General features: G+C 44.2%; 3 protein-coding genes and 1 pseudogene across 4 annotated transcripts in view; 2 read left to right on the forward strand and 2 right to left on the reverse strand.

The window, feature by feature from the left end:
- LOC145414545 (uncharacterized) overlaps positions 1-1,893 on the reverse strand; it is a 266,969-nt gene extending 265,076 nt beyond the window's left edge. The window contains exon 1 of the mRNA XM_080284065.1: positions 1,761-1,893. Within this exon, the coding sequence (XP_080140191.1) occupies positions 1,761-1,871 (111 nt within the window). The 5' untranslated portion in view covers positions 1,872-1,893. The remainder of the gene's footprint in view (positions 1-1,760) is intronic.
- Positions 1,894-12,609: 10,716 nt separating this feature from the next.
- Positions 12,610-32,056, forward strand: Fkbp12 (peptidyl-prolyl cis-trans isomerase Fkbp12). Of its 2 annotated transcripts, XM_080284238.1 has the most exons (4): positions 12,615-12,828; positions 23,611-23,658; positions 28,700-28,812; positions 30,460-32,056. In XM_080284238.1, exons 1-4 carry the CDS (start codon positions 12,792-12,794, stop codon positions 30,589-30,591), a joined length of 330 nt encoding a protein of 109 aa, XP_080140364.1. In that variant the 5' UTR covers positions 12,615-12,791; the 3' UTR covers positions 30,592-32,056. The 2 variants fall into 2 exon arrangements, with proteins under 2 accessions (XP_080140365.1, XP_080140364.1); XM_080284239.1 differs by lacking the exon at positions 23,611-23,658 and having other exon boundaries at positions 12,610-12,828.
- A 20,071-nt stretch (positions 32,057-52,127) lies between these two features.
- Positions 52,128-91,136, reverse strand: Mdh1 (malate dehydrogenase 1). Its single transcript, XM_080284232.1, has 7 exons — positions 91,069-91,136; positions 82,658-82,853; positions 72,907-73,043; positions 70,948-71,103; positions 60,918-61,100; positions 59,539-59,763; positions 52,128-53,136 (listed from the first exon to the last, which is right to left on the reverse strand). Exons 1-7 carry the CDS (start codon positions 91,069-91,071, stop codon positions 53,038-53,040), a joined length of 999 nt encoding a protein of 332 aa, XP_080140358.1. The 5' UTR covers positions 91,072-91,136; the 3' UTR covers positions 52,128-53,037.
- LOC145414729 (5S ribosomal RNA) lies at positions 63,361-63,479 on the forward strand (annotated as a pseudogene).
- Positions 91,137-121,480: the final 30,344 nt, after the last annotated feature.

Here is a 121,480-nt window from a genome sequence, read left to right on the forward strand (position 1 = left end):
GGGTTTATGTCAGGTAGGGGGACCACTGATGCCATATTCATTGTTCGACAGCTTCAGGAAAAATATATTGGTAGGAGAAGGGATCTTTATTTTGTTTTTGTTGATTTGGAAAAGGCCTTCGACAAAGTCCCTGGAGAGGTGGTGAAGTGGGCAATGAGAAAGCTTGGCTTGGAGGAGTGGCTGGTTAGGGTGGTTATGGCTATGTATGTGGGTGCTCACACCCAGGTAAGAGTGAATGGAGATTTGAGTGATGAGTTTTCCGTGAATGTTGGTGTGAATCAGGGCAGTCTTGAGTCCCATGTTGTTTATCATGGTACTTGAAGCCCTTTCACATGACTCGAGAAACGGACTCCTGTGGGAGTTGTTGTATGCTGATGATTTGGTGTTGATTGCAGAGAACAAAAGGGAGGCGGAGGAAAGGTTTAGGAAGTGGAGAGATGGTATGGGGCACAAGGGTTTAAGGGTAAATGCAGATAAAACAAAAGTGATGATATCTAGGGTTGGTGGCGGTACTGTCAAAGACGAGGGAGAGTGGCTATGTGCAGTCTGCCACAAGGGCGTGGGAAGTAATTCCATCTTGTGCTGTGTTTATGATAAATGGGTGCATAAGAGATGTAGTGGTATCAGAGGTAGACTGCGAGATAAAGCTGATTTTATGTGTACGGCGTGTCGGGGTGAGCAGGTGGAGATTGTCAGACGTGAAAGGATAGAACTTGCTGGTGAATCTCTCGAGTGTGTGGAAGAGTTTTGTTATCTGGGAGACATGTTATGTGCTGGAGGTGGGGCTGGAGCTAGCTCTGTGGCTAGGGAGAAGTTCAGGGAGCTCTTGCCTCTCCTGACATTGAGAGGACTCTCCCTACGTGCTAAGGGGTCTTTGTATGCAGCATGTGTTAGGAGTGTAATGCTGTATGGTAGTGAGACCTGGGCAGTGAAGGAGAAAGATATTCGCCAGCTCAGACGTACAGAAATGACAATGATTAGCTGGATGTGCAGTGCGTCCCTGCGTCAAAGGCCTGGAGGGGCTGGGTTTATGATGGAAGAGTTGAGAGGTAGGATATATATATATATATATATATATATGAGGACGAGGGGAGTGAGTTGGGGGGAGGGCAGTCAAATGGTGAGTGACAGAGAGACTTGGAGGCATTTTGTCTGCGGCCACCTTTTGCGCAATTAGGGCATCGGCCTATAGGTATAGATATACAGATAGGTATATTTTGCTTGTTCTTTCTTTTGTAAAAAAATTCAATGTTAATTAACTGCGATATATCCAGTAATAAATTTAATTTGGTTAAGAACATTGGTTTTAAGAAAACAGCATGAATCCATGAGTCACTTGTCTTCAAATTTACCGGTAAACTTTGCTTATTTCTTTGGTCAAAAATTAAATGTAACCTGTGATACTCATCTAACATAGTACTAAAATTACTTTGGTTAAGAACATTGATTTTAAGAAAACAGCTTGAATCTCTGCATCACTGTCATTCCTATTTATCCTTATTTCTTGTTACAAATAAGATAATTGCAGGAACTTTCCAAAATTTTAACCTGCGTTTTCTTCGGAAAACAGTTACATAACTAGCTCCCATTTCCAAAAAGCGTCTAACTCAGTCACATATTATTAACATTGCAATATATGTCGTGCAAATATCAGCCTGTAACATAAATTCCCTGTCTTATTCTAGCCAGGCCTCAAATTACAGGTCCGTGGTGAACCCTGTGACAGGCCCCAGTAGCCTCAGACAAAGGAAGCGGTGTACCTCATCCTCCGGTTCCTGCAGCGCCCCCCGCGTACCCCTCCGGGATTCACGGGATGGTAGACTGCTCTTTCGCTCATTGGCCAGCAAGGGATTCCCTCGGGTCGACACCATATTACAATTCAAAAGCGTCCATCGCGTCTCCTACATTCAACAACACAACCACCACTAACAACACTACCCTCCGCAGCGTAAACTAGTCCAAAATGAACCTTTCATGTGAACACAAAGTGACACAGTTATGTGGTAGATTGCGTTAATAACATACAGTTTAATATATTTCTTAAAATAAAAGTAATAGTTCCTGAATATCAGTGTTGCGGCAGGTGTTTGCTCCCGGCCCGCGGAAAAATACGTGGTTGTAAGATGGCGCGAAATTTTAAAGTTTTATTTGGCCGTGCTCAGCTGTCAGGGTTGATACATGACGCCGGTCACGCAGGCTCAGGGAAAACACTGATATCTCTTTTGTTCTATAATCAATAATATTCGTAAAATTATAGAGAAAAATAAACTGCACGGGTAAAAATGACACGTCAGGTGATCTGGCACATACCGCTGTTTACATGACGTTGGCATGTTTTAGTAGTCACAGGATAATACGATTTCCGACTGTTCTAAGCCGCTTGTATAATGGCTAGAAAAATACATAAAGCTGTCTTGCCACGATTTTGTAGTCCAACCTCCTACGACGAAAACTGATTTGTTCAATTTTTTTCGGGATTTTATAATTTTCATCTGCTAAAAAAGTTCATAACCAGGTGCGATAGCAGGATTTTATCACTGCTGGCCCTGCCCATCTAGCAATAAACTCCGGAGAGGGCATACTTGAGTAACAGCATTTTTAGCCGTATTAAAGTGGCATAGCACTTTTACAGCTATCCATTTTGCATATTACACCTCTACATTCTCCTCCATGTCATTTTAATATAGATATACAGCAGTTTGTATCAACATTATACAAGAGGATGCTGAGTTAGGGTTCAATGTGCAGAATAAATCGCTGAAAAATGTGTTACGAAATCTCCAGAGGTTGAAATATGACCTTTAGATCGAACTTCAAGGTGGAACGTCATTAGGAGGTAAGTTCAAGGCGAGTTTTGAGGAGTATCAGTTTTATTCTTTATTATTATTATTATTATTATTATTATTATTTAGATTACAGCCCTAGCTCTATCCTCTCCATACAGTAGCACTTGGTGCTGGCATCATACTGTTAATTTATTGTCATTGTTCAAGATGGATAGCTGGCAATTTTAGGTGAAGTTAGTGTGCAGTTATGGAGGCGCACGAGGGACGAATACAGAGCAAATGTATGCCTTGGCCTAGTTCTTACCTATAACTGTTTGGAGGAATGAGTCAAGCTCGTACTGTCCCGTGTCTTAAACCATTTTTAATCGGCACCCACTATTCGGTAGTGCATTCCACTGATCAATTGCCCTATTTGGGAAACTAAATTTCCTTACGTCATTATCGCCTCTCTTTTCATGCAGTTTTTTGCAGTGTCCTCTTGCTGATGCTTCCCCATAGGTTAATATATATTCACTTAACTCTATTTTCTCCTTCCCTGATATGCTAGCCTAATCATGCCTCCTCTTTTCTTTCTCCTGTAATGTAGGCAGATTCAGTTTTTCTTCGTAGCTTAGATCCCTTAAGCTTGGTACTCATCTTGTAGAGGTCCTTTGAACTTTTTAAGTCTTATCTATGTGTTTTTTGAGATGAGGATTCCAGACTACTGATGCATACTCCAGGGTTGGTCGGATGAGTGTTGTTATTATCTTTCTCTGCATGTCTTCATTTATGTTTGTGAATGCTATTCTCATATTTGCAAGCAGTGTATACACGTTCCGTACCTTCTCACTGATGTGGTCACCCGGAGATAGTGTGTGTGTGTGTGTGTGTGTGTGTGTTTTATCCTTGCATTCGCATGAAGGTCAAGCTTTAGTAAGTTTTTACCACCTGTTCTTAGTATTCTTTGGTATGTTATAGATGCTAGCTGTCGTTACTAATAAGCATATAGTAATGAGAATGTCTCATTTATAATAAATAGCTAAGAAGGAGGTGCTACTAGGGCTAATTTCACTGAGAGTATTGCCCTCGCAGTCATATTAAAAAAAAAAAAAAAAAAGGCTATTGGGTAGGGAAAATTAGCACTAGGACGATATGGCAGAGAAGACTGTCACAGCCAACAAAATCTTCACTTGTCCTAAAAGGCGGCTGTGTTACTTTTTAAAGATACTGTGAGCACATTATTCTGTGTAATATATTCTAATTTATGACTGATCTAAATTTAGGCCTGAGTGGTCAGTGAAGACGATTTACCGTAAATTCTTATGGTTGGCGGGTCGCAGTTAGTGCAGGTTGGGGCTTGAGCGATCCCAGCCTTCCTCACGCATATGTTACAACAATAACGCACATTTCATCCATTATTTCATTGACATATAAGGATCAAGAGGGTCCGGATATGAGCTGCCCATCTTTAAGTAGCATTATGAAAACAAAAAGCACCAACCGTTCCGCTGATTTATATCAATATGGGCCACATCCGGTTGGAGCGCTTAGCCCAATGTATATACAAAACTGCATCTTAACCCATTAGACCCCAAGGCGTTCGTTTCACAGTCTAAGTATAATTACTGAGTCTTAGACTGTGGTTCGTTTATTACCTCCGCTAATGAAGTTGAAGATTTTGTGTTCACTCGTATATGTCTGTGTAGCCTACCACATATCTCCAAGAAAGTTAACTTGATTTCAATGAAATCTGGTGAACAGGTGGTCAGTGGTTCAAAGAAGGGTTTAAATTTTAAGGTGGATCGGGATCCGGATGCAGGAATAAATTATAAATTTTATTAGCGTTGACGGAGGCATGCGTTCTTTTAAGATTATGTAACGGGATTGATTGACTATGTGGCACCGTAAAAGTATTTACATGTCTGGTAGGAAAGAAATTACTGCAGTAACTCAAATTTTATTGGCAATGGAGGTGGTATGCGCTCTCAAAGTGCTTTTGGTTTATAGACTACTCTTGTTTATCACGCTGGGTAACTTTAGTAGTTGTTATTGTTGTACCTCTGACATCACCTGAATCAGTTGACCTTCATTTCAGGGGATAGGGAGGAAATTGAGGTACGTTTGTGTAACAAGTCACCGGAGCAGCTACATTATACAATGTAGTCTACAGGCATCACTCTCTAGCACAGTAACTGTAGTAAATACAGGAAACTATTTAAATTGGCTTGTCACTCGGTGTAACCACACGAAAGTAGCACTACGTCGACTAACTGGATGATAAGCGACCCCACGTAGTAACCAAATTTCCCGAGACATAACACACCATAGTGTGATGAAGAGGTGAGAATGGCTGTGGCACAAAAGAAGAAAGCATATAGTGAGTGGATGAGAAACAGGGGGGTGGAAGATGTTGAGAGACGGAAGAGAGAGTTATATGTAGAGAGAAAGAGAGAGGTGAAAAGATTAGTAAGAGTAAGAAGAGAGTAGATGAGGACTTTGGAACCTGAGTGTAAAGTGGAAGGAATGTAAGAAACTGTTTTGGAAAGCGGTAAAGAGAATTAGACAGGGTGCCAAAGCAGTTAGCTGGGGAGTGAAAAATAAAAATGGTACCGTAGATTACTAGTGGATAAGGAAGAAAAAGTGAGCAGATGAAGAGAACAATTTAAGGAATTGTTGAACATAGATAATGAAAGTAATGCAAGTATAAGTGGCTGGGGAATGACTGGGAGAAGGAGGGAGGTGAGAAGAGAGAAAGAGATCAGTAGGATGGAAGTTGTGGAAGCACTGAAGAAAGTTAAAATGGGGGAAGCCCCAGGAATTGATGGAACGTGTGGTGAAATGCTGAAGCATAGGGGAGAGATAGTAGTAGAATGGTTGTGGAAGTTGTGCAGATTGCCCTGGGAGGAAGGTAGAGTCTCGGAGGATTGGAAATCAGGTATTATTATTATCCTGTACAAAGGAAAAGGGGAAAATGAAGTGTGTGGTAATCGTAGGGGCATTTAACTTCTTAGTGTAATAGAAAAGTGTATGGTAGGATACTCATTGACAGAGTTAGGGAAATAACAGAAGAATTAGTTGGAGAAGAGCAGGGAGGTTTTAGGAAGGGAAGAGGCAGTGTAGATCAGATGTTCATTCTTAGATCTTTAGTGGAAATGTTTCTGGAGAAGGGAAAGAAGCTGTATGTGGCCTTCATGGATTTGGAGAAAGCATATGACAGGGTGAATTAACATGGATTGTGGAAAGTATTAAGAATATATGAGTAGATGGGAAGTTGCTGAAGGCAGTGAAGAGTATTTATGAGGGTGCTAAGGCTGCAGTGAGTGTGGATAGTGAACTGAGTGAATTTTTCTATCTGAAAGTTGGATTGAAAGAAGGATGTGTCATGTCTCCATGGTTGTTCAGTCTGTATATGGATGGGGTTATAAAAGAGATACTAGGCAGGGCAGTGGATGATGGAGTGACCCTAGTGAGACAGAGCAGTGTTTGGAAGCTACCTGTACTGCTGTTTGCAGATGATATATACTGTGTTGTTAAGAGAAGACGAAGGGGAGCTGCAAGGCTTAATGGATGAGTCTGGGGAAGTGTGTAAGAAACGGGATCTAAAGATGAATGTAGGGAAGAGTAAAGTTATGGTCTTCGAGAGAAGTGAAGTCAGTGAATGTACAGTGAGGCTGAATGAGGAGGAAATGGAAAATGTGAGTGCGTTTAAGTACTTGGGTGGTGTGATCAATAAGGATGGAAGTTTAGAGGGTGAAGAGCTTGAAAGGGTACAACAAAGAAGAAAGGTTGCTGGTTCCTTGAAAGCAGTGATAAGGAACAGGGAAGTGAGCATGGAAGTGAAAAAGCTACCACATGACAGTATTAAGATACCAACTTTAACTTATGGAAGTGAAGCTTGGACTTTATTGGAGGGGCAGAAATCAAGAGTGAGAGCAGTGGAAATGAGTTATTTGAGAGGAGCATGTGGTGTCACATGGAGAGACAGACTGACAAATGAGGAAGTGAATGAGCGTTGTGGTGTGGATGTGGATGTGATAGGAAGCGTTAGGAGTAACGCACTGAGGTAGTTTGGACATGTAGAGAGGATGGAGAGCGAGGGACTGACAAGGAGAATGTATGTGAGTGAGGTGGAGGGGGGGAGAGGGAGGGGGAGGCCAAGGATGAGATGGAGGGATGGAGTGGAGAGGTATATGATAGAGAGGTGTGTGAGCTGGGAGCAGGGCAATGAAATGGTGGGGACCGGGTGACATATGCAGGCGATTTGTTTGTGGCCACCCCTTACAGGATTAGTGAAATGCGTGGCATACAGCTTAGTGCCCCCGAAAACGAGATGAGTGGTGTACAGCATAGTGTCCCCAGAAACGCACCGAAACCCCCACCCGGACCCCACGGAGTAGCCGCAGCCGAACTATGGGATGCCGTGCAACAACGGTATAAGTCAGCCCGAGCCGTGCACCCCTATAACACCCAGCCGTCGCACCGTCACCCTATCAGGAGGAGGACACTACCTTCGGGAAGTGGGACTGCTGGATCAGCTAGGAGTGGAGCTGCTCATACAGCTCCAGACAGCGCCCCTCAGGAGACGGCCTACTGCCGCTCCCGCCTTCACCAGACGGCCTATTGCCGCTCTGAAGGCGTTGCCCTAGAGTCAGCCTATTGCCGCTCCTCCCTCCGGCAGAAGGAGACGGCCTACTGCCGCACCCGCCTTCGCCAGACGTCCTATTGCCGCTCCAAAGGTGTTGCCCTAGAGTCGGCCTATTGCCACTCCCACCTTCGCCAGACGGCCTATTGCCGCTCCGAAGGTGTTGCCCTAGAATTGGCCTATTGCCGCTCCTCCCTCCGGCAGAAGGAGACGGCCTACTGCTGCTCCCGCCTTCGTCAGACGGCCGATTGCTGTTCCGAAGGTGTTGCCCCCAAGTCGGCCTATTGCCGCTCCTCCCTCCGGCAGAAGGGGACGGCCTACTGCCGCTCCCGCCTTCGTCAGACGGCCGATTGCAGCTCCGAAGGTGTCCAGAGGTGCGCTGACTCCCCCACTCAGGGCACGGCCAATTGCCGGGCCTTGGCACCTTATAGTTGCGCCCCTGGGCAGCCACGGCCGATTGCCGGGCCCCACGGCCAAAGGGAGGTGTTGATAGAGTCATCGCCCCAGCAGGAGAAAAGGGCCCGGACCTCCAGTACCGGAGCGCCCCAGCAAGACCTTATGGTCTCCCCTGGCCTCCGCTCCCTACGCCTGGCTCTGGAGAAGACCCACCTGATGGACCCTAGTTCAGGTCGGTGCCGCAGCCCCTCCCTGACGGCGCCCCTCGACTCTGGGAGACCACAGTCCTCAGTCACTACAGACCCTCCCCAGGACGCCCGGGCGTGATCTCTCCACGCCCACTAGGCGGCGTAAGACCTCCACCTCCGGCCGAGACCTGAGCCAGAGATTTCTGGACCTGTTCGGCCCCAGTCCTGAGGGCCACACCCCTGAGCCTAGCCCGGAGACTGTGGGTCCTTTCGCAACCTACAGCCCTGGACGCGAGAGGACGCCCCTGCGAGTCGTCCCGTCCTCTCTCGGCACGCCCCCCCTTGGCGGTGCCCCTATCCCGGCCGAGTTGTCGCCGGCGTGTCTCCCCGCCGCCCCCACGATGTGAGTGACTCATGATAAGTGTGGTGTTGCCCCAGAACTAGTGAATTGACTTAGGTTAAGTGTGACGTTGCCCAAACTAGTGTAACAATGATGCAGTGACTTAATGTGTGTGTTGAATATCGGGGCAAGTGAAATCACGGGTGGATGAGTAGGGACGAGTGCAGAAACTAAGTGCTGGTGAATCAGACTCACGAGTGACGCCTTTGCAGAAAACCAGTAAGACTGTTCCTCCCGAGAAATCCTCTGTAGCGAAATACTCCAATGCCTCTTGTTATAAGAAAACAGTAGAGAAAGCGTTAATAATATTTTCCCACTTGTATTATCGTGAACACAGTGAATTCCTAGTGTCATTCCTTCTCTTTACAAATCTCCTCCCAGCAGTTAGCGTGAACGTAAACGAGAAATAGAATCAATTGCCAAAATTCCTTTGCTATTAGAAAATATTAAGTATGAATTAATAATACTCACTCTTTCCCAGTATTACTATAACTCTGTTCTGACCCGCCGCGAGTCACTCCCCTCGCCCCCTCCCTTGTGAGCCTCACTCCCCGCGTCCCCACGCGCGTCTGTATTCCCTGTACACCTGTGCACTTGAATTAATTGTGTTGGCATCAGTATCAGTTAAACCAGTACCCTGCGAGATACTAATATCCTAGTTAAGGTTTTATTTCTTTGCCATATATTGTGTTGTAATATCTGCTGTCTTTGTCCTGTGTCTGACTGTGGTAATATACGTGTAAAGGTTATTGCCTGGAGTTTTTGTGTCCTACCTCTCTTCATTGCACTAAGCCCCGATCTCGAAAGAGGACCCCACTACACGTTAGGTGTTCTAGGACCGAGAAGTCGGGCCTTTCCACCTAGCATTACAATTAGGGTGTCTGGCAATAGATAGATAGATAGTGTGATGACCTGTAGTTGTTCAGCTTTTCTTATTTCTTCCAGTCCTTTCAGTTTGGAGTTTTATATATATATATATATATATATATATATATATATATATATATATATATATATATAGTGGCTTAGGCTGTCTGGTAGAGACTGTATGTAGGATGAGAAGTGCTTATGAGTGTGATTGTTGTGGCTTTGGATGTGTGTGTAGTCTGTGAACCAAGTGCAATCGGCCCGCCTTAAGCCGATTGGGTGCAAGCATACTAGTAGGCGACACTGGTTCAACCACTGCACCCCTTGTGTCCGCCAAAGTAGCAAGTGGCTTGGTGAACGCTTCCCAAAGTTTTTACATCTCTGGCGGGAGGCGAACCCGCGCTCACCAGCGGGCGAAACGCACAATCTACTACTGTACCACAGAAGCTCCATATATATATATATATATATATATATATATATATATATATATATATATATATATATATATATATATATATATATTCAGACCAGTGTACAAGTGTTCCGTACGGAAATGCCCTCAGCCCCCCCTTTTTTTCTCTTTAAGCCATTTAAGGGGATTTATGGATCAAACTCCATTAATCATCAATTCATTAATCATCAGAAATTTTCAGTGTCATGTTTGGAAACTATCCTGCATTCCCTTGGGAAAGTTGGTATTATTATTATTATTAATTTTATTATTATTATTTGTAATGCTAGGTGTTTTAGGGTCGGCCTCCCGTCCCTAGGGCACCTAGTGAGTAGCTGGGTTCTCTTTCTAGACCGGAGCTTATAGACAAATAAGAGAGAGACAGGACACAAAAACTCAAGGCAACACCTTACATGAGTATTACTAAATCTTACACAGGAACGAGCAAATGTCACAAATACAAACTCTGGACAATTACAATCCTTGGGCTGCAGATATGGAATAATAGTATCACGCAGGATACTGTACAGGACCAGATTGGTTAGGGGGAACAACACTTGAGCTAGACAGTTATGTTGGTGGGAGAGTTTGGATTTCCTAGGCAGGTGGTGGTGGTTGTCTCGATTTCCCAGTGTTGCGTTAATATTTTACACTGAGCCTAAGCGTGACCTTATCGAGACGTGCCGTCACTTTTGCATAGAGTGTTCACCGTACCTTGACCCGTAGATCACTTTTACATTACTTTACTATGTACCCGGGTGGAGCTGGCGGTACTAGAACTTCAACTCAGGGGCCTATGTATGATCGCTGTCTAACGGCGGCACTGTACACTATGGTAGGCCCGTCCTTCACTGTCTTACTATGGCACTATCTTTCACCACTTGCTTTTATGCTCTAACTGGCCCACTTTACTCTGTCACTCCTACATTGTCTGTATGCTGCGTGTGTTCACTTTCACTCATTGTCAGGTCGGGCGTGTCACTCAGGCGCAGGGGCGGCAGCGGAGTCTCAGCCTCCCTGTTGACGGGGCTGGCATCTGCCAGGGGCGGCAAGGTCCTGGGGACGGGGGACAGCGCGTAGGGGCATCCTCTCTCATCCGGGGCTGCTGGGGGTGTAGGGGCCCGAGGCTTCTGGGCTCGGGGTGGGAGTCTGGCCTTCTGGGCTGGGGCCGAACAGTCACCTGAACTTCTGAGTCAGGCGCCTGATGGAGGATGAGGATCTGCGGCGTCTGGGTGCAGGGAGGTCCCGCCCGGGAGTCTGAGGGGCGGTCGGGAGGCTGCGGTCCCCACGAGTCGGGGACGCTGTCAGGAGTGAGCTGCGGCATTGGCTGGCATCAAGGTCCGTCAGGGGCATCTCCACCGGCTGTAGGGAGAAGAGCCCAGTGGTGGTCACAGGGCCTTTCCAATATTCCTCCAGGCTGGGGGCTCCCTCCAAGTCGTGGGTAGGTGGACAGGGCTCAGCACCTGATGAAGGAGCGGCTTCAGGCCGTCTCTGGCAGTAGGGCCCGGCTACTGGCCGTGGCTGTCTCGGGACACCTTCAGAGCAGCTACCGGCCGCCTCCTGCAGGAGGGTAGAGCGGCTATAGGCCAACTGTCCGGGGGCACCTTCAAAGCAGCTTCCGGCCGTCTCCTGATGAAGGTGGGAGCGGCTTCTCGCTGTCTCCTGATTGACCTCCGGAGCAGCTTCAGGCCGTCTCCTGTAGGAGGGTGAGTGGCTACCGGCCGTCTCTCCAGGGGCACCTTCAGAACAGCTTCCGGCCGTCTCCTGATGAAGGCGGGAGTGGCTACCAGCTGTCTCCTGATTGACCTCTGGAGCGGCTTCAGGCCGTCTCCTGTAGGAGGGTGAGCGGCTGCAAGCCGTCTCTCCAAGGGGCACCTTCTGAGCTGCTTCAGGCCGTCTCCTGACGAAGGCAGGAGCAGCTTCAGGCTGTCTCCTCTTTTCCTCCAGAGCGGCTTCAGGCCGTCTCCTGTAGGAGGGCGAGCGGCCGCAGGCCGTCTCTCCGAGAGACACCTTCGGAGCTGTTTCAAGCCATCTAATGATGAAGGTGGGAGCAGCTTCAGGCCATCTGCTAGTTTCCTCCAGAGCGGCTTCCGGCCGTCTCCTGTAGGAGGGTGAGCGGCTATCAGCTGTCTTAGGGGTGCTATTAGGAACTGGAGAAACAGTTCCACCCCTGCCTGTTCTGTGGGCAGCTCGCCCGGCAGGTCGTCTCGTATTCCTGCTATGGTGCCGGCGGGCGAGTTCCGTGTCATAGGGAAGCGCGGCCCGGGTGAACTTAGCCGTTTCCGCCCGGAGCTCATTTGCGCTGTGTACACTCCATGGGCTCCTTCTGGTGGCTCGTTGCGGTCTGTTTTGATGTCCTGCTGCATTTTATTATAATTATTATTATTATTATTGAGGAAGTGTGCCCATCCAGGAGCCTTCCCCTTGAATCCGCCACTATAATTCACCTATAATGTACTTTTGTATCCATGAGGTTCCAGCTAGATCTCAATAGCTACCATCTCTTCGCGGATTCCCCATGGGAACATAATCATATTTGCTGCAAGTAAAAAATGTGTGAAGAAATATCGGGTGTTCTTCCATACTTGGAAGATCGTATATCTAACACCTAATATGTGCGTGGGACAACCGACCATTTAACAGCTTACATATTTCTGCATCTGGATGCGAAATTATGTAAACCAGTTGGGTTAGAGGATATATATATATATATATATATATATATATATATATATATATATATATATCATTTACAATTTTTCTTCATATAAAGCACATTTCCTGCAGATGTTTTATTCTTAATTTTATGCTCAACTGTTTTCATGAGGTGCGGCATATCGCGTACAGCGATGTCAGATGTACGATACTTTCCTAGCGTCACAAATGTAAACCTATCTAAGTTCCATTCCTTTACATTTTAGGTTTAGGTGTTTATTTACTGTTTGTATAGGAAAGCAAGAGGGTACATATGTAACATTTGTACCGAAAGAAGAAGTTGGTTTGGAATAGTACCGTACGACACTTGAAACTTACAGCCTGGCAGAAGAATCAGAGCCACACTGTGACTGGAGTTAACAACATGGGTGTCGAGGTGCAGACATACCAGAGCGGCAATGGTAGGTGTTATTCCAAAATTACCTTGTTCTAACCGCTGTAATAGTAACGTTAAGGTGCCTTGTTTATGCTGGTTACCTTACTTTGCTGGTGTCTAATATGTATGGTCAAGAGAGAACAGGGAAGATTGGCGTGGGCAGGTCCATCCCGGCAGGAACATGCACTTTGTGTTATTTTCGGCTTGCCGTTGTTATCCTAGCCCTACGCTGCACACCGTTGTTGCCTCACCTTTTTTGGTACGATCTGCTTCTCAGTGAAGTAGTATAACGGAGTGGGTGAGGAACATTTCTCAAAAGTAAGAGAAGGTTGAGAAGGGGGTGGTGTGGGGTGGGAGGGGGTGGCGGCATTCCAGAGCGCGCATGTCGGGAGGTTGGGCTGCTATTGCACCCCGCTGCCAGACATTTTACTTATTTACCTAGTTTCAGTGGCTCAGAGGATTATGTAGTGCACCTCAGAAATGTTCAAACAGTTTTAAAGTACATATAGGCAAATTAAAGTTAGCCATTTATTTTCTGACCATATTTTGCCCAAGTACTGTTTCCATGCTCCTGACTGTCAGTTACTGTACTGCACTTGTAAGAAGTGTTCAGTATGTTTTTAGCAATGATGTGCTATTTAATGTTACCGTAGGCATGTACCTGTATTTTCTTACTCTCCCCCTCCTTTTTTCTTATGTATTGTACTTCAGAGGGCTAAAACTGGTTTGTCTTTATATTATGGGCCATGAAATTCATTTTCCAACAGGTAGTGTTAATCGATAAAATTAACACTGTCCAATGGCATTTCTCTACAGCTGTTGGAAATAACATGAAGGAACTTTATAGTCAGGCACTTCAAGGTAACTCAACAAAAATGCAGATTCACAGGTTAAAGTGGTATGATAAAGTTTTATAAGGCAGTGTAATACTTCACAAATTAATCACACTGGTCTGGCCGACATTCAATTTCAGGCCCTCGGGCTTCATATGCGTGCACATAACACAGAGCTAAAGAAAGGATCCCTGCTTTGCCTCTAAGCAGCATGGTTTTTTTTTTTTATAGACCCCATTATATCGCTCATATCTCTCCCTGGTGTTTAATTTGGTGAGTTTAACACATGATAGCGTAGCATGGCAGGACGCTGCAGACCACACCGAACAGCTCATCCCCAGGATGTAAGGACTAAGATGCTGTCAGTTGAACAGCATCATTATTGCCCTCCAAGCCTTTCCTCAAATCCCACTGCAGCCACCAGTGTAATAACTGAAATGAAACTTCACAAATTAATCACACTGGTCTGGCTGTGATTCGATCTCAGGCCCTCATTCTCCAGACGCGTGCACATAACCACTGAGCTAAAGAGAGGATCCCCCCTTTGCCTTTAAGCAACACATGCTTTTATAGACTGCATTACACCGGGACTGGAGGATATAACTTTCATAGTTAGGGTAGGTCCTCTTAGTTTGATTTACACATAGCTAACCCTTCAGGCAGTACCATACCAGGTTTAATATTGGAGCCAATTATTTTTTCTTTAATTCATGTAAGCAGAGATTGGCTCTGTCAGAATACTGTAATCCCTCCACTGTCCAAGGTAATAGAGCCAAAGGCATGTCCGGAAGTTGGATCCGTCCGGATAGTGGGCCCCTGCCTCCTGGACTGTTACGTATGGACCCTAACACAGCCTAACTCAGAAAACCACCTACATAACTCTCTACTGGACATGCATAGCACCTATTTGACCCTATTCACACAAATAAGGGACAGAAAGTATGAAATAATGAACAGGAACCAGAGAATGAGGAATTAGAAGTGAGTATGGAAAATATTTAGCAGTGTACAGAGTACTTACAACACGTCTGTGGCTGTTCATTACGAAGGTTAACCTGCCCCCTCTAAGGCTCTGGCAGTGGTGAAAATGCTCGAAGCACGTACAGTAATCCAGTGTTGTGTAGCACTTAATCCTTTGCTCTGTGAGTTATAATTGTTTAACACGTGCACATTCTGTTCTTGATTGCACCACGCCATTTTCAACCGCCAGTTTACACTCTGTACTTAATCATTGCACTCTGAATTCTAACTTCACAACACTGTAAGTTCCCATGTGGTCTAGCTGTTCGGTGCTGCGCACCAATTTCAAAGTACGGTTGAAAAAAATGTCTGATTTTTTTTGTTTTTGTTTTTAATTTTTTTTTGGCCATTTTTGGGTTCCAAAGGCCTGAGCCCAAAACGTCCAGTAAGTTGCGAGTCCGGATAGTGGGCGTCTGGATAGTGCAGGGATTACTGTAAGCAGATTTCTGAACAGTTTGACAATACTGCATCACCATCACGAGAAAGGATAATGTAAGTTCTTAACAGTAGCCCAAAGTGATGGCAAAGAGATGCCATGCTTGGAACCAATCTGACTCATTTCTTCAAATTTGTAACATTCACAGCCATTCCTCTAATTTTCTGTGTTGAACACCACCTCGTTTCCTCAAAACCTTGCTTTCTCTTCCTTATTGAAACTTGGCTGTCTGAGATGACTGATACAAAACCTTTCTCTATATCCACCAACTTTTTCTATGGTCGTTTCTAAGCTGAAAGCGGCTGTTGTGTATATGTACACAGCAGCATATCTTGCTTTTGTGTTCCTGAACATGAATCTTTAGAATTCTCTGCTTTCTGGATTCGGCTGTCCTCTCATTCTCTGACTAAATATACCGGTATTTGTGCTGTGTACTTACCCCCTACTCCTACTGACTATGTAAAATTCTTTGGCTATCTTACTTATAAGATGGAACACATCCTATCAGTTTCACCTTTCTCTGAAATCTCCACTCTAGGTGATTTCAGTGATGACCACCACCTTTGACTTTAACTGCTCCACCTGGTGAACAATCCTATATCTTTTCTATCCTTAATGGCCTAGAGCAGCTTCACAGCTTGTACAACACCCTACCCTTATCCCAGACCACTTTGGAGAGTTCCAATGACAAGCAAGCTTGGACCTTTCCTTACAGCTAATCCTGCTGCTTACACTTAATCTTTTCTCTGTTGGGCTCCTCTGAATTCAACCTTATCACTTTAACCTGCCCTGCCACTCCAGTGAATTCTATGGACCCTCCTGTGAAGTGGCAGCTTTGGCACTTTGGAGCTGCTTGTTGGGAGGCCCTCAGGCAGTACCAGTACTTCTTTGATTTTCCCAGGAATGATTATTGCTTCCATGGGCGAGAGCCATCTGAGTGTTCCTCGCACATTATGGAGGTTATACTCTCGGACATGGAATCATACATTCCTTTCTCTTATCCTGTGACTAATGCAAAAAATAAAAACAAAAAAAGTTTAATCGCGCTTGTTCTAATGTTGTCAGCAACAGGGACAGGGACTTCAATGGGTACTGGAGCCAACCCACCCTAGAATCTCATCTCTCTTATGTTCCTGCCTGGAATCGTGCTGTCTGTCTTCCCTGCTAAAAATAATTTCATTCGTACTTAATACTCTGAACACACCACCTCACATTCTTCCCTTTCCATCCAGCACCTTGCCAGAAACCTTTCTGACAACCTTACTTCATCATCCTTCCCTCCTCTTTACTGATCTGATAACTCCAGCTGTTTCATCTACTGATAAAGCAGAACTCCTCACTCAGACTTTCACCTCCATTTCCACCTTAGATGATTCCAGTGCTGTTCCTCCATCGCCTCCACCCCCAAGGCTGACATTAAAATATATTCAGTTGTGTTTTCTGCAATCACTGGCCTCAGTACTGACAAGGTATATGGGTCTGATAGGGTCCTTCCTGTTCACAAGAACTGTGCTTGTGTGCTTACACCCTGCTTAAGTAAACTCTTCTGGCTTTGTCAACTTGCACCTTTGCTTCTTGCAGGAAGTGTGCTCTCATTTAGCATGTCCCAAAGAAGAGTGACAATTCCCAGCCCTCAGCCTATTGCCCAGTTGATTTAACATCACATATTTCTAAGGTTTTTTAATCTATTCTTTACGAAGAAATTTAAAGCACCCATCCTGCCATCAAAATGGGTCTGCCAGGGATGCTCCACTGGCAATCTTCTTACCCCCCTTTCAGACTCCTGGTTGTCCTCTTTTCGGGAGTTTGGCAAAAGCTTTGCCAATGCGCTTGACAGCTCAGAGGCTTTCAGTTGAGTCTAGCATAAATCTGTAAATTCCAGACTGCCCTCTTCTATCTGTGCCTTCATTTCTAGTTACCTTTCTGGTCATTCAGTACCATAGCTGCTGTTGTAGACAGCCTTCGTTCTTCTCTAGGGCTATCTGTAGTGGTGCTCCTCAGGGCTCTGTCATGTCACAAACCCTTTTCCTTCTATTCATCAGTGACCTAAGCTGTACATCAAACCCTGCCCACTCACATGCTGATGACTCAACCTTTCATCTTTCCATCCGCCCCTGCTGCATCCGTCTCGGCAGTTACTTCTACATAAAGTGGATGAGATTATGGCATACTTAATGTCTGACTTGGCTTATGTCTCTGGGGTAAAAGTAATCTTGTTATGCATCAGAAACTCAGTTTTTACATCTGACCCATCAGAATCTATCACAGGAATATCCTCTAATTTTTGACAATACCCAACTCAGTCTTGCATCATCTTTGAACATACTTGGAGTTTCATTTGTCAGGATTTGTCTTGGAAAGATATTACCCCTCAAGTAAAGTGTTTCCAAGAGATTAGGTGTCCTAAACCAACTCTGTGCCTTCTTTACCCCTACACAGCTGTTGACTTAATGAACAGGTTTTATTCGCCCCTCTGTAGAGTACAACTCGTGTGAGGAGGCTCTCCACTTTGATCTCTTCTCAAGAAGGTAGAGTCAGAGGCTTTTTGTCTAATTAACTACTCTTCCTCTTAGTGACTCCCTTCAAGCTCAATCTCTTTGCCACACTATTGCATCTTTATCTCCTCTTTATTTCTATTTCAATGGTCACTGCTTCTCTGAACTGTCTGCTTGCATCCCTCCACCACTACGGTGGGTGTGTAGCACCTTTAGTAGCTAACACATCCCTTTTCTGTCCAGCTCTCTAATGCAAGAGTTAACTCTTAATCCCGGTCCTTCATGTATGTAATGGGTCAACTCCGGAACTGTCTTCCTGTGTCTGTATTTCCTACTGCCTATGACCTTCAGTCTTTTAAATGCAGTGTGTCCAGGCATCTCAAAATGAACAGATCTTGAATATGGCTGTCTTATTTATTTACCGGTACAGTAATCCCTCTAATATCCGAACGCCCAATATCCGAACATCCCCACTAAGCGGACATAATTGTCCCGGGATCCAACATTCCCAAAATGGTCCGGGGGGGGGGGGGAATTTTTCCCGCCCGTAATTTGAACTTGCCGCGCGGGACAGCTTTGTTGTGGCGCGTCATTCCTCCAACGTCCGATAGAGCGCCGCTGCATCCTCCCCACTTTCCACCTGTCTCTCGCTGTGAGTGCACGCTTGTCGTCATGGCTGCCCACGTGCTTGCTTTTGTGGTGGTTCCTTACCTGCTGCAGGCACTCCTGCTGCTCTCGGGCCTCTTATTAGTGTGTGTGATGATGGCCCCGCTGCCTGAGAAGAGGAAGAGAGTGGTGTTGACTCTGGAGAAGAAACTGGAGATATTGGAGAAAGTAGATGCAGGGTGGTCGTCTTCCCGCATCCTCCGCGAGTTCAACCTGGCCCGATCTACTTTGTTCGATATCAGGAGATCCCGAGACAAACTCATGCAGTACACGGCTGACTTCTCGTCGAGAAGCAAATGCAACGTGGAGAGGAAGGTGATGTTTACTCCCAAGTTTGCTGAAATCGACCGCTCCACGTTGATTTGGTATCGACAGCAACGTGCTGCTGGTGTGATAGTACGTGGAACAGAGCTGAAGGCTGCTGCTGAGAAGTTCGCCAGGCTTCACGACTCCCTAGACTTCAAGGCATCCGAGGGTTGGCTCTTCGCGTTCAAGTTACGGCATGGCCTTACCAACTGTAAAGCTCATGGCGAAGCTTTGGACGCTAACAAGGATGGAGTTGACAAGTTTTGGCACAAGGTGAAGGACTTGATTGACAGGGAGGGCCTCACTCTCGGTCAAGTCTACATTGCTGACGAAACTGGTTTATTCTATCGCTCTTTGCCAACAAACACTCAAGCCGAGGAGATGGAGAAGCTTGTACCTGGCCGCAAGCTCTCCAAGCAACGCCTATCTGCTTTGTGTTGTGCCATTGCTAACGGCATGCACCGGCTTAAGCCTGTTATTGTTGGCCGTGCAAAGCAGCCTCTGTGTCTTCGTGGGGTGATGGATGTCTTTCCTGTCGTTTGGTACCATTCTTTGAAGCCCAGATCTTCAAAGACTGGTTCCACTGCCACTTCGTCAAGGAGTTCATCAATTACCAGACGAAGACACTGGGAATCCTTTGTGACCAGGTAAGGGCCCTCCTTCTCCTCGACAATGCACCTGCCCACCCATGCGACAAGGACTTGGTGGCTGAGAATGGCCGGATTAGGTGCATGTTTCTGCCACCTAATACGACTGCTCTCATCCAACCAATGGACCAAAGAGTGATCGTGGCAACAAAGCGCCTATACCGCCGGAAGTTCCTGGACGAGGTGATGGTTGTTCTCGAGGACGAGTACGATCACAGGGAGAGACGGGACTTGCGAGGCCAGCGGACTTTGGAAAACCTTCGCCGCTACAACATCAAGTCTGCAATCTACAGCTGGGCCAGTTCATGGAAGGAAGTCCCTGTCAAGACTCTAGAAAATGGTTGGTCTCGTCTGCTTCTCGGAACGGATGTGGAGTACGATTTTCTAGGGTTTGACGTGGATGACTTCCACGTACGGCTACGTACGCATGGCGACAATGTTGATGTGGACGATGTGCGTGAGTGGTGGGATGACGACGAGGGCGATCCTGGGTATCAGACCTTGTCTGATATCGAGATTGCGTCTTCAGTTGTAGGTGTCAGTACCGAGCTTGAAGATTCCGACGAGGACGGCGACGATGATGCGGACTCCCCTCGGCATGACACTACTCCAGCCATCCCCAAGCTGAGCGCACTCCGGGAACACCTAGAGTTCCTTCTTGACTACCTGGAACACCCGGACTGCGACAGGGAGATGGGGCCCTTGGGACTTGTGGAGGAAGTGCATGCTTTCAGGCAGCGCATCATCAATCGTCAGAATCGTCGGTCCTTGCGTCAATCAACGATTGACAGTTTTTTCAGGCCCGTGACCCCCTCTGTGCCCAGCCCTGGCTCCACTCCGTTGCCTCATGCCTCATGCCTCATGCTCCGAGCCACAGCCCAGCACATCAGCCACGGTGGAGTCACCGCTCGACGTGAGTTTGCGTCTGTCTTCAGAGTCGTCTGCAGTGGGTATGCCATCACCACGACCCAGCGACTCACCCCTAGGTCACCTGCCAGTGATACTCTTGGACTCTGACAGTGATTAAACAGCAAGAACTTCTCCACTAGACCACATGGGAATTTACAGTGTTGTGCAGTGAAAAAAACAGTGTGTTGTGTTAAGGATTTACAGTTGTGAGTGAAAAGACTAATTTGGAACAAAATTTAACGTAAATAGACTTGTTTGTTTTTGCTTTAGAAAATGGTTAGAAGAGTGGGAAAAGTTAAAGTGCAGAGTGCAACACTTAGTACGTTACAATGGAGCATAAGTTAGACAAGAGTGCGCACTGTGAAAAGAACAGACTTCTGAGTGCGATTGACTAAGTTCAGTGCAAGACTTCAAGAACAGTGTACTGGAAGTGCTTCAGGATATCCTTCTTACTGTCAGAGTCCGAGAGGAGGCGGTTATTCATCGAGATGGCCATGGACTTGCTGTAAGTAGGCAGAATGTTTCATACTGTACTTTTTTCCATACTATACTTACCTCGAACACCTCATTTCACTCTTTAATGTCCTTTATTGGTGTGAATAGGGTGTTAGGAGCTATGCATGTGCAGTAGGAAGGTGTTTTTCTGAGTTATGTTAGATTAGGGTCCATAATTACTAGTCCAGGAGCCAGTAACCAGAATGTTTAATATTGTATGAACCTACCTCTAAACCCTCATTTTATGCTTCTTTTGCATTTATTTCAGTCATTTATGTGCCTTATTGGTGTGATTTGGGTCTTAAATAGGTGCTATGCATGTCCAGAGGGAGTTTTATAGGTGTTTCTCCGAGTTAGGGTCCATAAGTACAAGTCCATAAGCTGGGTCCCAATATCCGGACAGGACCACTATCCGGACCTGCCTATGGCCCTATTACGTCGGATATTGGAGGGATTAGTTTTATTTTTTTGTTAGGGAACAATTTGTAGGCCTTTGGCCTTTCGTTCCTTCTATCTGTCTGTTGCCAGATGCCTTAATCTCATGTGGGGTGGCCACAACAATTCGCCTCCATATTGCCCTGTCCCCCGCCATTTTGCTGCCCTGTTCCCAGCTCACACACTCCTCTTGTGTGTATATATATATATATATATATATATATATATATATATATATATACACCTCCACTCCATCCCTTCATCTCATCCTTGGCCTCCTCCTCCCTCTCGCCTCCTCCACCTCCCCCACCCTCTCCCCTCCTCCACCTCACACATTCTCTTCTCACCGGTCTCTTGCTCACCATCCTTTCCACGTGGCCAAATCTCTTCATTGCATTTCTCCTGCTGCTTTCTGTCTCATTCACACCACAATGCTTCTCTCAAATACTGTTACTCTGTTCCACTGCTCTCACGCTTGACTTGTGTCCTTCCAGTAAGGTTCAAGCTTCACTTCAATATGTTAGAGTTGGCATCACAATATTGTCATGCAGACTTTTATTTATTTTTTTTATTTTTTTACTTCCATGCTCACTTTCCTGGTCCTTATCACTGCTTTCAAAGAACCAGCAACGTTTCTTCCCTGTTGTACTCTTTCAAGCACTTCATCCTCCAAACTTGCATCCTTACTCATCACACTACCCAATTACTTAATTGCACACACATTTTCCATTTTCTCATCATCCAGCCTCATTGTACATCCAGTGACTTCGTTTCTCTCAAAAACCATAACTTTACTTTTTCCTATATTCACCTTTAGAATCTGTTTCTTACACACACTTCCAGACTCATTCACCATGACTTGCAGTTCCCTTTTGTCTTCACTTAACATTACAATATCATCTGAAACAGTAGAGGAAGTTTCCAAACACTGCCCTCTCTCATTAGGGCAGATCTAGCATCCACTACCCTACCTTGTATATCTTTTATACAGATTGAATAACCATAGGAACATGAAACATCTGTTTCAATCCAGCATTCAAATAGTAAAATTCACTCAGTTCACTATCCACACGCACTGCAGCCTTTGCATCCTCATACATACGCTTCTCGACATTGAACAGCTTCCCGTTTATTCCATATATTCTTAATATTTTCCACATTCCTAGTCCATCCACTCTATCATAAGCTTTCTCCAGATCCATGAAGGCTGCATACTTCTTTCTCTACTCTTAAAAAAAGAAAAAAATAGTTTTCTAATTAGTTACCGTAACTAATGCTATACCATATATGTTAGACAAGATGTAACAGTTTTGATAATTTGGGAAAACTGATCATTTTAAATGCAAGAAGCTTGATAGATATACCGGTAATGTATTTACGTTAATTTATGAAGTAAAGCAGTTGGTAAACCTACAAATGGCACAAACCTGAAGAATCGGTGTGCATCTTTATGAATAAGGACGCAATGGCACCCTGTTCTGGTGTGTAGAAACGTATAGTCATTGAGCACTCAAGTGTGCTGGAAGTACAGTGCAGCAGCCATCACAACCACTGAGGAAGATAATGGTTGCCTCACCCTGTGTCTGGCCATTCATCAAGCATAAACAAACACTTTGTGTCATAAGGAAATGTATAAAATTTTAAAAATTACTGAAGATTCTGCAAGGAACACAGCCAGAGATCAGACATGCCTTGTGAAAGGCACGTTGTAGCAGAGGAATTAAAATGTGGTTAGGCCTGAAGTACATTAACCTCTCAATGGCCGTGGGTTCAGAAATTTGCAGACTCCCCTGGCCGGCCCCGAGACTGTTTTTCCAGAGTTCGAAAATTGATTTCTTTTTCATACAGATGTGAAGAGAATTGTCTGGCACACCTGGCATTGTGTTTTTTAGCACCTCGAAACCCATCCTGCACTTTGCAATTATTCGCAGAAGATACAATAAAATTCACCAGTTATGTGCCATTAGCATATAAACATAAGGGCGAAAGCTTCCAAGAAAAAGTGACCACCTGAGTGCTTGGGATGGTAGAGTAAGGTTGGGTAAGCATACCAGCAACCTTCGTTCCCCTCCCATAATTGTTCGCAGTTTTCTATAGCTCGCGCTAATTCGACGTCACCGGCTCGATTACAGTAAACTGTCATCCAATGCCAGTGGCCATTGAGGGGCCAATAATGTGTGTGTTGTAGTTGCAGCAACTGTGTTGTCTAACTTTAAGGTGTTATGTTTAGTGCCAGAACATTCATTATTTAGTACACTGGACAGGAATCTCATGCTGCTTAACATTTCAGTGCTAACTATGTTACAGCTTTTTTCATTACAGTATATCATTGTATGATGGTGGTCTAGTTCTTAGAAAGACCTAGTCAGTGATGGCCTGCAATAATTTTGCCCCTAAGAGTTGACTGGAGGCTTTTTGATCATATAATGCCATCAGTGGAAGCAAGGCATTTCACCGTCTTTAATTGTACTGGACTGTAGTAGCTTAGCATAGGGCTGCTTCACCTGGGTGGGGGTAAAGTTGTATAGTATTGTCTGTTACTTACTCAGTGTTGGTTTGTTTCAGGCCAGACCTACCCCAAGCCTGGCCAGCAGGTGGTGGTTCATTATACAGGTGAGATATGGCATTTGAAATTGAAATGTACATTAATGCACACTATAATTCCATGTTTTCACCTTTATGCCCCATTTTTACGTTAAATCCACAATAACTTAAAGATTTATTCCATTGTTACTTGTACATGTCTGGCTGATTTGCCAGCTTCCTTCCAGTTTATAGGACTGTCTACCGTTTTCGTATTTGAAGGCTCCAACGTGCTTGCATGCATCGACCTTGGTCGCCTATTGGCGGTTCTCCATTCTGCTCGATCTCTGACAGCTTTCCTATTTAGTCCCTTAACCCTGAGGTCACACTCAGTGACCTCGTCCCATGTCTTTTTCAGTCTGCCTTTCACAACCATACCCCCAACATTAACACTACTCATTTTCTGAGTCCATTTATCATCCCCCATCCTCTCCACATGCCCAAACCATCTCAGTCTTCCTCTCCTCATCACAACACCAACACACTTCAGTCCCATCCTACTTCTCAACTCTTCCATTAGAAACCTAGCCCCCCCCCCCCCAGGCCTTGCACTCAAGGGGCCGTTTTCAGTCTTCCCTAACCTTTCGGGCCCGATCCAAAAGCATCTGTGGATTTCACAGTTGCTCCAAATGGCTTTCGGGAGCTTACTAATTTGGGGACGTCTGCGTGTGTTGATGCGGTAGGGTTGGTAGTTCTGGGTGGTGAAAGCATGAAGGAAGTAAACTGATAGAAGAAAATGACACCTAACCCAGCACCTTCCATATGATAAGAATATTTAGATTGGAATGTGGTGAATAACATGGCTGGAAAATCCACTTCACACAATTCTCACTAATATATTCAGGAGTGAAGATATTTGTAAGAAGGAAGCAAAAACAACGAATAGGAAATAACATCGGAATGAAGAGCTAACTAACGGCAACCGTACCACACTCCTGCTTGAAATCGAAAGGGTCTCCCTCGTTTTACGATTGGTATGCATTCCTAGAAAGGCAATCGTAAACCAAAATACGGTAAAGTGAAATTAAGGTTTAATGGGAAAAATAGGGATGCGTTCCTGGACTCGTGTATAAGGAACCCAGAACCCAAGACCCATACAAGTGATCTAATTGCAATAATAATGATGATGTTTTATGTATTGTAGAGTCGTGCTTGTCTCCCCAGCTTTCTTAATGTTGACAGCATGCTTTATAACAGTCGATACAGTCGACTGTGCAATACTCATGGAACGAGCGATAGAGTTTGCCCCCTCACTTGCTTCGTGCCGCTTCACAATATTAAGCTTAGACTCCAGGGTTAAGGACGTTCTTGCTTTCTTTGGCTTCATATCACCAGCACCAGATGTTGCAGGGCGTTTACAAGACATCACGGTGGTGGGACTAGGGGTGCAAAATAGGAAGAACAGGAGAAATAGTAATATCCTGGGCACTGATGCACACAGACACACAGAGGTTGTATGCTGAACAAGCACGCGGGAGAGACTGGCAAAAGCGCGGGAAACTGTGTGGGTGGGGCGGGTATGCCACGCAACTCTCAGCCGATCTGCCTGTGAGCGCAGGATGTCCACATGCCCAATCGTAAATGCGAGGGAGCTCAATTGTTAAATGAACACTTGGTACTAAAGAAGAAGGATCGTAAATGCGAAATATCGTAAAACGATACAACGAAAAATGAGGGAGACCTGTAAGCTGAATCATGATGAATGCTAAGTACAGTATTGTAAAAAAAGGCTTAAGTAAATATAACCATGAAGAAGTAACATGTATAATAACATCTAATGAGTTATGGTGTGGTTTATTAACAGGTATAGTATTAGCTCATGAACATGTTTTTTTTTTTACTAAACGGGGTGTTAGCTATATCAGCCTTTACATCGGACATCAGATATTAGAATTTTAATGAAAATACATATTAGACAATGATTCTTGTATGTCTTTCAGGTCCATTTGTTGTGGAGCCTTCACCAGTCTGCGAAAGGCTAGTATTTGGATACATAGTAGAAAGTCTCATAAAAGTACTTTCCCCCCCCCCCCATACCAGGTGTGTTATTTATCTCAGCAATATCACATTGGGTATCTAATATTGAAATATTATTGAAAATATTACATATAGTTATTCTTTTACTTTAATACTTTCGGGACCGTCTGTTCGGGGAGGCTCCATAATCTCCAAGAATGTTCCAGTAATTTGTTCAGGATGTCCCAAATGCCGTCCCCAACAGAGGCCTCAGAAGGCTGGTTGGGGGCAACTGTGAAAACGAGAATGTGTGTTCAGAGGCAAGTAGGCTGTTGGGGACTGCATTGGGAACGACTGTGAAAATGGCCCAAGGACACACTGCGCATCCTCCTGATCACTGCCATTTCTGTATATTTGAGCCTGTGAATATCCTCTTCCTTTACCGCCCAGGTCTTACTACCATACAGCATTACACCTGACACATGCTGCATAGAAAGATCCCTTATCATGGAGGGAGAACCATGTCAATGTCAGGAGAGGCAACAGCTCCCTGCCCTTCTTCCACACACTCAAGAGACTCACCAGCAAGTTCAGTTCTTTCACGCCTGGCAATATCCACATGCTCTCCCTGACATACTGCACACATGAAATCAGCATTATCTCGCAGTCTGCTTCTAATACCGCTACATGTCTTATGCACCCACTTATCACAAACACTGCACAAGATGACATTACTTCCCACGTCCTTGTGACATATCGCATATGGCCACTCTCCCTCCTCTTTTGATAGTACCACCCCCAGCCCTAGATACCATCACTTTTGTTTTATCTGCATTTACTTTTAAGCCCTTGTGACCCATACCATCTCTCCACTTCCTAAATCTTTCCTCCATCTCGCTTTCATTCTCTGCAGCCAACACCAAATCTGTGTAGATGGTAAATTTATTTTTATTCAGGCTATACAGGTATATATATATATATCATAAGAACATTATCACAACAGTGAATTCTTAGGATCATGGTAGTTGAACTTGGTTGCATGTACGGTATTGTATACCAATAGAGTGCAGTGCATCGCTTTATCAGTCTGTCTGTCTATCTATCTACCTATCTATCTGTCTTTCTTTCTATCTATCTATCAATGTACCATAAGATGGGGTAACTGGGCACTTAGCGGAGGAACCGGGCACCCACTAAATTATTTGCAAACTTTCCTGTATAAAACCTATAAATCTTTAATTTTCTAAACTTTTCTGGTGCTATTTGTTTAGCTGTCCCCCAGCAATAACATACCTCAAACTCAACAGTTAGAAATAGCCCACTGATCCTTGCATGCATAAGAGTGACGTTTTCAAGAATTCACGGAAGCCCCAACGTTGGAAATGCAAAAGATAAGTTACCTATGTTAGAAGTTAGCTAGAGAACTCTACTTATGCTCATTTATTGGACATTATCAAAGGTTGGATGGGAACCAGTAACATGTTTCTACAGTTAAGCATTACCGGGTAATGGCAAGGATAATTCAAGTGGGGTAACTGGGCACTTTGGGGAGGGCAACTAGTCATATTAACTAGTTTTCATTATTTAGAACTAATTTTCATCATTTAGTTTCTAAATATGTCTCAGAGACTCCTTGTCATATATTGCTATATTGCTAAGTTTCAGGGATGCACCATGCTCTGAATCTGTTAGCTCGTTTGCCCACAGAGCCACAGTGATGATGTGGAACTACAAAATCCTGAGTAGAAGAAGTACACCTGTTTTTCCTGCTTATGTTATATATAAGTTTTTTACATATTATATTTGCCTGCCTAAGTTTATGTTATTTAGTAGCAGTCTGGTTCAAATCCCGGCTGGGGTGGAGAACAGTTTAAGGATTTGAATTTCATTAAATCGGGCTTTACTGATCTACCATAAGACCCGCCGACATGTAAAAATACCCCCGCTAATACCAGTACACCAGTCCTGTAGGAGACAGCCCTAGCATGTATTCAATAGGGACGGTGGGTGTTAGTGTCGAAGTGGTGACATGTAGAGGTGTATGGTATGTAGGAGGACTGCTGGGCCTTGATAGCAGGCTGTGAAGCCTATGCTCAGAAACGGATAAATTAAAAAAAAAAAGTAAATAAAATAAAAAGTCAACAGTAATGAGCACTTTCATACAGTAATAAAAAGGTCTGGGTGCCCGGTTGCCCCATCTCCTAGGGTAAACGGGCACCCACCTTGTTTTATTTCTGAGCAAGTTGTTTTTGTATCCTTAAGTATGTGTCTGGTTCCAAAAGATGGCCCTAAATGAGTTATTTAAAAACATTTTTCACTTTCCAAATTCCTGCACATCTCTATAATATTGACAAAAACGAGGTAAAAATGGTGCCCAGTTACCCCATCTTACGGTATATACTGCTTATGAACTTGGATACACCTTGTTAACATCAGATGCATTTTGTTGCTGTATTTATTAGCAGCTGTGGATATAATTTTATATTTGAGAAGATATGCGACCATCATCGACTCACATGATGTAGTGCTGCCTACTTCTTCCATAGCCTTTAGCATTCTTTATCTGTGCCTCCCCTCCTCTCTTCCTATTTCTTCCATCTTTCCTGTCACTTCTTACTGCTTTTCTTTCCATTACAGGTGGCTTTACATTGAGTGACAAGCCAAATGGTTTCCTGTAGGCCAAAAAACCATTTACAACGTTGGGTGGTAACCATATAACTGAACCATACGTGCTCCCTATGTGTCAAAAAGTGGGTTGGTGGAGGGTTAGTGCCCCTTCCTGTAAAACGAATAACTCAGAGTCAAATGGCCACCCCTTACGGGATTATGGCGTCTGGCAATAGATAGATAGATTGTGCCCTGATGAAACATACCTTCTCATTTTTACTAAACATTGTAATCTTTAGGAACACATGCACTGTGTTAAGTAAGAAATTACTATACACTTCAGAGTACAGTATTAGCATTACAGCAGTGTATGATAAATCACTTAGTAAAGAGTGCATTTAGTATTGTCTCGAATACTGTATTCATTATAGACTTAGAATGTAGTGGATAATTTTAGCTGTTTAGTTCTTGGAATGGATAAGTAGTTATTACATAATCAACCCACCAGGCACCTTGACTGATGGTAAAAAGTTTGATTCTTCTCGTGATCGTGGAAAGCCCTTCAAGTTTCGCATTGGCCAGGGCGAAGTCATCAAGGGTTGGGATGAAGGTGTCGCCAAGGTATGTTGATTATTCACTAAAATTGGTTTGAACTCTTAAACCTGCATGTGTGTGTGTGCGTGTGCATGCACTATACAGGCAGAGCTCATTTTATGATTGGAATACGTTACTGGAAAACAAGTTGAATAACCTTTGATTATAGATCAAACCCTTCATAACTTGGATTCATTGGAGTTAAGTTTCTGGAAATGGTCAGCTACACAACATCAGCATAAAATAAAATATCCAGGTTACCTAAACTGGCACTTATTTCACCTCGCTGCACCTGCATTAGCTCCAATACCACACTGTTTGATCACTGACCATGTGGTAGTGAGGTAAACCACTTCAGTTCAGTGACAGTATTGTTTATATTCTAGCCACCACCAAACAGTTTTATTCAGTTTGGAAAGACCTCATGTAGGGAAAAGGGTTAATGAAAGCTCTGACTCCTTCCATTCAGTCACTCCAAAGCTGATTTAAAAAAAAATGATGGTAGCAGTTTACTAGAACATAAAATACTTAAATCAGAGTGAAGTTGTACCTGCATTACCATGATTGCCCCACTTCATATTTGGGTCAGGATGATTTACAAGTTCTTGTTTCCAGGTATATGTTGGGGAGAAGGCTAAACTGGTGGTTAAGTATACTGTACTTTCACATCAACTTGGCTTAACTTACCATCTCTCCATCTTGGATGCAGATTTGTGCCAAAGATTAATACTGGAATATAGTTATGAAGAAGTGACACGGAAAGCATCTGTTGAGGTGTAGCAGTGTCCATTTCTACTGCTGAGTTACTTGGATTAAGCAGAAAAGGACAAAACTCTGAGCAAAGTAAAAGTAAAAAATGTGGAACTAAAATTACCATGACTGCCCCACCCCAACATTGAGTAGGAAAAGTGTCAGGATGTTGATATACAAATGGCCACAGTTACAGCTTTACCCCATAGTAGAGAGAAGGGTAAATGTGGCACCACTGCAGTTTGTGTGTGTGCAGGCATCCATGTGTGTACCACACACACACACACACACACACACACACACACACACACACACACAAAACCATTGTTGCCAGATTTACCCTTTCTTCCTACTAGAGGGTAAAGCTGGAACTGTGACTACTGTATAAATTTTGTTTTCAAATGTTTGTAGGGTAGAAGGCCAAGCTGTTAAGAGAATAGTGTGTATATATATATATATATATATATATATATATATATATAAGTGGTAGGTGGAGGCACTTACCATCCACTCGCTCGAATAGTGCATACACACACACACACACACACACACACACACACACACACCATTTACTGCACTGGTTGGTAACCATATAACCATACTTTGGCACCTGGTGGTTTAGTGGGTAATTATTGTGCTCCAGTCAGATTGAGCCTGTGAAGGTTTATATCCAAGGTGTGGTTGGGGTTGATTGCTCATGTATTGCCACTCAGGGATGAATGAGGCTGGTCACTCTCATCTTAAATGTTGGGACCAACTGGCTAGCCCCAGGCTTTTACGTTCCTCATGGGGCAATGTAGGATTGGATGATATACTGTATATATATAATATGTATATATATTTCCGGATGTTTGTAGGGGAGAAAGCCTAGCAGATTGGAAGAGTTCTTAATGATGATGATGCATGGATGGTATTTTTTTTCAGATGTCAGTAGGGGAGAAAGCTAAGCTGGTGGTAAGCCCTGACTATGCTTATGGAGAGCGAGGGTTCCCTGGTGTCATCCCACCCAATGCCGTCCTCACCTTTGATGTGGAGCTGATTAGTGTTGACCCCTAAATGACCCCTACCCTATTCTGTTCTGGGGCATGTGATGCTGGTGTGGGCAGGTCCCGTGGGTTAATGCTTCTCTTTTTGTTAGGAGTCTTGTGTCACCATCTTTTAGTTGTAAATGTCTAATTCTGTGGTTAATATTAAGTACCAGCGTCATTATGCTTTTATATTTACATTTTGTACTATTGAGTGTTAAGGTAATGATCATAATGTTTGTTAGTTTGTGCAGTTTCTTCAGATCTGTTACCTGTCTTAACCATGTTCTAAAAGTTTAAGATTGAAGAAGATTCTCACTTTCTTGCTGCACTCACACCCACCCAAGCACCATGAATGTCCATCACTTTCTTCTTAAAGTGTAGGCAAATTGTCAGTAGTGACTGGTTTGTTGTGTTGAGGAATTTTCGCATGTAACTACATCTGCCTCGGACCTCAGTGATGCTTTATCATAAATAACATTTAGCTTAGATACAAAAAGTAATTGTGTATACCAGATGAAAAACTACTATAGAATAAGTGGGTTTTAGTTTGGTCTAATATGACTTGTTTTAGAGTCAAGGAATTGAGTTCAACAAAAATTTGGTATCTCTAGCTTTAAGTGCAAACATACGGTATATTAAAAACATGAAAAATTGTTATTGGGACTGAATCATCCTCTCAGTCCCATCCCTCAAACCACACCCTGTAGCTTCCAATCAACAAATGGCAACAAAACTGTGTGTCTTCTTTAGGTTAAATGTTGGCAGTTGTGGCCTCCTCCTCCAAAGCAATAGACTGAATTAAAAGTCAGCTCAGAACAGACACGTTTGTTGTTACGTATAGCTCGTCATTCAAATTACATATGTTTGTAGTAATGGATTAACGTCATAGCAGAATAGTGCACTTTTATCAATCTTTGTGTCAGTATGTAAATGTGCTTATTTCTACTGTACTGTATTATTAGTGCATCTGAGTGAATCACCAGTTTGTCATGATTGTGATATTGTTGACCAGTCAAAAATAATTGCTTCACTTAAAAATAGTTACCATTCAGTGGAGCAGGAAAAATATATACAGACTGCCATTTTCAACCATCCCTGACTTACATATATATAAATATATAAAACCTGTGTCACCAAGCCTACATTTTCAGTATGGTTACAGTACAGAAAGTCCTTGGTATATGTCTTTTACTTTTTTCTCTGGTTCACAGTATCTAGCAGATTAAACAAAAAAAGGCCTTTTAAAGTTCCATTGCAACCTGTAAAGCTGATTTACCAGTTCTGCCTATTTACAGTACCAGTTGTATGGACAAGTTGGCAATTTGGAACCGAACATATAACAAGGACTGACTGACTAACTGAGTAAAGACCTGTTTCTGGGCAGGCCATGTCAACCAACCAGTCCACCTTCTGTACCGCGTGACTTTGTACCTTTTTATTTTTTTGTAACTTCTCAGTACAAGGTTCTTCTGGTCAAATAAAGTATGTAGTAAGCTGTGTATCATTCACCATCTTCATGGCTGTGTCCTGGTAGTTATGTGACGGTCATACCCTAGATATTGTGGGGAGTACTGTTAACTATCACAGCCAGATGCCTCAATCCTGTAAGGAGTGGCCACAAACAAATCTCCTCCATGCCACCCAGTCCCCTGCCAATTTGCTGCCCTCCAGGTCACTCCCCTTCTCACATATCTCCCCACTCATCCATCCATCTTATCCTTGGTCTCCCCCTTCCTGCTCCTCCTCTTTCACCTTACGCACATAAGCTCTTGCTCTCCCTCCTCTCCACATAGCCAAACCACCTCAGTGTATTTCTAATACTTTATAACATCCACACAATACCGCTCATTCACTTCCTCATTTGTCAGTCTCTCTCTCATGTAACTTCATACCGTATGCTCCTCTCAAATAACTCATTTCAACTGCTCTCACTCGACTAGATTCCGTTCAACAAGGTCCAAGCTTTACTTCCATACGTTAGAGAGTTACCACAATACTATCATGCAGCATCTCTGTTCCATGCTCACTTTCCTGTTCCTTATCACTGCTTTCAGAGAACCGGTGACCTTTCTTCCCTGTTGAACTTTTTCAAGCACTTCATCTTCAAAACTTCCATCACCATCCTTATTCAGCGCACTACCCAAGTAGATGAATGCTCTGATACTCCATTGCCTCACCATCCAGCCTCACTGTGCATTCAGAGACTTCATTTATCTCGAAGATCACAACTTGGCTTTTCCCTACATTCACTTTTACAGTCTGTTTCTTAAGCCCTGTCCACACGAGTGGGTAGTGCCCGCGGGCACAAGCGAGCAGTTTGCGTGTTGACGCGCTCACCGCTTGTTCCTGCTCTCTGTGCACGAGCGACTGGTCTGGGGTCCGCTCAAGACTGGGTCTAGAGCATGCAACTAGAGGAACGGGATATAAAAACTCGGGTCAACCAACCTTACCTCGATGATGGGCACAATACAATGTACAGATTAAATACACTCGGAGAGACAGAGTACCCGGGTTTGGCTACCGGTGACTGGGCAGCTGCAGGTGTCGTCCATGTGTGGGAGGAGTCCCATCAGGTGTACTCTTCCGCAGGAGAGACAGGACCACTATCAGGGGCTGGGTCGTCCAAGGTGGGCTACTGGGCGGTGTAGAGGGAGGCCTTTCTCTGGTGGGGCCTCAGTGGGTAGGTCAGACCTCAGGACTGGCGCCGAACAGGGTGAGCAGACGCGCTTCCTTGCACCTGTTCCTGGGGAAGGACTTGCTCATTGGTGGGGCTGGGAAGGTCTCCGACAGGAGTCCTGGGGACACTCCTGGGTGGTTGGGATATGGTGACGAGTCCCGCTTTTAGGCGAGACAGTCCCGCTTTTGTGACGTCTGTCCCGCTTTTGTGACGTCTGTCCCGCTTTTTAAATTGACTAAAATGTCCCGCTTTTTGAACAAATTATCTTAAATATCCCGCTTTTAGAAAATTATTATTACATTATATATAAAATGACCTTCTTTTATGAAATTATGATGAATTTGTAGAATTATGCATAATCCAAACCAAATGAAGTACCGAATTGTTAATATATGTAATAGTCACTAACCGGTAACTTTGGTCGGACCATTCACTGTACCGTACGGTATGTTCACATTGTTCATTGAGACGTTAGTGTTTGATTAGCAGCCTCACGGTGGGGTGCAACGCTTTATATATATATATATATATATATATACACTGTATACGTGATAATGTCCCGCTTGGTCGAGATGCCATCAGGGGCTGCCTACAGCATCTCTTCCTCTGAGAGTCCGACAGTGAGGGACGAACTAGGGGCTCTGGCTGCAGGGAGCTTATCCCCATACTCACTACGGGGCCGCTCTGGATCCTCTCCAGCTGCAACTCTGCTGGGGGGCTAGCTCTGGAGAGAGCGAGAGGGGTGTCCCACTCGGCCTCTGGAGAGGTGAGGAGAGCAAGGGATGTTACCCTTGAGGGGCGTCACGGGGGTAGCGGACGAGGGAAGGACAGTGGCCGTTCCCTCCCTGATGGGCACGGGGGGCGCCGCGCCGTCATGGTTCCGCTTGAACCTAGGACACCAGGTGAGAGAAGGACGGTGGTCGTTTTTATCCCGGCGCGGACGGTGGCCGTCGCCGCGGTTCTACCTTGCCCTGGGACAGCAGATGAGAGAAGGATGATGGCCAGTCTCTCCCTGGCGCGGACGGTGGCCGTCGCCAAGGTTCTGCTCCCAGCGGAGGCTGCAGGTGAGGGAAGGACAGTGGCCATTCCCTCCCAGGTGCGGACGATGGCCGTCGCTGCGGTCCTGCAGGGGATGGTAGATAAGAAGTGTACGGTGGCTGTCTTCTCCCCGACGTGGACGGTGGCCGTCGTCACGGTTCTACCTGGGACTGTCAAGGAGCAAGTCCCACCCCAATCCTGGCGAGTGCTGGTCTGGCCCGAGAGTAGTGCGGTGGAGTGGCGTACTTCCTGCGGGCTCCGCTGAGGAGAAGAGGGGGGTCTGGTGACAGGGGATGTATGCCCGTTTGGCTCGGGCCCTTTTCACGCCTCCCTGTGGTCTCCTCTTGGTGCTGGTCTTCACATTGCTGGTATTTCACCACCCTCGTGGTCGTAAAAGTCACGTCCTTGTGGCTGGAGGTGGTAGGTGTCGGAGGTAGAGGTTCGGTGGGTCGGCGTGAGGTTGTGGAGAAGGGCGGTCCGGTGGTGGGTAGGTAAATTTGGTTCCTGGTGTGGGTCAAAGGCTACGTGGAGGTTGGAGGCCTGTGACGTCCTTTGCAGGAGGTGTCCCCCGGAGGCGGTGGTGCTTCCTCTGGGCAGGGTCACCCGTCGGATCTTCATTTCTGGGGGCACGGAGCGTGGTGAGTGGTCAGTGACTCACGGTTGAATGCTGGAGACAGGTGAGGCGACCTGGGTTTTATGAGGTAGGCGGGGGCAGGTGCTAATCCTTGCCCTGATTGGACACTGGAATTCTCCACTGCGCCTGATGTATCCTTAGCGTTATGGGGGATATGTTGGGAGTGGGGGAGGTCGAGGTGGGTGGTTTGGGTGGTGTTTGGGGCATTGGGGGTGAGGGTGTGGATGCGTATCTAGCTGGTGGGTGAGAGCCGGCCGGATCTGGTCGTGGTGGTGGTGAGGAGAGGTGTGGGTGGCGAGGATAAGGGGCCACGTGGTGATGCGGCCGGGTGAGGGTGGATGGTCTTTTGTTTGGGTGGTGGAGTTCTGGTGTTAGGAGGTGGGGTCGTGGCGGTGGTCGAGGATGAGGGGCTGGTGTGGGGTCTGGCGTAGGATGTGGGTGTGGAATGGGGTGGGTGGGGGAGAGGAATGTGTGGGTGTACTGGTGGCAGTGGTTAGGGCAGGTGTAGATGGCGTGGAGCGTTGGTCATGTGGTGGGGTGGGTGGGGGATCAGACGGTCGGGTGGCGGGACCTTTGTGTCCTGTGGTGGTGGGTGGTGAGCTGGGGGTGTGGCGGGGGTATGTGGGGAGGGTTTGGAACTGGTGGAGGGTGAAGTGGGGGACGTGATTGTGGAAGGGGGAGTGCATGAAGGTGAGGAGTGAGAGGGCGTAATGTATCAGGCGTATGAATCAGATGTGTGGCTGGGGGTGGTGCGGCATGGTGTGTGGGGGAGTGAGTGTGGCATGGTTGGGAGGTGGCGGGTGGGGGGCGGAAAAGCCGCACATGGCGGTTGCGGTAGGTACGCTGGGTTGGGATGTTGATAATTGTATGGTCCTACGAACCATGGTGAGAGCTTGCTCGGGACTGGTAGCTGGGCTACCATAACTGAGTCCCCTGGCTTGTAGGGGTTAGAGGGGGCGATGTCAGGTTAAACGTCTTGGTGTCTTTGTAGATGATGCAGTCGGATCTTGAGGTGGTGAAGGGGGTCGGACGTGGGGGACGTGGAGGGGATTGTAGGTGGTGTCAGAGGGGTTTCTCCGAACACTTGTTCAAGAGCAGTAACGCTGTCTTCTCAGGGGCAGGTGTTCATACCCCACTGTACAATTTTTATGTGTGCTGGCCAATCCCTGTTTCTCGTTTCTTCTATTCTGGCCTGCACCTGGTCGAGGAGGGTGAGGTGGCTTCTCTCGCATATCCTATTCCCTTGGGGCCAGTGGGGATAGGAGTGGGTGAGCTGGTATCCGAAGATGGTGGCGAGTTCCTTCCATATTTTGCTGGTAAATTCCGGGGCGTTGTCTGAGTGAAGGGCTTAGGGAATGCCGAAGAAGGGGAAGACGTGGCAGACGAGGGCGTCGGCCACAGCAACGGCGTGGTGTTCTTTGAGCAGGCAAGCAATAAGGAATTTTGAATACATGTCCATGAAGGTAATGATGTATTTGTAGCCAGCTCTAGGCGGAAGGGGGCTGACTATATGTCCATGGACAGCAGTTGCCATGGTTAGTGGGCGGTGATGTCTCCCGAAGGACCAGGCGTTCGTGTGATATCCTTCCCTAGCGTGCAGGCCTGACAGGCCTGAATGACTAATTTGGCCAGATTGGAGGGGACGGGTGTCGAGTACATGTCATTAAGTACCCGTAGTAGTTTCTTATAGAGCTTATAGAGGTTGGGGGAATGGACTTTCTGACCACTACTTGGTGGATGCCAGAATCAAGATCCAAATAAGATGGGGAAATAGAAGAAGGGAAGGACGGGAAGGAGTATTTGCAAGGAGAGTGGAAAGGTTACAAGAGGATGAGAAAAAGGCAGAATATAAAAGAGAAGTGGAGGAACGATTGGGCAAATATGAATTGGAGCAGATGGGGGACGTGGAAGATGTGTCAAGGATATTCACAGAAGAAATATGTGCAACATGTGATGTGGTGTGTGGGATGAAGAGAAGACAGAAGGGGGTGCAAGGAACAGCGTGGTGGAATGAAGAGGTGAGATAGGCTGTGGCACAAAAGAAGAAAGCATACAATGAATAGATGAGAAATAGGGGCGTGGAAGAAGTTGAGAGGCGGAAGAGATAGTTATATGTAGAAAGAAAGAGAGAGGTGAAAAGATTAGTAAGAGAGAGTAAGAAGAGAGTGGATGAGGAATTTGGAAGGAATTTGAGTGTAAAGTGGAGGGACTGTAAGAAAATGTTCTAGAAAGAGGTGAACAGAGTAAGACAGGGTGGTATTGAAGTTAGCAGGGGAGTGAATGATAAAATGGTAGATTACTAGTGGAGAAGGGAGGAAAAGTGAGCAGATGGAGAGAACACTGTAAGGAATTGTCGAACATAGAGGATGGAAGTAATGCGAGTATAAGTGGCTGGGGAATGGCTGGGAGAAGGAGGGAGGTGGGAAGACAGGAAGAAATCAGTAGGGTAGAAGTTGTGGAAGCAATGAAGAAAGTTAAATTGGGGAAAGTCCCAGGAACTGATGGAGTGTGTGGTGAAATGCTGAAGCACTGGGGAGAGATAGTAGTAGAATGGTTGTGGAAGTTGTGCAGATTGGCCTGGGAGGAAGGTAGAGTCCCGGAGGATTGGAAGTCAGGTATAATTATTCCCTTGTACAAAGGAAAAGGGGAAAAAGAAGTGTCTGTAATCATAGGGGCATTTGTCTTCTTAGTATAATAGGAAAAGTGTATGGTAGGATACTTATTGACAGAGTTAGAGAAAGAACAGAGGAATTAGTTGCAGAAGAACAGGGAGGCTTTAGGAAGGGAAGAGGTTGTGTAGATCAGATATTCATTCTTAGATCTTTAGTGGAAAAGTTTCTAGAGAAGGGAAAGAAGTTGTACGGTACGCGGCTTTCATGGATTTGGAGAAAGCATATGACAGGGTCGATAGACAAGGATTGTGGAAAGTATTAAGAATATATGGAGTAGATGGGAAGTTGTTGAATGCTGTGAAGAGTATGTATGATGGTGCTAAGGCTGCAGTGTGTGTAGATGGTGAACTGAGTGAAGTTTTCTCTTTGAAGGCTGGGTTGAAACAGGGATGTGTCATGTCTCCATGACTTTTCAATCTGTACATGGATGGGGTAATAAAAGAGGTACAAGGTAGGGTAGGGGATGTTGGAGTGGCCCTGGTGAGAGAGGGTAGCGTTTGGAAACTCCCTGTACTGTTGTTTGCAGATGATACTGTGTTGTTGAATGAAGATGAAAGCGAGCTGCAAAGCTTGGTGGATGAGTTTAGGTGAGTGTGTAAGAAACGGAATCTAAAGGTGAATGTAGGGAAGAGTAAAGTGATGGTTTTTGAGAGAGGTGAAGTCAATGAATGTATATCGAGGTTGGATGGTGAGGAATTGGAAAATGTGAGTACGTTTAAGTACTTGGGTAGTGTGATGAGTAAGGATGGAGGTTTGGAGGGTGAAGTGCTTGAAAAGGTACAGCAGGGAAGAAAGGTTGCTGGTTCCTTGAAAGCAGTGATAAGAAACAGGGAAGTGAGCATGGAAGTGAAACAGTTACTACATGACAGTATTGTGATACCAACTCTAACGTATGGAAGTGAAGCTTGGAGGTTGTTGGAAGGACACAAGGCAAGAGTGAGAGCAGTGGAAAGGAGTTATTTAAGAGAAGCCTGTGGAGTCACATGGAGAGACAGGCTGACAAATGAGGATATAAAGGACCGTTGTGGTGTGGATGTAGATGTGATAGGAAGCGTTAGGAGGAATACACTGAGGTGGTTTGGCCATGTGGAGAGGATGGAGGGTGAAAGACTGACGAAGAGAGTGTATGTGAGTGAGGTGGAGGGGGGAGAGGGAGGGGGAGGCCGAGGATGAGATGGAGGGATGGAGTGGAGAGGTATATGAGAGGGGAGTGTGAGCTGGGAGCAGGGCATTGAAATGGCGGGGGACAGGGCGACGTGGAGGCGATTTGTTTGTGGCCACCCCGAAAGGGATTGAGGCATCCGGCAATAGATAGACAGATAGATAGTTTCTTGGTGCCGTGATGAATGCCGTTATTCGAGTGTAAGTGGGTCATCGCATCAAGGGCAGTGTCAGTGTCGAGCACCATGTGTTCAGACTGGGTGAACAGGTGGTCGCCGTGCTGGTGGAACTTAGAAAATACATGGGGTGGCATCCAGTTGGGGCAATCCTTGTTTCGCCACTGGTGTAGGAGGCTTGTGGCGGCACTGATGGAGTTGATGGGCAGTCGGGACAAGGCGTCGGCATTGGTGTGTAACTTGCCAGGCTGGTATGCAATCCCGAGGTCGAATTCTTCGAGATTTCTCACCACCTGATAAGCTGGGCCTTGTGGGTCTGGGACTGGCGTAGCCATTGCAGGGACTGGTGGTCGGTTATGATGGTGATGTGTGCGCCTGAGAGGTAAGCTCAGAAGTGTTCCAAAGCCCATATGATGCCTAGGCATTCTCGTTTGGTGGCGGCATAGTTTTTCTTGGCCTGGTTGAGGGTACAACTGGTGCTGGCGATTATGAGCTCTCGCCCCTCTTGGACCTGGGCAAGGATGGCACCGTTCGCCACTACGGATACGTCGGTGCATAGGTGAAAGGGCAGGGTGTAGTTGAGGAATATGACGATCGCAGCAGTGATGAGCCTGGTCTTGAGGGTGTAAAACGCTGTAATGTGATCATCTGTCTAGGTGAAAGGTTCGCCCTTTTCTGTCATGTCGTGGAGGGGTTTCGCGATGTTTGCGAATCTTTTCACAAACCGCCAGTAGTAGGACGTAAACCCAATAAAAGTGCGAACTTTGTGGACATTTCACCGTAGGGGGAGGTCTGCGATAGCATGCAGTTTGTCAGGGTTGGGTGCTATGCCTTCCTTAGAGATGACATGTCCTAGGAAAGAGACGGACCATTCAGTCAGGACGCATTTTGACGGACTGAGCTTAAGTCCGGCCCTTTCGAATATGAAGGAAGACTTGCTTGAGCCACTGGAGGTGGTCGGCCCATGTCCAGCTGAAAATGATTACATCATCCACATACGCCAGGCAATTTACCAGGTGAGGGTGCTGAGGACTGACTCCATTAGCCGGAAAAAGTAGCGGGGATGTTGCAAAGTCCAAAGGGGAGGACGTTGAATTCATAGTGCTTCCCGTTGCTGGTCGTGAAAGCTGTTTTCTCCCTGTCCTCCGGGTGCAAAGGGACTTGCCAGTATCCTGATTGGAGATTCAAGGTGGAAAACCAGGATGTTCCGTACAGGGAGTCGTGGTAGTCGCCTATCCTGAGTAGGGGGATGGCATCTTTTGTGGTCACATCGTTTAGTCGTCGGTAATCCACACAGAAGCGCATGGTGCCGTCCTTCTTTTTAACTAGGACAACTGGAAAGGACCAAGTGCTGGTGGATGGGGATATGATGCCAATATTGAGCATTTCCTGGACCTGCTGGTCTTCTTCGGCCTGTTGTTTGGGGTTTTTCCGCTGTGATGGTTGACGAATGGGTGGTCCTGTGGTGTGGATTTCATGCGCCAGGTATGTGGTGTGGCTGATGTCTGCCGGTCCCGACAAGAAGAGGTCTTGGAAGTCCAGGAGGAGGCATCGGAGGCTGTCAGTCAGGTGTCGCGAGAGGTGTTCTGGTAGAGGGGGTAGGGTGGCAGGAGAGGAGGGTGGTGGTGGGCATGGTTCAGCTTCTTCCATTTCATCGACCATTAATCCTCTGGGGAGGGTGAGGGGGGTGGTGAGATGTTGGCAATGTATACCACCCCCGAGGTGGGGGGGAAGAGGAAGGTGGGAGACAACAGACAGAAGATGGTTCCAGAAGGCAGGTTAAGAGAGAATAGAATGGAGGTTCCGGTGGGTCTGTTCAGGTGAAGCCAGGCCTCGTGCTGAGGGGGAATAGTAACAGAACAGGCAATGGTAGCGTGGAACGTGGTGTGTGAAGGAGCAGGAGGGGTAGGGGGGATAGGAGGCAGGGTAGAGGACATGGCGGGGGGTGCAGGGCGAGGGAGAAGGTGGAGGTGTGCACGTACAGAGGGTGAGTCTGGAGGCTTCTGGAAGTGGAGATGTCGCTTGTGACAATCGATATTGGTATGTAACTTCTGCAGAAGGTCCAGCCCTAAGTAGCCATCGTAGGCATGGCAGGTCAAGTCAAGAATGATGAGTTTGTGCTGGGTTGATACTTTCTGGTGGGAAACAGCAAGCAGGGCCCGGGTTTCCCCATGTATCGGCAGGGGAACGTCCCCCGCATCTACGAGGTGAGCTGAAGTGGGGAGGAGCGGGCCGAAAGTTGAGGCGTGGCGGGAATTGAAGTGACTGTAGAGGCAGGGTCTGGCTGCTCCTGTGTCGACCAGTAGCATCGCTTTTACCCCATTCGGTCTCACCTTGTTGTAGACTGGGGGGCGGTATTTTTGAGAGGTGGCCCCCGCCACCGTGGGAAGGTGCGGGGGCGGTCCTAAAAATCCAGCTGGGGCGTCTTCTTCTTCTGGCTCCACTTCCCCGGCATCAGCGGAGTCGGCGGGTGAGGTGTCGTTCTCGGTGCACTTGTCGTAGCCCTCTAACTCCTAGGAGCCAAAATTTGTTAGGTACCGACCGACTCCTAAGGGCCAAAATTTGGCCCAGCTTAAATTTCCCGGTCTAGCTGGCAGCACGGATTTGTTTACATCCGGGAACCTTTCACCATCGCCCAGTGTTACCATTGGCCCATCACTTCCCCAGCTGATACAGCCAACCAATGAGAATTCACGGTTTTATGGGCGAGTTAAAGGAAGCAGTGGCGTGGCTTGGTTTCTGGCAACGTGCGTGTGTGAGCAGGTATTCTCATAATTGGTCATATTTTGAGACATTTAGCGTTGAAATAAGAAGGAATTACATATCTCTACATATACACGAGTGCTTTGAGGTTGATATTCATCGATGTTATAGACATGACAATGCTTTTTTACTTGTAGATCGACTGAAATAAGACCGCTTTTATTCCTGACCGACCATGGCAGCCAGTGACGAGGAGGTAGTCATCGAGATTTTAGAGGCCGTAGACGTGACTGAGGAGCATAGTAGTACTTTAGAGTTGACTGAGGAGCCTAGTGATGATACTAGTGATGAAGAAGTTGATGTAGATGACATGAGCAGTGACAGTGATGATGATAGTGAAGGTAGTGACAGTGACGCAAGTGGGGCGAGTGTTGTGTCACCCGCAGATAGGTGGCATCTGGTGCCAGATAATGATGTGAGCCCTCCTCCAGTGCCATTTATAGGGGCAAGTGGGTTGAAACATCCACCTAACAATGATGCAAACCCAGTGGAATATTTCAAACTATTTTTCAGCCATTACATGATGAATATTATAGCTACTGAGACGACCAGATATGCAGAGCAGTGGATTGAAAGTCATTCTGAGTATTTGAGGCAGAAACCCAGTTCTGTAGTGCATATGTGGATAAAGCAGGGCAAAACAACAGTGAAAGAGCTCTATGCATTCCTGGCAGTAATGATGAATATTGGGCTTATAAGAAAACCCAGTATCAGGTCATACTGGGACTGCTCAAATCTCAGTCAGGACACACCTTGGTTCAAGGATCATTTCAGTAGACAGAGGTTTGAACTTCTCCTGAAATTCCTGCATTTCAGTGATAACAGTAAAGTGCCTCAGGTAAAAGATCCTGCTTACAAGTTGTACAAAGTTCAACCACTAATTGACCATTTTGTGAAAGTGTTCAGGGCTCATTATTATCCTGAGAAGAATATCTCAATTGATGAAAGTATCATGGGGTACTGTGGTAAAACCCCTCATTTACGCCAATGTATGCCTAACAAGCACCATGCCCGTTTTGGACTGAAAGTATGGTGCTTGTGTGAGGCAGCATCAGGCTATACAGTGACTTTTGAAGTGTACAAAGGGACCTCAGGCACACCAGTAAGTGAAAATGGAGCAACCTATGACCTAGTGATGCGCCTACTGACCCAGGCAGACCTCCTGCATTGTGGACATCATCTGGGACTGGATAATTACTTTTCCTCACCCAAGCTTTTCTTGGACCTCTGGCAGAAGCAGACAACAGCAGCAGGGACAGTGAGAATCAATCGGAAAGGTCTGCCAGGAAAAGCAGTGAGGCAAAAGTTAGGAAACCACCAAGTATCCCAGCGGAGGAAAGGGCCACTACTGTGTGTAGCTTACAGAGATGGAAAAAAAAGACTCCTGTGCTCCTGTCAACAGTCACAAAAGGTGGCTTCACTACAGTGATCAGAGAGAGGAAAGCTAACAAAGAGTTGCCTTGCATTGTTGCTGACTACAATAAAGTAATGGGTGGTGTTGGCCTCAAAGACACTAAGCTCTACACCTATCTTTCAGAAAGAAGAACACTCAAGTGGACAACAAAGGCAGCCTTTTCTCTGTTTGGCACAGCTGTTCTCAACAGCTATATACTCTATAAGAAAAATACATCCCATCAACCAATTCTATCCAGATACAAGTAGATGATCTCTGTCATAGAGGCCCTTGTTGAAAATCATGCTCCTCCAAAAACCCTGAAAAGATGCCGTACAGCAGATCAGATTCAAGAAAGTAGACTCTCACCCACACCAATAGCTTCTCCACCTCATGTTGTACAGACAATAGATGGACATGAACTGAAAAAACTACCAGCAGGGAAAGTGAGAAAGTGTGTTGGGAACCATGCCAAGCATGTGCGGTCCAGTTTCTACTGCCCCAGATGTGACACTGGATATTGTGGTACATGTCACTATATCAGGCACCATGAAATGCAACAGCAGTAATGTTCCATCAATCTCAAAGCATGTATATACCATTGCCAAGATTTATTTGTAAGTACTTTGCCTGTACAGGCATTTTTCACAAGATATTCAATTCTTCATGTCTTTGGCCAGAGCTGGTGATGAATTTATTTTTTTGTATGTGATTACCCATTGCAAGTTTTTACAATTCTTTTTGTGCCATCACAAAATAGAGATTATTACCTTTCTTTTGGTATATAATTATACATGTTTTGTTCAGTACTGAATTTATTAGATCATTATTATCAATTTAGGTGATTATGGGGAATTTTCTCCATTGTTTATCTCTGTATTCCTGATTGACCCTTAGATTTTATCCAGGAGGTAGGGGGTTAGAGCTAGAGAGGAGATTTTGCGGTACCCTTGGGTGGTTGGTCTGCGCCGGGCAGCTTTTAGCTGTTCACATATGTCGTGAATAGGGCATCAGTGACTGCAGGCGGAGAATTCCCATTGGGTGATAGAAATGAGGTTAGTATTCACCTTAGGGGCAGGCGTCTTCTGGTAGGGAGTGCCCTTGGTATAGTGGGTGTTGTTGAAGGGCTTCCATGAGTGGGGGGCATCCATGGGTTGGGGTGTGGTGCCCTCTGTGTTGGGAATTTGCTGACTGCGCCGATGTGCTGTGGGGTGGGGTGAGCGGCTAGAAGGTGGACATCTTTGTCGAGGTCTCCTGTTGGGTCATAGAGTGTGAAATGTTCCCTTATGGTGCTAGGGAGGATCCTTAACAGGGTATTGAAGATATGTTGTTCCCAGGTGGCCGTGTCAGTCTCCGGGTAAGTGACGGTGACGAGTCGCCTGGCCTGGTTGCCGTCATAGGTGAGGGCGTCAAGCTGGGATAAAGCGACGACTTTCCCTAGTGATGGTGTGACTGCTTAGGTCACGATTTGTATGATCTTCGCCCATGTCAGCTCTGGGACGATCTTCGTGGCGATGTTTGACACAGCATTTCCCAAGTGGGGTAGAGTTACTTGCTATTTTCTTCCTGTCGTGCTCGAATCCAGTGTCCAATAGTGGTTTAATCAAGCACATGTAAAGTACATGTCTATGTCACACAGTTCAGGATTGAATTTTGGCAATTGTTTGTGTGTTTTGGCCGCCATTTGTTAGACTTTCCCTTTCATTCCTCATTGCTCTCTGACCGGATCTAGAACCACCGCTAGCCACCAGTGTTATGCTATGTACTCAAGACTCAACCCCTTGTTCCCTGAGCATGAGTAACTGATCTGGGGTTCTTTTCAAGACCAGGTCTAGAGCATACAACTAGAGGATCAGGGCTCAAAAACACAGGTCACCCAACCTTACACGTATAGTCACATAAACATACAGTGCTGGACACAATACAACTGGGCAGATTAAGCACACTAGGATGGATACAAAGGACCAGAGTTGGGCTACATGTGACAGGGTAGCTGTACGTGTCGTCTAGGTGTGGGAGAGGTCCCGTCGGGCTTGTGCTCTCTTAAGGGGCACAGGACCACTGTCGTGGGCTGGGTCGTCTGGTGTGGGCTGCTGGGTAGTGTAGAGGGAGGCCTTTCCTTGGTGGGGCCTCGGTGGGTGTGCCTGCCCTCAGGGTTGGGGCCGAACAGGGCGAGCAGGTGCACTGCCTTGCACTTGCTCCTGTAGGAGAACGGCTCGTCGGCTGGGCTGGCAAGGTCTCGGCCGGGAGTCCTGGGGACGTCCCTGGTTAGCTGGGGGCTGTGGCCTCGCCTTGGTCAAGAGACCTTCAGGGGCTGCCAGCGGCATCTCTTCCTCTGGGAGTCCAGCAGCGATGGGCAGCGTAGGGGTGCTGGCTGCAGTGAGCTTATCCCCAGGCTCACTATGGGCACACTCTAGATCCTCTCCAGCCGCAACTCTGCTGGGGAGCTAGCTCTGTCCCCTGCATAGTGGGTGGTGTTGAAGGCCTTGTGTGTGTGTCTTCTTCTTCGAGCTCTACTTCCCCAGGATCAGCGTAGTTGGTGGGTGGTGCATTGTCCTTGGCGCACTTGTCCCAAGTGGGACTGTGACAACGTCCACTGTATTCATCGGGAAGAGGACGCCCACTGTACTCCTCTCACCTACTACCCCCTGCAGGACCGTGACGACGAACACTGTGCTCATCAGGAAGGGAACGGCCACTGTCCTTCCCTCACCTCCGGCCCCTGCTGAGAGCAGGACTGCGGCGATGCCCACTATGCTCGCCAGGGAGAGGACAGTCACTGAACTCCTCTCACCTGTAGTCCCAGGGCAAGGCAGAACCGTGGCGGCATCCACTGTACCCGTCAGGGAGGGAACGGCCACTCTCCTTCCCTCATCTGCTGCCCACACAGGAAGCGGGACTGCAACAACGCCCACTGTGCTCACCAGGGAGAGGACAGCCACTGTCCTCCTTCCACCTGTTCTTCCCAGGGCCAATCAGAACCACGGTGGCACCTACTGTGCCCGTCGTGGAGGGAATGGCCACTGTCCTTCCCTCATCTGCTGCCCCTACAGGGAGCAGGACTGTAGTGATGCCCACTGACTTCACCAGGAAGAGAACGGCCACTGTCCTCCTTTCACCTGCAGTCCCAGGGTCCCACGGAACTACAACGGCACCCACTGTGCCCGTCAGGGAGGGAACGGCCACAGTCCTTCCCTTGTCTGCTACCTCTGTGATGTCCCTCAAGGGTGACACCCCTTGCTCACCTCACTCCTCCAGAGGCTGAGTGGGACATCCCTTTAGCTCTTCCCACACCCCAGAGGATACAGCTAGCTCCCCAGTGGAGTTGCAGCTGGAGAGGACCTGGAGCGGCCCCATAGTGAGCCTGGGGATACGCTCACTGCAGCCAGAGCCCCTACACTGCCCATCGTTGCCAGACTCCCAGAGGAAGAGATGCCTGCGGGCAGCCCCTGACGACCTCTCGGCCAAGGCAAGGCCTCAGCCCCCAGCCATCCAGGGGTGCCTCAGGACTCCCGGCCGAGACCTTCCCAGCTCAGGTGACGAGCCGTCCTCCTCCCGGAGCAGGCGCAAGGCAGTGTGCCTGCTCACCCTATTTGGCCCCAGTCCTGAGGGCCGACACACCCACCGAGGCCCCACCAGGGAAATGCCTCCCTTTACACTGCCCAGCAACCCACACCGGATGACCCAGCCCACAACAGTGGTCCTGTACCCCTTAAGAAAGCGCATGCCCGACGGGACCCTTCCCAAACCTAGACGACACCTACAGCTACCCTGTACCTGTAGCCCAGCTCTGGTCCTTTGTATCCATCCTGGTGTGCTTAATCTGCCCAGTTGTATTGTGTCCAGCATTGTATATTTATGTAACACTATACGTATAAAGTTGGTTGACCTGTGTTTTTGAGCCCTGTTCCAATAGTTGCAAGCTCTAGACCCAGTCTTGAAAAGAACCCCAGATCAGTTACTCGTACTCAGGGGACAAGAGGTTGAGTCTTGAGTACGAAGCATAACAGTCATCAAATCAGTAAGTATCCCTAGCCCTACTGTATGTTTCCTGAGGCCTTCAGCATTTCAGCAGTCAACCCAGACACACCTGCCGCCTTCCCCAACTGCATCTTGTCTACTGTCCACCTCACGAGTTGCAGCATCAATCAAAGGCCAAGGCCCAAGCACTAGACCTGTTGACAAACCTTCCCTGTTCCAGTCAAACTCCTCATTCAACAACTGGTAATAATGCTCTCTCCAGGGGCCTTTAAAATCCTCACTGTCCACTATTACCTTGACCTTATCATTCTTCACACACTGCTCAGTATATCCACGTTTTTCCCTCCTTATCTGATTTGCCACCTTAGATACCATATTCTTCCTTTCAGTGCTATTTAGGTTATCCAGTAAAAGTCTCTGAGACGCCCTATGCTTGACAGCCAAGTATTCTCCTCTGTTGCCACCCCTTTTCTGTTTCTGGAAGATCCTTCCTTTTTCCTTAAGTGTGGCTTCTACACCCTCATCCAACCACCATGTTGCCTTATGTCTTAGAGGGCCCCTTGTCCATCCACACACTCGAGTCAGTACTTGGTAACTCTCAGATTGTTCTTGAGAGCTCTGTACTGTTCATTTACACTTCTATGGACAGCTTCCTGTTCAGTCATAACTCTATTCATCTCGCTACAGAAGGCATCCCTCACCGCATGGTTTTTCAACTTCCATATTTTCCTCCGAGGTGCATAAGTTCTCTTCTTCACCACCTGCTCCTTAAGCCCCATGTCACATACCAGTAATTCGTGTTGCTGCACACACTCCTCAGTTCATATGCACTCAATCCTCGTAAACCGCGTTTGTAAACCACGGATTCGTAAACCGTGGCAAAGTGGCTGTCAGACTACCGGCACCCTTAAATCGCTGTTAAGTCACGAAAATCGCGGATCTAAGCACCGAAGTGGGCCTTTTCCGAGGAGAATCATAAACCGCGGCGTTCAGTTTGATAACCACGACCCAACAACCAATCACCATCTGTCCCTGGTGGCAAGTGTGCATACTAATGCCGCCATGTTGTTGTTGTTCTGCCCGCCAACCCGCACAGTACAGAGCATCACCATGCAGTATGAGAGTGCCTGCCTTTTTTTGTGCACTTCCCCCCACCTCCTACCTTCCATGGACCGACCCTTCCGAACCCCCGAAGAAGCGCTCTAAGCACTATGGCATCAAGAAGCAGCCGCCATTGTCGTACAGTCAACGTTTGGAGCTCATTTGTCGTGTTGAGAAGGGAGAGAAGTTTGCATGCCTGGCGAAAGAATTTGGGAGGAACGAGTCAACCATAAGGACGATCTACAAAACCAGGGAGAAACTGAGGAAGTGCGTCAAAGCATCAGTCATCTCTGGGGCAGTCGTTGAGGGCTTCCTGAGGGAGGCTGAGGAGCTGAAGAAGGGAGAACAGCATGAGGGAGCACCCCCATCTCATGGTGAGAGGTTCTAAGTTCTTCCCAATACCACCCCACTTCATTCACTTAAGCAATATCGTCATAAGATTAAGGTGAGATCCCTTAACATAGCTTATTTCTATTAAATATTTGCTCTGAATATTCCTAAATTTGTATGTTTGTGTTTGATGGTGCCTAGATAGGTGTAGGTAGGGTGCTTTGGGGGGTGGTTGGCCAAAATCCAGACCCTAATTAATTTTTCACATGAGTTTTTATTTATAAACCGCGGATTTTGTAAACCACGGCAGTGGTCGAGACCCAAATTGCTGCAGTTTACGAGGATTGAGTGTAACTTTAACATCCCTGACCAGGAAATAGTCAATCCAACTGCTACTTCCCCCCAGAATCCTATGTAATCAAGCTACTCTCTCTCTTTTCCTAAAATGCATGTTTCACAAAATCATGTTCATTGCCCCACCAAATTTAAGTATGTAATCAATCTACTTTCTCTTTTCCTAAAATGCATGTTTCACAATATCATGTTCATTGCCTCCTCAGATTTAAGTATCCTTTCCCCTTCCACATTCCCCATATATATGCATCCCCCATGTACATCCCTTCATACCCTTAAGTTGCTTCACCCACATGACCATAAGTCCCCTTCCAAAATAACAATTTCCTCATCCCCCACACCACTTACCACATGTATCAAATCATTTCAGAATCAGTCTTTTTCTAAATCATCCAAGCCAGCCTACAGAGCATACACAGATATAAAGAAGAACAACAAGAACCTAGTGACACAGATATAAATGAAACTGTGAGTCTGCCATACAATATGTTCACTACTATAATCCTTTCATTCACTCCCATTACATTCATGACACATTCCGATATTTTTCCTCAACAGCACACCCACACCACCATACCCATCTTCACTTCCTTGCCAGAATAGGTTGTACCTACAGTCCTCCCCAGCAAATCATTCTGACTGAATCTCCCCTATACCTAAATTGCAGTTTACAACCAACATCCACCACCTCCTACTCACAGCCTCCACCATGTCCCCTGCTGTACCCTTCAAATTACCCACATCCCAAGAAGCCACTGTGAATCTCTTGGGTGATTTTAATTTGTCAGGTTTGCTTTTGCTTCTCATTTTTAGCCATAAGTTGGTAAACAAATGTGTAGACAGACCACAGGCCTTGTCTACCTGCACAGCCCCGAGTCCAGGCATGGGACCTGGGACCCATAGCTCACCAGCAAACAATGGCCTTGAGGCACGCTGCCAGGACAGCTACAAGAACACCTTCCAAGCGTGCCTTTGCATTATAACTGCCCTACCATTACATACCACTGATAGGACAGCCCCCAGAGGCGCTACTCCCAGGATTGGGCCCCTCTCTATTGGGTAGATGCAGCAGCCTGGGAACCATAATCCCCTGTAATCTCTTGGCACAGATTGGAGCCCCATCTCATGCCAGTTGCAAAACTACGTTGGTGGAGCCTGCGCCATACCTCCTTTCAGGTCCACCACTAAGTAATGGGGGCAAAGTATGCAGACCACATGCCCTTGCTGGTGTCAACTTGTGACACTGTGGTGTACTTTGTGTAGTATGTAAAACACATGTTGAGTAGTGAATGAGATCGTTACAGAAAAGTGTTTGGGAGAGTATGCCAGCCTACTGTGTTTGTGACACACTGAAAAGGTTAGCAAATGGGGATGGTCAGGATATCCTCGTGGCTAGTGTAATAGGATCTCCAGCTTTCCCTATCACCGGCATTCCCATCCTCCTTGGGAGTACCAAGGTTAAAGGAGGCCATTTACACATCCTCCATATGCACGGACGCTTGATCAACACTTCACCTACATACTGTAGTTCTGCCTACTTTTGTGTCTGCTCTCCTCTGTTCCTATTTCTTCCATCCTTCCTGTCTCTTTTACTACTCTTCTTTCCACTTCAGATGGCTCTACATTAACCATGCTCAGGTAGAGGTGTCTGAGAGACCTATACCCCCTGTCCTATTTTCTAGTTCATTAACTTCTAAACACGTACCTGGAAGCCCTGTTCTTCTCAGTGGCTTCCTAACTTTGTGTATCCATGCAAGGGGTGAGGGAGTTACTTCAAGCCCTCTCTCCATTTCTGCAGTATAAGGGTATGTGAATATAAGTTGGGTATGTGAGACCCACATCTACCTGAGGTGTGTGAGATACAGTATTTTGTTCTCCCTGATTGCAGATATGAATGCAGTGTCTGGCAACCTCTCTTCACACCATGAAGCACCATCCCATACCAAGCTTTGAGACCACTCAAGCAACCATTCAGATTTTTTTTTTTTCTTATAGAAGGCCAAACTTTAATTAGTTTTTCTTTTTTTTTTTTTTTCTTTTTTTTTGTTAAAAATATGAAAAGTTTTTTTTTTTTTTTTACAGGTTTGTGTTGCAGAAACTTTTATATATGTTACTGTATTTTCAGTATTGGACTAAAGGAAACATTTCAGAATTTTTATATTTCTGGGTCTGGGAAACCCACATCCACCTGCTATGCAACACGCACCAACATCTACCTGAGCAGGGTTAAGCGTAATGGTTTCCTGGAACCTGTGAAACCAAGTACAACCCTGGGTGATAACCATATAACTAAAGAATGGTGTGATATGGAGTCTATTACAGTATAATGCTCCCATTAACTGGGTGGAGATGGAGGTGTTGTGTCCATCCAGGAACCAAGCCTCCACACTACTTTCCATGCCTCAATGTGGCAAGATGCTGTCTACAAGAGAACACCGGTTCACTGCATGGGAAGGCCCCACAGAGGCAGTTGCTTGCCTATGGTTGATGAGTCTCCTTATCAGCCAGATGGGATTTATTTAACAACAACTGTATACAGAGTGGTCACTGTACTTCCACAAAGCTTACTTGCCATTAACTCATTATTGTTTGGTTTGAAAAAACACTGAAACCACTTATGAAATGTATGTTAAAAAAGGTGCTAGTGAAGCCACATATACATAAAAATGACTCCATGCTTCCTTTAAAAGAAACCTCATACTGCAGTTGGCCATGCCACAACAGATGTTTTCTATGGACTGGAAGCTAAACCAAGTGCCAAAACCAGCTAATAACTTCCCAACAATAGCCAGACATTGCTGGAGAGAGAGAGAGAAGAAAAAAATCTATGGTGTGTAATCAGAGTTACAACATGAGAGTTCTCAGATTGGACTTTACTTGTAGCTGAATTTTTCCTGCTTAAGAGTGATGACTGTGTGGTTGGTTACCAAGCTTACAGCGACACTTCACTGTCATGGTAGTTTTCCTAGGGCTAAAGTAACCCATCTACTGGCTACAATGATTTTTGCCATACCCTGAATACTTGGCATTTAAAAGACTGTAATTTGGATATTTTGGTAGGGCCAGAGTCCCAGTCAAGCAAAACTGGTAAGGTTCTATTGTGCTTTTCTTTGTGTGCCTCTGTAGTGTATGTACAGCAATTGTTTCCTTAATTTTAATTTAAGTAATGGTGCTGATGTTCAGTGGTAATGAGCCTTGCTGTTGTTACCTATAAAATAAATCCAACATTGCCTAACCATAAATAGGATGGTTTGCTGCAACAATGGTGGAAATACAATCTCCTGAAAAAATGGTATGAGGCCAAACAATGACAGTGCAACATATTTATTTAACACAAATACACCCCAATCTTCTGCAAGATTAAAGACAGCAGTGATAAAACCCATTTCAACAACAAACTAACTAGGAAGAGAAGTTAACATGGTCAATAAAAGCTGCAAACTGTGCTGTTGTATTAAGCAACAGCTAGTTAAATAAAACTACAGCATACAGAATTTTCATTAAAAGGAACTGACATCCGAGGGCAGCTAAACTCAAGAGAGAGGTAAGGGTTTCATAATATAACAACCTCAAAGCTATATACATGCAGGTACTACTACATAACTCTTCATGTTTATTTAAGCTGTACTATACACACTATAACAATGTTTTTAGAAGGTGGTTAATCAATCCCTGATCTTAGCTAGAAAGACATATCTGAGCTCAAGTGGAACCACTAGTAACACTAGCTGATCCATAACAGTAGTTGTAACATTAATCCTTTCAGCTTGAGGACATCATCTGTGGTTTATTCTTGCTTCCCCCACTGACTATTTACCTTAGGAAAAAATTTTTGTACTGAAGGATTAATGAAAGGTGTATCCCAACCCTTCCAGTTCAGAAAGCCTCTCATGAGCTAAATAAATCATATAGAGGAAGCAACAATAAAATAAAAACTATGTCATTGGAGTGAGAACAATTAAACAACTAGAAGTGCAACCATCCACACCACAGCTGACGTAAGTGGAAATGGAATGATGGATAAATTTCACAAGTTTGGGTTAACTGACTGAATTCCAAAATAAGTTTACTGTCAGTCTGTTATATAAAAATAGGAGTATCTGTACGCTGAGTATTGTTCCTAAGTCATTTATTGATAAGATGACTGACTAAGTGCACCTGTTCTCAAAGTCTGGGTTTAGCTGCAGCATCTCCCTAATCCTGGCAGGCAGCAATGGCATCATCACGCTCCTCACACAGCTCCTTGGCAGTGGCATCCAGTTTGCCTTGGGAGAAGTCATCAATGGGTAGGCCCTGAGAGAGAACAACAGCATTATATTCTTTTCCCACTGACTTGGAGAAGACCTCCAGCTAAATGGAAGAAATGGTAAAAATAACAGCCAATCCCATTTTACCTCCTTCAAGGTGTTGATGTCCCAGGTGAGGCTACCACAGTCCAGTAAATTTATGGGCAGATGAAGAGCTTATTTCCCTTGATGGCACTACAATAACAAAAAAGCTCTAGTCACTTCTTGGGATCAACCAACAAGTACATACGTGGCAAGGCTGTCAATCTGACTATGGAGTTCTAACCACAAGACAACCAAAGGCCAAGTCGTAATATACTGCGGAACTGCTGAGTGGTAACCATATAACCAAACTATGGCGCCTGGTGGTTAGTGAGTGGGTAATTAACAGGGTTGGCACCGAAGTGGGTAATCCGGTTTTACCCACCCAGGTTTTTTCAGTAAAACCCACTTGAAACATCCACTATTTTACCCACTTTACTGTTTTTTTTTTTTAAATAATGTACAGTATTTCATAACAAATTCAGTTTCATTGGATTAAATGGTTATATTTTTGCACACAATATAAGAAGTAAATAATAGCTACTTACTCATATTCTATTTCACTGGTTAAAAAAACACAACACTGCCAAGTATTTATAATATCTTGGAAGCATAATCTTAGTGATTTAAAAAAAAAAAAAAAAACATTTCTCATCACCAACATAAGTAAAACATGCTCTTTGCAAATATGAATGCTGTTCTTTGATTTTCTCAAAACTATTTATAATACTTCTATTTATCTAATAGCTTCTATAACCAATATCCTTTTCTTCTGAAATGATAATATTTTTGTGTCACAGTAAATTATGGTTGTCATGTTACCCAACCAATAAAACAAAAGTTTTTTTTTTTTTTTTTTTTTTTTTTTCCCAAATAAGAAGGCAATTCTTTGCCTCAGTGATAAAATAAAAATGACACTTCACTTCTAAATGACTTACCAACATGAAATAATAATATTTCCTGAAAAATAATAACATTATTCCTTATGGCAATTTCAAAAAATTAGGTCAAAGTTTTCTTCATCATGAGAATATTTTCACATTGCTTTCCTTCTCAGCAGATTCAATTTTTATACATCCACATGTAATGCGGTGAATACAAACTTTACAGCCAGCACTACCTGTCTCTAATTTTGAAAGTTTTAAAACTAAGAGTAAAATTGTTTTTGACAGATATGGTTTTTAGTTTTATTAAGGAGTGGGGTAAATTTGTTATATAACAATTTGTTATGAAATACTGTATGATTAGAGAAAGAGTGAATATTGATGAGATGCAGTTTGGTTTTATGCCAGGTAGGGGGACCACTGATGCTATATTCATTGTTTGACAGCTTCAGCAAAAGTATATTGGTAGGAGAAGGGATCTTTATTTTGTTTTTGTTGATTTGGAAAAGGCCTTTGACAAAGTCCCTAGAGAGGTGGTGAAGTGGGCAATGAGAAAGCTTGGCATGGAGGAGTGGCTGGTTAGGGTGGTTATGGCTATGTATGTGGGTGCTCACACCCAGGTACGAGTGAATGGAGATTTGAGTGATGAGTTTTCCGTGAATGTTGGTGTGCATCAAGGGTCAGTCTTGAGTCCCATGTTGTTTATCATGGTACTTGAAGCCCTTTCACGTGACTTTAGAAACGGACTCCTGTGGGAGTTGTTGTATGCTAATGATTTGGTGTTGATTGCAGAGAACGAAAGGGAGGCGGAGGAAAGGTTTAGGAAGTGGAGAGATGGTATGGGGCACAAGGGTTTAAGGGTAAATGCAGATAAAACAAAAGTGATGATATCTAGGGTTGGTGGCGGTACTGTCGAAGACGAGGGAGAGTGGCCATGTGCAGTTTGCCACACGGGCGTGGGAAGTAATTCCATCTTGTGCGGTGTTTGTGATAAATGGGTGCATAAAAGATGTAGTGGTATCAGAGGTAGACTGCGAGATAATGCTGATTTTATGTGTACGGCGTGTCGGGGTGAGCAGGTGGAGATTGTCAGATGTGAAAGGATTAAACTTGCTAGTGAGTCTCTTGAGTGTGTGGAAGAGATTTGTTATTTGGGAGACATGTTGTGTGCTGGAGGTGGGGCTGGAGCTAGCTCTGTGGCTAGGGTGAGAAGTGGTTGGAAGAAGTTCAGGGAGCTCTTGCCTCTCCTGACATTGAGAGGACTCTCCCTACATGCTGGGGGGTCTTTGTGTGCGGCATGTGTTGGGGGTGTGGTGCTGTATGGTAGTGAGACCTGGGTAGCGAAGGAGGAAGATATTCGCTGGCTCAGACGTGCAGAGGTGACATTGATTAGGTGGATGTGCAGTGCGTCCCTGCGTCCAAGGCCTGGAGGGGCTGGGTTTACAATGGAAGAGTTGAGAGGTAGGATGGGACTGGAGTGTATTGGTGTTGTGTGAGGAGAGGTAGATTGAGATGGTTTGGACATGTGGAAAGGATGGAGGATGGAAATTGGGTCAGGAAGGTGAGAAGTGTTAATATTGGGGGTGGGATTATGAGGGGTAGACCAAGAAAGACATGGGATGAGGTCATTAAGTGTGACCTCAGGGTTAAGGGACTGAACAGGGAGGCTGCAATGGATAGTGCAGCATGGAGAGCCGCCATTAGGTGACCAAGGCCAACACATGCAAGCATGTTGGAGCCTTTAAAAACAAAAACGAAATATAAACATTGCTTTCTGTTTAAAATAGATGTATTTTATAGGCTTAGATATTTGGTTACCAAAAGCTATTATTACTGTTAAGATAATGTGTGAAATCATTTATGCAACAGAATTTTCAGTAACAATTATTTAGATGACTGAGAAATGCAATTATATGGTCAACAAAGAAACGAGAGTAGCGAGGCAAATGATTCCTTCTCCTACTATTGTGTAGTGTGGACTGATCTTTGCCAGCTCATGAGTTGTGCAGTGCTCTCAAGCCTCTCATACCTTCATACCATATAGTCTGATTGAATGGCTTGCACATATATGTTGTAGCATGTTTTGCTGTGTAGCAGGCAGCCCAAGGATAACAGCCAATCAGGTCAAAACATGACTGTGTTCATTTCCCTCATTCAAAAAACTGTGAAAAATAAGATTTTATTGAGCTATTCATAATTATGTATAGCGGAAACATTATTTTATTTAAATTTATGGTAAACTTTGAAAAAACCCACTTTTGCCCGTTTTTTTGGGGTATTTTGTGAAAAAAAACGAAAAAACCCAGGTGGGTTGGGCTTTTTCAAAAAAAGTGTTTTTTTTTGCCAACCCTGGTAATTAAGGAGCTCCAACTGGACTAAGCTGGTGCAGGTTTATAGTCAAGGGGTGGTTGGGGTTTACTGCTCACATAATGTCACTCAGGGATGAGTAAGGCGGTCATTCTCATCTTAAATGTCAGGACTAACTTGTCTAGCCCTGGGCTCCTACGCTCCTCATGGGGCAACACAGGATTAGATGATGTATGTATGTATAAAGACATTTTCCCCTTGAATACCTGTTAGTTAACTATTGTACAGTACTTCCAAGCATAGACAACCTACCTTAACTCTGGGGATCTATGATATATCCTCATTACAGTAGAAGTCAAACCAGTGTGCCAAAATAACACTTTTTCCATACAACTGATAACTGGAAGCTGGGTGAAACTGGCAAATCAACTTTACTATTAACAATGAAAATTATAATAGGCAATTTTTCTCTGATCCATTGTGGAAAAAAAAAAAAAAAAAAAAAAAAATGTAATCAAGATTTAATTAATAGTGTAATATACTCTCAAAGAAAAAGTGTTAAGGCTCAAACACACACCATACAGTAAGGTCTACTGCTGCGTGTTTATACAGGGTCTTGGACAAGTGCTGTACCATAAAAAATTCATCATAATCATCATCATCCCTGCCTCTTTCCCAACCCAAAAAATGAAGTAATGTAGGATTCAAAAAAACAAAAAGAAAAAAAATATATATATATACAGTATTTGTGTATATTATATATAAAATATATATATATATATATTGCTCCTCATGGGGCAGCATAGGACTGGATGATGGATGGATGGATGAGAGAATCAGGCCACACACTAACTCACTATTCAAGTCACTGGAATTCTGATTCCACCCACTGGCACCATTACTTCAACTTTATGATGACATAACAGAAAATACTTTAATGAATGTAACTGACAGAACAGAAAGTACTTATAACAAAGCAGTGATGAATATGTACATGCTAGTGTGATATTTTCTTCACCCTCTTATTCTTTTTATGTAAAATTCTATTCCAAATATCCATCCATCATCCAATCCTACGTTGCCCCATGAGAAGCGTAGGATCCCGGGGCTAGGCAAGTTGGTCCTGACACTTAAGATGAGAATGACCAACCTCACTCATCCCTGAGCGGCACTACATGAGCAATAACCACAACCATCCCTTGGATATACATCTTCGTCGGTTTAATCTGATTGGAGTGCCTTACTTACCCACTAAACCACCAGGTGCAATAATTTGGTTATATGGTTACCACCCAGCATAATACCCTGTAAATGGTTTCCTGGTGTACAGGAAACTTTTCAGCTTGTCACTCAGTGTAGAGTCACCCATAAGCAGAAGGAACAGGAAAGAATGAAGGAAAGAAAGACAAAAGAGGGAGTGTAAAGTCACCCATAGGCAGAAGGACAAGGAAAGAATGAAGTAAAGAAACACAGAAGAGGAAGGAAGGGATGGAGGGAGGAGATGAAGAGACAGACACCCGATAGTAAATATCTATATGTATCTGTATCAATCCATTTGAGGTTCACTGTGGGACCGAACATTGTCCTTGGAGAAAGACTGAGAGCCAGAATTGACCATTTCCCATGCTGACACAGCAGAAATAGGAAAGGGGTGTCGCACCTGAATATCAATGTGTTGTAACAACTATGTTTGTCAGTATTAGGGACTGTATTCGTCACTGGGAAATAGATAGGGTGCAAACATATGAAGCTCCTAGGACCAGAGGGGCATAACCTTTGCTAGGTATATTTTGAGTTACTGAAGGTTAAAATTGGAGAATCATTGGCGTAATAAGCTGAACCAAAAAGGCAATGTAATTATACCAAAATGATTGCCTCTGCAATTACTTTTTATCTATTTTTGGAAAAAAAATTTATAGAGGATTTTTTTTTTTTTTATAAGGGGAGTTTGCTCCCCCTTCCATGAGCCACCCATAAAATATTCCTGAAAGGAAAAACTAGTTAATATACAGTATTACTATTATGAGTATAGTAAGCTGTCAAAATCTTATTTTTTCTGACCTTTAGTTAATTTTATATGAATTTTTTTATTATATTTTACTTATGTTTTGTTTTGAGACCTGAAAAGTATACTTACAGATGATGAATATTATTTAAAAATATGAAGTAACAAAAACATTTCTGCTTATACATCCTTCAAAGCCAGTTTGCTTAAGTGGTATGCTATGGGCACTGTTCATCCCTTTCCCTGTCACTGTCACTCATGGCGAAAGGTATAATCCGTCCAATAAGCACAAAAAATACAAGGAAATGGCAACAACAGCCTGGCCACTGACGTCTCACGTGTTCACTGAGATATGTGGTGTTGGCTGGCGTGTGGTGGGTGGCTCGTGATTGGCTGAGAAGCAAGCGTGTACCGAGATATGAATGCTCATTGGCTGCCCAGGTACAGAAGCATCCACCCCTCTAGCCCTCATATGAAGAGTTAAACAGAGGTTTTCCACACGTGAAACTACGCAATTCTGCTCTATCCTACCACCTGCTGCATGGTCAATCTTTGCCTGAAAAATCACACCATGTTGTACAGGAAGGTCTGAGCTATCTTTTCCCTGCAGAATGTACATTTCTGCCATTTCGAGGGTTACACTCCTCTGGTCCTAGAAGCCTCATATGCAAGGACACAAAAGAACATACTACCAGCACCCACTCTGAATGTCTGCCATGGCCCTAGTTCCAACTTTGGAATCTGGGAACATGCTTCACAAGTATGTTATTCATCAGACCATCTCAGCTCCAGATCTTTGTAAATGCCTATAACTCCAACAAAACAATTACTAGCATACCCTTTTCACATTACTTGGCCTGAAAGTCTCATCTCTCCATCTTCAATGCTGATTTGTAACGAAAGATTAACACTAGAATATGGTGATAGTGCAATGGGAAAGATCTCTCTATCTATCTATTGCCAGATGCCATAATCCCAGAAGGGGTGGCCATTTGACTTTGAGTTATTTGTTTTATGGGGAGAGACACTAACCCTCCACCAACCCACTTGTCATGGAGCTATATTACAGTACTGTAATTGTCTGTCACTGAGCTACATGAAAGTGCTCAAAGAGAATGGGGGGGGGGGGGATCTGGATCAAATTATGACAAGTTAACTACAGGAAACTTACCATAACAATGCTCCACTTCTTGTCTCTGATGGTTACAGGGAATGAGAACATGACCCCCTCGGGAGTGTTGTAGGAGCCATCAGAGAAGACCCCCATGGAGACATGCTGGCCATCTGGGGTGCCCTGCCAGATGCTCCTCATGTGGTCACAGGCAGCCTTGGCAGCAGACATTGCAGATGACAGTTTCCGGGCAGCAATAACTGCAGCACCACGCTTTTGCACAGTCTAAAAGGAAAAAAATAAATTTACCCTCTCGCTGTCAGGATAACTTGGTATTCCATTCCAGGTAATGCCTAACGATCTTACTGATCTGTAAGCGAATTTTAAAAGTCAATGTAAAAAATGTCACCATTAACCTCCTAATGGTTGGGGCAACTCCACTATTCTATTCCAGTTAACCTCAGATCTCTTTAATTAGCTGAGAATGAGTCATATGTATTTCAGTGTTAACTGCATCCTCATCCTCATCCTCATCCTCGTCATCATCATCATCATCATCATCATCATCCGGACCTCCTTTCCCACCCAAGGGCAGTGTACTAATTACCATTTCACTAATCTATGTCTGCTTATTATCAAAACTGTAGTGTGCTGTATTAATGATCAAATTAAAGGTACGTTATATGTCACGGACTGTTCTAGACCACAACTTTTCCACATAACTGGTATTGTAAACTTAAGGAAACTGGGAAATCAGCTTTATATGTGGCAGCAACTGAACTTTTTTTTTTCCCTGAAAATTACTGTGAGCTTAATTGGGGAGAAAGAAAAATGAAAAAAGAAAAAGAAAAACAAGAGTAGCGGTCTAACACCAGGACACTATAGTTCAGTACAATAAACTACATTTAAGGGATGATGACCAGTCTACTTCACCTGATGACATTACAGTACTGCAAATTTCCAATTACATTACACCAAATCTCCAATCACCTCTTCGAAATTAAACCTACATGCATGTCAAGGCCACCTCTGGCTGGGGCATTCTAACCACTGGAACATCAGGCAACATAAACAGATATTCTGAATAAAAAAGCTGGCAACAAACTTCCAATCCTATCTATCTATACCACTTGCAGCCAGATGCCCAATTCCAGGAGAGGGTGGACACAGAGAAATGACATCCATGTCATCATGTCCTCCAACACAAGACAGTCCTCCCTCCAAATCATATGCATCTTATTTATATACCTCTTCACTCCAATCCCCTGGCTTATCCTCAGTCTTCCCCCATTTCATCTAAAAATACCCTCCTAGTCAACCTCATGTTGCATTACCTTCACATGACTAAATCATTACAGGGTACTTGTAGTATTGTCCTCAACACTTCCCATCACATACAGCACCACAAAGCTTCTGAATTTCCATATCTGTTTACTTACCGTGATGAATTCGCCCTTGAGATAGGCATCGTCCTTGATGGCATCATACACGGGTACCTCCTGGCCATTGACGAGAGCAGTGGCATGGCGGACGTCAGGGAACTGGGTGGATGAATGGTTCCCCCAGATGATCACATTCTTCACATCAACAACAGGAATACCAAGCTTGCCAGCAATCTGAGCCTAAAAACATAATAAATACATAACTGTTGTGTCAGAAAAATACAGGATGCAACAAAATCATCATGGCCTTTTTTCACAATGATGGTGAGTAGTATCCAAAAAACACAGAAAGCAAACCATAAAACAACTCTCAACAGTGTGTCCAGTGAAATGCGCCACATACCACAATCATTCACAGATCATTCAAGCCCACAGAACCCTGGTTCCACTCTCAGGTTTAACTATCTGTACATAGTAAACTCTCATTTATCCGTCATTGGATTATCTGGCCTAACACAATATCCAGTGCTATTTGCTCAGCTCTATTAACCCCTAAAGTACTAACAGGATTGATCAATCCTTTTTCATGATTATGCAAGATACGAATGTGATCGATAGAAGAGCCTTTGGGAAAAACTGTGGACACTAGGCTTCAGCCTGATTGTGACGTATATCGATACAAACCAAGGAGAACTAAGTCCTGAGTCGGGAGGGGGAAGGATCCAGGCCCCTACCCATGATTGGGGGGGGGGGGCGGTGATTCCCCTATTGCCCTCTTGCCACTTTCCTCTACCCCAATACCTTTTTTCCCTCTCCCCCTCCCTCACTTCAGACCACTTCTTGCTCCCTCCCTCCCCCTCCCCCACCATCCTCCATCATGCCACCATGGTCCCCCCCCTTTCCCCCCTTCACTGTCTCCCTGGGAAGGGTTATATCCCCCCTACCCACCCTCAACACCCCTGTGCTCCCTCTTTGTCTTGTGGTGCCTGTCTCCCACCTCTATACCCCCATATCACCCTTCCAGGCCTCTTCCCACCCCACCGCCACCCCCTGTACTATGTTTTCCACTTACAACTCACTTTGAGTATTATACGTCATTGTTACAATTCATGTCGAGTGTTTTCATTCAATACCAGATTACTGTTGTGTAATTGTATACACCGATGCACGAAACATAGAATGTATGTTTTTTTTTTTTTTTTTTTTTTTTTTTTTTAAATCTCCGTGTATATACCGTAATGTTTCCTGTAAATGTTAGTAATGTTTGTTTTTTTATAATAATAAATTAAATTGTGTATTTGTGTGTCTGTCTTTCTCTTACACCAATATCATTATTTGGCATGCTTTAGCTTTTTTTCCCCTTGTAATTCTTACAGTTACATGATTTGACAGCTCTGAGAGGAAGGGATGGGGGGGAGGAGGTGAGGGGGAGTGGGTGCTGGAGTGTGTAAGCAACACCAAGAAAAAGACTTTGCATGCTTTTGCTCTTTTTTTTTTTTTTTTTTTTTTTTTTGTGGACAGCTGCACAGCTATGAGGGAAGGGGACGGGGAGAGGGAAGGTGGGGAGGGGAGAAGTGTTGAGGGAAAGGGTGTTGGGTGTGTGTGAGGAACACCGACATAATTATTGTGCATGCTACTGTCTGGGGGGGGGAAAAAAAAAAAAAAAAAAAAAAAGCTGAAAATTCTGAAGGGGGGTTGGGGGGAGGGGAGAAAGAGAGGGGGGATGAAGGGAGTGGGTAAGGAAGGTCATGGGAGGGGAAGAATGAGGAAGGAATGGGGTGGGAGCGCACAGAAATGGAGTCGCGGAAGGGTAACTTTTTTCAACTTTGACAAGCTATAGCTCATGAATCAGTTGGTCTAAAATGCTCTGGTTTGCGGCATGAGGTGTGTAAATTCAAGCTCTAAACCTTGGGTATAAAACTTCTTACTTCTGAAAGAGTTGAAAAATCGGCTCCACAAACAGATTTTCACTGTGGTACGGTTGATCGAATTGCGTATCCTAGGGGTTAAGGCAATATCACGCGAAATTATGCAATATCTGGCTCTGAAACAGGAAGTAACCAGGCCTCCGGCACAGACACGGAACCCAATCGGCGTGTGGGCAGATCCTGCAAAGCGCCAGCCAATCGCAGTGCATTGTGGGAGCAGCCCATCGCGTGTGCCGAGCCTACCACTGCTCTCTCATTCTCTCCTGTGGACACCATACAATGAGGACATATCTGTGCTCTGCTGTGGCCCATGTGGTGGCTAAACCCTTATGCTGTAACTTAGTCTGTGGCTTCCCATGCCCTATTCGTTGCTGCAGTGCTGTTAACTAACCTTGTGGCCTAACAGTGCTCTGACTACCATATAAAGACAACGTATTTGTGTGTATCTACCCTCCAACGATGCCAACACTAGGTAAGTACAGTATGATTACATATTGTGTACTGTATTCCTCTACTATATATACTGTATTAATACTGTACATGTAGTGTATTGTAATTTATGCTTAATTTTAATCTTTTACCATGCCACGTTGAGTACACCGCTTCCCGTCCGATCAGCGAAGTTAAGCAACGTTGGGTCTGGTTAGTACTTGGATGGGTGACCGCCTGGGAACACCAGATGCTGTTGGCATAACGTTCTCCCTACGTGTCAAGTGGGGTTGGTGGAGGATTAGTGCCCCTCCCTGTAAAACAATGAACTCTAAGCCCTTGACCACCCCGTTTGGGATACATGGCGTCTGGCAATGAATGAATGAATGAACCATTTACAACACTGGGTGGTAACCATATAACCAAATAACAGGGTGATGTGGAACCTGCTGCGGTGACCCTGTCAAATGGGTATAAACATGCATATGCAGCATCCACTCAGGAACCAGACCTCAACACTCTTCTCTGAGCCATGCTGTAGTGAGGTGCTGTCTGCCATATGGTAACATCAGTTCACAAGACAGGATGGCCCTGGAGGGGTGGTTGCCTGCCTGCGGTCAATGGGTTTGCTTGGCCAGAAAGACTCAACAGCATTACCCACCAGACAGTTATTTTCCAGATCAAGAGTTTACAGTCATCTTAGTCTATGTTCATTTAGGTCACAGAGTAAAATGGCTAACTAAAACATAAACTTTATGCAGTCCTATGAAATCAATGCTGATGCAGGTGCTGAGGATATCTGCATACAGATCGGAGAGGTCTTCCACAACAAAGCTGTCTGGCAATAACCCGATGAATGTATAAAGGATTTCACCACTGTAATGGGTTAATGGTGACTGCTTCTATCCATCCATCATCCAATCCTACATTGCCCCATGAGGAGCGTAGGAGCCCGGGGCTAGGCAGTTGGTCCCGACATTTAAGATCAGAGTGACCAGCCTCACTCATCTCTGAGTGGCATTACATGAGCAATCAACCCCAACCATCCCTTGGATTTAAACCTTCACCGGCTCAATCCGATTGGAGCGCAATAATTACCCACTAAACCACCAGGCGCCAAAATTTGGTTATATGGTTACCACCCAGCATAGTAAATGGTTTCCTGGTGCACAGGAAACCATTTGGCTTGTCACTCAGTGTAGAGTCACCCACAGGGTGAAGGAAGTGGAAAGAATGAAGGAAAGAAAGACATAAGTGGGAGTGTAAAGTCACCCGTAGGCAGAAGGACAAGGAAAGAATGAAGGAAAGAAAGACAGAAGAGAATGGAAGGAAAGAAGGATGGAGAGGAAAGGGCAGACACCTGAGAGCAGCACTACAAAGAGTGAGTGGATGGTGAGCTCCTACAATCTTCAAAAAGACGGCATTTCCCAAGCTGAGTAATATCAACTAACAGTAGCAGGGGATACTGTGAGGATAAGCGGGAAGGTCAGCAAGAGTGGTATTTCTAAGCACCCGAAACATACAATAGTTGTTATAAGGACACCTCAAGGGGAAGCTAGATCAGTGCTGACACTTCATACCCTCAACAGCAGCTGTAAGGCCAACACCCTCATCACCTTAATAGAGAAGTTGCTAGAAGATGTGTAGCATGGATAGATGCCATCAGCTTAACAAGGCTGACATATGCAAGCATGACAAGGCCTGTTGAAACAAAACAAGAACCTAACAATTTTTGTTAACCTTGCAAATCCCAGGAAGCAACTTTTATATTTCACCTTTCTTTCTGTATTTCCAGATGATGATATTCAATTTAGGTAACATTTTGCAAACCTGATGGATTAGATACTGTATACATTGAAAATAGAAAATGTATATCCTTAATTTACTCCTTCACTGAGTGTCTGAATCTGTAACCTTCATGTGGCAGCACCAATGTAACCCTGAATTACAGTATACAGCTGTCTCTTAACTCCCTACCTGTCCTTCAGAAGGTGGATTATGGACAGCAGAAAAGGACAATTTCAACCTGCAGTCCAGCAAGTATACATCCACATATGCTTGGGGCCAGAACAACAACCCATGCACTACAACAACGTTTCTTCTGAACTATATAAAATCATGTTTAGTGAGTAATTATTGCACTCCAATAGGATTGAGCTGGGGAAGGTTTATATCCAAGAGGTGGTTGGGATTGACTGCTCATGTAATCCCACTCAGGGATGAGTGAGGCTGGTCACTCTCATCTTAAATGTTGGGACCAACTGCCTAGCCCCAGGCTCCTATGCTCCTCATAGGGCAATGTTGGACTGGATGATGGATGGATGGATGGATAGAAGATATCACAAATAAATCAATAAAATATATTACTCTGTGTGTGTGTGTGTGTGTGTGTGTGTGTGTGTGTGTGTGTGTGTGTGTGTGTGTGTGTGTGTGTGTGTGTGTGTGTGTTTTCTATCAATCACAAAAGAAATGCATGAAACATAAAACATATGATTTTTCAATGTTATACACGAAGACTGAACACGAGGATATAAAAAAGAAGTTCGAATGGACAGTGCAAGTTGCTTTTAAAGGACTGAATAAGAATTTGATCACAGTAGATGAACATGATGGATACTGGGTAAATAAAAGAGATGGCAAAAACTTTCTCAGAGGATCAGATAACAGATATGACAAATTACCTGGAAGAAAACTGAATTTTTACTTGTGGAAATATGGTTCTCAAACAGTGCATAGGAATACCCATGGGAAAAGATCCAGCCCCAGTCATGGCAAATTTAAACTTATATACTGTATTTATGAATTCAAGTGGATGGAACGTATGTCAAAAGTTCAATATTCAGTAGCGAAGAAATTTAACAGTACTAGACTATTCATTGATGATCTAATATCTTTAAACAATGATGGAGAAGTGAATGAAAGGATAAAAGAGATATATCCAGATGCACTAGTATTAAATAAGGAAAACACCGACAACTGCCACGCAAGGTTTTTAGAAATTAATATCAAAATAGAAAATAAAGTTATATAAACAAAACTCTATGATAAAAGGGATTATTATAATTCTGAAATTGTACCATACACAAATTTATTGGCAACAATACCTAGAGTTCCAGCGTATGGTGTATACATGTCTCAACTGCTACGGGTTGCAAAGACAGGTACAAATTTGGAAAACTTTACTACAAGAATCCAACAGATCACAAGAAAATTCTTCAGACAAGGATTTTTCAAAAGAGAATTATGTAAGACATTAAGAAAACGTATCATCACTATAACTCCTTCAAACACCTGAAAGGAGAAATACATAGTCTTACAAGAGAAATATTTGATACTGCTACGGATACAATAGTATCCCAGTGCCGTTGACGGGCAGAGAGTGCTCTTGGGATCCCCCCTGGCTCTGTTGCAGATTAAGACTGACTACAACGAAAACCAATTATACCTACCAATATGGACTCAACTGGATGCTACTTAATCGACCATAACAACAACAAACTATTCCCCTCAATTACAACGACCAACTACACCTACCAATTTAGACTCGATTGGGTGCGACTTAATCAACTACAATAACAATGAAATATTCCTACAAAACTGAACTCCACTGGAAACAGCATATTTGTCCTATCGTGTGTGTGTGTGTGTGTGTGTGTGTGTGTGTGTGTGTGTGTGTGTGTGTGTGTGTGTGCGTGTGCGTGTGCGTGTGTGTGTGTGTGTGTGTGTGATTTTACACCATGTACTCATTGCCCCTATGTACTGGACTCTCACTGAAGCATGTTTGTGTGTGTTTGATTTACATCATGAACTTCCTAAGGGGCTATGGTGTTTCTGTTTTGTAGAGGACTTTCATTGAAGAATGTAGCACTTTAAGGCTGGATACCTTTCCAAACATCAACCAATGGCCCTTGGGTGGGCTCAAATGCCCAACCCCTCTGTCAATAGCAAATGCTCTAATCAACTGAGCTATGGTGGCTCAGTTTCATAAAGTTAATGTTTCCTGTTCTACATAGGGTGGGGAGAGGAAGAGGGGCAGCCAACTAAGAGGGCCCCACCTCCAATTTTAGCACAGCTCTTTGGGTATTATAGTAATAGCGAAAAACGTTAACAGCCAGTCCCATACAGTACAGTATTACCCTGCAGATGAATAAGCTCTTAGGTTAGGCTAACTAAACATTTAAAGGTGGCATAACATAACCAAATACAGTATCTCCAACCACCTCTTGCATTCAAGGTAAAGCCATCACACAAACTGATGCCAGTCTGATGACATCTTATATTTCATTCCTGCCAACTCTACATGTTTTGATTCAGCGTAGGAGGGACTTTTCAAACAGGAGGCATTCAATATAGCCTTCATTAATCCCTTCATTAATAGCACATCTGAACTTAACATTCTCGAAACTCTTATTTATATTCTTTTAATCATCATCATCATCATCCGGACCTCCTTTCCCACCCTTAGGCAGGGTGAGGAGTAGCAATGTCCAGACAGCCCAAATTTGCCCAATCCAATGGGCCACGCTTCCATTCACTCATCACTCAAGCTCCCGGAATCCTGGCTCTATCGGACAGGCCAAACACATTCGCCACGTTCTGTAGCTTCATATAATCGTATCCGATGGAGTCAATCCAGATGCTGCCATGTTAAAAAGGGGTGCCAAAATCCTTGATCATGCAATTCTCCTCACAACACTCATCCAGCCAGCTCGATCTCCTGTCAGTTCCCTAGCCTCACCAACTTCCAAACCTCCCTTCCTCACACATTCATCCACCATATCTCTCCACCTTCTCCTTGGCTTACCTCACCTCCTCCCTCCTTCGAATTCGCTCAGATATACCTCTTTCACCACTCTACTGTTATCTTCTCTCCACAAGACCATATCATCTCAGTACACTCTCTTCGATTCTGGTGTCCACCGACTTCCTCACTCTGCATCTTTCACAAATCACATTATTTCGTATCCTATCCACCCTCTGTACTACACATACATTCCTCAGCAGTCCTATCTCCACTGCTCTTACTCTTGACTCTTCATTTTCATGCCACACCATAGTTTCACATCCGTATGTTAAAGTTGGTGCTAACACTCCTTCGTGTAAGACTCGTGCAGCTGCAATACTCAAGCCTCTGTTTCTTATCAAGGCCTTCATATCACCAGCCACTTTTCTTCCTTGTGTCACTCTACTTTCAACTTCTTTTGCACATTTTCCTCTCTTTTCTATCACTGTACCCAGGTATTTGAACTCTCTCACCAATTCCAGTCTCTCTCCATTCACCTTCTCTCTCAATAACCATCACTTTACTCTTTTTTTACATTTACTCTCAAAGCACGACGCTTACAGACATCAGCAAAACTCTGCATTAGCCTACCAAGTTCTCGTCCGGTAAATGCAAACAGTACTGCATCATCAGCATACAACAAATTTGAGATATTCCATTCATCACCATTCATTACCTACGCCATCCCTCTCTCCATTACTTGTGTTTTTACTTCTCTCATCACCCCATCCATATATATATTGAACAACCATGGGGACATCACACAATCCTGTTGCACCCCCACACCAATCACGAACCATTCACTTAGATGTCCATTAACCCTTACACATGCTTCACTACCATCATAAAAACTCTTGACGGCACCTAGCAGCTTCCCCTCTAAACTGTACGTGTGCATAACTTTCCACAATCCATCTCTGTCCACTTTGTCATATGCTTTTTCCAGATCCATGAATGCCAAACACAAATTATGGTCCCTCTCACAAGCCTTCTCTACTATCTTTCTCACTGCAAATATTTGGTCCACACATCCTCTGCCACTCCTAAAGCCACCCTGTTCATCACTCACAAGGACTTCTGATATCTCTCTTACCTTCTCTATAATAATCCTTCCATATACTTCCCCTACCACACTCAATAATTGCCACAATAATTCTTGCACTCACTTAGCTCACCTTTATTTTTGTACAAGGGTACAATCACAGCCTTCTTCCACGCTGCAGGCACAGTTTCACACATCCATGCCTTCTTACCAGTGGCGTACCTGAGAGGGGGGGCAGGGGGGCCGTTTGAAACTGCCCCCCAGGCCCCCAATTGTGGGAGGGACCCCAAAAGCCTTAAAAATTTATAAGCTTTTATATTAATATTTAAAATATATATATTTATCATCCCGACAATCCCGGCTGAGATATTAGGTAGTTTTGAGAATAAGATATCTGGCAACTTGTAGGCAAGCGGTAGGCCTAAACCTTCTGATACATTCGAGACACGTCTCACGGTTTCAGTTGTCACCTGACACTGAAACCAGTGAGTGCAATGCCATCGTATTTTGGTCATTAAAAACCATAACTTGTTCTTAATGACCAAAATACATTTTCATGATGTATTTTACAATATTATTAATGCTTTAATGAATCTAATAATTGTTTTTGGTGCTGATGAGTTAGGTTTACCTTCGATTAGGTTAGGCTGGGTAGGGTGAGGCTATGTGGGTTGCTACCTTGTGACATCAGCATCAAAAATAATTACCAGTTTCATTAGTAACACTGTAAAACACACCAGAAATATGTACTTTGGTAATTCAAAACCAGTTATGGCAAGGATTACGAATGTTAAACTGTTACACTATAAAGCCTGCCCACAGTTCTCTTACAGTATACCTATGGCAGCCACTAGCTTTTGGGGGGCCCCCTATATTTGGATGTTGGAGGGGGACCCCGCAAAGAACCTGGCCCCCCGGGCCCCCAAATCTCTTGGTACGCCCCTGCTTCTTACATATCTCCAACAAGCATTTCATTCCACTCTCTCCACTACACTTCAGCATCTCCGCATACACCTCATCAACCCCAGCTGCTTTCCCATTTTTCAGCTGCTTCACAGCACTCTTCACCTATGCCAGTGTCACGTCTCCTGGTACTGCATTCCTTCTCTGCACACTCCCAAAACCAATCATGTTTACAGCCGCTCTGCTCTCTCTATTCCCATTCATCAGGCTTTCAAAATATTCTTTTCATCTGGTCCTTACTTCATCTCCATGCGTTAATAATCTACCACCTACATGCTTCACACCATCACATTTCTTTCCGCTTTCACTTCTACATGTCCGACCTCTTTCCAGAATAACTTTCTATTTTCAGAGTAGTTTGCATTCACTTTTCTTCCTAGATCCTCATTTACCTCCTCTTTCCTCTTGACTAGTCTCTTTATGTGCTTCTTGCTCTCAGCATGTTCAGTTCTTATTTCAACTGAACCCCTGTTCTGTAACCACTTTAACCACTTCTTCCTCTTTTCCTCCACCGATCTCTTTACCTCCTCATCCCACCATGCTGTACCTTTCTTCTTTGTTGTTACTCTTGCCACACCACACATCGCTTTAGCATTCCTAACTAAGCAGTCCCTATATGCATTCCACAGGCTGTCCAGATCCATTTCACTCCAATTCAGTAATTCTATCTCCTCCTCTACATTGGTCCAGTAATCATCTGCCATTTCTTTGATCCTCAGCTTCTCAACTTTCAGTCGTTCTCCCCGACTGCTCCTCTCTCTCCTGATACACCTCACTCCTCTCAGCTTGATCTTGCATACCACAATCATATGATCAACATAAATTTCATCAGTATGACATGAGACAATTACCAAGTATCATGTTACTACAGATGAGAGGTTATAAAAACTCCAAAGCCACTTAGAACACAACCTTTAACACCAAGTAATCACAGGGTATTACCTGAGCACGGTTCTGGTCCAAGCGGGTCATGGCTGAGAAGTTCTCCCTTGGGATGGAAGGAGCGTACTTGGCACAGATCAAGGCATTGGTGTTAGCTGGATTGCCAACAACAAGAACCTTCACAGATTTCTTGGCATGTTTATCCAAGGCCTGGCCCTGGAAATGAAACAGACTTTAAACTTTTAACTGCATGACACAATACACAGGGAAACTATATAAAGCAGCTTTTCATGTAGAAGGGGAGAAGGAGGGGGCAACTGAGGATGGGAAGGAGAGGTACAGTATATGGAAGAGGGTTGTGTGCACTGGAGGCAGGACACAGGACAGGGTGACAATAAGGCAATTTCTTGGTGGTGACCTCCTCCAGTTTTAATGCATTCAGCTATAGACAGATCTACAGGAATACAGAAGCTCCCAGTAAGTACACTTTTAAGTTGACCTCTTGATGTTCTTTTTTGCTATTAACCCCATCAACCTAATGACACTTTATTTTACTTCTGCCTTTACACAATTTTATTCAGCTTAGAGACAGACAGCTGGTATATTCTTGCCCTTCTACCCTAGTATCATAATTTCCTTACATCACATCTCTCATGAATCATGGTTTCTTATCCTATCAACAGTAGCTATGCATTCCATCCCCATTCCTCAACCATCCCATTATCACTGATCTAACTTTTCAACTACCGGTAAGTCATCCAAGACTCACACCCTTACATTACCATGACCAATAATTGACCTTCATGCACTCCTCTTGCACACATCATACTCTGACCACATTTCATATCAACACCTTAACTGCACCAGTCAACTTTCATTCCTGAGCCATTTTACTCTCCATTTCCTTTGGACATCTATCTCTCATCACTATTACTGCACCAAGCTACTTTTTAACAATTCCAGTCTCTCTCTCTCTCTCTCTCTCTCTCTCTCTCCAGCACATCACACTATTACTTCACTCTTACCTACGTCTGCATTCAAACCAAACATTCATGCATAAACAATGTCAATGCATTGCATGTGCTGACTCACAGTACGCACAGTGATGCCTAGAGCAGCGGTTCTGCACTAGTGTGCCATGTCACACTGATGTCCTGTGATAACCAGCCTTGATATGTAATCAAAACACTCATATATAATGGAAATACTGCTTTTAAGCTTTGCTGAGATTCTTTTCTTGTACAGTATTTACTAATATTACTGACACTGATACATTTCACAATGGAGGTTTCCTGGGTAATAAGCATCTCTTGAAAATATTACTATACTTATTTAAAACTGGGCACAGATTAGGCAACCTTTCCCGGAAACATGCTACAAACTAATGTGTAAATACATGCTTAATGTTGAGGGGTTAAAAAAAAAAAAATACTGGTGCCGTTTCTACTGCAAACGTATATGCTGTGTATGAGCAAGATTTTTAGATGGGAGACAAAAGGTCTGACATGTAAACATTTACTGTACGAAAGTTTGTCATAGTTTTAAAAGGCTGACAAGTGCTAGTCTTGGGCAGAGTGCTTGTCGAATGTTTGAGTGGAGCATAGAACAATTCTCGAATAAAGAGTACAGTACTCATCAAGTGTTTGAGCAGAGCCTAGTGGTAATGCCTGTTATATAATTGTGGGGAGGCAATTGAGGCAAGTAAATTAAAAACAGAATGAACTCTGGTCAAGGGTCCAGAACCAAAATTCTCTATTTACAGTAATACATAATACAAAATCTGTAATAACTGAATTTGTGCACAATTTTATGACCCAAATCTGTGCAAATGTTGCAGCTCAGCACCATATTTGGTTTTATGTCTGTATTCAACAGGGGTCAGAATGGTCCAGCTCAACTGAAAAAAATTATTCATCTATACATTCTGCCTGATGAGGCATATCATAAGGGGCCAGGAAATGTGATGAACCCAGAAATCTTGGAGTATAAAGAGAAATTCCTTATCTAGGTATGCTGTACCTGGACCTTGAAGATTTTCACATTGGCTGCCAACAAGTCCTTGCGTTCCATCCCTTCCTTGCGTGGCATGGCTCCCACCAAGAAAGCTGCATCAATGTCCTTAAATGCAACATCAGCATTATCAGTTGCTATGACATCTGGAAAAGAATACAGTAAACTTTCAATTATCTGTCGTCGCAATATCCGGCGCTATTGACCTGGCTCTATTAAAGCAATATCCAGCAAAATTATCCAACATCCGGCACTGAAACAGGATGTACCCGACGGTTCTATACAATACTGGGATGCAAGGCGTATCAACCGCTCATATGCAGTAGCCAACCAGAGCCCGGGCAAACCCAGCAACACACTGGCCAATGGATGCACCCACAACACACCAGCCAATCAGAATTCATTGCTGTAGCAGCCCCCAGCGCGCCGAGCCTACGCTCTGTCTCTCATGGATCTCATTCAGTGAAGATGTATCTATGCACTCTGCTCTTGTGACCATATGGTGGCAAAACTCTGGTGCTATGACTTACTCTGTGGCCTCCCATGCCTTGCTTGCTATTGCAAAACTTGTGGCCTCTCAGTGCTTCATGTCCAAGTGCTCTACTGTGATTTTGAAATTTAATATCTATTTATATATCTACTACCAGACACCTGAACCTAATAAGGGGTGGCCACAAACAAATCACCTCCATGTCACCCTGTCCAATGCCACTTCACTGCCTTGCTCCCTGGCCACACCCCCCTCTCTCATATACCTCTCCATCCCTCCATCTCATCCTCAGCCTCCCCCTCCCTCTCCCCCTCCTCCACCTCACTCGCATGTACTCTGCTCATTAGTCTCTCACTCTCCATCCTCTTCATATGGCCAAACCACCTCAATGCATTTCTCCGAATGCTTTTAATCACATCCACATCCACACCACAGTGCTCCTTCACTTCCTCAATTGTCAGTCTGTCTCTCCATGTAACTCCACATGCTTCTCTCAAATAACTCATTTCCACTGCTCTCACTCTTGACTTGTGCCCTTCCAACAAGGTCCAAGCTTCACTTCCATACATTACAGTTGGTATCACAATACTGTCATGTAATAGTTTTTTCACTTCTATATTCCTTATCACTCCTTTCAAAGAACCAGCAAACTTTCGTCACTGTTGTACCCTTTCAACCAATTCACTCTCTAAACTTCCATCCTTACTCATCACACCATCCAAGTGCTTAAATGCACTCACATTTCCCATTTCCTCATCATTCAGCCTCAATGTACTTTTTTTTTTTTTTTTTTTTTTTTTAATGTGTTCAACTCTGGGCATAGGCTTCACAGCCTGCTCCTAAGGCCCAGTAGTCCTCCTACATATCATACACCTCCACATGTCACCACTTTGGCACTAACACCCACCATCCATATTGAATACATGCTAGGGCTGTCTCATACAGGACTGGTGTATTGGTATTAGCGGGGGTATTTTTAAGACATGTCGGCAGGTCTTCTGGTAGATCGGTAAAGTATGGTTTACATGAAATTCAAATCCTTAAACTGTTCCCTGCCCCAGAGGGGATTTGAACTTGGGTCCAGTAGAACCGCAAGCCACCTCTCTACCGGTTGAGCCACAGCCTCCCTCAATAGTGACATCATTTCTCTCAAAGACCATAACCTTATTCTGCCCTACATTCATCTTTAGATTCCATTTCTTTCACACACTCCCAAACTCATTCACCAAGCCTTAGAGTTCCCCTTCATCTTCACTTAACAATACAGTACCAGTATCATCTGCAAAAAACGGTACAGGGAGTTTCCAAACACTGCCCTCTATCTCTTTTATAACCCCACCCATATACAGAATGACAACCATGGAGACATGACACATTCCTGTTTCAATCCAACATTCAGATACATACTCTTCATGGCATTCAACAACTTCCCATTTACTCCATATATGCTTTCCACATTCCTTGTCTATCCATCTAGTCATATGCTTTCTCCAAATCCAAGAAGGCTGCATACAACTTCATTCTCTTCTCTGGAAACTTTTCCACTAAAGATTTAAGAATGAATATCTGATCTACACAATCTCTTCCTTTCCTAAAACCTCCCTGTTCTTCTCCAATTAGGGCGTGCCAGGGTAATTTGGACCATGTTTTGACAAACATTGATCTTGTTTCCATATTTATTGAAATAAACGAACAAAAGTTTAATACAAGCATAGGAGGGTCATTACCTATATGACACTAAAGTTTGAACAATTTTCCATTGTAGCTTTTAAGCAATACACTGAGAAGTGTGGACCACACTGTTAAAAAAAATGGGGTAAATCAGACCACACTCCGGGGTAATTCGGACCACCATGGAAAAAAAAATCCTTTCAAATAAATTAGACAAACCTCTCCAAAAACTGAAACAACATGTCATACCATGCACATGGCCCTTTCATAGTATTTAAAAAAAAAAAAAAAAAAAAAAAAAAAAAAATCTTACATCTTTGCTCCTTGTTCATTGTTACACCTTAGTTTGCTAGCTATTCCCTAATTCTACCTTTTTCCTAATTTTTTCTGTTACAAAGTCTTTCATATAGTCACAAATTTCATCTGGAGTAAGTCCAAATCCCATCTGGCCATCACTGTCACACATTTCTAAGTTGTTCTTCACATTCTGTGGGGAGGCTGAAAGGATGACCAACACATGCACATTTTGGTTCCAGTTCACTCACATCACTTGCATCATCATCCTCACTGTATTTTACGTGCCTTATAAGTGCTGCTTTGTTTATAGAATGTAGCTTGTTTTTCACAGCTTTTATTGCATCTCTTAACCTGTCTTCATTTTTGAGGTCTATGTTAGTTTTTTCATTCATTCATTCATCATCCAATCCTATGTTGCCCCATGAGGTGGGTAGAAGCCCGGGGCTAGGCAAGTTCGTCCTGACATTTAAGATAAGAGTGACCTGCCTCACTCATCCATGAGTGGCATTACGTGAGAAATAAACCCCAACCACCCCTTGGATGTAAACCTTCACCAGCTCAATCCGATTGGAGCGCTGTAATTATCCACTAAACAACCAGGCGTCAAAATTTGGTTATATGGTTACCACCCAGAGTAGTAAATGGTTCCCTGGTGTACAGGAAACCATTTGGCTTGTCATTCAGTGTAGAGTCACCCACAGGCAGAAGGAAGAGGAAAGAATGAAGGAAGGAAAGACAGAAGAGGGAGTTTCTTTTATAATTTCTAGGCATTGTTACTTGTTTAATATACCAGCAACCTTAAACTAATTCCATATCAGCATGCAACATCCTGAAATGAAAGAAACGGGTGTAAATGAACAGTTAATCCTCGCTATGTTATGGTGTACGAGGTACATCACACTGGTCCAATTTACCCCATCAATGTTTTTGTCACCGGGGTAAATGCGGACCAAAACTGAGCTTTAATTATTAGAAAACAAGACAAGATTGAGCATTTCTGATTTTTCCATGTTAAAGTAGAGGAAAATCACTCTATATACGCCGATTTACAGGGAAATACTCCGTCATGTCTCTGTGCCACACAAAAGTTTGCCGAATCAGCTGATTTTGTAAACAAACTTCGCCACTACTTTATTTTGTAGACATTTTACTCTCTTTTTTCTTTTGTTCCTATCTATCTATCTATCTATCTATCTATTGCCAGACGCCTCAATCCCGTTTGGGGTGGCCACAAACAAATCGCCTCCAAGTCACCCTGTCCCCCGCCACTTCACTGCCCTGCTCCCAACTCACACCCCCCTCTCTCATATACCTCTCCACCTCATCCCTCCATCTCATCCTCGTCTTTCCCCTCCCTCTTCCCCCCTCCACCTCACTCACATACACTCTCTTCGTCAGTCTTTCACCCTCCATCCTCTCCACATGGCCAAACCACCTCAGTGTGTTCCTCCTAACGCTTCCTATCACATCCACATCCACACCACAACGGTCCTTTATATCCTCATTTGTCAGCCTGTCTCTCCATGTGACTCCACAGGTTCCTCTTAAATAATTCATTTCCACTGCTCTCACTCTTGACTTGTGTCCTTCCAACAACGTCCAAGCTTCAGTTCCGTATGTTAGAGCTGATATCACAATACTGTCATGTAGTAACTTTTTCACTTCCATGCTCACTTCCCTGTTTCTTATCACTGCTTTCAAAGAACCAGCAACCTTTCTTCCCTGCTGTACCCTTTCAAGCACTTCACCCTCCAAACCTCCATCCTTACTCATCACACTACCCAAGTACAGTACTTAAACGTACTCACATTTTCCAATTCCTCACCATCCAACCTCACTGTACATTCACTGACTTCACCTCTTTCAAAGACCATCACTTTACTCTTCCCTACATTCACCTTTAGATTCCGTTTCTTACACACTCTCCCAAACTCATCCACCAAGCCTTGCAGCTCCCCTTCGTCTTCACTCAACAACACAGTATTATCTGCAAACAACAGTACAGGGAGTTTCCAAACACTATCCTCTCTCACCAGGGCCACTCCAACATCCACTACCCTACCTTGTACCTCTTTTATTACCCCATCCATGTACAGATTGAACAACTATGGAGTCCTGACACATCCCTGTTTCTACCCAACCTTCAAAGAGAAAAATTCACTTAGTTCACCATCCACACGCACTGCAGCCTTCGCACCATCGTACATACTCTTCACAGCATTCAACAACTTCACATCTACTCCATATATTCTTAACACTTTCCACAATCCTTGTCTATCCACCCTGTCATATGCTTTCTCGAAATCCATGAAAGCTGCATACAATTTCTTTCCCTTCTCTAGAAACTTTTCCACTAAAGATCTAAGAATGAATATCTGATCTACACAACCTCTTCCTTTCCTAAAGCCTCCCTGTTCTTCTCCAACTAATTTCTCTGTTCTTTCTCTAACTCTGTCAATAAGTATCCTACCATACACTTTTCCTATTATAATAAGAAGACAAATGCCCCTATGATTATCACACACTTCTTTTTCCCCTTTTCCTTTGTACAAGGGAATAATTATACCTGACTTCCAATCCTCCGGGACTCTACCTTCCTCCCAGGCCAATCTGCACATCTTCCACATCCATTCTACTACTATCTCTCCCCCATGCTTCAGCATTTCACCACACACTCCATCAATTCCTGAGTCTTTCCCCAATTTAACTTTCTTCATTGCTTCCACAACTTCTATCCTACTGATTTCTTCCTGTCTTCTCACCTCCCTCCTTCTCCCAGCCATTCCCCAGCCACTTATACTCACATTACTTCCATCCTCTATGTTCAACAATTCCTTAAAGTGTTCTCTCCATCTCAATTCTGTTATATATTGATTTTTGCATTCATATCAACACTACAAATGTTAAAATGGTTGCTTTACTACATGGGATATTAAAAACTGCTAAACTTTTATTTATTTAAAAGCTATCACCAAAACAATGAAGGTGGTCCGAATAGTACCGGTCTGTTGGACGGTCCGGTTTACCCCGCCTGACGCTAATTCTTCTGTTTTTTCCCTAACTCTGTCAATAAGTATCCTGCCATATACTTTTCCTATTACACTATGAAGACAAATGCCCCTATGATTACCACATACTTCTTTTTCCCCTTTTCCTTTGTACAGGGGATTAATTATACCTGACTTCCAATCCTCCAGGACTTTTCTTTCCTCCCAGGCCAATCTGCACATCTTCCACATCCATTCTACTACTATCTCTCCCCCATGCTTCAGCATTTCACCACACACACCATCAATTCCTGGAGTTTTCCCCATTTTCACTTTCTTCACTGCTTCCACAACTACTATCCTACTGATTTCATCCTCTCTTCTCACATCCCTCTGCCTCCCAGCCGTTTCCCAGCCACTTACACTCCCATTACTTTCATTCTCTATGTTCAACAATTCCTTAAAGTGTTCTTTCCATATGCTCACTTTTTCTCCCTTCTCCACTAGTAATCTACCATTTTTATCTTTCACTCTCCAGCTAACTTCTTTGGCATCCTGTCTAACTCTCTTTACCTCTTTCCAGAACATTTTCTTACATTCCCTCCACTTTACACTCTAATTCCTTCCAAATTCCTCATCCACTCTCTTCTTACTCTCTCTTACTAATCTTTTCACCTGTCTCTTCCCCTCTACATATAACTCTCTCTTCCATCTCTCAGCTTCTTCCACACCCATTTCTCTTCCACTCACTACAAGTTTTCTTCTTTTGTGCCACAACCTCTCTCACCTCTTCATTCCACCATGCTGTTCCCTGCACCCTCTTTCGTCTTCTCTTCACCCTATACACCACCTCGCATGCTGCACAGATTTCTTCTGTGAATATTTTGAACACACCTTCCATGTCCCCCATCTGCTCCAATCCATATTTACCCAAACGCTTCTCCACCTTCCTCTTATATTCAGCCTTTTTTTCATCCTCTCGTAACATTTCCACCCTCCTTTTATGAACTACTTCCTCCTGTCCTTCCTTTCTTCTGTTTCTCCATTTCATTTGGACCTTGTCTGTGGTGGTCAGAAAGTCCACTCCCCCAACCTCTATAATTTCTTGTATCCACTACACACCTTCTCATCCTGTCATCCACACATGCACAATCAATCATTGCCTTCCATTCATTCAGTTCACCACCCACCCTTCTCATAACTCACCATGTATACCTATGGATCATTTTGTGCCTGAAGAGGGTATTGGCTATCACAAACCCCCTCCTGGCACAAATGTCCACTAAAATAGTGCCATTCTCATCCATCTCTGCAGGCACATCCCTCACATCAACTACTCCATCCACCTTCACATTCCCAATTTTTCCATTCATTTCTCCAATTAAAAACACTTTCTCATTCCTTCCAAACTTTTCCATGCATGCTTCCACATTTGTCCAGAACTCGTCTCTAACTCTGCTTGCACAATCTTGGTTGGTACATACACACATACAATCGCACACATTTGTAATCCAACTTTCAATCTTACCCACACAATCCTTAAGCCAACTGACCCATACTCTCTTATATTCTCCTTCCATCTGTTACTCACAATAATACACACTCCTCCTTTTGCCCTCTCATTCTCACCTACTCCTGCGCATATACCTAATCCATACTCCCATTCTAACACAGTCTCACCTCTCTATTTAGTTTCAGTTAATCCACATACATCCACTTTCGCACCCTCAAGCACCTGGACAATCTTTCTTTCTTTCGCCTCATCATTTGCACCCCTTACATTCCATGTAGTTATCCGTACTATGTCCTTTGTTCAGTCCTATGTCGTCACCTTTTGGTCAGTCCTGGTCCGAGGCTTCTGGTTCGTATTTTTAGTTCGTTGTTTTCCAGGGAGATGCACTAACCCTCCGCCAACCCACTTGTTGTCACGCAGGGAACACGTGTTGGTTGGTTGTAAGGTTACCACCCAGCGATGTAAATACTTTCTTGGTTTACAAATCATTTAGCTTGCCACTCAATGTACAGCTACCCTAAAAACAGAGTACCATTATACAGCAAAAATACAAAGGAAAATTACAAACACAGACTTTTGCACAGACCTACAAGAGGATTTAAATAAGCTCCATGAATGGAACAATAGATGGCAAATGGAATTCAATGTGGACAAATGTCTCTATCTATCTATCTATTGCCAAACGCCTCAATCTCGTTTGGGGTGGCCACAAACAAATCGCCTCCACGTCATCCTGTCCCCCGCCATTTCATTGCCCTGCTCCCAACTCACACCCCCCTCTCTCATATACCTCTACACCCCATCCCTCCATCTCATCCTCGGCCTTCCCCTCCCTCTTCCCCCCTCCACCTCACTCACATACACTCTCTTCGTCAGTCTTTCATCCCCCATTCTCTCCACATGGCCAAACCACCTCAGTGTGTTCCTCCTAACACTTCCTATCACATCCACATCCACACCACAATGCTCCTTTATATCCTCATTCGTCAGCCTGTCTCTCCACGTGACTCCACAGGCTCCTCTTAAATAACTCATTTCCACTGCTCTCACTCTTGGCTTGTGTCCTTCCAACAATGTCCAAGCTTCACTTCCGTATGTTAGAGTTGGTATCACAATACTGTCATGTAGTAACTTTTTCACTTCCATGCTCACTTCCCTGTTTCTTATCACTGCTTTCAAAGAACCAGCAACCTTTCTTCCCTGCTGTACCCTTTCAAGCACTTCACCCTCCAAACCTCCATCCTTACTCATCACACTACCCAAGTACTTAAACGTACTCACATTTTCCAATTCCTCACCATCCAACCTCGCTGTACATTCACTAACTTCACCTCTCTCAAAGACCATCACTTTACTCTTCCCTACATTCACCTTTAGATTCCGTTTCTTACACACTCTCTCAAACTCATCCACCAAGCCTTGCAGCTCCCCTTCGTCTTCACTCAACAACACAGTATCATCTGCAAACAACAGTACAGGGAGTTTCCAAACACTGTCCTCTCTCACCAGGGCCACTCCAACATCCACTACCCTACCTTGTACCTCTTTTATTACCCCATCCATGAACTGTCATGTAATAAAATTGGTAAAAAAGAAAAAAGACCAGACTGGGACTATAAGTTAGGAAGTTCAAGCCTACACACATCAGAAAGGGAAAAGAATTTAATGTAAGGGTAGCATTCACATATATAAATGAAGACATACTGAGAAAGACAATAACATCATTCATCAGACCAACTCTGGAGTATGCATCAGCAGTCTGGAATCCACATCTCAAAAAAAAAATATAGATAAGACTGAAAAAGTATTACAGGCAGCTACAAGATGGGCACCAAGCTTAAGCAACCTAAGCTATAAGAAAGACTCAAAAAATTTAACCTACCAACATTACAAGAGGGAAGGAAAAGAGGAGACATGATTATGTCATAAAAATGCATCACAGGAAAAGAGAAAATAGATGTAAATGAGTATGGTACCGTACATAACTTATGGGGAAGCAACATTTAGAGGACCCAGCATAAAACTGTGCAAAAAGTGAGGTGATAAAGACATAAGGCAATTCAGTTTCCACAAAATAGCAATTTATCAGTGGAATACCTTACCAAATGAAATAATGTGAGGCAAAACTATTCATAAATTTAAAGACGTGTGTAATAAAAAGGAGCGTTGTGGTTTGGATGTGGATGTGATAGGAAGCATTAGGAGGAACACACTGAGGTGGTCTGGCCATGTGGCGAGCACGGAGGGTGAGGGACTGATGAGGAAAGTGTATGTGAATGAGGTGGAGGGGGGGGAAAGGGAGGGGGAGGCTGAAGGTGAGATGGAGGGATGGAGTGGAGAGGTATATAAGAGAGGGGGGTGTGACTTGGGAGCAGGGCAGTGAAATGGTGGGGGACAGGGCGACATGGACGTGATTTGTTTGTGGCCACCCCGTACGGGATTAAGGAGTCTGGCAATAGATAGATAGATAATAAAAATTATTCAAACACCGGACAGTTCGAGCTTGACTAATTCCTGTAAAGATACAATTAGGTAAGAACACACAAACACACACACACACACACACACACACACACACACACACACAGTAAATTATACAGCCTATATTAGTTGATACACTGTATCACAACCCTTACATCTAAATTAACACTAAAATTATCATCATGCTTTTTCTCCATCTTCACATATGCACTACTCATGAATGAAATTTCCTGGATAATAAAAAATGTAACCAATTATGTTACGTTTAAAAAATTATATAGTGCAACCTCACAATAACATAAACAAAGGCATTTGCTTCACCTCGAACATTGGGCAGGGCACAGTCCATGATTTCCATGCAGACCCCATTGAGGACACCCATCATGGGGGTGATGTCAAGGAGGTGGAGAATGACTGGAGTGTCAGCCCCAAACACCACCCCCGACCCCACCATGTACACTAAGGAGTAACCAATCTGACCGGCTGCCCCAGTGATGCACACACGCACAGGTTCTGCCTGAAAAGAAGAAGAATAATGAAAAACGAAACACTTTGGAGTCATATTCTCATTGGTTATGGTAATAATTTTCGCTCAAGGATGCAGTTTCTCTCTGATTGCAAAACAAAAAGTGTCATATTAGACCACCTGCCCCAGTTAGCGGTATGTACACAAGTACAGGTTCTGCCTCAACATGAATATGAGAAGGATGGAATGCTGGGTTGTATTGCCACTGGTTAACCTAATAAGTCCAATGATGTACTTTTATGCTAGCTATCCCCAGTCACTTATATTCTGCTTAAGGGAGACTTTATATACTGGAGATGTTAGATTTAGCACTTCACACACCCCTTTACTACTACAAGTTATTTCAAAGTTAAATAAAAACTGGACACAGCAAGATTAAAATAGTTAATGTAATTGGATAAAGGGATACATGAGGATCCATAACACATTTTCCTTGTCAGTACAGATAAACATTTGCATATGGTATCCCTATGGTCCTTATGGGGCAATTGTACAATGCTAAAGTAACATTTTCATAAGTAAATAGAAAACTCAACAACTGTTAAGCTATGTGTTTTTCAAACTGCAGGACTTTAAGATAAATTTACTGTAATGTATAGGCACTTATGAAAGATGGTAGTTTTGGTATGATATGGACTCTCCATTCTCCATATAACTGTCAAAAAAAAAAAAAAAAATATATATATATATATATATATATATATATATATATATATATATATATATATATATATATATATATACATATATATATATATATATATATCAAACAAAAAATTATGAATTGAAAATTTTTAAATGAAAGAAATATAGAGAACAGGAAATTTAAGCCAAGGTTACAACAGAAGGATGGCAAAGTCCATTCTAATTTGACCCCCTATCTGAGACTGCATCTTGATAATGGCACCTCAGACCTCCTTTTCTCTCTTCAGTCACGTTCTGTGCTGTTCAACTAATGCGATGGGATGAAAGGGTCTGGATCAAAGGATGTGGCTTTAACAGTTAAGTTTTCTTAGGTGAGGTTTCTGTAAGATTTCATAACTCCCTCCCAAATATGCCAAGGTTAGAACTGAAGGATGCCTAAGTTACAGCCAAACAATGTGGCCTTCATCATTTGGTTGGGTTAGGACTGGGTAGTGGAAAACTAACAAATACTGGGTAACCCTTACCAAAAATTTTCTATGTACTGCTTAGCTTTAACTGACAGTTTTTCCTACAATTTCATTACTATATCTCAATAAGTCAGATAACATTTTGTAAAATCCATCCTAGACAATTTACCTACCAACAAAGCTCCAGGCCCAGATGGAATTCCACCAATTGTTTTGAAAAAGTGTTCCCCTGAACTTGCCTCTGTCCTAGCTAAATTATTCACACTATGCATACGTACTTCTTTATTCCCAAATTCATGGAAAGAAGCCAATATCCACCCAGTTCCGAAGAAAGGAAGTTCATCTGACCCCTCCAATTACAGACCAATAGCTGTCCCATCTTCTCTTGGTAAGGTATTTGAAACTTTAATTAATAAGCATATTGTTAAACATCTTGAATCCAACAACTTAATTAGTGATAGACAATACGGTTTTTGCCACGAAAGATCCACCATTGACATACTCAATCTCTTAACTCATACCATCCATCAATCAATTGATCTTTTTGGAGAAACTCATGCAGTAGCTCTTGATATCTCTAAAGCTTTCGACAGAGTATGGCACCGTTCCCTGCTGTCCAAACTCCCTTGCTATGGACTAACGTCTTTTGTTCCTTTGATTTCTTCTTATCTTAGTGACAGGAAAATAAGAGTAAAAGAAGATGATGTATATTCGAATTTCCACTCAATTAACGCCGGCGTGCCGCAGGGATCAGTTCTGGCGCCAACCCTATTTCTGGTTCATATTAATGATCTCTTATCTGTCACTCACAATCCCATTCACTCATATGCAGATGACTCAACACTACATAGTTCATTCACACTCAGACATCCATTTACAAAGTCTAATATCTCTACCTCTCAACTCAGTACAGCCATCTCCATAAATCAAGATCTATCTACAATCAGTGAATGGGGACAAAACAACCTTGTCTCTTTTAATGCTAGTAAAACTAAATATATACAGTTTACTAATAGACAGATATTGCCAGATTCGTACATTACCTTCAATGCTACTAATATTCCCATCTCCAAAAGTACTGAAATTCTTGGTGTCTCACTTAACAGTGCCCTCAGCTGGACCTCTCATGTCAGATCACTTGCTAAAACCGCCTCAAAGAAACTTGGATTATTGTACAGAGTCCGTAACTTCTTCACCGTTGAGCAGTTAGCTATAATTTATAAGAGTCATGTGTGCTCTCAGCTTGAATATTGCTCACCCTTGTGGAATGGTTGTGGAGAGGTTGCATTAAGACAACTAGACAAAATTCAGAATAAAGCCGTTAGAATCATTAACAACCCTGCCATTACATATAAACTACCTCCCCTGCAAGTAAGAAGGAATGTTGCCTCCCTTGCATTATTTTACAGATATTTTTTTAGCAAATGCTCAGACGAAGTTGCGTCCATGGTGCCACCTCTCCATGCCTTCCCTCGTGCTACATGGGCATCTGGTAGCGCTCATGACTGGAATGTCACTCAACCATATTGCAGAACTTCTGCCTATCAGAATTCTTTCATTCCCCGAACTGCATCTCTCTGGAACTCGCTTCCCCAGAGTTGTTTTCCTCTAAATTTCAACCCACAACTGTTCAAGTCTAACCGTTACGGATATTTTATGAACAGAGGACGCCAGTAATCTAGTGTATGGATTTTTTTTTTTTACCCATTTGTTTTTCCTTCCTCCATTCTGTTATTATAAAAAAAAAAAAAAAAAAAAAAAATTACTAAACATTCTCTCTGTTTTTAAGTCAAAATGTTGGCATGGACATCCTTATTTTGGGTTTCATTAATTCCACAACTGACCAGTCATTTCAGGGTAGTTTGCGACTATTAATTTCTTTTGTGGAAAAAAAAAAAAAAAAATCTTGCCACCTTCAAATTACTGACTTTTGTAGTTAAAGAAAGATGACTGGAAATGAAGGGTTTAACAAAGACTACCGTATATCTAACTCCTCCAGCTTGAAAAAATGCTCCCATAAGCTTGATACAATTTGTCTGGAATTACAGTACAGTACAGAGCACAAGGCCTAATTTGGAAAATTTTCCTTTGGGCAAATGGCGATTTTGTGGGTAAGCCAAGGTTATCTGATGTTTTTTTTTTTTTTCCTACTTTATTAATCTGATTTTGACCCTCATTTCTTGCAGAAATACCTTACTTCCATCTCTATGGCATCATGTAAAAGGGGATCAGAAAAACCCTGCGTTCCTAACTAAGCATCTCCAGACCCCCCCCCTTCCATGATAAAGTATTAACCATCCAAACTTCCACTATGCCAAACCTTAAAAAACCACTTACCCAAGGAAAGGGTGCTGGGTCGGATTCATCTAGCAAGCAAGCGGTAAACATCTCTGGTCCATGATGCCCATGTATATTTTGTGTACTGTATACTTTTCATCGCCCTCCTTTCCATTACTACCAATAGCCAGAGGAAATAGTACAGAAAAAATTGTCAACAGCAAAGTAGCTTGTGTCTGGGAGAAAAAAAAAAAAAAAAGTGGGACCATAAACCCCACATTCTATCCATCATCTGAGCCCTTCCCACTTTGTCACAGCTCGGGAGATGCTGCTTCTAGGAGTAACCTGTGTACAGCATGTGAGTTTTTCATACACCTTTCAATGACATCACTAATACCAATTAAGCTATATTCCACTCTGGACTTCTGTCAAAGCAAAAATATATGAATGATTAATGGTATACAGGTTACATAACTTTACAGCCACTTATCGTTTTCGTTTTTAAAGGCTCCAACATGCTTGCATGTGTCGGCCTTGGTCACCTAATGGTGGCTCTCCACGCTGAACGATCCATTGCAGCCTCCCTGTTCAGTCCCTTAACCCTAAGGTCACACTTAATGACCTCGTCCCATGTCTTTCTCGGTCTACCCCTCATAACCCCACCCCCAATATTAACATTTCTCACCTTCCTCACCCAATTATCATCTCCCATCCTCTCCACATGTCCAAACCACCTCAATCTACCTCTCCTCATCACAACACCAATACACTCCAGTCCCATCCTACCTCTCAACTCTTCCATTGTAAACCCAGCCCCTCCAGGCCTTGGACGCAGGGACGCACTGCACATCCACCTAATCATTGTCATTTCTGTACGTCTGAGCCGGCGAATATCTTCCTCCTTCACTGCCCAGGTCTCACTGCCATACAGCATTACACTCCTAACACATGCTGCATACAAAGACCCCTTAGCACGTAGGAAGAGCCCTCTCAATGTCAGGAGAGGCAAGAGCTCCCTGAACTTCTTCCAACCACTTCTCACCCTAGCCACAGAGCTAGCTCCAGCCCCACCTCCAGCACACAACATGTCTCCCAAATAACAAAACTCTTCCACACACTCAAGAGATTCACCAGCAAGTTCAATCCTTTCACGTCTGACAATCTCCACCTGCTCACCCCGGCACGCCGTACACATAAAATCAGCATTATCTCGCAGTCTACCTCTGATACCACTACAACTCTTATGCACCCATTTATCACACACACCACAAGGGTTGGAATTACTTCCCACGCCCTTGTGGCAAACTGCACATGGCCACTCTCCCTCGTCTTTGACAGTATCGCCACCAACCCTAGATATCATCATTTTTGTTTTATCTGCATTTACCCTTAAAACCCTTTTGCCCCATACCATCTCTCCACTTCCTAAACCTTTCCTCCGCCTCCCTTTCATTCTCTGCAATCAACACCATATCATCAGCATACAACAACTCCCATGGGAGTCCGTTTCTAAAGTCACGTGAAAGGGCTTCAAGTACCATGATAAACAACATGGGACTCAAGACTGACCCCTGATGCACACCAACATTCATGAAAAACTCATCACTCAAAACTCCATTCACTCTCACCTGGGTGTGAGCACCCACATACATGGCCATAACCACCCTAACCAGCCACTCCTCCAAGCCAAGCTTTCTCATTGCCCACTTCACCACCTCTCTGGGGACTCTGTCAAAGGCCTTTTCCAAATCAACAAAAACAAAATAAAGATCCCTTCTCCTACCAATATATTTTTCCTGAAGTTGTCGAACAATGAATATGGCATCAGTGGTCCCCCTACCTGGCATAAACCCAAACTGCATCTCATCAATATTCACTCTTTCTCTAATCATACCTTCTAAAACTCTCTCCATTACCTTCATTATCTGATCTAAAAGCTTTATACCTCTATAATTTCCTCTTTCCAGGGCATCACCCTTCCCTTTATATACATTTACAATTATACTCTTCAGCCAATCATCTGGGACAACACACTCATAAATAATCCTATTTATCAGGTCAGTGACTAAACTCACCCCTATATTGGCAGAGGCCTTCAACCCAGCATTAACTCGCAGTCTACCTCTGATACCACTACAACTCTTATGCACCCATTTATCACACACACCGCACAAGATGGAATTACTTCCCACGCCCTTGTGGCAAACTGCACATGGCCACTCTCCCTGGGCAGTCAACCCAGACACACCTGCTGCCTTCCCCACCCTCACCCTGCCTATTGCCTCACTCACAGTAGCAGTATCAATCAAATGCCATGGGCCAGACACTGGATCTGGTGGCTCCAAACCTTCCCTGTCCCAGTCAAACTCCTCATTCAACAACCGATTATAATGCTCTCTCTATGCATCTTTAATATCCTCGCTGTTCACCACTACCCTTCCTTCATCATTCTTCACACACTGCTCACCTATGATATCCCGATTATCCCTCTTCACCTGACCTGCCACCCTAAATATATTTTTCCTTTCCCCATGATTTAGGTTATCAAGTAATTGTCTCTGTGACTCAGACTTTGCCCTGTATACCTCTCTTCTAGCCCTACGCTTGGCAGCCAAATATTCCTCTTTGCTACCACCCTTCTTCCATTCCCTGAAAAGCCTTCTTTTCTCCTTAATTGCAGCTTCTACACCCTCATCCCACCACCAAGTTACTTTATGTCTTGGTGGTCCTCTTGTCCAGCCGCATGTTACGTCAGTAACTCTCAAGAAATTGTTCTTGAGGGCTCTGTACTGTTCATTAACGCCTCTGTCTACAGCTCCCTGTTCAGCCACCACTCTCCTCAACTCGCTATAGAAGGCATCCCTTACTACTTGGTCTTTCAGCTTCCATATTTTCCTCCTAGGTACCTAAGTCCTCTTTTTCATCACTTGTTCTTTAAGCACCATATCACAAATCAGTAGTTTGTGCTGCTGCACACACTCCTCACTTCCTATAACTTTAACATCCCTCACTAACCTCCTATCGGCCTTCCTAACCAGAAAATAATCTATCTGACTCCTATTTCCCCCAGACTCATACGTAATTAACCTACTGTCTCTTTTCCTAAAATATGTGTTGCACACAATCATGTCCGTTGCCTCCCCAAACTCAAGTATCCTTTCCCCTTCTGCATTCCTTAGACCATATGCACATCCTCCATGCACTCCTTCATAACCTTGTGCTGCTTCACCTACATGACCATTTAAGTCCCCTCCCAAAATCACTATCTCATCATCCCGCATACCAGCCACTACACGTATTAAATCATCCCAAAATCTATCTTTCTCTGATTCATCCAATCCTGCCTGTGGAGCATATGCCGATATAATCGCAGCTATCTTTCTTCCCAACAGAATTTTCACTACCAATATCCTATCACTTACTCTCAAAACATTCATAACATATTCCACCCATTTCTCCGCAACCATCACACCAACACCTCCATATTCGTCTGTCCCCTCCTGCCAAAACAACTTATAGCAACAGTCCTTCCCAACAATCTTTCTGGCTGATCCACCCCTGTACTGGACTTCCTGCAAACATGCCACATCCACCCATCTCCTACTGAATGCCTCAACGACTTCCCCTGCTCTTCCCCTCAAACTTCCCACATTCCATGAACCCACCCTCATCCCCATGGGTGATTTACTGTCCTCAGGCTTGCTTTGAAACTTATTTTGTTTTGTCATCTTCAGTATTAATAAAGGGGGACAGACACAGCACAGGTCCCACTCACTGCACAGTCCCAGGTCCAGGCAATGGATCTGGGACCCCTAGCCAACCAGCTTACCAGTGGCTGTGGTAGTGGCCTCGGGGCACCCTGCCAGGACAGCTGCAGGGACACCCTCCAAGCGCGTCTTGGCACTGCAACTATCCCGCCTAAACAACTATTAAGATACATGGCAATTAATTACCCTAGTCAGGCTAAGGATTTAATCCCAGAGCTAGGCAACTATGGCCATATAGCCCCGCTAGGTTACAGGACCGCGCTACCACTCCCGGCACGGCAGTCCTGGGCGAGGCTCGAACTCGCAATTCCCTGACTACGAGCTTGATGATCTACCACTGAGCCACTGTGCCCCCAGTCAGGCTAAGGACACCTGACTGCTACGGTAATTATCCTGAATAATTATAAGGATACCTGACCAAGCAAATACCCTAAAATGACTATAAGGATATCTGACTGACCAACTATTAAGCGATTTCCACTCATCAAAACCTATCAATATGCAACATCTGCAACAGGCATGAAACTCTTATCATGTAATTATAATCTAATCTTTGGGTTCGATCACTCCTCCATTTTTAATGCTTTCCTAGCAAAGACAGTAAACTGTTAAGCTTTCTGAGCCACTGTTCTATTCATGTGATTTACGACTGATATTTTTTTTATTTCAAATTTCTGTTGCTAAGAGGTTGCAAGGTCAGGCCGGTTCGATAAATTCTTGAGGCGAAGTTTAAGAAGTAACCTTACGTGATCTCTAATGAGATTAAAACAATACAACACCGCTCATGTCACTGATGAATACAATCCTAAATCCTGTAATTCGTTAAAAGAAAAATAAACAATCAATAAAGTGAAGGGGGCAACACAAATGAAACGGGGATACACCCCCCTCCCCCAGGACTATCTCGCCGGCTGTACCAATCTTCTCGGTTATTATGGGCAAATCTTTCATGGCATTTTTGTCTCCGTATCCAGAAAACTTATTGGTTGAACCTGGTCACTACCCACACCATTCAGCACAAGCAAGAATGCAAATAAAAAGCAAACTCACCATTATTGAGGGTGTTTGCTTGTCTGCGAGTGAGCGTTACCACAGAACAGCAGACGGTCTGACAGGCTACTGACGTCACTCTATTTTGGGTGCCATCTCACACAGTTGCCTCCTAATTAACTAAACCCAAATAACCTGCACAGCTATCAAAAGACACTGAAACACTGAACTATTTCGCTTTAATAATAATATTCATACCTCTCCAGCAGGGTACATTATCATTACCGTGGTAAGTGTAGTTTTGATATATATTTTTATTTTTTGTAAAATAATATATTGAAGAACTTTAAAAGCTGAAGCATTTAGTAAAGCCAATTCATTAGTCAAGCAAAGTGCTAAATGTAGCGTGTTAACTCTAGAGTTAGCAAGATCGTGGATCGTAGCAAAATGACGGTATAAACACCCATATATCCCTATAGGTAAGAATTGGGTCTGGGTGGGAACACCTACTACCTACTTGATGTAAAGTTGCCTTCAGGTGACTCTACACTGAGTGAAAAGTCCCAGGGAACCATGTATAACGTATGGTTACTGTTCTGCTACGTGTTCAGAGCCCAACTTCTTGTTCTCTGTACACAGCAACTGATCTGGGGTTCTGCATGTAACTAGGGGAACAGAGCATAAAAACTCGGGTCAACCAACCTTACATGTATAATGCTACCAAGTCAACCCAATACTTAATACAACTTAATGCACTGTACAGATTAAATACACAATAAGACAGGTCTCTGGGTGGGCTGCTGTGGACTGGGCTATCACAGGTGTCGTCCAGGTGTGGGTGGGGTCCTGTCAGGTGTGCCTTCCCTCAGGAGGCACAGGACCACTGCTAGGGGCCGGGTCGTCCGAGGTGGGCTGCTGGGCGTTGTGGAGGGAGGCCTTTCCCTGGTGGGGCCTCGGTGAGCAGGTCGGCCCTTGAGACTGAGGCAGAACAGGGCGAGCAGGTGCGCTTCCCTGCGCCCGCTCTGGAGGAGGACTGCTTGCCGATGGGGCTGGGGAGGTCACTCCCCGGAGTCCTGGGGGCGTCCCTAGGTGACTGAGGGCTGTGGTCTCGCTCAGGTCGAGCCGCCGTCACGGGCTGCCAGCGGCATCCCTTCCTTTGGGAGTCCGACAGCATGAGGCGTCGTCGGGGCACTGGCTGTAGGGAGCGGATCCCCACACTCACTACAGGGCCGCTCCAAGTCTCCTCCAGCTGCAACTCTGCCGGGGGGCTGACTCTAGGGAGAGAGAGAGAGAGAGAGAGAGAGAAGGGTGTCCCACTTGGCCTCTGGATGGGCGAGGCAAGCAAGGGATGTCCTCCGTGAGGGGCGTCACAGGAGTAGCAAACAAGGGACATACGGTGGCCGATCCCTCTCTGGCGCGGATGGTGGCCGTTGCTGCAATCCTGCTCCCCGCGGAGGCGGCAGACGAAGGACGGATTGTGGCCGATCCTTCCCCGGCATGGACGGTGGCTGTCGCTGCGGTTCTGCCCTTCTCTGGGGTCAAGCAGAGAGACGTACGGTGGCCGATCTCTCCCTGGTGTGGACGGTGGCCATCACTGCAATGCTGTTCCCAGTGGAGGCTGCAGGTGAAGCTATACAGTGGCCAATCCTTCCCCGGCGCGGACGGTGGCCGTCGCCGTGGTTCTGCAGAGGATAGCAGCTGAGAAGCGTACGGTGGCTGACTTCTCCCCGATGCGGGTGGTGGTCGTCATCGTGGTGCTACCTGGGACTATATTGCTACAAGTCCTAACCCGATCCTGGCGAGTCCTGGCCCGGCTGGAGAGTAGTCTGCCAGGGCAGCATTCTCTTATTTGGCTCCGTTGAGGGGAAGAGGGGCACAAAGTAGTGGGGGACTTAGGCCCGTCTGGACTGGGCCCTTTGTGGGCCCTATGCGCCACCCTGTGGTCTCCTGGGGTGGGTGTTGCAACATCCTGTCCGTGGTTCCTCCATGGGGTGGGTGTTGTGCCACCCCTTCCATGGTCACCCGTTGGGATGGATATTTCACCACCGTCAGTTGGGAAAAAGTCACGTCCCCATGACTGAAGGTGGTCGGTGTCTGAGGTGGTGGTCTGGTGGGTTGGTGTGAGGTCTTACGTTGGGATGGATATTTCACCACTGTCGGTGGGGAAAAAGTCACGTCCCCGTGGCTGGAGGTGATAGGTGTCCGAGGTGGTGGTCTGGTGGGTTGATCGTGTGAGGTGGCGGAGGACAGTGGTCCAGTGGTGGATGGGCGGGTTTGGTTCCTGGTGCGGGGTGTAGGTGATGTGGAGGGTGGAGGTCTGCGGTGTCTTCAGGAGGAGGAGGAGGAGAAGGTGAGGTGTTCCTTGGATATACTGGTGTTTTCCCTGGGCAGGGCTCGAGGTCACGCGGTGTATTTTCATCTCTGGTGGTGGTGAGTAGCTGACATCTGGCTGAATGCTGGTGACTAGTGAGGTGACCTAGGTTTTATGGGATTGCCGAGGATAGGGTCAGTGGAAGTTTCCATTGTGCAGTGTTATGTTGGCCGTGTTGGGTGTGGTGGGGGTGGTGGAGAGTGGTTTCGGTGATGTTGGGGGTGTGGGTGAGGGCGTGGTTGCGTACCTGGCTGGTGGGTGAGAGAGGTGGCCGGACCTGCATGTGGTGGTGGTGAGGACAGGTGTGGGTGATGAGGAACCGGGGCCACGTGGTGCGGCGGCAAGGCGTCGATGGGTGGTTGATTGTTTTGGTGGTGGAGCACAGGTGTTGGGTAATGGAGTTGTGGCAGTGGTGGGGGCTGGGTGGCTGGTGCGAGGTCTGACATAGGTTGTGGTTGTGGAGCGAGGGGTGTGTGGGGAAGAAAACTGTGGGTGTAGGGGTGGTGGTGGGTGGTGTGTGGTGTTGGTGACGTGGTGGGGTAACTGGGGGTGGGGGAGTCTCCTGGCTGGGTGGCTGGGCCTTTGTGTCCTGTGGTGGCGGCGTGGTGGCGGGAGGTGAGGTGTCAGGTGAGGACACCAAGGGTGCATTGGGGGCCCGTGGGGATGGTGTGGAGCAGGTGGAGGATGGGGTGGGGAAGGTGGCTGTGGCAGGGATAGTGGGTGAGGGTGAGGAGGAGGAGGGCATGAAATAGCAGGCATACGAGTCAGATGTGTGATCTGGGATAGGGTGGTTGTGGGGTGGTGTGGTGGGTGGTGGAGTGAGTGCGATGTGGTTGGGAGGTGTCAGATGGGGGGCAAAATGGTTGCACGTGACGGTTGCGGTAGGTGTGCTGGGTGTTATGATACTGGATGGTAACTTGATAAGGGCTGGGGATGTTGATGATGGTGTAGGGTCCCACGAACCGAGGTGAGATCTTGTTTGGGATCAGTAATTGCACTACTACTACCGAGTCTCCTAGCTTGTAGGGGTTGGATAGGGTTATATCGGGTTGTAAGTCCTGGTGTATTTGTAAGTGGTGCAGTCGGCTCTTGAGGTGGTGAAGCGGGTCGGACGTGGGAGATGTGGAGGGGGGCTGGAGGTGGCGTCGTAGCGGTAGGAGGAGGGGAGTTTCTCCAAACATCCATTCATGGGGAGTGTTGCCGTCTTCTCGGGGGCAGGTGTTCACCCCCCATTGTAAAATTTTTACATGCACCGGCCAGTCTCCGCTTTTTGTTTCTTTTATTCAAGCCCTCACTTGGTTGTGGAGGGTGTGATGGCTTCTCTCACATATTCCGTTCCCTTGAGGCCAGTAGGGAGAGGAGTGGGAGATCTGGTAGCCAAAGATGGTGGCTATAGTTCTTTTCATATCTTGCTGGTAAATTCCGGGGTGCTGTCTGAGTGAAGGGCTTGGGGGATGCCAAAATAGGGGAAGACGTGATGGACGAGTGCATCGGTCATGGCCGTGGTGTGGTGTTCCTTGGTTGGGCAGGCAAAGAGAAATTTCGAGTAAATGTCCACGACGGTAATGATGTAGCTGGCTTTGGGTGGTAGGGGACCGACTACGTCCACAGACAACAGTTGCCATGGAATGTGGGAGGTGATGTTCCCCGACGGGCCAGGTGTTCGGGTGATGTCCTTGCCTAGTGTGCAGGCCCGGCAGGCCTGGATGACTTGTTTGGCCAGGTTGGAGGGGTTGGGCATTCAATAAATATCATTTAACACTTGCAGTAGCTTCTTGGTGCCAAAGTGGATGCCGTTGTCTGAGTGTAGGTGGGTCACTGTGTCGAGGGCAGTGTCAAGATCGAGCACTATGTGTCCGGCTTGGGTGAACAGGTGATTGCCATACCGGTGGAGCTTAGAGAATACCTGGGTGGTATCCAGTGGGGACGATCTTTGTTCAGCCACTGGTGTAGGAGGCTGGAGGTGGTGCTGATGGAGTTGATTGGCAGGCAGGACAAGGCGTCGGAATTGGTGTATAATTTGCCGGGCCAATGGGAGATTTCGAAGTCAAATTCCTCAAGAGTTTCCCTCCACCTGATCATTTGGGCGTTGTGGGTGTGGGACTGGCGTACCCATTGCAGGGACTGGTGGTCTGTTATGTTGGTGACGTGTGTACCGGAGAGGTAAGCTCGAAAGTGCTCCAATGCCCATATAATGCCTAGGCACTCTCATTTGACGGCGGCGTAATTTTTTTCAGCTTGGTTGAGGGTGCAGCTGGCGCAGGCGATTATGTGCTCTCGCCCTTCCTGGACTTGGGCTAGGACGGCGCCAATCGCCACTAGGGATACGCTGGTGTATAGGTGAAGGGCATGGTGTAGTTGGGGAATGCGACGATTGGAGCGGTGATGAGTTTGGTTTTGAGGGTGTGGAACACTGTGACTCGATCGTTGGTCCAGATGAAGGGCTCACCCTTTTTATTCATGTCGTGGATGGGTTTTGTGATGTTGGCGAATCCTTTTACGAAACGCCGGTAGTAAGATGTGAGCCCAAGAAAGGTGTGCACTTCATGGACATCTCATGGTAGGAGGAGGTCTGCGATAGCCCGCAGTTTGTAAGGGTCGGGTGATATGTCTTCCTTAGATATGATGTGGCCCAGGAAGGAGACGGACCTTTCAGCCAGGATGCACTTTGATGGTCTGAACTTAATTCCCCCCTGGTGGGTGTGCAGGAAGACTTGCTTGAGGCACTGAAGATGGTCGGCCCATGTCTGGCTGAAAATGATTACATTGTCCAGGTACACCAGGCAGATTTCCCAGGTGAGGCCGCTAAGGACTGACTCCATTAGTCGGGAAAATGTGGTGGGGGCATTGCAGAGTCTGAATGGAAGGGCGTTGAATTCATAATGTTTCCCGTTACTGGTTGAGAAGGCTGCTTTTCCTCTGTCCTCTGGGTGTACGGGGACTTCCCAATATCTTGAGAGCCAGGATGCCCTGTACAGGGAGTCAAGGGAGTCGTCTATCCTGGGTAGGGGGGTGGCGTCCTTGGTGGTCAGGTCACTTAGTCGTCGATAATCCACACAGAAGCGCATGGTGCCGTCTTTCTTTTTGACCAGGATGACTGGAGAGGACCACGAGCTGGTGGATGGAGAAATGACACCGGCATTGAGCATTTTCTGGACCTGCCAGTCTTCCTCAGCCCACTGGTTGGAGTTTTTCCACCATGATGGTTGGCGAATAGGTGGTCCTTTGGTGTGGATCTCGTGTGCCAGGTACGTAGTGTGGCTGATGTCTGCTGGTCCTGACGAAAATAGGTCTTGGAAGTCCAGGAGGAGGTGTCGGAGGCTGCCAGCCTGGTGAGGTGAGAGGTGTTCAGGCAGGGGAGGTAGGATGGCAGGGGAGGAAGGGGGGGGTGCACAGGGCTCGGCTTCCTCCATTTCTCCAACCACTATTCCTCTGGGGAGGGTGAGGAGGGTGGTGGAGATGTTGGCGACACGTACTGCCCCAAGGTGAAGGGAGACAGTAGGCAGGAGGAGAAGGTTCCAGGTGGTAGGCTAGGGGAGAAGAGGACGAAGGTTCCAGTGGGTCTGTTCAGGTGTAGCCAGGCCTCATGCTGTGGGGGGATGCCGGATGGTCAGGTCAAAGGCGATGGTTGCGGGGAAGGTGGGGTGTGGAGGAGCAGGGGGGCAGGGGGGTAGGATGGAGGACATGGCAGGGGGGGTAGGGTGAGGGAAGGGGTGAGGGTGTGCACGTATAGAGTGGCTGAGATGGGGGGGTCTTGAGGCTTCTGAAAGTGGAGATGTTTGTGACAGTCGATGCTGGTGTGTAACTTCTACAGGAGGTCCAGCCCCAAGTAGCCATAGTAGGCATGGCAGGTCGAGTCGAAAATAATGAACTTGTGCTGGGTGGATACTTGCTGGTGGGTACCAGTATGTAGGGCCCTGGTTTCCCCACCTATTGGCAGGGGGCCATGCCCCGCATCTATGAAGTGAGCTGAGGTAGAGAGAAGCGGGCCAAAAGCTGAGATGTGGCGAGAGTAGAAGTGGCTGTAGAGGCACGATCTGACCACTCCCGTGTCGACTAGTAGCCTCGCTTTAACCCCATTCACTCTCATCTTGTCGTAGATGGCCCCTGCCACCATGGGGAGGTGCAGGGGCGGTCCTAAAAATCCAGCTGTTGTGGGGCGTCTTCCTCTTCGGGCTCCATTTCCCCAGTCGGCATAGTCAGTGGATGGGGCGTCGTCCTTGGCACCCTCGTCGTCTAGTGAGGATTGCGGCGCCCTTGGGTGGTTATCCTGCACTGGGCTGCCTTTAGTTGCTCACGGATGTCGTGAATGAAGCATCTGTGGCTGCAGGCAGAGAATTCCCATTGGTTGATAGAGATAACATTCATATTCTCCTTGGGGGTGGGGCACCTCTTGGTGGGTATGATGGGTGTTGTTGAAGGGCTTGCATGGGTGGGGGGCATCCGTGGTTTGTGGTGTGGCGTCGCCCTGTGGGTGGGGAATTTACTGACTGCGCCGATGTGCTGTGGGGTGGAGTGGGCAGCTAAGAGGCGTCGCACTAGCTGGACATCTTTGTCGAGGTCTCCCATTGGGTCATATATCGTAAAGTGTTCCCTCCTCAACAGTGTATTAAATACATGCTGTTCCCAGGTCGCTGTGTCGGTCTCCAGATAAGCGGTGATGAGTAGCCTGGCCTGGATGAGTGTGTCATCCAAGTTGCCGTTGTAGGTGAGGATGTCGAGCTGTGACAAAGGTACGACTTTCCCCAAGGATGGCGTGACTGCCTGAATCACAGTCCGGGTGAACTGCGCCCAAGTTAGCTCCAGGACAGTCTTGGTGGCAATACTTGACACCGCTTTGCCCAGGTGCGGCAGGGTAACTGATGTCTTCTCCCTGTCGTGATTGAATTCTATATTTAGCAGTGGCTTAACCACGGAAAGGTATGTATTAATATCGTACTGTTCAGGGTCGAACTTTGGCAACTGCACGTGTGGTTTGGCCGCCATTTTGTTAAACTTTCCCTTATGTTCCTCGTTGCCCTCTGACTAGATCACGAACCACCTCTAGCCACCGGTGTTATGCTACGTGTTCAAGGGTCAACTTCCTGTCCTCTGAACACGAGCGGCTGAGCTGGGTTTCCCTTCGAGACCGAGTCTAGAGCATGCAACTAGAGGAACAGGATATAAAAACTCGGGTCAACCAACCTTACACGTATATTGCCTTAGTAACACCACAATACTGAACACAAATAAATACTATACACTGTACAGGTAAGAGTCACAATAAGACAGGTGGACTCTGGTTCGGGCTGCTGTGGACTTTGGCTGCTCACAGGTGTCGTCCAGGTGTGGGAGGGATCTCGTAAGGTGTGTCCTCCCACAGGAGGCATGGGACCACTGCCAGGGGCCGGGTTGTCCGGAGTGGGCTGCTGGGTGGCGTGGAGGGAGGCCCTTCCCTAGTGGGGCCTCGGTGGGGAGAGCGACCCTCAGGACTGGGGCCGAACAGGGCGAGCAGGTGCGCTTGCTTGGGCCCGGTCCTGGAGGCACCCCTGGGTGACTGGGGGCTGCAGTCTCGTTCAGGTCGAGTCGCCGTCAAGGGCTGCCTGTGGTGTCCCTTCCTCCTGGAGTCCGGCAGCGAGAAGCGTCGTTGGGGTGCTGGCTGCAGGGCACGGATCCCCAGACTCACTACAGGGCCTCGCCAGATCTCCTCCAGCTGCAACTCCACCATGGAACTGCCTCTGTGGGGAGAGAGAGAGAAGGATGTCCTGCTCGGCCTCTGGATGGGTGTTGAGGCAAGCAAGGGACGTCCTCCATGAGGGGAGTCACAGGGGCAGTAGACAAGGGATGTACGGTGGCTGATCCCTCCCCAGTGCGGACAGTGGCTGTCGCCACGTTTCTACTAGCCCCTGGGACAGCAGGTGAAGGGCGTACGGTGGCCAACCCTTCCCAGCGCAGACAGTGACCGTTGCCGCGGTCCTGCTCCCTGAGGAGGTGGCAGACGAAGGATGGACGGTGGCCTATCCTTCCCTGATGCACACGGTGGCCATTGCCACAGTTCTGCCCTTCTCTGGGGTCACAGCAGAGAGATGTATGGTGGCCGATCTCTCTCCGGTGTGGACGGTGGCCATCACTGTGGTGCTGTTCCCAGCAGGGGCTGCAGGTGAATGGTGTACGGCGGCCGGCCCTTCCCCGGCGCGGATGGTGACCATCGCTGTGGTCCTGCAGGGGGTAGTAGCTGAGAAACGTACAGTTGCCAACTTTTCCCTTATGCGGATGGTGGCCATCATCGCGGTGCTACCTGGGACTGTATTGCTACAAGTCCCACCCCGATCCTGGCGAATGCTGGCCCGGCTGGAGAGTAGTCTGCTGTGGCAGCGTTCTTGTGTCTGGCTCCGTTGAGGGGAAGAGGGGTGCAAGGTAGTGGGGGACATAGGCCCATCTTGACTGGGCCCTTTGCACGCCCTATGCGCCTCCCTGTGGTCTCCCCCTGGGATGGGTGTCGCAACACCCTGTCCATGGTTCCTCCATGGGGTGGGTGTTGTGCCACCCCTTCCATGGTCTCCCATTGGGGTGAGTATTTAATTTTCAAACATATTCTTGAAGTCCCACCTTGAAGGAACCAATGGATATAACGGATTTTTGGCTTTATCACATCAAAGTTACCCCAAGTAGTTCATTACAGGGAGGTTTTACTGTACTTCTGTAACTCCACATTCAGGATGGAGATATGGTAGTTTGGGTCTAGTAAAGTGAAAAGAATACAATATACTGTAGTCTATCTTATCTACCTAAAGCCAGACACCAAAATCCAGTGGCGTACAGTATATGGGGGGAGGGGGAGGGCCACAGCCATGCCCCCCCCCCTTTTGTCCCAATAGGCCTACATATCTAGAGTTTTAGTTTAATGTTTTAAATTTCAATTAAAATTGAACATGCAACTTACAGGAAGGAATCAACAACTGTATATTATGATCTAGCATTTTTTTTTTTTTTTTTAAACATACTGGGTACAGTAGAATTCCTAATTAAATATTTTTCAAACAGCTCATTTTTTTTTTTTAGCCAAGATACATAAGGTTCTTTATATTGTTTTGCCACTGAATATCATGTTATTGCAATATATCCCTCCTGAGGCCTCAAAATGCCTCTAAAAATGCTTGATTTTTAAAAAATTTCCTAGGAGGGCTTGCAGCACCCTGCCAGGCCCCCAGCTGTAGAGGCTCGCTTTGCACCCCCCTCCCCCCCTTAAAAAAATCCTGGATTCACCCATGGCCCTCCCTTGCCATGGACCTATATATGCTACTGAGAGGGGCCATTTGTCTTTGAGTTAGCTGTTTTATGGGAAGGGGCACTAATTCTCCACCAACCCACTTGCTGACATGTAGGAAACACGTATGGGTTGGCTGTATGGTTACAACTCAGCTTTGTAAATGGTTTCCTGGCTTACAGGAGACCATAATGTCACTCAATGTAAAGCTGTCTGAAAAGGAAAGAGTAATAAAAAATGACAGGAAAGATCAGAGAAATAGAATAAGGGGGAGACAAACACAAAAAGAAGGATAAAGGTGAAGGAAGAAGTAGGCAGCACTACGTCAAGTGAGTGGATGATGGCTGTCACCACCAACCACTATATCCGAAAATACTGTACTGTACACATATTTAATCCCTTCAATATGATTTCTTTTTGTACCTTAGTTTATTCTTAATCCTACTGGATGACTTTATTTAACCTAGGAGCACCTGACATAGTGGTAAAGGTTTAATGAAGGTAGCATCTGATCCCTGCATTTCTAAACGTCTACCCTCGGCTGAATAAAACTGCCAGGAGGTACAAAAAATGAAATCTAGACTACGTCATTAGAATGAATAGGTTAACTCCAGTTGGCCTGTTTTCATCTGACGGAACTGAACTCTCACAATTTGACTGCTAGGTCATGGGTACATAAATTCAGTGAGCCTCAGTCATGAGATAGGAATGAATCTCCTCGGTTACTGGTCAGATCAAGCCTCTAATCTGTCTACACTTACCCATCAACTGAGCTGAAAGGGCTGTGGATCTCTGTCAGATGAAAACAAACCAACTTGAGTCAATATGCATTAAGAAAAAGGTATTCAGAGCAAGCTTCAATAATTACAGCTGTAAGTGTAGAAAAGAATTTATTTAAAATTATGCATATAAGTACACAAGAAAAAACAGCTCAAATCCACAAAGAAAGAAAAACATTTACTGTACTGTTTATATTCTGATAAATATATGGTACGTAACTAAGAGCACTGCAGTGAAGAGGGCAGACTAGCCACCTTCCTTTAGAGTCCACTTGACATGAAAACCTGTATCTATGGCTCTGTTATAGCTCAAGCAGTGAGTCTATTCAAGGGCTGAGGAAATTATGTTCGTTATGAATTCACTGATTATACAGCAGCTAAACCATCAATTTATAATGTTTTTTTTTTTTTTTCATATATGTAAATCTAATACACAATATACTGTACTGTAAATGCTTTTAAGTTGTAAGGTGTTCTGTATTATTCAGCAGGGTATCATCAAAGAGAAGTATCATCATGCACCCAACACGTCAAAAACACTTGCAATGTATTTCCGGACAATGCTACCAGATACAAATGGTACTTTTCCTTGACAAATTGACTGAAAAAAATTAAAACACATATGGTACTGTACTTACAAAGACTTAAGGAAGTACATAACAGTACTGTACTTACTAGTGCAGAACTAAAAATGCCTTAAGTCATGGATGATACAGTACAGCAGTTTCCATATAATTTAAAGCTCAAGAGATCAGACATATTATTATACTGTATCACAACATAAATGTATCATATCACAACATAAATGTATCTTGTACACTGCTGCAAAATAATGTACAATGTACCAAGAGAACTGGAACCTGCTTTTGCTTACATGTACAATATATGAACAAACTGCAAATATATTATATGCTGCTGTTATGAGTTACTCTCGAGCTGCAACTGTCAAAAGAACAAATAATGGAGTGAGAGGAAGTTGAAAACTTTGGCATGGAAGCATGTCAATGGTATGATTTATATATGATGGAATGAATTATGAAAAATACACAGTGAGGATATCAGACACATACAGAAAACAGGGAATGATTCAATGATTACTTGAAAATGTACTCAAGTGCTGGCAGGAGAGGGAGATCAACTTTACAAGCAAATTTTTCATGAAAATGTTGTTTTTGTTCAAGGATAACCTCTCTTATTCATTCAGAAGACCTTGCCAGGATGGGTGGGTGGATGGATGGGAGTTTTAATGCCAGTAGCACTGACAGTGATTAATGGGTTATTGCACTGTGCTATATACTCCCTGAACACACACACACACACACACATATATATATATATATATATATATATATATTTGCCAGATACACTATTAACTTCATTAGACATGTAAATAATTTTCAACTTGATAGTATGAAAGGCATAATTTCATCACAACTCAACTTCTGATACACTGTATTTACCCGACTTGCAATTTACAGTATTTTTACTTGTATATAACTTCAGTATATTTGTAACAAGTAAAACAACTGCACTTATTAAATATTAGACCTTAATCATATTTATAATGGTGCTAAGGAATACTGGACAATCAATTCCTTAAATATTGAAACCTTCCAAAGATGTAAAGTACAGTACAGTACGTACTTCTGTACTCCCTACATATTCCTGTCATTAAAAATAATTAGAAAGCAGTGGTGTGAAAACCATTCCTCATACTGTACTGGTATAGGGATACAGTAATCCCATTCCCTACCTTCTACAGTGCACGAAGCCTCCATTTTTCCAAACACCACAGAAAAGGGTTTATGCCCTACAGAACAGATTTCTGCACGAAACCTCCCTGTTTCATGTGGACATAGCAAACAGGACAAGGCTATTGATCATAATGAAAGGGCATCATGGACTATAGTATGCTCAGTAAGTGCTGAAAATATTCTAAAAATCATAGAAAATTTCAGATGGTTAATGAATTTGCATCATTACTGATTTACTGAGTACTGTGCTAATGAATTTTAATAATCAAAAGTCCATTTTCTAAAGGTTGTAACATTATTCATTTAGATTTTTAGGAAAGGCCTCCCCGTAAAACAAATAACTCAAAGCCAAATGGCCACCCCTTACGGGATTATGGTGTCTGGCAATAGATAGATAGATACAGTAGATAGTTTGCCTACGAAAAATTCATTTCAACTCTGACATTCACTATGGATTTTGTATATGGGATTTGCTCATGGTAGTGGTGGCAAGGGGAGGTATTGAATGAATACACTGTTATCAACAAGCCTATTACAGTACAGTATTCAACAAATTTGGATATTTGAATGTTATGGGAAGGGAAGACAAAAGATGAAATCCATACACTTGTGAGCATGGAGAACAATCAGTACCAATCTATGGGCTGAAGTGGAAATAACTGAGGCCTTGGTCATGCTGTGGATTGACTGAAGCTGATGATGTTTTCATAAAGTACAGTACAATGAAATTCCCTTATTATGCAAGACCTATCTACCAAGACCTAGGTGCTGGTCTTAGCACATATAAAGCTGAGTAACTACATTGCCTGGTTATACAAATGTGCCTTAACACTGCATCCCCTGAAAGGTGTGTGGTGGACTGCAGGAAAAGGGCGACTTCACCCTGTAGTACACTGGATTCACATCCAGATGAACCTGGGATTACTACTGCAGTTACTACCGCTACCAAAACATATCTTTTTATGGAAAGAAAAAGACCAGTACCTGTAGATATAATTTCAGTCTGACTTCATGTGGATTTATTTAAGCCTAAACCAATGAGAGTTTTAAGCAGTTAAAATATGAGGAATCTCCATGGATTAAATTACCAAATCCTCTCTGGCTGGTGCTGTGATGATATACAGTGCTCCCACAGGATACACAAGATCAGTATGCATAAATTTCCCTTAAAAAACACCCTTATGGGGAAATGTCACCCCAACTGCATCAAACCAGTTCTTATATCTTTCTGGGCTGTAAGATGTCTTAAACCACATGTGTGGTGATATCACAATCTCCACGATGCTGTCACAAACTTCCACGCATTCTTCCAGGTACCACATGTGGAGCGATGTCCTAGACCTAAGCAGGGATGCATATAGTATCTCTGCCATGTAACTGGAGTTTCACTCAGCAGTGACCTGATTGATTTACATGGCTAACTTTTGTGGTCAATTATCATTGTGTCTACCCTCGTCTCTTCTTATTTTTCCCATCTTTCCTGTCACTTTTTATTACTTTTCTTTCTTTTCAGGTGGTTTACATTGAGTGACAAGCCTAATGGCTTCCTGTAAGCCAGGAAATCATTTACAGTGCTGAATGGTGACCATATAACCAACCCATACATGTTCCCTACATGTCAACAAGTGGGTTGGGGGAGGGTTAGTGCCCCTCCCCATAAAACTATTAACTCAGAGACAAACAGACACCCTTATGGGATTATGACGTCTGGATATAGACAGATTGATAAGAGTGCAAACCACTGTCCTTAGTTTCTAAGAAGGAAATGCTGAAATGCTTGGACAATGGTAGAAGAGTCTGTGATACAGCCAAGTCGTTTGACATGAATGAGTCAACCACGAGAACAAGCAGAAGGACAACCTGCTTCCCAAATACAGGCCTTGTCACACCAGTCACTAAGTAGTGTGTTTTACATGGTGTATGGTATGTAGGAGGACTACTGGGCCTTGGGAGCAGGCTGTGAAGCCTATGCCCATAGTTGAACACACACACACACACACACACACACACACACACACAAAAGGCTGACAAGATTAAGGACAAGCTACAGAACATCTTTGACCTGTCTCATTGTTTGGAGTTAAGTGACCATACTAGCAGGATTTTATACCTGGTGCAGAGCTGTCTCATAACATTCACAGCATCTCCTGCCTGTAACCCAGCCGTTTCCTGTTCCTCATCTGCCCAACTTGCCTCATCTACCTGACCTGACTTGCTTGCCCTAATATCTTCACCAGCAGCTATCACATCAGCTACTGCAGATCCCTCAGACTATGACGCCAATGATTTTGAGGAGTCCAAGGCTAGAGACTAGCACCTGCAGTGAGGAACTGGAGGACAGTTCCAGCCTCAACTTCTCACCCTCACATCCCTCCCCCTTGACTCAGCCATCATTGTTTGCTAAGGTGAGATTTTTCCCACTTACTTATTGCTTTAAGAATCTCTACCATCACTGTCTTATGTCTGCTTTGCCTGTATGCAGTTGGCTATGCCCTCAAGAAATGTATCTACACAAGTTGGGGTCAGTAAAGAGGACTGGTTAAGGTATCACCTTTTAACAATGTCAACTGGATCTCCATGTATGCAGTAACTGCTTGTATGTAGAGTTGGAAAAAATTGCTGATTAAAAAAAAAAATAAAAAAATAAAAAAAAATAAATAGGATTTTTATTATTTAAACTGATTTTATTTTTTCACTTATATAATGGCATTTTCTTGTACTAATCCTTTGCCAATGTTACGCGAAACCATATTTTGGAATCAGTTTTGGTAATTCTATCAAAAGAGTACCATACTGGGCCTCTTTTTCTTCCATTTACTGCAGTGCATCCCTTAGGCATGATTATAAATCAGTGTTCAAATAAACAAACTTACAAAACAATAATGTGAATGAGAAGTAGGAGTAAGGAAATGCACCACAGGCTAGCACTCCTTTGTATGGAGGAGGTTACTCATGCTGCTGCATCCTATGTGTCAGATACTGATGAGCATCGCCAATTTGTCTTTTATATTTTGTCAAATTTGGACCATAATCATTAAATTAAATCATATTACTGTGTATTCAAAGATGAGTTGAGCTCATATATCAACAGTGAACATAATCACATTTATTGTTATTATCAACAAAAGTGTCTTCTTTCCTGTGTTTAACTTTTGAATATTTGCCCTGTACCAGAAGGCAGTGGTTCAATGGTGCCTGACTTGATACAGGATCAGTACAAGAAGAGTACAGGAAAAGCAGACTTGATGCATCTGTACAAAACACATCGATCACATTCTCTATCTTCTTCCTTTTTACTGTATATAAAAAAAAATCCATTTTGATTTAAATCATGAATAAACTCTGATTTAAATCGATTTAAATCAAAACAACCCTGCTTGTATGGCACCCTGTGTTTAACCACAAACCATATAACCACAGGGAGCACTGTACCTTGGTGCTTTATAAAGCTTTCATCATCCCTTATGACCACTGTATGCTCAATCTGAAAGACAGTGAATACAAGTACGGTAAAGTATTACGGTTCCAAGACTCCAGCCCATAGTATTAGTGCTGTCTGTGAGGAATCATCAGGCATCTTAATGAAAAAACTAAAATCCTGTTTTCCTAATATGAACTATACTGCATCCTGTCCTATAAAATTTGAATTTACTGTAAATCTATTTTTCACCCCAATCCAATTGTCATGTTAAGAGATGGGGTGTAGATAAGAAAAAGGGTATCAGTCAATACTGTTAGAGGGCCAAATCACACAGTTGCTGTTATAAAGCCAGGGGACACTTTTTAACATCAATACAGGAAAACTTCTAAAACTGAGTGAAAAATTATTAAGTGCATTAGATGGGAATGGTAAGTCAATCCCACATTATTCCCTGTGAGGTGTGAGGGTACAATACTGAGAACAGGCTACAGCTGTTCATTATCTAATAACACTTTGAATGCCATGGTCATAGAGATATTATACTAAAACAAAATCTACACTATATTCCGGTGGAAAAACTCAAGCATTCCCGAGGTTAACCCATAACAGTCCAGAGATGTCTTTTTTGTTTTAAACTTGCCACCTCCTGATGGTTTTATCCAGCTTAAGACAGACATTTCAAACTGCATAGGTCAGAAACATTACTGATAAACCCTTTAGCATACAGAGGACCTTATTTTTTTTTTTTTTTCTTTTTTTTGTCAGATTAAATTGTTTGGTAGCTGTGATAATAAACTAAGAAATATGTTACCTGGATTCAAGGGGTTAAAAGATAGTTCTCAATTCTTTAACTACTACATCTCTCAATTGAAAAAGTAATTCCTGTGACAGCCTAGGTAAAATAAGCTGATGTGCCATTAGAAGGCAAGTGAGTTTACTCTTTCACTGCAATGATAATCCATATACTGAGAGGATTTTCAGCAATTTCACTGACTGTCTTCACCACAAACTAACTAAAAATAAATGATGGGAGTAAAAAAAAAAAAAAAAAAAAAAAAAAAAAAAGCCATCATACTAAAAAGATTGAGAGATGATCAATTTTACATTTCTGGTACCACCACATACAGTAGTATAAAAAAGCTGCCTCCTGGTGAATCATTTTCATGCAAATAGCATATGCTCTTTCACCTTAGACCACTATATCATTATATACTGATTTTACTGCTTTCTAAAAAAAGAAAGAAAAAAAAAAAAGTGTGTGTGTGTGTGTGTGTCTAGGGGGGTACCTCTGTGGATACCATGCTCATCTTGGTTAAGGATGTGCCCTAAAGGTCAGATTCAGGCCTGGGCAAACACTTAAAAACAGCGTTGCTGTAAGCACCATAGATCCTTTTACATGTTTATATAGGTTTACACCCTGTTTTACCAACGACATATAGACATTAACACAAAGTGTACTAATACAATACTTCTACTTCCACAAGCACCACTCTTCTACAGATACCCCTTCATCATTCATACTTCACCAGCATGGGGAAGGATTAATTCTGGCTATCACTCTCCTCTGAGGAGTTCCAGACCTACAGTGGACCTGACATGGACTGATACTGATACAGATACAGACACAAAAGAAAAAGAGATCGAAGCATGTGCAAAAATTAATGCTGTGTGTTGTTGGAAAGCTATAAGGAAGAATGATCTCACTGAAGTCTGATGAGTCTTGGAATGGGTGGTTTTTGGAGTGGTAGCAGATATGTGGATCAAATACTATATAGCAATAAAACAATAAAGACAAAACATGAAAGACAAAAATGTACAGTATTTATGGATCTGGAAAAGTTCATGGTGAAAAGAGAAGAATTACTGAAATATTTACCTTTGTATGGTGTTCACAGAACACTGATGAATGCTGCAAGTTTTTATGAAGGCAGTAAAGCATGTACATTATAAGTATGCAGATATCTAAGTGAATGGTTCAGTATGTGTTGGAGTGATACATGAGTGTGCCACGAGAGGTTAAAATTCGAGTGTTGGTAAATGGGGAGGAACTGGTGATGAACGGTGAATGGTGGTGCATCTAAAATTTGTTATATGAATGATGCTTGCTAATAGTAAACAGGATTTTTGCAGACTGATCATGATTCTGTGAAAGTATGTGGGTGGCATGAGTAAAGTGAGTGTTACTGAGAGAGAGAGAGTTTCAGTGTGATGTGTTAGTGACAAAGTCTACAATGGATGAATGAATTCAATTATGCCAGTGAAGTAATAGAAAATGGAGAAAAATGTGTATAGAAAATGAAGAACAGTGGCTCATGAAAGAAACGTGATCAGGTGATCAGTACTGTGCAGGCTTAAAAAAAAAAAAAAAAAAAAAGTATGGATGTTACAGGAATACATGAAGGTTTTAGTGCTCAGAGTAACACTGAGGTAGGAGACCTGGGTATAATATGAGTGTGAAAAGTCAAAAGTATCAGTAGAAGCGTGGAAACAGGAGTGTTACAGAACACGCATAGTTTTCACTTGGTGGTCACATTAAGAAACATGATAATCTATCATAGATGAAGAGTACAGATATTAGTTCTTAACTGGGCAGAAAAGTTTGTGCTTACATATGGTCATATTGAAACAATGAACATACATGAACTGGTAAAATGGGTACAAGTACAGCTTTGAAGGTGGGAGGTGTGGTGTGGAAAGAAGGTGAATTAATGTGGTTAATGTGTGTGTGAGAAAGTGGGAGATGGTACTTAATGACCCTAAAGAGATGACATGGGATCAAAGCAGCTGAATGAAATAAGTACAAAAAAACACTTGACAAGGATCCAGTATGTCCTATTAACTTGACAGGTAATGCAATAACTACAAGACAGATGTGTAAGAACCAAATAGTCTGCTTAAGGCTGAATGAATCAAGAATGTGTGGCCTATTTTATTGGGTATAATGTTGATGGTTCTCCCACATTTAGGTTTTCTTTCTCCTTGTTTCTGAACTGTTTCACATCCCATCTTTATCCGCTGACAGGAACGATGATAATGATGGTAAAATTTAATAAACTTTTAAACAAAATAAGCCGCTGAATGAATGAATGAATAGTGAGAATAACTAGCACCAAGCCTAGACAGGCTATGTGGCACTAAGGCAGCAAAGAATGGAAGACAAATTAGATACAAAATATGCACAGCAGAAAGTAATAATATTAGAAACAAAAAACATAAGAGAATCACCAAGGAAATCAGTAAGCAACGAGGGGCAGGGTAATAATGAGGAAGGGAAAAGCAGAACAACAGTCGCAAAGTATGAACGGGCAATCGAGAAAAAGGTGTCTGATAGTCAGGAGGCAGTTACAGCATAAACAAAGTGGCATGGGAAAATAAGCCATTAAAATACACTGAAACATATGCTCCAGGTCTTTACGCTATGCCGCTTATGCTACTTTACCACTTTAGGCACAGAAAAATGCAGTAACGGCCAACCTCTTACTATATCTTTCAGAGCAAGCAGGACTCGAGGCTAGACTACTGTAGTCCAAATACTTTAACCCCTTCAACTTGGTGACACATATTTTAGACAATTCTGGTACCTTAAGACAACATTATTCAACCTAGAAAAGATATCATGTTCAGTACTGGAGGAATTAATCAAGGCTGCATCAGATCCCTGCATCTTGAAGTCTCTCCTGAACTCCAGGAAATCATCTAAAAGATACCAAAATGAAATAAAATATTTGCATCTATAGAGGGAAAGGGAGAAGAATGGCCAAGGTCCCTTACAGCATTTTGTAAGACAGAAAACCTTATGTCTCAAAGGTTCAAACCATAGTACAGTACATAACATACAGCCTTGGGCTCCATTCTGAATGCTATACCATTAGACCACAGTACTGTACCTATATCAAACACAGGCTGCATAAATATTATCATACTCTTTTTCTTTGCTACAATCTTGTATAAGTGTGCACATACTTCTGTTACCCATTACATGTATTAAAATGAACTTACAGGACATTCTTCTCTGAGACCTGAAACAATTTTCCTGTGTGTCAAAAACTGTTACCTGGCCCCATAACCTGTCACTGGTACTGTTGCATTTCAGATTTTTTCTTGATAATGCCATCATTATCATCATCATCATACAGACCTCCTTTCCCACCCTATGGCAGGGTAAGGAGTAGCAATGTAAGACAGTCCAAGGCTGCCCAGTTCAATGGACCATGTTTCCTTTCACTCATCATTCAAGCCCCTGGAATCCTGGCTCTATCTGATACGCCAAAAACTTTCACCAGATTCTGCAGCTTCATGTAAAAATATCCGATTGTCAATCCAAATGCTGTCATGTTAAAATGGGGTGACAAATCCCTGATCAGGCACTTCTTCTCACAACATTTATCCAGCCAGATCAATCTCTTGTCAGTCCCCTAGTCTTATCAACTTCCTCACACACACATCCACCATATCCCTCCACCTTCTCCTTGGCCTACCTCACCTCCTCCCTTCTCCAAATTCGCTCAGATATACTGTACCATTATCACCATTCTATCATTATCCATTCTCTCCACATGACCATACCATCTCAGTACACTCTCTTTGTTTCTGGTATCCGCATATTTCCTCACTCCGCATCTTTTACAAACCATATTATTTTGTATCCTATCCACTCTCTGTACAGTACTCCACATACATTCCTCAGCAGTCCCGTCTCCATTGCTCTCACTCTTGACTTTTCATTTTCATGCCACACCAGTCTCACATCCAAATGTTAAAGTTGGCACTAACTGTCCTTCACGTAAGCCTCGTGCAGCTGCAACACTTAAGCCTCTGTTTCTTATCAAGGCCTTCATTGCACCAGCTACTTTCCTTCCTTGTGTTACTCTACTTTCCACTTCTTTTGCACATTTTCCTCTCTTTTCTATCACTGTGCTCAGGTATTTGAACTCTCTCACCAATTCCAGTCTCTCTCCATTCACTGTAACATCACACTGGGAGTCACCTTCTCTCTTGATTATCATCACTTTACTCTTTTCTACATTTACTCTCAAGGCACAATGCTCACAGACATCAGCAAAACTCTGCACTAGTCTACCAAGTTCTTGTCCGGTATTTGCAAGTACCTCTGCATCGTCAGCACACAACTAATTTAAGATATTCCATCCACCACCATTCATTACCAACGCCTTCCCTTTCTCCACTACTCGTGTTTTTACTTCTCTCATCACCCCATCCATGCATATATTTTGAATAATGCCAATCAATTTTATTTATCAGAAGTAGCAATAATACTGCATTTGAGAAGGATCTATCTGTCTATCTATAGCCTGACGCCCTAATCCTGCAAAGGGTGGCCACAGACAAAACGCCTCCAAGTCGCTCTGTCACCCACCATTTGATTACCCTCCCCCCAACTCACTCCCCCCTCCCTCATATACCTCTCAACTCCATCTCTCCACCTCATCCTCGGTCTACCCCTCCCTCTCCTTCCCTCCACCTCACCTACATACACCCACTTACTCAGTCTTTCATTTTTCATTCTCTCCACATGTCCAAACCACCTCAGTGTGTTTCTCCTAATATTCTCAACCACATCCACATCCACCTCACAACGTTCCTTCACTTCTTCATTCATCAACCTGTCCCTCCATGTCACTCCATATGCTCCTCTCAAGTAACTCATTTCCACTGCTCTCACCCTTGACTTGTTCCCCTCCTGCAAGGTCCACTCCAGACTTCCATACGTCAGGGTAGGGATCACAATACTATCATGCAGTGACTTTCATAACTTCCATACTCACCTCCCTATTTCTCATCACTGCTTTCAGTGAATCAACAACTTTCCTTCCCTGCTGTACCCTTTCATGCACTTCATCCCTCAAAGGTCCATCCTTACTCATCACACTACTCAAGTACTTAAATGCACTCACATTCTCCATATCCTCACCATCCAATCTCACTGTACATTCTGTGACGTCATTCCTCTCAAACACCATAACTTTACTCTTGTTTACATTAACTTTCAGATTCCTCTTCTTACACACTGTCCCAAATTCATCTACCAAACTTTGCAACTCCCGTTCATCTTCACTCAACAATACTGTATCATCAGCAAACAGCAACACCAGAATCTTCCAAATCTCACCCTTACTCATTAGAGCCACCCCCACATCCACACCCCTACCTTACACCTTCTTTACAACCCAATCCATGTATATATTAAACAGCCATGGAGACATCACACAACCCTGTTCAGTCCCACAACGAGATCATAGAACTCACTCAGCTCACCATCTACTCGCACCGTAGCCCTAGCTCCTTCGTACATACTCTTCACAGCACTCAACAATTTCCCCTCCACTCCATATATTCTTAATACCTTCCACATACCTTGCCTATCTATTCTGTCATAAGCTTTCTCCAAGTCCATGAAGGCAGCATACACTTTCTCTCTCTTCTCTAGATACTTCTCCACTAAACATCTTGGAACAAATATCTGATCAACACACCCTTTTCCCTTCCTAAATCCCCCTTCCTCTTCTCCAACTAGCTCTTCTGTCATATGCCTAACCCTATCAATGAGTATTCTACCATATATTTTTCCAGTCGCACTAAGAAGGCAAATACCCCTATGGTTACCACATATTTCTCTCTCCCCTTTTCCTTTGTATAAAGGAACAATTTTACCTTATTTCCAGTCCTCTGAAACCCTTCCCTCTTCCCAAGCCAATCTACACAACTTCCATATCCACTCCACAACAATCTCACCCCCATACCTCAGCATTTCACCACACACTCCATCAATTCCTGGGGCCTTTCCCATCTTTATCTTCTTCATTGCTTCCACTACTTTTGCCCTACTGATCTCTTCCTCCCTCCTCTCATTTCTTCTTCTCCCAGCCATTCCCCAACCTCTTACACTCACAGTGCTCTCTCTCTCTCTACATTCAACAAATCCTCAAAGTGCTCCTTCCATCTTCTCATTTTCTCTCTCTCTTCTCCAACAATCTATTATTCCTATCTTTCACTCCCCTACTATTTCCCCTTTCACACTGCCGAACTTTCTTTACCTCCTTCCAAAACAATTTCTTACCTGATTATTAGTATTCATTCATTAATTCATCGTCTAATCCACTGTTGCCCCATGAGGAGCATAGGAGCCCAGGGCTAGGCGAGTTGGTCCTGACATGTAAGATAAGGGTGACCAGCCTCACTCATCCCTCAGTGGCATTACATGAGCAATAAACCCCATCCACCCCTTGGATATAAACCTGCATTGGCTCAATCCAACTGGAGCGCCTTAATTACCCACTAAACTAGCAGGCGCCATAAGTTGGTAATATGGTTACCACCCAGTGTAGTAAATGGTTTCTTGGTGTACAGGGAACCATGTGGCTTGTCACTCAGAGTAGAGTCACCTGTAGAAAGAAGGAAGAGGAAAGAATGAAGGAAAGGAGGAGGAAGAAAGGAAAGAAGGACAGGAGGAGGGAAGGAAGATATTATTATTATTATTACTATTACTGTATTATTATTATTATTTTTATTAAAACTGAAGTCTCTCATTTCTCCTTCACTGGTACTGTTACACTAGGTATTTTACCCTGGCTAACATTAACTGATCTTATTCAGCAACAGGATATCCCTACCTGTCAACGGGTAAAATGCCACAAACAGTGATCCCTTAATTATCCAGATGTTCATTATCCAAACGTGTTCAGTATCCAGACGCTGGGCCTTGGCTCTATTAAACCATTACCCGAATTTACTTGCTATTATCCGGACGTAAAAGTGCTCGAGAACTTCGGCTGGCCAGCCGACATGTCCAAACATTTAGCGTCGTGGCCACTGGGCTCGAGCCGTGAACAGGAAGTAGTCTGCAACCCACATCCAGAGCTAAAATGTCCATCTGACCCTGTACTGAATGGTCGAAATCGCATACTCGTCCCATCATTCCCAATGAACCTCCAGCACCTGAGTAATATTACTGTAACCTGCAAACGGTGTCAAAACGTCCATGCGCCCATATCTCGCGGCCACGGGGGCTAAGCATTTCCCAACTGCCACCTCCATTGAAGACAGACTACAAGCCACGAGTACATGTTCGGTGACAACAGCCATCCACCTCTCTATCGACAGTCTAAAGTCCCCCGGTCACGATGCGTTGTGCTTCCCCACGGCCACTCGGTGTCTAACAGACTGTAAGCCACAAGTAAATGTAAAGCAAAGTGGCCGTCTGCCTGTTGACAGATGGGGGAGAATCCTGCTCACAGCTCTGCCTCTACCCCCCCCCCTCCCTTCCTCCTCCATACCCTCCCAACTCCCCCCTTACTCCCTCAGTCCTTACCCTCTTCTGTGGTGATTGCATTGACTTGTGAGTTTTCAGTTTTTTGCAATTTATTCGACTACTATTGGTCGTATGGAAATTCCGTGGTGACTACAATAAAGCTCAAGAAATTCTGCATCTAGACCTATGCTTAACTCTTGGAAGATGCTGGAAAGATTATGAATTAGGATGGTGGGATGTTATATGAAGGTAAGTTTTATTCTTGAACATTTTATTCCAGCTTGAATTTCATACTCTTACTTGTCAGTTTTAAGTGTTTTTATTAGCTTACCTTATAGTAAAAACACCAGCAAAGATGATGGTATAAGATTTATATCAATATAACCAATTTACAGTGGCATATTTGGCCGTGAAATTTTTTTGGGGGGCCCAGGGAGCAATCACTCATCAGAGACAACAGATTCTCAAACCATCGTCAGTTTTTTTTTGGATTTTTGTTGTTTATGCATTGTTTTCCTGATGTTCAGCATTAATATGGATAATCCTATGTGTGTTTTGATGTCTAAATATGGCAGATTGACCTGAAAACAGCGCCAAAATTAGATGGGGTACTGTACATACAGTTGTGTATAGGTTGGGTGTTTTTGGTTTTAAATGTTTTTTTTCCATGGTTTTCTTGGTGTTTAGCATTACTTTGGATGTTCCCAAGTGTGTTGTGATGTCTAAATGTGGCAGACTGACCTGAAAACAGTGCCAAAATGAGGAGGGGTACTGGACATACAGCGGTGTATAGGTAGGGTGTTTTTTGGCTTTCATTTTTTTTTTTCATGGTTTTCTTGGTGTTTAGCATTACTTTGGATATTCCAATGTGTGTTTTGATATCTAAATGTGGCAGATCGACCTGAAAACTGCACCAAAATTAGGAGGGGTACTGTACATACAATGGTGTACAGGTAGGGTGTTTTTGGTTTTAAGTGGTTTTCCTGCATGGTTTTCTTGGTGTTTAGCATTACTTTGGATACTCCTGTGTGTATTTTGATTCCTAAATATGCCTGAATGACCAGAAAACACTGCTAAATTAAGGACAGGTATTGTACAATTAAGTTAGATATAGGTTGGAGGTGGGTATTGGTAGGGTCTGGATGTGGTAGGGGAATAGTGTTCATTATCCGGATGTTGGCACTACACGGACATGCCTTTGGCTCTATTATGTCCGGATAAATGAGGGATTACTGTAATTACAGTATATCAACTGATGTACAGTAAGGCCATTCATCCTCTTGACTGAACTTTTCTTGACCTTCCAAGTGGGGGAGCAGGGTGGCTCAGTGGTGAAGCGTGTGACTCAAGATCGCGGGGTCGAAAGTTCACGCCGCGCCCGAGAAGCTGCCTTTCCTGGGAGGGGTAGCGGTCTCCTGTAACCCTAGCAGGGCTATATGATCTATCTCGGTCTAGCCTGGGGGAATAGTCCCTTCCATAAGCATTCATTCTTCCTACACTCCTCATGGGGCAACACTGGATTCGATGACTGATGGATGGATGGTTGGATGGATGTAAAGTAACTTTGTTGTTATTGTATTAATCCCATTATTGATTACTGTAGTTACAGTACACTTCACAAAATACCATTCGTAAGACTAAGGTATAGCAGTACCATGCTGTTCTGTGAATACCCTACTGTCTGCTACACACACACTGTACTGTATGATGGTTACCAAAGGGTGGTAATTGGCTTCATGGTCATATTTTTGGTCAGAGATGAAACTTTTACCAACCTCTCACAATACAGTCGCTAACTGACTTTACAAAATAAAGTTCTCTGGATTGCTAATACATCCTGCAAACAACAGTACAGTAATACACACACTGGAATAATGAAAATTTTAATAATGACAATTTTGGTAACAATATTCAGTTTTCCAATTCTTTATTTTTGCCAATCAGGCGTGCATGGGCCTAGGGCTAGCCAGCTTAGTTCAGACATTTAAGGCGAAAGTAGTCAGTCATCCACCCCAAGGAGGTATTACATAGAGAGAGAGAGAGAGAGAGAGAGATGAGTCCTATTCTTAATCGCTATGGATCTACAATTACTCATAACCTTATGGGTTAATTATGAAAGACACCATTTTTGCCCATAACATCATCAGTAACTGAAGCTCCGTTATGGATAAGAACTGAACCTGTGTTGATACAGCATTTTTCATACAAATTAGCTCTAGAATCTCCTCATGAAGTCAGTATGTGTATATATATATATATATATAAATATCTATATACATAAATATCTATATATATATATATCTATATGTATATAAATATCTATATATATCTATATATATATATATATATATATATATATATATATATATACAGTATACCGTATATATATACAGTATATAAACACTGTATACCATGTACCTTGCACTTTCATTTTTCAAGCATGGACAGCCAATATATATTTCAGAGCATTAAAAGTGACTAGGGACAAAATGCACTGAAAGATGATACATACCATATAAGGAACTGCATTAGAATATAAAAAGCTATCAACAGCACAATATCAGTGGTATAATATGGTGCTTCATACATAACTGTACCTTAATTATTAACATACACATCACTGAATATATACTAAATTTCATATGAAATTCTGATTCCATCTTTATATACTCCACGTCAATAATATTGGTACACTTCTGCAGATAACAGAATACAACCATGGAAAATGAGGCAAAAAGAAATTAATGTACTGTACATGTTGGGATAAATGTTTGCCTAATGTTCCACAGCATCTGCTTCACATTTAAGCAAGTGGGGAGAGTGATGGGATACTAACCAGGAGCCTGTGCAGTATGTGAGTCAGGTGGAGAGGGGAAGGGGGATACCAAGGATGAAATGGAGGGATAAGTGGAGAGATATTAGGGGGGGTGGGGTATTAGTGAGAGGGCAGTCTGAAGGCAAAGGAATAAGTGACATGGAAGTAATTTGTCTGTGGCCACCCATTCCAGGATTAAAGTTTCTGACCATATACTGTATATGGGTGAACAGACAGACTGTCACTTTCATATCTGGCTCATCACATCACTGAAATCGCCTATATGCAATAAAACATACCTTTTAGCCTCTCTCTCAACTTATAAATACTGGGTATTAGACTGCAGAAAAAGCTGAGTAGATGGGATTTATCTTGGAAAGATCATACTCTTTTGTAAAATCTGCATCCAAAAGATTAGGTGTGCTAAGCCAACTCTGTACCTTCATTACCCTTCACAACTGTTGACTTTATACAAGGGTTTTATTTTCCCCTGCGTAGAGTACAACTCTCATGTGTGAGTCAAAGGCTTTATGTCTCATTAACTCTCTCCCTCTTAATGGCTCCCTTCAACCTCCATCTCTCTGCCGAACTGTTACAGCTTCATCTGTTTTCTATTGCTACTTCAATGGTCACTGCTCCTCTGAACTGTCTGCCTGCATCCCTCCTATGCATCCCTGTGATGGGCACATAGCACCTGTTTAGCAACAAACTCTCATCCCTTTTCTGTTCAGCTCTCTAACGCAAGAGTTAACCATTACTCCCAGTCCTTCATTTATGCAACAGGTCAACTCTGGAACTGTCTCCCTCCGTCTGTATTTCCTACTTCCTATGATCTCCAGTCTTTGAAACGTAGTGTGCATCTCAAAATGAATGAATCTTGAATTTGGCTCTCTGTTGTATTTTTATTTTTTCTTGGAAGGAACAGTTTGTGAGCTCCTGGGCTTTGGTTTCTTATTCCTTGCATTAAAATTATATATATATATATATATATATATATATATATATATATATAAAGCAAACTTTTGTCGCCAAATGTACCAATCTGTAAACTGTATGGTATATCAAAAGGAGTCATTACACTGAACCAAGTTCTCATTAGGCCTGAAATCTGTACCACAGATGAAATGGAGGGTTGACTGATTAACAGAAATAAAAATGGCGGTGCAACTGCCACAGTCATGTGCCACTGGATGAAGTGGAGGAAGTAAGCTAAGGACCATACGTGGAAGGATGAATTGGGATGACATTAATGACTGAAGTTAGGGTCACAAAAAGATGGTGAAGAGTATGATGTGTCTGTTACTAACATCTCTGCAATTCTATAAAAATTCTTGAGATATAGCATCAGGCAATACATCAATGGATACTGCTAACATGGTCTACTAACATATCAGTAAAAAAATTAGTCATGCAGTTTGCTTTATATTCATGTGTACATTGTACAGTATATATAAAATGCTATAATCTCTTTCCAGCATCCATTACTCTTGAAACCTCACAAGGTGGTAAACTGTCAGCGAACAGAACTACAGCAGAATTCCTCTTATCCAAACAATCTAAAGGAGGAATGAATTTTGTCAAGGCAATTTGCCTGGCTGAGGGGAATATTCAGAAAGCACTAAAGTTTTTCTTACCTCTCTTCTTCCATACACTGTACTATATTCTACTGTAAATCTCAATTTCTGATCTGTATCTTTCAAGATGTAGTAAGTTTCAACATGGGATCTGTCCAAAATGAAAATGAACTTTTTAAATAGCCCGCCAATGAGCCGCCATAATGCGCTTACAATAGGAATGCTGTGTGGCGGTGATTTTGAGCTTTAGTCTAACAATAGCTGCATCACACCACATCAAGGTACATGTGCTTGCGTGAATACGTGCTTAGTGCATCTGGCGATTTGTTGCAAGCTGAACAATGAAGGATCTTGAAGAGGAACATGCTTATGTGAAATTGTTTGAAATTGGGAAAAACTTTTATGGGAGACTTTTCAGATGTTGCAACAGGTTTATGGAGAGGATTGTTTGAGCTATATGCAATGTCACAAGTGGTTCCAGCTGTTCAAATTGGGAAGACCATCCACCAAAGACGATCCCAATCTGGACAGCCTTCCAGGTCAACAGATGATTATCACTTTGAGGAAGTACATGCTGTAATCTGAGAAAACTGACACCTGACTGTCCATGAAGTTTCTGAAGAAGTAGACATATGTAAAAGGTCGAGTTGAACAATCTGAACTAAAAAAAGTGAAGATGCATTGTGTTGCCACTTAATGTGTGCCATGTCTACTGATGGATAAGGAAAGATAGAACTGTGTCATAGTCAGCTAGGAACTGTTTGATTGTTTGAATGCTGCTGAAAACTTTCTGAAAAAATATGTCCTAACAAGTGCTGAAACGTGGGCGTACAGCTATGATACTGAAACAAAAATACAGTAATTGCAGAGAGTTGGAATATTGTCACCGCGACCAAAAAAAGCCCACCAGAATCGCTCAAATGTGAAGGTGATGCTGATTGTCTTTTATTGACTGGAAGGACGTCATTCATCATGAGTTTGTTCCACATGGTCAGACAGTCAATCAAGAGTTTTACTTGGACGTCCTCAAGCATTTGGGGGAGGCAGTGCAAAGGAAGAGGCCTGAAGCATGGACAAACAAAACCTGGATACTGCACCATGACAATGCACCTGCTTATGCGTCGCTCCTTATGTCTGACTTTTTGGTGAAGCACAAGATGACTTTTGACCCCAGCCACCCTACTCTCTGAATTTGGCCCCTGCAGACTTCTTTTTATTCCCACAGTTGAACTCCATCCTGAATGTCACCAATTTCAGACAATAAGACTGATGAAATTTTGCTATGAGAACTGCGCACCATCCCAGAAAATGAGAAACAGAACTGAAAAAAAAAAAAAAGTTAGCAATGTTGTATGAACAGTGCAGAGAAGTGTTTTGCAGGAGACAAGTCTGATTAAGTTGTACGTAAAGCATCAAATTTGTTTTACGATGTTAATTTTCTTTTTGAACAGACCTCATACGTCAAGAGGCTCCCTACACAAAAAGGTTCAATGAGGGAAAAGCTTACTTATAATACTGTACAAGCAATTAAGTATAGGCTGTATTTTCATCAGCTTAGGAAACTTACATGACCTCTTCCTCAGTTATTTATTCTCCCTGTTTCACTGTAACTTCTTCAGCCTAGGGCATCTTTTTCAAAATATTCTTGTCAACTCTTAACAAATTTATTCAAATTAGGATAGACTCTTTGAAATGGGGGGGGGAGGGGGTTAGATGTAATTTTAATAAACTCATTGAAAATGAGTGGTCCTTCTTAAGTTGAATAAAATTATCTGGTAATAGCATAAAACTTATAAGTACATATCTGACCTGAGGGAGTTCACATATTCTTCTATGCCTTTTACATATTACATATCATCATTGCTATAGTTGGCACAAATAACAAACAAATGAAAACAAGAGCTATACAATGATTTAAACTGATAAGGACAGGGTGCTAGGAAGCCTCCTTACGTGACAAGAATACAATCAAAAGTAATGGAGTTACCCTACTTACTTGAGTTAATGTACTCTTTAAACCCTTCGAACTGGTGACATTTTGTTCAATCTACCATACTTTCATATGTTTTTTTTCACCTCAGGATTTTTATTTCATTTTACTTTTTGATACAGCCTCCATTAACCCCTAAAACGCGGCCATGGACAGCCAACCCCCCCCGTGTGGTGGGGTTGGATCGCGGTCTGAGTACCTGTAGGAAAATATTAGCCAAAAATCAGAGATTAACCCTAGAACATTATACTTG

Source organism: Coenobita brevimanus, chromosome 100, assembly GCF_032717465.1.
Source record: "Coenobita brevimanus isolate Jiangsu-jjx chromosome 100, ASM3271746v2, whole genome shotgun sequence".
Lineage (NCBI taxonomy): Eukaryota > Metazoa > Arthropoda > Malacostraca > Decapoda > Coenobitidae > Coenobita > Coenobita brevimanus.

Bases quoted from the DNA above. Each gene is read 5' to 3' on its own strand.
- Fkbp12 (XM_080284238.1), top strand. From the start codon at position 12,792: ATGGGTGTCGAGGTGCAGACATACCAGAGCGGCAATG. The intron at 12,829-23,610 runs GTAGGTGTTATT...GGTTTGTTTCAG, and splicing joins GACATACCAGAGCGGCAATG to GCCAGACCTACCCCAAGCCT. The intron at 28,813-30,459 runs GTATGTTGATTA...ATTTTTTTTCAG, and splicing joins GGGATGAAGGTGTCGCCAAG to ATGTCAGTAGGGGAGAAAGC.
- Mdh1 (XM_080284232.1), bottom strand. The intron at 71,104-72,906 runs GTACAGCATACC...TTTCATTTCCAG, and splicing joins TGAAAATCTTCAAGGTCCAG to GGCCAGGCCTTGGATAAACA. The intron at 53,137-59,538 runs GTAAGTTTCCTG...GTTCTCTCTCAG, and splicing joins AGAAGTGGAGCATTGTTATG to GGCCTACCCATTGATGACTT.